The sequence below is a fragment of the Mixophyes fleayi genome, chromosome 2, assembly GCF_038048845.1.
Source record: "Mixophyes fleayi isolate aMixFle1 chromosome 2, aMixFle1.hap1, whole genome shotgun sequence".
NCBI classification, from domain to species: Eukaryota; Metazoa; Chordata; class Amphibia; order Anura; family Limnodynastidae; genus Mixophyes; species Mixophyes fleayi.
The window spans coordinates 72,258,177-72,402,355 of NC_134403.1; the positions used below are offsets into that span (position 1 = coordinate 72,258,177).

The window sequence follows — 144,179 nt, forward strand, 5'->3', positions numbered from 1 at the left end:
AAACACACAAAAGTGACACACATAATAAAGGCAGTCCTGCTGTTCCGTCATCCTAAACTGAGCAGTATTTTGGTAACATGGAAATAGGTTGGACTTTGATGTGAGCTCTAATATGAGCCTGTCCAGGGTTGTCCCAGAACTAGTCGCAGTGTTTACAGACCCCATGTAGAGGGTGAGCACCTTGAAATTCGCTAGGGGGATAAGTATCTGCATTCATAAAGAAGCATTGCATGTCCACACTTTCTGCAGTTCATATATGGGACACCTTCTACATCCTGCATACTTGTAGTACAAGGAACTATCAAGCAGGCATATCCCTGGGCGGTCTCTGAGGTCCTGAGGCCCTCTCCAGCTGCTGGGGTAACTACATTTTTCTGCAACCCCAGCTGATACAACTTATGCAAGAGACACAGATACATATCTCTGCGGAGCGGCCATCTTGCTTTCTTCAGCCTTGTCCAGCAGCCGGAGTCCCTCTACTTTGGGAACAAAGTAGAGGGACCACTCTTATCATAACCTGGATAAGAGTGGTGACTTGAGGCCTTCAGTGACATGCTGCAGTTCCAATGGATTGTAAGTACAGTGGGTGCCTTTACCAACTGTACTACTGAGTGTTACAATAAAACCTCAGACAGATGGTTTTTGATTTATATGACTCACAGACTGAGTCTGAAATACACAAGTGTAGCAGGGAAGAGATAAGGATTTAATCTGCAATACTGTTATTGATTGTGTCTTCAAAGAACTCTCAGGCTTGGTGCACACTACAGGTTTAGCAGCCGATTATCGGACCAATCACACAATAAACAATATCTCATTAGTGTGTACGCTCCAATGATGAACGATTATCGTTCCAACGCACATTGTATCATTTGATTTTTAAACTGGAATAAAAATGTTGTGCAATGATGGAACGATATCGTTGTAACTCTGCAGTGTGTGTGCACTCAGGACCGGCAGAGTCCATAGATCTCTATGGAGAGTGCAGAGTCACAATCTTTTCAGCCGATGGTTATGACTGATGAAGAGCACAAATCTGAAGGTAAATGATGTAAAACATGTATAGTGTGTACACATGAATCAGCATGCTGATCGGGACTTTTTATTTTCAGTCGTTGGTAAAATCGTTAACTTTATCGCATCATGAGAAAATTTTCTAGTGTCTACCCAGCCTAAGTGCACCAATGACAGATACGGCTGCAACACTGATTCACAAACTGCAATTTAGATAGGCATACGATTGCATTGTTACCATTACTAACATACACAGAATTTTTATTTAGTTTTAAACTACATATGCTTAACTATGTAACTTTTATCTTATTGCTACAATTCAAAACACCATACATCTCCCCTTCCCACTCTTGTGTACCATAATATGTAAAACATTTCCCCTATTCATATTTGTTTACAGATTTATGTTTATGGGCAAAACAGGCAGGGATTCTCCTGGGTTGACCCCTGGCCGACGAAGAGTACATCCGTTACCTGTGGCACGTCACATCCAGACTGGTTCACATAGTGACACTGAGACCACCTACTGTGAATGGAACTATGATTCCTATTTCACATCCTTGGGACATACCTGCCCAGGGGTTACACAAAATTTTAACTTGGGCATTAGTAACTATTTTTCATATATTAGATTATTGCAATAATTGGGCACTAAAATATTCAATGTATCTGATGGCATACTTATTATTATTATTATTAATAATAATAATAATAATAATAATAATAATAATAATAATAATAATAATGTGGTTTAGTTTGGTAATAATTAAACCTCAGGAGGAGACTGTGGAGGTAGTTTGGAATGTGGCATTTTTCTGTGGCTATTGCATCTGCAGCCGATTTGCAATAGGTGTAAGGACAGAGTGTAGATCATACACATTGACAATGGTCTCCATAAAGATTCACCAGAGTTTCACAGATGGAGAACATACAAGAGCAAATCTATACCATTTATATGACATGTGTCTAAGAAGTGTCTTGTCTCCCCTATGGTAAGGAGAGTGAGATGAGGGTATAGTGAACCTAAATAGGACCATCTGGAGTACAGAGAAGCCCCCAGGCCTAATGACTTTGTGTCCCTCCTTTTCTGATCCTGTGTGGTCAGACAACCCCTTCACTGCTGAATAGTCTGTTAATGCCTAGTCCAGCAGCACCAACTGGTTAATATATAGCTGGAAATAGTTACATCCTTAGAATTTTTTTTTTTCACTTTGAATGAATTGTTTCTAAAAAGAAAATACTTTGTGCAGCAAGACTCACAGATCACTGAGGACATGTAACCCGAGCTGTGTGATAGAGCAAGAGGAGGAACAAAGACACAACTGTGAGTGGTATGTACATATTATCATTATCATTATGTCCCATTTTGCAAGTGATTTGTAAAATGTCACTTCGTGTTCTACACAGCATGTAGGCAAATGGGGATTGTTTACTAAAGGCGGAAATTTCACCCCAGCTTGTCAGATCTGTGTTGGTTCTAAAGCACAATTAGGTTCGGAGTAAAATGGTATAAAAAAAATTACCAAATTTTCCCAACATGTTCGGGTAATCTGAGTGGACTTTGAAAACACAAGTCTAAGCTGGGGAAAAAATTATTTATAATGGCCAGAAAGTACCTGTAAAATGCTAAATTTTCCTGTTTTTTTTCCCTGTGTTGTATTTAGCACAACACAATTTAATAGGCCCCGATACCTGCAGCATTTTACCTGCACTTCTAATTAAAATATGAATCTAGGAACTTTAGTAGTGAACTTGTCTGAAAGACGCCTTAAGTTAAGACAACTATGTTTGCGTATTGTGACTTTAAAGTAAGATAAGTGTAATGCAGTTTATTTTCAATAAAATATTTATTCATCTGAAAACTAACACAGAGAGAATTGTTTAGTTATAAAGTGCCAATGATCAAATATTGTTCGATAATTTATGGAACATATCCACTTCAAAATTTTATGGGAGCTTGTTTCAGTTTTGACCTGTAGTTACCACACAGTGACTGCAGCCTGAACTTAGCAGATGATAGACATGGGCAGCATAGTGGCTTAGTGGTTAGCACTTCTGTAATCACAGCACTGGGGTCATGAATTTAATTCCTAACCATAGATTTATCTGAATGGAGTTTGTGTGGATGTGCTCTGGTTTCCTCCCACAGTCCAAAAACATACTAGTAGGTGAATTGGCTGCTACTAAATTGACCTTAGTCTCTCTCTCATTCTGTGTGTGTTAGGTAATTTAGACTGTAAGCTCCAATGGGGCAGGGACTGATGTGAGTGTGTTCTCTGTACAGCGCTGAGGAATAAGTGGCGCTATATAAATAGCTGATGATCATCTTAAAGGGGACTGCACCAACTGATATTTTGTTTCACGTGCTGGACTGTCAAAATACTACAAGCAGTGTTTAGGTCCAGCCAGTGCATGAAAAAAAACTTCAGCGGTATAGACAGTGTAGTTTCCATAGAGACAAATGATCTCTGTGAACAGCTACCTACCTATACAGTCTCTATGCACATCTAAATGAGGATGCAAGCTGCAAATAATGTGCAATGGATACCTATGGAGGAAATTAAAGCAAACATCCGATTGGTTGTTGTGAGTTAGGAGACAGTTACACTGTATTAGTAAATAACCCAGTGTATTTGGACGTATATGATATCCAAAGTTTTCTCTCTCTCTCTCACATGAAAGAACTACCTATTAAGCTACCTACCAAAGTCAAGAATTCTTTTAGTTATTTATTACAGTCCTCTTACTTATTATTACTGAAAAAAGACACATTTTACTGTTTTCAATATTACCAAAATCACACTTTATAGAAATGAAGGCTACACCCATACTGACTGATCTTCAGGCATACACTAACAAAGTAAAACGATTTTACATCCTTTTTATGCTGCAATGCACACCCAAATAAAGCCTAATTCTATATCTACAGCAGAGGTGCTCAAACTCAGTCCTCATGGGCTACCAACGGTCATGTTTTCAGGATTTCTTTAATCATGCACAGGTGAGCTAATCTATTTGGCTACATCAACAATTGTCCCACCTGTTTCTACAGACAGAAGTCCTGAAAATGTGACCTGTTGGTAGACCTTTTAGGACTGGGTTTGAGCACCTCTGATCTAGAGGAAAGGTATTTTTCAGTGTACAATGATGCAATTTGAGCAAGAAGCAACAAACATGATGTTTGCATTGTATGTTACACTTCTTCACGTGTCTACACTCCTTGCATGCCACATAAATGCTTATATGTAGGCATGGCCTAACTGTTGTCATTAAGAAGCCTGGTACATGAAGCCTGACCCTCTAGCACAGGGTTTCCCAAACCCAGTCCTCAGGGCTCCCCAACAGTGCAGGTTTTCTGGATCACATGTGACATAATTAGGACCACCTGTGGATCTGTTACAATGTGTCAGTCAGTAATGAATACACCTGTGCTCCAGCAAGGAGATATGGAAAACCTGCATTGTTAGGGAGCCCTGAGGACTGGGTTTGGGAAACCCTGCTCTAGCATGACCACTTCCACCTGGTATATAAATTGCTCTCTTTCTAAACTAATCATTATTTTCTATGGCAGTGCCTGAAGTTATTTGTATTAATTTGATGGTTTAAAACCTCTATCTCGTTAACAAAATTAATCAAGATATTTAACTCAGCTTATCTGATTGTAGTAGGAAGTAGACTGTTATATTGAACAGGAGTAGGGTGGCAGGTATGTATGGGAGATGATTATTTTTTTTAATATGAATTTCAATTAGATTTTTAGGACTATTATATAAAATCTACAGCATCTACCCACCAAAAATGCTTTAGAAAAAAAGACAAACTTTAGAATAGGCACGTCTGGTATTAAGTCAGATGCAATTGTGATTCCTGGTATGTAAATGAAATGGGCTTGCTGCAGTTACAATACAAGCATGTATGTGTTACATGGTGGAGTAGGCAAACCTGTTTTGTTTGGCACAGTATCTATACTTTTTGGTTGTCTCAATTATGTGCTAGTATTTCTGTCTGTGGCTTGTGCCTATGGCTTAAATTACCATTGAATTAATAGTTATCTAGCTAATAAAACCTACAACAGATAAAACATCAAGCCTTTGTATTGCTCCCAGAGTTTGGTTTGAGACTACAGGCTGTCTATACACTGTTTTGCTATTGAATATTCTCACAACTAATTGTTTTTAATGTATATCAATAAAGATTATTAAGCATAATGGGCCTGAGTCATTAAGGAAGGTAAGGCAAAAAATAAGTATTAAATGTTCTCTGGTACAAACCATGTTACAATGGAAGGGATGCAAATTGGTTTATTATTTTGCACATAAGTTAAATACTGGCTGTTTTTTCATGCAGCACACAAATACTTGATGGATTTATTTTTACACTGAAATTTAAAGTTGATCTAGGACATGCCCTATCCTAGCTATAAATCTGTCCCCACATTTTAAATTTACCTCCAATGCAACATGGTTTTGCCCAGGTGCAAAGTTACACTTTTTTTTTTTTTTTTTTAAATGCTTTGCTCTCCTTTATGACTCAGGTCCTATATGCTCAATATCCTAGTGTGTCCTGTGAAGATAACCACCACTTTCCTTGTCTGTTATTAACTAATAGATGCCTTTGAGCATTTGCCAGCCTTGGATAAGCAGCAGAGAGAAAAACTGTGTAACTTTGATTTAAAGGTAAATATTAGGTTTTATACAAGTAAATCATTTGTCTGCCATATATTCCCAGTTCTCCCACAGCATTCTCCTGTTGCCCTTTTTTAAATGTTTATATTATTTTGGATTCTGATTAATTGTTTTTAGCATATGCTGATTCATGCAAGGGGAATGCCATTATTATTTATTTGGCATTTTAAAAAAAAAAAAAAAAACAAACGACGAAACATTTTATTTTGATTGACTGACTTTGATATATTCATGTCCCATATGTCATTCAGCGGGTTTGCTTTGATGATCCTCTGGATTTGTTGCTATTGCTACTTCTGTTTGGGCAGATCCACATTATTATTACTGTTTCTGGCATGGTTTCTGTATGTGTCTTTCTGCAGGTGCCTCACACATGGTCTACAAATACCAGTGGTATTAAGGGAGCAATCCTCTCATCCAGTCCTCGGGGAGCCCTAACAGTGCAGGTTTTCCAGGTCACATGGGGAATAATTAGTACCACCTGTGGACCTGTTACAATGTGTCAGATATTGCTTCATTATTAGGTGGGATATTGTGACTAAGATGTGGACCCAATCGTTCATATGAACATGATTTGTATTTGTCTAATTAAAACAAGATATTTTGTAACTAAGACTCCAGTCAGTGCCCTTTCTAACGTTTTCTACATCGTTCTGTATCTTGGAGTGGAAACCTTAAGGAGCACACCACAAGCTGGCCTCATCTGTGAATGTGAGTGCAGATCAGTGTGTGCAAAGGAAAAAAAATATATATAGATATATATATTTTTCTCTCAAGGTAATCAAAGGTCAGGTCCTCTGATGCCATTTTATTGCTCTAGGTCTAGGACATACAGCTGCCTTATGTTCTTCTCCTCTATCCAAGAGACCAATCAAATAAAGACCATCCCAAAAAAGTGATATATTGCAGTATGTCCTCTTACAAACACTGTATGTTATGATTTCCTTACGGATGTACAGGGTGAATAGATCACATTTTTGAGACCTTAAGGAATATGCCAAAAAGGCTTTTAAAACACTTACTTTCTGCTGCCCAGGTCTCAGTATTGGCATTTAAGCACTGTATAAAATCTAGTTCTGAGGGGTCCAGCGGTATAACCAGCTGTCTAACTAGTCCCTTAAATGTATTGTCAGATGGGTGGTGTACTGCCTGGGTACAGCTGCTCTTACCCTCAGGGAGTACTTACTGTACCGCATATTTAAATGTCCAGGTTTTAAAGACTTTTCCCTGAAAATTTCTCTATTGACTACAAATCCCCTCATGCATATCAGAGGCAATCTTTATGGTTTATTCTTACTTTCTGAGCTCTGTAACTTAATATGTTTAAAAAAAACTATTTTTTTTTTTGTATGTTTTATAAGCTTAATCATGTTCAGTGAACATGATGATGTGGACTGACGTACACGCAGACTGTCCTACACGTTATATGCAGTTATGTGTTCCTGGAAATTACTTGAACATGTTGGTAAATGTGGTAGGAGGGCTCATGTGATAGAAACCACTGATTATAAGTTGGGAAATGCAGCAATTAAACAGTGTTTGCCTTAAAATGCAGATGCAGGAAATATCCTGCTGAAATTACCTTGTTTCCCCCTGAGGAATTGCACAAACTGTGGCCTGTTGGTGAGACCTCTAATGGCTCCAATTTCCAGGGCCAGCTGGACAGTGCTACTTACAGAGTATCTTTTATGCTGAGGATTCAGTTCTTGCCATCTGTTCTTATTCTAATATATTGAAGGAAATCATGTACTGTAAAATACAAAATGTTGACTTACTCTTCAATCCAGTGATCATGTTGTACTGGATGGTTAAATGCTGTGTGACAGTCTATGTCCATCTTTAGTACAATGCTGTACTTGTCATACAAGGCACATGCCTTGGACAGCACTGTTCAGGGGACCACATGCAAATTGTTTTCCATTAAGGTTTTGCCTTTGTTGTTCTTTATGTCTAATGGGACTCTCAGACAGACTAGTGTCTAGTCCACAATGCATCCAGCGCTGATGGTGGTGACCAAATGATGGGTGTGATGCACTCGCAGATGGTGATCTCTGACATTGAGTGCATATCCTGTATATGCCTTGCAGGTTTTTTATTATGTGTATCTATAACCTTGAAATGTTTGTCCGCCATGATGCAGAGATTTGAATTCACTTTGTAAGCACCACTGAGTTATGTCTGGATGTTCACAGGACAGAACCCATCATCAGCCCTGACAATGGATCCCGGTCATCACACTGCATTCTTACTGGTCATCCTGATCTGCATCCTGCTCCTTGTCCTGGCTGTGTCTGCCCTGCTTATGTGCTACTGCAGGTAACCTGGGCCGGGGTAATGTGAGTAAGGTCAACTGATTATCTGCAGTAGATCCAATATCCTAAATATGAAGAGTAAAAATGTATAAGTTATATCATATTGTTTTTTTCACACTTTCAGTAACTGACTTCTGTATATGTTCTATGGATCCTCAGATGATTTATACACATGGGTGGTGTATGGATTACAATGTGCATTGCCAGCTTAGGGCATTGATTTACAACCTGGGCTAAAGTAGGTTCAGATTTAGAGTTTTAACTTGGTTAATGAAAAAAATGAAGTGGTCACTGGAAAGAGGAGAATCCATTTACTGGGGTCAGATGGAGCCTCCCTATTTGTGTAAGCCCAGGACAAGTTCACCTTTTCCTTCTCATTAAAAAGGACTTGTTGCAGGCTGTGCATCCAGTCAAATCCCGTCAAGTACATTGTAGTAAACAAAAGAAAGTGTATGGTTGCTATTGGTTACAGCACCTTCTACAACTAACGTGCACCAGATTTCCATAAATGTTCTCTATTGATTCTAAGTTCTGTCCTGGTAACTGAGATGTATAACTCCCTGCAATGTTATGTTATTTAACACCTGTTTTGTTCTGATTTTCGCAAACCAGTTCAGAGGTGATTAATTTGATTTCTTAAAGGGGGGTCTTCCATAGGCATATATAGAAAAATAATGTAATAGTTGACATTTTCGCCTCATACAATTAATGTCTGTGTTGCCAATATCCTTGTGCCAACTTGGATATATATAATTTTTGGGAATAATGTGGTGGTTTGGAGATGATATATAAATATATATTGTATGGTTTTTTGTTTTTTTTTGTTTGTTTTTTTAATGTCTGCATACTGCTGTTTTAGGCTCTGCAAAGGCCCATGGAAGGTGCCATTGGATAGAGCATGTGCACAGTTTCATTTTAGTCGGTGCACTTCAACAGTTTTGGTGTGGTGGGGGTGGCTTCTGCGCAAATAGTAGTCTGTTTTGTGGGGAGTATTAGAAAATGCAGATTGAATTCCCTGTTCCACTTTAAACCCATTAGATTTGATAATCTATTGCATACTTGTACCAAACTGCATTTTGCTCACATACAGTATTCCCATAATAGCCTAAACTCTCCTCTCTACTTGTCATAATACTTTTCACCAGTTATTGTACACATTTAGTAATATTGATTTATATTAGCTGTTTAATATAAAGACTACCATTATTTTACAGGCGGAAGGGCTTCAATATAAGGAATCAAAAGTCATCTATGAGATTTGGGGGACTGATGAGAGATCAAGCAACTTCCATGACCAGTTTCAACTGGAATCTTACTGAACCAAAATTCCACATTTATAGCGGCTGTGAAGAGTCCCAGGCATACTCCTTGCCTATTACGGCGGACAGAAGCAGCCAAAGAGGCAAACACCTGTCCTCCCATCTGTTTTTGGACAGCCATATATTGAGTATTAGTGATAATGACGAAGGCTCACAGACTTCACAGTGGCTTAACAAGTCTGTAAGGAAAAAAAGTGAGAGCTCGGGACTATATTCAGGGCTCCAGTGTATGCTGTCCAGTGTGTTGGAGAGACGTTCAGTGTTCAGCCTGAAGGCCAAGAGGCGCAGCTCTTCCTTGAAAAGTGGGATTGATTCGGATATGTTAATGGTGCCTTTGGAGTCCCCAGTGCATCTGTCCTCTTTGCCAAGAGACCTGAGTCGGAGCAGCACTGTACTCTGTGAGAATTCCAGTGAGCAGCAATTTACCTGGGACACCGCTGGGTTGTCCATACTGAGCAGCCATACTTCTCATAAAGAATCATGTTCTGTTCCCAGTACTCTACAGAGAAAACCTTGCAATTCTGAAGAAGATTCTAGAAACATGAGTATTGTTCAGCAGCAGAAACCCGACTGCTTACAGCCAAAGGCCTGGTTTGTTTCTTTCAGAAACAGACCTAAATCAGATGGAGCTCAACTTGAAGATAAGGACCTTAACAATGTCACAAGTTTAGACTCTGGAGTGGATGTTATAGAAGCACAATTGAGAACTGGATGTGATGACCTCAACAATGTACAAAAGTCAACTTCTGTCGGTGAGACTGAAAGCCACGTCTCAATCAGTCTCCAACAACACTCAGAGCTTAATAGAGAATATGAAATACAGGTACAGGGGGAGTGCAAGGAATTGTATATATCTCATCAGGAGGCAGCCAGAAAGCTGAATCCAGGACATTATGGCAGAAGTGTGTGGGAGAAACGAGAAGAGCGTCCACTAATTGGAGTTAATTAAATACATTTTGCTAAACATGGAGTTTTCTTTCTAAAACTAATTGGAATAACTTACAGGAAATTTTTTTTTTCCTAAACTGAGCTTGTCCCTAAATTTTTATTTTTTTTATTTTTAATTGCAACTTGAACAATGCACATTAGCTGCTAATTATGTTTTTATACAGACATTATAAAGAGTTTTGGTTTTTAACCTACATGTTTTCTACTTCTACTTTCACAAATTGATAACCATAAACTTTTTAAAAAAAATAACTGTAGTTTTGACTTCTCCCTGTAAATGACTGATTTACATGCACAGTAACATAGATGTAGAAGTCACAAATGTCTTTCGTGATGGGGGTTACCCTGCAGATGCTATAAGACATCTGCTTGCACCAAAACAATTGTTTTGTTATTTTAAATGTTTTATTTATTCTACAAATACGGAGTCTGGTATGCTTTTGTCTTTTTGTTTTATGTTAAATAAATTTTAATAACGAAATCACTCCTGTTGTGTGATGATTTTTGTTTGTATTTAACTTCATTTTTAAAAAAACAAACCTCAAAACACTTGAACAATATAATCGCAACTCCAAGGGCGCAATTAAACGTTCATGAAACTCCCAGATTTGATCAGATGGCTGGGTCTTAGAATTAATGTAAAGAGCTCTCATTGGCACATCTTCTTGTGATCACTGACAGGTCCTGCGTTTCTTGTGTTTCCTCCCTGTATCACAAGTTCTGAGCTGCAATCAGCACCTATATCCTGCTCCCTTTTTATTTATCCCCTCTATGGGTGTTTGTTGACTATTAGTATGCTGCATAAAAACACAAGAAAAGAAGCATTTGTGAATATAATTATATAAAATAAATTCTACTAGTGTAAATACTACATTCATACTTCAGTAGTTTTTTTTTTACTGTTGTGTGTCATAAGATGGAGGAGCCTTACATTAATTTCTATGAACCTGGACTTTAGTAGGTATGTGTGTGTTTAAATCTGCTATGTTAAAACGCATGTTGTGTGTGAGCATTAGGCGCTAGTATGGCAGCAGATCTCATGGACTTTAGTAATATTCACAACAATCATAGCAGATATCTGCTGCTGTTTTATCCTTGAGCATAGAACTTGGCCTTCAAAAAGCACCAGAATTCACTTGGTTATTTTCAAAGGAGGGTGGGACAAAGGGATGTAACGTCAGATACAGAACTCTTATTGAATCATTCAGCTAGTTGAGGGCAGGGGTGTTAAAATCTTTTAAAACCCCTGTGCTATTGGTATGTATATTTAGGCTTATATATGTGTGTACATTTGTGATTCTCATAATGTGTTTATTTTATTTGTGGGTGTGCTATTGTTGGTTTGTGAAACTTTCTGGGTGACATTGGGTAGCACCTATTAAAATATTCACAAGCCCCGCCCCTCTGTGATTATACTTGTAAGTGCCCTAGAACTTTTTACCTTCTATCACAATGTGCTTAAAGAATGGACACACAGAACAGTTTATGCCAACAGGCTGACCTTATATATTTACAAAGGGAAAATAAACATGTGTTTCTCTACAAATGTAAACAAGGAGCATTAGAGTCTTCAAAGAACTGTTTAGTTAGGAAAGAAGTCATGTTTTTACATAAAAGCATAAATTATCGTAGGTTAAAATACAGCAGTTCCCAAGCTTATACTGTTTGACGTAAGTGGTCCTGTCTTCAAATAGACCATAAATGTTTTCCTAATCCTTTCACCTTTGGGAGTAAGTAGAAGTTCTCTGTGCAACAGATGGCTCTCTGATAGATTATATCACCAACACTCCCATTACCATTGAAGAGATAATAAACTGAATGTGAGGAACTGTACTTCAAAGTTAAATCATTTTATTGCCGATACTGTCGGGAGCCTGGCATGAATTATGTGGGAAGACACAGGGATGCTCTAGGAAATACTGTATGAGCTGATGGAACACCTTAGTCTATACTAACCGATGACACTTTAAATGACCTAGGAATATTTTTAAAGCCTCCCAATGTTTTTCTGAACTTCAATCCAAATCCTATGGGAAACTTGAGACAAGTAGGCTGCCGCATCCGATGTCAAAACAATAGATATGATATAAGTGGAGGCGTGGAAATTGCTCAGGATACATGTTCCAAGATTGTCGAGTCCAAATATTGGACTGGCTGCGGTCTACTGATGACCTGTGTCCCTGATACAGGGATTATATTGCAGTCCAAATGATAGGAGCCTGCCTCCCTTTCCATCCATGTTGTTAAAGGTTCCACATATATTGTTCAGGTATATCAGGAAGGTTCTAAGCTACGAGACAGCTCCATTAATCTCTTCTGATTGTCGATCACCTTCATATTCTGGATATATGCCCATGTGGCTGCTGGACTTCTTAGATTCATGGAGTACTCTGAACCTGCAGGAAGAAAATGACACCTTTATGGTTCACAGTACAACACAACCGTTAAATGCGTAACTGCTGATTCATTCTATACATTCATTCTTTACTTTGACTAAATCAAGATTATACATTCCTGGCGTGACCACAACAAAAGTCTCCTTATTCGCTGGCATTACGTTAAACACCAGTGATTCCCCTTGTCACACGTGATCATGTTAATGTATAAGCAGGAGGTTCATGAAGGACACTACATTGACCCCAATGTATTCACCCCAAGTAAGTGGAGCAGGGACCGTTGTAAAATGCTAGCAAAACCAGTGGGCATTTATGTAACTGCATCAACTTTTTGTGAATTGTTCCAGGGTCTGGAAATTACTGGCCTCTGTCATTTAAGTGGATCTTAATTCCACTCTGAATACACACCCCCCCCCCCCCCCCCCAAATATCTATTATAGCAGACTGACTCAACCTGTCTTGCATTTGAAACTCAGATCTAAGAGTTTTTGTTTACCTAACATTTTCTTTTCTTTCCTTTATATAAATATGAAAACCACCCACTTTCAGGAACTTCAATGTGGCAGCAAAAGTCCCGTTAATACATAAACGCATGTGATGTAGGTGATTTCAACTGCAGGGTGTAAAAGATGGTGTGTGGTGGGATGTAGGGTTTAAAAGAGGGCTGTCCCAATCCCTAAATGGAAAAAACACCCTAGTTGGCCCAATATGCTAGGGCAGTGTTTCCCAAACACAGTCCTCAGGGACCCCTAACAGTGCAGGTTTTCCATATCTCTTTGCTGGAGCACAGGTGTATTCATTACTGACTGACACATTTTAAAAGATCCACTTGTGGTATAATTATTTTACTTGTGACCTGGAAAACCTGCACTGTTAGGGCGACCTGAGGACTGGGTTTGAGAAACACTGTGCTAGGACTTTGTGTGTTCCAGTTCATGCTCCCTTCAGTTAGAGATGATTCTGACTGTCTTCAGCTACTAAGAGACTGCACAAACCTCATTTAAGTCCAAGCAAGTTTGAATTCTCTGGGAGGCTCCGGAAGCTAGTGCATAACGTGAGGAATTAAAGAGTTGCCGAGTGCATAAGAGTTTGATATAGTAGAACGGTGATGACTGTAATAAACCTGACTTGTCAGGTAATTGCATTGCGAGGCTGGCAAAACTTTTAGCGAGGGGCAGTAGATATTTTATAACTAATAACTTGCCAGCAGTAGAATGATGTAAATAAGAATCAAGATTTCTAAAGAGGACTTTTACGAGCCAGTATTAGATCATTGACCTGCACCCAGAATATAAGACCCCTCTACCAGCTGTCAGGGAGCACTAGTGTCAACATACATGCATTGATGTAGGGAATCCGGGAGAGGCCAAGGTACCACCTATATTACAATTTAATTCAGGAACATATTGAAGCCTTGGTTAGCAACCCAGTCCTCATGGGTGAGGGTGCCCACTGGCCCAGTCCCTATGATCCTCAACATGCAAGGCCCTTATGATAGGAATATGTATATAATATAAATATTACTAATTCAAATAAGGACATAAGGGAGAATTTACTATACACCTGTCTCTCCGGGCCAACAATATTAATTCTTTAACAGACGTTCTAGCTGTTCATTTAAATGTCATTAGTCATCTAGTTCCAGGGGTGGAACATTGAATAGCTTGGCCTTATAGTGAAATGTGGGGAGGGACCAGAGAAGCCACTTCGGCCTCTCGGGCCCCTGCTCAGCTCTACAGCATGGGACCTACACATACTCAGAAGAGGAACCTACTCTGCTCTTCTGAGAGCAAAGAGAGGTCCTTGGGAGGGTGACGTGGCATTGCCAAAACCCCCCCCTCCCCTCACCATGAAACTGCTGGCTCCGGCTTCATTCTATTGATCCAGCCAGGGTAAATAGAATGACCATGGCCAGAAGTGTTCCACCTCTCAGTGCTGCCTGAATTGCTCCCATAATCGCAAATGAGGAGTTTCTGTGACTGGCAGCAAAACGGGCTGTCCACACATAGAGCCTGATTCATATTTAGACATGCTTCAAAATAGATCTTGACCCAATTAATGCGATTGCATGCAATTCATATCTGAATGCAATGACACTTATTACTGCTTACGATTTGAGAGGCGGAAGGGGCGGACTAACGCCAGCCAGGTCTAGTAAGGGCGTATCGACGCAGATGCGACCGATGCAAGTCTTGGGTTTCTCGTAAGCATGCTTGGTTTCAGATGTATCATTTGCACCAGCTACAGAGCAGGTGTAAGTGCCAACTGATAATGATGACTGACATGGCATAGACTTTGTACTAAAATCTACACACATGCATGTCTTTAACTAGCACAGAACATGTGTATGCAAGTAGGATAGACTTTAAAAATGCATTGTATGTACAGTAGGCATTAAAAGCATGTTTATGTATTAAATCCAGATTTTTATTACTAAATATAATGAATTCCAGGGACGGCAGAGACAAGGTTCTTGCCAGGGCCGCAACCTACTACCTATACAAAAACACAGTGGTGCAAGCCTGATGTGCAAATGCTCTTTTGTGACATCACGCCCCTACTTATGCGGCAGATTCAGCTGACTATTGGGTGTGCGCACGGTTTGAAGGCCAGAATGGTGGTGATTATGGGAAGGGCAAAGTTGCATCATTCCCTGGAAGAACTTGGCGCATGAAAGACCATACTTTTGCTCTTGCATGTAAAAGCAAGATTTAAACTAAATAAAGGGATGCCTTTTTCTTGCTTTTATTTTCCCACCACCTCTGAGCTGCCAAATTTCAGGAAGCATTTCAACCAATATAATGGAAAAAAAAAACCTTCAAACACAATGGTGTCAAATGTCATAAATAGAGTCCAGATGTCCATCGCTCATAATTTAGGACATAAATAGGTCTAAAACAAGCAACTTTTTTGGAGAAAAATGGAAACATGTAAATCAATGAAGGAGTTTTGTGCGTTTTCACTTTAGACAAAGCCTTAATTACTTATAAGGTTTGCTCCCCACTCTCTCCTTGTGCAAGGTCTAGGTTCAGACAGGATATCCCTAGTATTTCTGAAAGAAGAAAATGTTCTGGACTCCGTGGCTAGTCCAGTAGTCTTTGCTTGAGATAAACCGATTAGTTAGGTACCTTCACCATACATTATATATGAAAGGAATTTCTGTATGTGGTTGATGAATGCTGACCCATATGCTCATTTACTGATGGAAATTATTTGTATGTTTTTTTTGTCATAAACAGTTTTGTGTCACTTCAGGGCAGGAAAGATAATGCGCAGTCGGGATTGGTGGGTACGTTGGTCTCAACTGACCTGTCTAAGGTAGGTCACAAAGGCAGTATTTTTGGTATGTACCATTTACGTGTGAACTATGAGTGTAATCCATGGGATCATATATGAACATGGACATTTCTGTGGATTTCTAGAGCGTATCAATAGATACATATTGCACAGAGTGAATACATACAAGTTATGTTCCTACTGTGTATACAGTGTTAGGCTCAGTATTGAAAATGACATTAATAAACCATACATAACCATGTCCGCTTACATGTAGATATCCGAACAGAAGTGACGTCCTCAAGGATATGGAGAGGTCGAGGTCTTAGGGGTGACAGAGGAACTGCAGAGGACGGATACATGACAATGTGTTCACAGAATAATCATACCACAGTTACAGTTTTTATCTTAAAATATATCTCTATTGTTATTTCTGCTAGAGCAATTTGCAGGGATCAAATGAACACATTTTTAAATGCTCAAGTGGGACTATAATAAGACAGGCCGGCTAAAAACATTATACTACAGTAAACGTATACTCTTTAAGAAAGAATTTACACTCTTAGGACAATATAAAATGTATCTAAATAACTGTACTTACTGTAGCTCTGGCTGCGATAACTGTAAAACATCTGCACAGTCTTTGCAATCATACGCTATAAAAATAAAACCAGTGAATATAAATACATCATTTAATACAATTATGAGAAGTACTAATACCTTTATCATAACTCTACAAAAATACCTTTCGTATCATTTTTTGTATTGGTCTGGCAATCAGGTAAATTAGATATTCCTTTTATTTTACTTGTTTGATTATTTAGCCCATTACACTTGGAGGGTTATCACTGGTAATAGTGGTGTTATTGCCGATGGTTACCCTATATAATGTACAGGGCAAAATGAAAAAAAAACCTATGTGGCGTAAACAAGCTTGTCACAGTTCGATAAATCAGCCCCATTCTGCTACATATAAGCATGGAAGTGACGTCTCCCCGCAGATCAGGCATCTCTTCTCAGACTTCATTAGTAACTCACCATCTTCTCAAAGTTTACTAGGTTATCCAGGGTACTTCTGTTACCCTCGTGGATGAAGGTCAGGTCTGTAAAACAAAGAGCAGCAACATCTGAACCCACTCTTATATAATATAATATATCTGGTGGATTTTACAGCTACAATGACAGATGATTAAACATGAGAGCACATGTAGTGTAATATATATGTAAGTCCCACGTGCCACATTCACCACAGAAAAGATCATTTCCAAAAGTTCATCTGTTCAAACTGTGCCAGGGGTGGACCTTTCCTTTAGGTGTGGGGGGGGTGGGATTTAGCATAGTCACGCCCCTCCACTGTGATTGGTTGACCCCGCCCCCTCCTTCCCTTTGATCGGACCTCTCGGCTGCAATTCAATGGTAGGAAAATTACTGCTAGGGAGAGAGATTGCCCCAATCGCCCCCTTCTGGATCCACGAGTGAACTGTGCATCTCCTAACAAGACTTGGTTGTGTGGGACAGTATTATTGAAATGAGAATGATATGGAATGGAAAAAGACACACCTCAAGAGGCATTTTCAGTTTAACAGGGATGGGGAGCAGTTCCCAAAACCCAGGATGTGGGTTTGCCTCTACAAATGTCAACAGGTATACAAAGAAGTGAATTTGCACAAATAGGAGTGATTCAATTGGCTGCAATATGCCGCCAAACATCACTGCTATGTGCACACTGCCTGGCATTATGGTACGGACTCTCCATTCATTTTATCTCTCACCTCTATTGGAAGCGAGGAAATATGAGCAGAGATTCCATCCACAACATCGGGGTTGAATCTCCCCCTTAGAGTCTGCTGTGCATAGAAGTACATGCTTTGCTGAATGATGAGACCATATCTCAGATATTTTCAGTTAGAATAAGTCCTAAACATTTTACACATGTATTTGATTTATATATGACAACTTGCATATTTGTGTTAAGTGACTGTTGAAATGTTTATAGCCATTGCCAAAATATGAATGAATAAATTACATATAATGTTATATGTAAAATCTTAGCATAGGTGGGCAAAGAAACTTATTATGTTAAGTACAGAAAGTAACCATAATATATACAGTTGTACCACCAGGAACCTCATAATCGCTCTTTAGAGGTGTATCACCTATTTTGTATTACTATCTTTCATGATATTGCTTAACTTAGCTCCTTTAGGGATTTTTTGAACAGCCACTCATTCAGATTTCTCTTCATCACATAGTCCTAGGGGTATATTTACTAAACTGCAGGTTTGAAAAAGTGGAGATATTTTGCAAGGGAACATGCCTGTCTCTGAGGCAGAAGGACCTCAGAAGAATGATCATTCTGGCAGAAACTTAACCTTCTAGGGGCTTCTTCTTTGCCCCAGGTACTTCCCCTTGTACACCAATGGCATGCTTGTTGGTATGGTATGCTTGGTATGGTATGGTATGGTATGCTTGTTAGTATAGTATGCTTGTTAGTATGGTATGCTTGTTGGTATGGTATGGTATGCTTGTTAGTATAGTATGCTTGTTAGTATGGTATGATTGTTGGTATGGTATGCTTGTTGGTATGGTATGGTATGCTACAGCAACACTTATGTATCCGGTTAATACTAGTGAATTCTAGCACCATTATTGTGAGATACCTTTCAGGATGAGAGGAAGGAACGGGATGAGAGGAGGACTGAGCTTGGCCACAGCAAGTCTGTAAGATCTATGATTCCAAGAAGGGTCCTGCAAAGATAAACACACAGTCTTTGCAGGAAAATACAATGTACAATTGCTAGTGTACTAAAATGTCATCTTACAATAGACATCATGGCTGCTCCCTGATTGAAGAACTAAATGAGGACTCCTAAATAAAAGCTAGTATCCACAATGATCTTTTTCGACACATTACACTAGAGTGTCAGTTCTTTATCCATTGTTTTCTGGCCAGCTGTGCCTGCATGTCTCTTTTTTAAACAATGCGTGTTTAGGGAATGCACATTTTGATGTGTTGAGCAGGGTAACACTCCAAACTACTGAAAAAGTGCTTCAAAGACAATAGGAAACGGGTTGTGTGCTTTTGGTGTGTCTATTGCACAAAACAATGAGCAAGGCTACATTTGTCACAATTATATTTAAATGAAGCTCTGAGGGGGTGAGTCAGAGTGATGGGGTGGGGCAGAAGTCAGGTGGGGTGAAGAACTGGTAGGCTTTAATCAAGATAAAAGTTTTGAGGTCACGTTTGAAGCCTTGCAGACTAGTGTGTAGCCCTATAACACCAGGAAGTGAGTTCCAAAGGTAAGGAGCAATATGGGAGAGGTCTTGAAGGCAGAAGTGAGATGATTAGTGGGGAGGAGAAGCAGTGGACATTGACAGATCATAGAGGGCAAGAGGGAACGTGGAGGGAAATGAGGTTGGAGATGTAGGGGGGAGGATTGGGAGAGAGGGCTTTATAGGTGAAAGTGAACTGAATTCTATAGAGGATAGGGAACCAGTGTACGGGCTGGCAGAGAGGGGAAGCTGTTGCAAAGCAGCAAAAGATGAAAATGAGTCAGGCAGCAGCACTGAGAATGGACTATATTGGAGAGAGACAGATGAAAGGGAGGCAGAGAGGAGAAGGTTGCAGTAATCCGAGTGTGAGATAATAAGAGATTGGATGAGAGTTTTGGTTGCTTCCTTTGTAAGAAAGGTTCTGATCTTAGAGGTTTTGCCACGGTGGAAACGGCAGTATTGGGAGAGGGACTGAATTGAGGAGAGAGGGAAAGGGAGGAGACGAGAATTATACCCAGGCTGGGGCAGGGTAGAGGGTAGTGTTATCAATGGAAAGAGACACCATACTTTTACACACTACACAAGTAACTTTACTCTCCTTATATTCCCAAACAACCCTCTGACCCCCAAAACCACATTGTTGTGTGACTGGTAAATATTGACCCACTAAGCACTTTTTCCCACTATAAACCAATATACAATATTTGGCATTTAAACTCCTATTTTCCTATAGCTTGTAACCTTGCAAGCAGGGCCCTTTTCTTTCCCAGTCTTGTTTACTGTGTTTGTTCCATAATTTAAAGTGCTGTGGAGAATGCTGGCGCTATATAAATACATGTTAATAATAATAATACACCTTTATATGAACAAAGATTGATAAAGAACAAATTATTAAAGCAACATCTATTTTCCAGTAAATATAGGGTACTGCAATAATCTTTGCCTAATCAGACGATAGCATGAACATTCTCTGTAGATAGAAATAGCATCAGGGCCACATATGGGATTAGAACAATATGTGGCATCATATCAAAAACACTTTTTTGCATATTTAATAACATTTAAATCAGTTGTCTCTTGTCAATGGGAGAACCTTAACTTTAAAACACATGGATACATTATGTAAAATAGATACTCTGTATATGTAAGATACTTCTTGGGCACCCCTTCACTGGCTGTGCCATCAGCCACAACGAAAGCCAGCGCTGTGCACACAGCATTGGCATATACCTATATATAACTATAGGTCCATGGATGAGGCTGGAACCTTGGGTCCCCTGGGTGGTCACCCCATCCACCTCAATTATAGCCCACCACTGCCAGCCTCCCAAACCAAACCCAGGCTCAGGTACTACTCTGTAACTCTCCCTCTCTGAACGTCCGGCAGATACTTACCATAAGTCTTTCAAAGATGGAGTACAACTTTCGTGTCTTATTTGGCAATCTCTAAAATAAACAGGAAAGTGTTGTTCATTAAATATGAATAGTTTGAATGGGCTCTTATGTACACTTAGAGATGACTTAAAATGCATATAAAGGGAATAATCTCTAAGGAATAGAGACATAGCTAATAAAAGAAAATGTTTACGGCTGTCTGAAGTACTTCAAATCCTGAATGGAAACTTCCATTAATACAGCATATGTGTGATGCTAAATTTGCCATATAAACAAACTAGGTACGTGCTTAGGGCCTCATTGCTCAAGTGATAGTATAGAAATGGTTTGATGCATTTGTAGGTCCCGTAGATAAAGTTTGGTGAGGGCCCTCATGTACTGTCATACCTCGCCAACCGCTCCTTCTCTGTAACCACTTCTGGTTCATCCTCCCATCCACCCTCCCTGTAGGAGGCCCTCATGTACTGTCATACCTCGCCAACCTCTCCTTCTATGTAACCACTTCTGGTTCATCCTCCCTTCCACCCTCCCTGTAGGAGGCCCTCATGTACTGTCATACCTCGCCAACCTCTCCTTCTCTGTAACCACTTCTGGTTCATCCTCCCTTCCACCCTCCCTGTAGGAGGCCCTCATGGCTTTGTTCTGGGCCCTCTTCTTTCTTCACTGTACACTACCTCCCTGGGTGACCTCATCACTTCCATTGGTCTCCAGTATCACCTTTACTCCAATGACATCCAACCCTCCCCCCCCCCCCCTCCTCTTCCCTCCTGTGTCGATACCTGTTCTTTTGCTCCAACTTCACTGTATGCTTGGAGCTCTTGGAGTCTTGGTATTATTCGTTATTGTTCTGTTCTGTTTTACCCTGTATGCTCTACTGATTGTATTCTGTGCGGCGCTGCGGAAATCTTGTGGCGTCTTCCAAATAAAGGATGATAATAATAATAATAATAATGTACTGTCTATGAAATGTGCATTTATCTAGTATGAAACCGTATGAACTTCCTCTCTGAAGCATCTTTATTGAATTAAGTGTGGCTACTGTCACATACGGTACCATTTTTCTAATTTTTAAACCGCTAAGGCATTGCTTAATTAAAATATACCACCATAAAAATGAATGAAAATAATATTGCCAGGTCAATGCCTCACCTGCCACGTCCTGGACAAGCGGCTGACTGCAGTGTTACTGAGGCCGAACATCACAGCAAAGAATGAATTCAGATTCTTCTGTTCCTTAAGGCTGAAAGAAAACAGTAGAATCAGAATCAGAAGAAGCCTTGTAACCTGCATCCACATTAACAACATGTGGGAAACATTTGCTGATGTCCTTAATTATCTAGGAGGCTATCCAGAAATGAATAGACAGGGGAAGAATGCCAGTGTTTGCCTATAAGTACTTTGGTCAGTCCATCCATGAGTACAACAGGAGACAACACAAAACAAAATTACAAATGTGAAATACTGTATAGGTAATAGTATACAAGAACAACATTAAATAACAAAAAGAAAATACTTTACTAAGGGCCACCAACCCCCAAATAGTTGTACTTATAAGATAAGCTAAGATGTTTGACATTGTATTTACATTTGCTACAATACACATAGCAAAAGTAAATACAATGTCAAGCGTTCTACAATTTAATTGTCTTTTCGGCTCTCTCCACAAGGACAGCAAATGGGAATGTGTGATCATAATCTCAAACTTCATGCTCCTTTAGGTTCAGATTCAGCTAACACAACAGAGAAATGTCCAATACACCCGCTAACAGCAGCTTATAGCTTTCCGCTATGTTGCTTAAAGGTCCACTCATATGGATATTTTGTCCACACATATTTCGTCTCAGCCAGCTATCAAACAAATGGTCATGCACAACATAAAAGCATTTCCAAAACCAATAAGTAGATATACACCTATATATGCACAGTAGATGTACACCTATATATGCACAGTAGATGTACACCTATATATGCACAGTAGATGTACACCTATATATGCACAGTAGATGTACAACTATATATGTACAGTAGATGTACACCTATATATGCACAGTAGATGCACACCCATATATGTACAGTAGATGTACACCTATATATGTACAGTAGATGTACACCTATATATGCACAGTAGATGTACACCTATATATGCACAGTATATGCACACCTATATATGCACAGTAGATGTACACCTATGTATGCACAGTAGATGTACACCTATATATGCACAGTAGATGTACACCTATATATGTACAGTAGATGTACACCTATATATGCACAGTAGATGTACACCTATATATGCACAGTAGATGTACAACTATATATGTACAGTAGATGTACACCTATATATGCACAGTAGATGTACAACTATATATGTACAGTAGATGTACACCTATATATGCACAGTAGATGTACACCTATATATGCACAGTAGATGTACAACTATATATGTACAGTAGATGTACACCTATATATGCACACCTATATATGCACAGTAGATGCACACCCATATATGTACAGTAGATGTACACCTATATATGCACAGTAGATGTACACCTATATATGCACAGTAGATGTACAACTATATATGTACAGTAGATGTACAACTATACATGTACAGTAGATGTACACCTATATATGCACAGTAGATGCACACCTATATATGTACAGTAGATGTACAGCTTTTCTAGCACTGATTTTATTAATTGAAGGAAACACTAATGGATGTGTCAGTATGAGGGTAACATTTTTAATTGTTTTAAGCGCACTGTACCAAATATACTATTCTTTCCTGTATTGCAGCACCCAGTTAACAAACAAACTTTCTGCAGAAATGATGTTACAACAATCAGTTTGGTGCTATTTGCTGCCCTCGTATGAACCATCTATGGTAAGATCTGTTTCTGTATAAAAGTCCTTTATTACACTGACAGAGAAAGACAACTTACTGGGCGGCCAGCTTGATGAATTTGCGCAGGAGCAGTGCCCTCCTCTCATCCTCTTGGCACAGACACACTTCAGTTGCCACCCAGAATTGCACCTCATTAAAGCGCTTTATAAACCTCTCCAGATTAGCAGTCGTTGTGTAATGGAACCTCTGCTTCCCGAATGTGTGATAAAGCAACTCCACCTAGACAAACCAATTAGGAACAATATATAGTAAGCGCACTTCATATCCGGGGCTAGATTTACTAAAATGCAGGTTTGAAAAAGTTGAGATGTTGCCTATAGTAACCAATCACATTCTAGCTGTCATTTTGTAGAATGTACTACATGATAAGTAGAATCTGATTGGTTGCTATAGGCAACATCTCCACTTTTTCAAACCCGCAGTTTAGTAAATATACCCCCTGGAGTATTGTGCAATACAGAACTCTGGCTCTGCAGCTAAGTGATTTTTATGGAGATAATTGGAGATGTGAATGAGGCAGTTTAGAACAATGTTTTTCAACATGGAGGAGCTGTAATACTTAAACACCATTTTCCACAATGAAATTCTCTGTCGTCTGCATTAAAGTCAAGGGCATTAATTATGAGATTCTGCAATGCTTAGAAGAAACTCTGTGTGTCAGAGCCAGACTGGGAATAAATATCAGCCCTGGCAAACAGTTCAGCACATGTTTGTGTGTGTGTTGCTGCATAGATAGATGTGTATATGCAAGAACAGTGTTTGTGTATATTGATAATGCATGTAAGTATTATATACAGAAAACAGGATAAAAGGCTTGGATGATGTTAGCTATGAGTGACATAGATTAAAGTCACAAAAGAGTAAAAAAACAGCTTAAATTCAGTTTACATGATATATTGAAGGACATATATAAGGAGTTGGTGATTCCCATAGCAATTGATCAGATATTTGCTTTAATTTTCTAACCTTTAGAAAATGTTAGAATGGTTGTCACTGGCAACAACATCTTTATCTTTTGCACCAGTGTCAGTACTTCTGTACAGCCTCAATTTGTTATAATAAATAATGAGAAAAGAGCAATGAGGCACGGGTCACAGATGATGTTAATGTTGTATATTGTCCTATATGTACTATATTATACTATATCTGTAATTTCATATAGTGAGTGAAAATAAGTTAGTGTAAACCTGACAGATACACCATAAAGCAGAATACTAGTAATGTCACCAATACCCTGTCCCATCATCACGCTGCTACATTACTGGTAATACTGGGCACAGTGCCTGATACTGCATCATATGCATTAAAGAGGACCACTATCGGCTTGGGTGTGTGGTCATCATAAAACTACAATGACAGAGCCCATTGCTGTCAGTCCCCAATTTCCAGTGGCAGTCCCAGGATCTAATGATGTGTCCCAGAAATATCCCTATTTTGATAACTGACCAACTGTGTAGTTCATACATACAATGACCAAACCTACAGAGCTTTTCCTTGTAAAACAAAACACCTCACTGGGACATGTGTTGCAATAAAACAACATTAGCTCCTAATGTCAATTTCTGAGCTATATGTAATGACAGCTTTGTCCCCTGTTCCTAGTGGCTAAAGGGGGGGGATTGTGGACAACAATCTAACTGGACAGAAAATTATGATACAAATATTCAAAAAAGCCAAGTTAAAGGCTGACATATGAATGGTGTCGTACTTAAGCAGGCTTCAGCATCCTGTGTCTCTCCAGCAGGCTGTTAGAGCACACTGAGACTTGTAGTTCCACAACAGCCACATGTTGCTTAAGCTTTGTTTACAGCATAGTGATGGCACTATTAGAGTTAGACGTAAGTACATTGTACCACCTGTATTACATTCCGTTTACAACCTCTTAAATGTATCTATACTTTTATTACAATAACATAGAAAATATGGACCCAGGTATGTCGTTGCTTTCTATGTTTATAATGTATTATGTTTAGTCCTTATACTAAATATGCAGTAACAAATTTAAACCCAACAATTAAGTGTGGAAAGAACATCCACACCTAGAAAATGCACAGGGGACTGCTAGCATTCAAACAACATGTAAATGTCTCTGTTGTCAATACCTGGTGAATGCTCGTAAACAGGTTCCAATCATGTTCTGTCATGTGATGTGCAAGGTCTTTCGAGCTGATAAGAGCCAGGGTATCGTAACTACTGGAGCTGGGCCCCATTTGTTCAGGAAGAGGAGTCTTACAGAAGAGGAAACACAAAGTAGAAGCGGTGTACATGTTATTAACATTATCAACAGGCATGCTGGTAAATCTGATCTGCCGATGACCTGTGTGTGGTCATTGACCAACCTTACGGCATTCAGTAAAGAATAGACCATATGTAGAACTTGGCCATCCACCTGTGTGGTCATTGGCCAACCTTACTGCATTCAGTATAGAATAGACCATATGTAGAACTTGGCCATCCACCTGTGTGGTCATTGGCCAACCTTACATCATTCAGTATAGAATAGACCATATGTAGAACTTGGCCATCCCCCTGTGTGGTCATTGGCCAACCTTACTGCATTCAGTATAGAATAGACCATATGTAGAACTTGGCCATCCCCCTGTGTGGTCATTGGCCAACCTTACGGCATTCAGTATAGAATAGACCATATGTAGAACTTGGCCATCCACCTGTGTGGTCATTGGCCAACCTTACTGCATTCAGTATAGAATAGACCATATGTAGAACTTGGCCATCCACCTGTGTGGTCATTGGCCAACCGTACGGCATTCAGTATAGACTAGACCATATGTAGAACTTGGCCATCCACCTGTGTGGTCATTGGCCAACCTTATGGCATTCAGTATAGAATAGACCATATGTAGAACTTGGCCATCCCCCTGTGTGGTCATTTAGAAGACAAGATGCTGGAGGGAAGTCATACTATGCTGCTACTCACCAGAGAGGTCAGCTCATGAGCACCACAGATGAAAAGTCTTTCATTGACTCCCAGAGAAGTGAAGACACTGGTGTCCTCATGCTTTAGACATACTTGCTCTGTCACAGAGAAATAAATAAATGTATTTGTAAATTCAGATATATGCATCAAAACATGGCTGTAAATGCAAGTTTAATGCCCTCTGTTTGTGGCAGAAGGACAACAAATAAATGAGAACATCCAATAACTTGCTGCGATCCCTTGTCAAAGCTTACAGGCGAAACGTACGTCGGGAAGGTGACATCATCTCTGATGTCACACCCGGAAGTAACCACCACCACGGACATATAGTCCGTTTTGGGCTTCCTAGCTTTCCCTGCTTCTGATATTACCTGATAGCAACGCTGTATCTATATCTCTAATACAGGTTTTAACTCATTCATGTAAAGTAATAACTAAGAGAGATCTCATGCATATGAATCCAGCGCATCTTACTAGCAGGGGGTATATTACAACCCACTGAGTGTGCGCTCTGAGATCAGATACACTTAAATAAGATTCTTATGCAGAGCACAATACTCCTGAAAGGCTGTTATATATGATTATTCTATAGTGTGTTACGCATAAATCCTGTATGAATCTATTTGCAGTAGCGCACAGACACCACATATTAGGTGAACTATCGAACTGCTACTGTTACTGCTTAGATCTCTATGACACAACATGAATATTAACCTGTTGAGACATTAGTCTATCGCCACATTGTATACTGTGCAGCAGAGCTCCATGCAGCTTTGATAAAGGATTGAGAGATTATCACATGTTTAAATCTCTTATTACTCTCCTTTCAGCTTGCGAATCTATACCAGACCATTATCAGGGACGCTAGGACAGGTGCCCATTATTAATCTGCACCGATTTAGAGCATCTCCATATGTATACCTAATTGGAGAATAATATATATATCTCACTTTATGATCATATAGCTTATTTATAATCTAGGCTACAGTTCATAAGCTCTATTTTTGCCCATTACCCACCACATCTTGATGTACTACTAACCTATCCAGCGGTGGTTACTGAAGGGTTAACTTATTTTAAATCTATTTTTCTATCCTTCTATGTGTTTTTATCTCTATATTTCGCCAAGTATTTACATGTGTTATAATAAAGGCATTTGCCCTGTTACATATGATATACTGACTATTTAAATTTTGGAAACCAGAGTGCCCTTGCTCTTTGAGCTACAACTTTCTCTGCTCCCCTTCCTTTTTTGCCCTCTGTTTGTGGCAGAAGGACAACAAATAAATGAGAACATCCAATAACTTGCTGCGAGCATTTGTATGCATATGTCATGGTTTAAATACACAAATAACATGAGAATGTCTCTAACAAGATTCGCACACGTAAAGGGGCGCTAAGTGTGGAAACAGTGGAAACACCTTAAATAAATGTAACTAATAACTGTAAAGATAATTGGTTGCCTCTTAAAGGACCTCCTAGTAAGTAAATACCAAAGAGGAATGTGTATAACAAATAAATGTGTGTATAATCAACACTTCTATGTATATAATAATAATACAAGTCCATAGTGCTCTCATCTCACATTTATATAGGATATCTGAGCACAATAGTGCATAGCGTAATAAAACATGTATCCAAAACAATGAGTGCAAGTTACTAGAAGTATCATAAAACTGAGTGTATTCTTACAATCTAAAACATAAACAATAAATATGCAGACTAGAACAGTAATCGTGTTTATAGAGATGACACATACAGTAGGTTATAGAATTATTTTCACTCACCTCCATTTGAGTTCACTTTAACCAACACCTTGTCTCTGTCATGCCCATTCTTTGTGGTTAGTGACAATATCACATCCTGTACAGTGGCATTTACCACAAATGTAGTAGTAATACAGGAATGGTCTGGTAGGTAAATATCATAAGGCACTAGAAGAAGACAGATCAGATTTGTGGAAACATACTTATTAGCTAAGAAACCAAATCAAAGGAAATTGTTGCGTTTCCTTATAACATAAACATAGTGAGGATGAACACAGGGATCATGTCCTGATTTGACAGAACCATTTTTGTGCAGTAAATTGGAATGATTGTTTTTTACTAAATGCAGACTATTAGGTTAGCAGAATGAGAAGGAATAGGATTCTAGATTTATTTATGGTGCTCGGCAACTAAAAGAAGGTATGTGCGATTTTGATAGACTGGGCGGATGTCATGTAATATGAGGCAAAGGAAATGTAGCAATTTAAACCTCACTATTTATGGTATGTATAACACCATGGAGCACTAGAGCAGCAGTTCTTAATCTGGGGTCCACTAAGGGTTTCGGGGGCACCATAACCCGGTCACAAAGAATATATTTTTTCTTTGATTATGTTTCTGTTACTTTGAAGACTCCCTTCATACACTGCCTTGTGGTTTTGTTTCACTTAGGCAGCGCAGGGTGGCACAGGGCGCTACTGTCAGGATTACCCATTGATCACAATGAAAGAAAACATAAAACACATTATGATAACTGAATGTAAGTAATTACTTAGTGTCACTATGAAACTTAAGTAAAATGAAAATTATCTGTGCAAGTGTTCCTTACACAATAAGAGACTTGTTATATACCCCCTTCTAGAACAAGACGGGTTATTTCCATGTAGAACAAGCAGCTATAGAATTAAAAACCAGCACTCAGGAATAGAGGCAGAGACATTCAGGGGAAGGGGGTCAGTCTTTTACGTGTCGCAGCTTTAAGCCGACCAATGAAATACAGTAAGAGTCATTTTTAGTGGAAGACTAGTACTTAACATTGTACCAATACTTGTGGACAGTCCATTTTAGCAATAAAATACATTGTATGCACAAATTTGAGTGTATGGGTGTTAGGCTGCCGGTCTGTTAACGAACTTACAGAACTAGTTGGCGGAGGTCTTCACCTTTAGCAGCCGCCTTTCGCATAGAGCTTTATGCGCTCACAGGTACTTCAATGCCCCTAGGACTTAACTCCAGACAGTGTGTAAGTTTGTTATACAGAATCAGAGCGGAAGGAGGGCGGCTGAGTAGATGGTAGCGGATGGTCAGACATTAGGCGAAGTCAAGGGTCACGAGCAAGGTAGAATGGTCACGTCAAGGGTCAGGGTCACAGGCAAAACAGCGGAGTCCAGGATGCAGGCCAAAGGGTCAGGGTCACAGGCAAGCAGGCAAGGTCCAAGAGGGTCACAACGGCAAATCAACAACACAGGAATCCAGAGCAGCTCAGCAACAGTGCAGATTGGACGCTATAACCGGCAGGAAAGCTAAGCCCTCCCTGCCTTAAATACTGGAGCCAACCAATCAGGGCTTTGCCCTGTAATCACACACAGGCCAGGGCTAATTAAATAATGTGAAGCCTAATTAGCACGCAGGCTGTAGCGCGCGTACCTGGCTGTACTGAGTGGCCGGGGCGCAATAGTAGTAATTTCACTGTCTGGCCGGGGTCGGGGCAGAGAAACCGGATGTGACGTCCCGTTCGTCATGGGGACGGCCGGGATGCCAGAGCTAGAGGGAAGTAAGTCGCGGCGGTGTCCACGGCCGCCGTGGCTCCTGACAATGGGTCCATCTACTCACCATCTTCTATGGTACCATACATTGTCATTCACACAATGTACTAAGAGTATATATTCTCAGCACTGAGTATATCCCTTTTCTCTATCCTGTGTATGCTAAGAACAATAATCATTTTGTCTGGGGGTGGTCTCTTTTCATCACAAAAATTTTTTAAAACCAACTGCACTAGAGTAGTACTAAATATTTCCATGAAGAGGGCTATATTGTTATAACAGTCTATACTACACAACAAGCTGGGATATCTCAGGATAGCATAATGACATAAGAATGATGGGCCTGATTCATTAAGGTAAGTTAAGCAAAAGTCAGTAAGTAAGGCAAAACCATGTTGCATTGGAGGGGGAGGTTAATTTAAAATGTGATGACAGATTTATATTTGGGGTAGGGCATGTCCTAGATCAACTTTAACTTTCAGTGTACAAATAAGATATCAAGTATTTGTGTGCTACATGAAAAACAGACAGTACTTAACGTATGTGCAAAATAATAAATTAATTTACACCCTTGCATTGTAACATGGTTTTGTCCAGAAAACTTGAGCAAGAAAACTTTCTCAATTTTTAAATCAGGCCCACTATGGTTGTATTTTAGAGTCAGAAATGCATTTAGGACAAGATAGACCAATATTTCCGCTTTGTCTCAGTTACTCTGTACTCGGATTAGCATTGGTGTAAAAGCTCCATATAATTGTAATTTGGTAGTGTCCCGTTCATCATCATTGAGTAGATTTAATGTATAACTGGCCCATACCAAATTCTTAGAGATGCCACTAGTTTCGTGTTCTGGCTTACATACTTTTTTGAGCTCCCTGAGCACATTCACTCACATTTTATTTGAAAAAAAAAACCATGATAGTATTTCAAGGCAAAGTGCATTTCCATTTCATAATTGTGATACATTTGTTTATGAGTCAAATGAAAACAGAATACTTAAATTTATATAATAGTTTATTCCAGAAAGCACATTTTTGTCTACTGTACCTTTGTTATTGGCTCGAATCGTGTATGAGTTATCAGCCTGATCCTCATCTAGATTGGATAGAAGATTCCCACAGTTGTACACCTATTGCCAGATAACATAACTTGGGTTAAGTGTATGACAATATACCATATGCAGACTGGCGGTCCAGAGGCTGGATCAGGGGAGGGCTGGCAAATTTTAGCCCAAGGGGCAAGACTCGACTCAGCAGCTTATTAGGAACATTATAAAGGTAAAAAAATGCAGGTGGCCCAGTGACCCAGCCCAAGGTATCCCACTATGGGACTGACCCGGGGGCCAGATGCCCCCCTGCCCTCCAGGCCAGCCAGCCCCTGGGCTGGATTATCTCAGGTCAGCATTGCTCTTTATTCGTGTCCACATCCGGGTCATGTACTAACATGATATAAACATGGTGTAAATGCAGAACAAATGGTTTCAGCTTCAAATGCCTTATTTGCAGCCACTCTAATATCATGGGGACATACATAGGTGGTCAAAGTAAAACAGTGAAACATTTGTAAAACTATGTAATCACACAGAGGACATGTGAAAGCACTTGATGTGACATACCTTTATTTGTGGGGAGATGTTTCCACTACTCATCTCCATCCTATAATGAGATCAAGAAAATAATTTCCATATGAAAACAGAATGTCAATACATACAGTAGTCTTACCCAAGTAAATTGCCCAAGTTTCAACTAGAATTGTGCCTTATTGACCTTTGTTCTTCTCAACTACACCATGGATCAAGAGTCGCGAAGAGCAGTCTGTTGTTCTAGTGCAGTGTTGGCTAAACTGTGACACTCCAGGTGTTGTGAAACTACTAGTCCCAGCATGCTTTGCCAATATATAGCAGCTTATTGCTGGAAGGGTATGCTGGGACTTGTAGTTTCACAACACCTGGAGTGTCACAGGTTAGCCAACACTGTTCTAGTGTGTGTGTGAACTACTACCACTGTTAAATGCTCCTCTGTCACTATGAAACATGTTACTTTGGATTATCTTTCACAGTCAAATCAAGCAGCCAATGATTACCGTTATTACAGTAATTTCTCTGTGGATTTTTGCTTGCGGTTCATAGAGTAGTAACTGTAATAAGGCACAGTAATTACCGTAGTAACAGTAATAATGCACATCAGTTACCATAGTAACAGTAATAATGCATAGCAATTACCATAGTAACAGTAATAATGCATAGCAATTACCATAGTAACAGTAATAATGCATGGGCTGCGTTGTTCTAAAGCACAACACAGCAAATTGAATCTACCCCATAATGTGACATCAGAACGTATAAAAAAAATGATAATACACAATAAACAAACAACTCTTAACAGTATAAACATTAATAAAAATATGGATTATTCTTTACTTTAAATATATAACTAAAGATGCTTTTAATGTGTACTGTACATGAAATGCATTTGTATAGTCTATCCTACTTGCATACATATGTTCTGTGCTAGCTAATCGCATGCATTTATATAGTTTTTAACACAAAGACTATGCTATGACAGTCATTACTGCCAGTCGGCACTTACACCTGCCTTGTAGCTGGTGCAAATGATACGGCTAAAACCAGGCACAACCAGGATTTGAATTGGCTGCCTCTGCATCAGAACACCCTGACTGTACTTTGCTTACATTATTCTGCCCCTTCCCGCCCCTGTTCCACCTATCAAGTTTCAGGCAGTCATAAGTGTCACTTGTGTATGGACATGAATTGCATTCATTGGTCCATTTCTGAGAATGTGCAGAACTATAGTAATACTAGATACACTATGCAAATGGACGAATGTCCAAACATGAATCAGGCCTAGATATGCAGTACACAGCAACTAGATATATCAGTTGCTGACCCCAGCAATATATCAGACCCCAGATATATTAATTTGTATTGCCTGCTTGTTAACACTTTCATTTGCACACTGGTTGAAAGTGGAGTAGAGACTGCTCTTTCATGGAAATTAACATGTCAAAAATTGTATGTGTGAATATGTGCATTTCACAACACAATAATCCTTCATCAGTGTGACAGATGCCGCACATGCTCCTTTAATGTCTACCTCTCAGTCCGTGTCTTTCTCCTTGTCCCCATTCCCCTCCTCACGCCAAGCCACTGCCCCTGTCATATGCAGTCATGTAATAATCAGTAACATATTCACAGGTGGACAGGTCGCTACCTCCCACAAGCTCAGCACACTAATCTACGAAAATAATCTGTGCTGCTGTGAATATTCTGATGATCTGGTTGGTTACAGGATGTTTTATCCCTGCTGATTTCAAAACTGGAAACACACTGACGGGAATGAAAATAAGTCAAGCGCACCTGAAGGAAGCTTCATCATCATCATCATCATCATTTATTTATATAGCGCCACTGATTCCGCAGCGCTGTACAGAGAACTCATTCACATCAGTCCCTGCCCCATTGGAGCTTACAGTCTAAATTCCCTAACACACACACTCAGACAGACAGAGTGACTAGGGTCAATTTTGATAGCAGCCAATTAACCCACTAGTATGTTTTTGGAGTGTGGGATTAAACCGGAGCACCCGGAGGAAACCCACGCAAACATGGGGAGAACATACAAACTCCACACAGATAAGGCCATGGTCGAGAATTGAACTCAGGACCCCAGTGCTGTTAGGCAGAAGTGCTAACCACTTAGCCACTGTGCTACCCTATAACTTATATTATTAAGTGTGGCCAGAATGCTTGTATCTTCCGTTTGTCAAAAACTGAAAAATGCAATGGATTTTATGGACTGAACGGATTTCAGTTTTCTATTTAATTTTTTTTAGTTTACTTTTACAGTAGATGATCTACAATTTGTCTATACTATCACAGTCCTTACATAATCAGTGGGGGAACTACTATCGGTGCAGCAGGTGGAGATAATGGGGCTGCGCGGGGAACTAGCGAGCTGTGACCCCTGGTCCCCTCCTCTCCGCCTCCCTGCACCGATGCCCACAGCTCGCTAGTTCTGCCTCTGTACACAACCATAGTTCCCATTCCTCTGCCGGTTGTAAGTGCTAAGCAATCTACATAAGGTGATATAGGTTAAGTGAGACACTTACATTTTGTTCTTCCGTCGATCCTGAAGATTTTCCTTCAAGCAAGAGAGCAAACGAGGGTCTCTGCTGACATATTCTGAGACTTTCTGTTAAATAGAAGAAAAAAGGACCAAATATCATCATGTAGTGCCCAACTCACAGCATGGAGAGACGCCAGGTGCTGGGTGAGCTAGCGAGCAAGGCAAACAAATCACGTGTACCTTTAAGTAATGGGATAATACACAATATTTTCAACTATAATCTTATCAGTAACACAATATCCTTTAAATGAATACATCTGTTCAGTTCTCCTGATAACTCTCGTTCTTTCCCAACAGATTGTGAAATACACGTATTAATAGTGTAAAGATATAACTGCTATATATTTACCCTACTCACTCATGTCAATCCAAACTGATTTTAATTTTATATCTGATAACCAGTAAACTAATGAGATAAGTTATACTGCTATTGTCCTGTTCTTATCCTGTAATAGTATATGCTGATAATCCGTTTCTTCTAATCCCGTCTCTGGAGTAATGATCACTTTCCCATGCTCCATAGTGAGCTGGTCTCTCCGGGGACCATGAAACACGAGCCTGCAAAGGATCAGGTAAAGTGACTGCATTATTTCCCTCCAGTTCTATGGTATCAGGGATTTGGGGGAGGGACAACTGCTTCCCATGCTGAGAAGCATTTATACCTTTATATTCCAAATGGGAACACTGTCCTGAAATATTGCCAATTCATCCAGCAATAAAACTACTATTTAAATACGCAAGAGTCCCTCACTAATTTTTCTTTTATTAATGTGCAAAAATGCTGCCGCTTAGAGCAAACGCTGAATTCTTTATGTCAGGCTCCTGGTTATGCACAAGTGCTGCCATTTTTATGTAAAGCAATAACTTGGTGAGGTAATATGACGGTAACCGTGGAGGATGCAAAATTTTGCATATTTTGGTGGGAGGAACTGGTGGGAAGAAAGAGTTCCCTTCTGAATGTGAAACTGCCTCTCTCCCGCATTCTATGGGTGTTAGGAGGGGTTGGGTACCATTTTACGATGATGGTAATAGCGACACTGTGTATACCTATCAAAAAACAGTCGATTTGAAGAATGGCTACAAAAAGAAAATGTTGACTTACAATAACAATGACAGGTTTGGCCATGTAGTAATGGAGAATGACCATACCCTGAGGGAATGCCTAACACTCTTGAAGGACTAGGCTGCTCCTAACCCCTTCCCCTCCTAACCGGTGGTAGTCATAGTAATGACTACCACTATACCGACATCAGGGCCGGATTAACCATAGGGCTAACTGGGCTACAGCCCAGGGGCCTATGGCATCCAGGGGGCCCCTGAAAGTGCTCAGCAGCAGTATTGATCGGTCGGGGGCGCCCCCGGCGCGATCAGTGCTGCTGAGCACTTTCCCTGCAGTCCTTCTCCGGCGAGCTGAGATCTCCTCAGTAAAGAGAGCACAGCGCGCCGGAGAAGGAGGTAAGTGCCAGGGGGTGGGGGGGGCGCGCGGCAGCTCGGGCAGCTCCGATCATGGGGGGGGGCCGCAATCAGCTCCGATCACGGGGGGGGGCCCTCACAGGGGAATGGAGGCCCCCTTAGCCCAGGGGCCTCCATTCCCTTAATCCGGCCCAGACCGACATAGACTAAACCTACAACAAAATGGCGATTTGAAGAATGGCTACAAAAAGAAAAAATGACGCTGTACTTCCTCGACAATCTTCCGCTACATACTGATTGCTGTCATTACCGGCACTTTCAATTTACGTCAGTGTTCATAGCCACAGTGATATCTCTGTATTTAAAGCAGCAATGCCAGGACATCATGACTTTAAGATCTTATTTACAAGTTAGGGTTAGGTTCTTAACAAATATTCGGAGCATGCAATGTTCCCTGATATGAGCACCATTTTAACAGTGTCTTCATCCTGATTTCTTTCAGTCTTCATACAGGAAGGGGACATACCAAGAAGGGCAGGAGGAGAGAGAGTAAATAAGAATAAAGCAGAGGAAATGGAGTAAGAGCAGCACAGTGGCCTAGTGGTTAGCACTTCTGCCTCACAGCACTGGGGTCATGAGTTCGATTCCCGACCATGGCCTTATCTGTGTGGAGTTTGTACGTTTTCCCTGTGTTTGTGTGGGTTTCCTCCAGGTGCTCCGGTTTCCCCCCACATTCCAAAAAAAAAAACCATACTGGTAGGTTAATTGGCTACTTTCAAAAATTGACCCTAGTCTTTGTCTGTCTGTGCCTGTGTGTGTATGTTAGGGAATTTAGACTGTAAGCTCCAATGGGGCAGGGACTGATGTGAATGAGTTCTCTGTTCAGCGCTTCGGAATTAGTGGCGCTATATAAATAAATGATGATGATGATGATACACAGAGTGATAGTCCAGAACAGAGGGAGGGAGAAAAACTGCAGGCTTAACAAGGGAGGCTGCAAAGAACAAAGCCTGATCCCTCAGCCAAGGCTAGTCTCTGCAGCTTCACACTGGCTTCCATAAGTGATAGTCAACACTGAATAAGCTGCTTTTTGAGAGCCCTGTTACTGTTGAAAGGGAGAATAGTGCCCAAACACTGTGCCGCTGGACTTATAGTGACACCTGCTGATTGAAGTGGTGAATTACAACTGTGTGACAAAAGGTTTAATCCTTCACCTACTCCATGTGTCCCCCAAATAGGTTCAAGTCAACTTTGGCATCAGTGCATCTGTCTTGCACCCCAGAGCCCGTTACATGCTTACTACACATAGGTTGTACAATCCAAGTTGGTAACACATTTGCGCGGTCAAATTGGACATATACGGCCCTTTAGCCGGAGACCTGTTAGTGCACGCGGCAGATGACTGTACACACAAACCAATAGTCATCTGCTGTCCTGCCCTGCAATGAATGGTCAGATTAAAAATGAATAATTCTCAGGTACGCTGATGGATTGAGGATCATATATTCAGTGATAAAGACCCAGTTTGCTGGTATCAGCACCAGTATCACTAATAGTATAGGCAGCATACCCACTAAGATTACACAATCAATAACATAGATGCAGGAAAGGGCTGGGAAATGTTAGCCTGGGCGGAAAGACTTGACTCAGCAGCCTATTAGGAACATTTACAAGGAAAACAAATGCAGTTGGCCCAGTGACCCAGCCCAAGGTAGCCCACTATGGGACCAGCCTGGGGGCAGGTGCCCCCCTGCCCCCCAGCCCAGCCTGTCCCTGCAAAGATGCTTACCTCTAAAAAGCTTTTAGCACTTGGTTCGGCCTCCAGGAGTCTCCCATAGAGCTCTACCCACAGACTGACAAGCTGCACAATATTCTGCCTCTTGTGAAGGGAATATGTGGCCTTCTCAGGCTCCGTTACTTCAGACTGATCCACACTGAACCTGAGCTTCTGTTAAGGTCATGACCATAAAATAAATATTCTTTCAGACTTCATTAAATGTGTATAAATGTTTTTGAGAGTTCTATAGTGAATAATACAACATTGTCCAATAATTCCACTTGTATAAATTACGCCACCTTTAGCCCTCTGTGCATTATTTTAATCATTTATTATGCTCCACAAATTGTAAGCTTGCGAGCAGGGTTCTCTTACCTCCCTGTCTGTATGTATTACCCAGTATTGTTTTATTAATGTTTGTTTCCAATTGTAAAGCGCTACGGAATTTGCTGGCGCTATATAAATAAATGATGATGAATGATGATGATGCTGTAGTAATGTAACATAGTAAAAATACATGTTGTATGTATTAACTCAGTGTGGCTGATAAAGGTTTGGTCACAAAACATAAATTACTCAAAAAAATGCAAATAGCAATAAATAGCGTTATTTCAGCCCATACATCTGGAGATGCTGCGACCTTGTACCACCACCATATAAGTCAGCAGCAGCAATTGTAAGCACCTACTATACAGCAGGTGAAAAAGATACGCCTCCTAATAGGTGTATATGCGTCATTCTTCAGGCCTGCATGAGCCGCATTTGCCTAAACGCACCTTTGCTGTACACAGTCTGGGCATACGCAGAGCAATTTCACAAAAGATACTCTAAGCAAACTGGAGTACATCCTACTCTGCATCAGCCCCAATTACCACAATCTTTCTGCTTGCTCATACCTCCCAACCGTCCCGATTTAGGTGGGACAGTCCCGATTTAAGTTCCTTGTCCCGCCATCCTGATTGGGACAGCTTTGTCCCGATCGCCGTGAAAGTTGGGAGGTATTCTGTTCACTGCAGAGTAGAGAAGAATGGGTGCTGAGCACTTAGCAATTAACAGGTTTGGAAGGGAGGGCAGGGAGAATGGGGCAGCCTAGCGCTTGCTTGCCTCCAGGGTTTGGACATGCCCCTAGCACCCTGTTGCCATGCTCTCATATTCATGTGCCATGACCCCATCATGCTGCTTCTATCCCCATGCTCAATACCCAAATTTTGGGAGGTGTGGCTTGCTGCTACAAACGCCCCATCACATTTTTTATAAGAATAGCTTATATAATTTACACACAAGTATGGTGTACATGAATCATACACTTGTATCATCTACAAACTCCATTGTAAAATAAACACACAGTTTGAATGAAGGTCTCAGGTGGTGGTCATAAGTGGCACTACATCTGATTTTTATTTTTCTCTCCTTAATCTTTCTTTGCATCTTTTCAAACATATCTAATGTCTGAGATGAGTCATCTGTAGCTCTCCTCCCTAAACATGTCAGTTCTTCCACTGACTGTACTCACCAGAAATAACAACCTGCAAATGTTTGGATGGGAGTAGGACTGAAGCCATAATATACTGTAACCTGTAGAGGCAGCAGAGAGTTGTGAGTTGTTCAGTATAGTCCAAACTGTAGGGATCCAAGGTGAGGGGTGCTAATGGGTCTAACTAGCTGGGGAGAGGGGTAAATTTAAAAACAGACCAGACTTTTTTTTTATTACTATATATTTGTAACTTTTGCAATGTGGACAACATGTGTATCCCATCTGTTTAGCTCTGTTTCCGATTGCCCTGCTAAACTTTACAATAAAAAGCAAATATTGATCTTCAGTTAAGTATGGAAATTAAATATCAGCACTCAGTATTTTGGTGTTAGATTGCTTTTTAATTCTATTTTTATGGTGCAGCAGATATTATATTTTTTTAAAGGATACTGATGGAGCAGTGCTTGGCACAACTGATGTGTTGGCATAAATACGCTGTGCGTCAAGAGGAATTCAACAGCGAAAGAGTCTGGAGGGCAAAAAAAGCATAAAACATTTAAAATAATTAGAATTTAAGTTATTATGAAAATTATACCTTGGAGTTTTTTTTATCTTACAATAGGCTTTTGTTTCTAGCTACCTATAGTTTTGACCCTGGGGTAAATTTATCAAGCTGTGTGTTTGAAAAAGTGGAGATGTTGCCTATAGCAACCAATCAGATTCTAGCTGTCATTTTGAAGAATGTACTAAATAAATGAAAACTAGAATCTGATTGGTTGCTATAGGCAACAACTCCACTTTTTCAAACCCGCAGCTTGATAAATTTAACTCTCTGGGTGAAGTTTCTACAATTCTCATATGGAAGCCCCACCTGCTCTTCCACCAGAAGGTAAAGTTTCAAAAGTCTTAAAAGTCACAATGATGGAAAACATCACATTGTCTATGATACATATGACACAACAATAGAGCGACATTACATGGGTTCACTTACTGGACCTTCTCCAGCATTGGTTTTAATCAATGTCAGTTAAAGTGTATAGGCTTACAAAGAGATGTGTCCTTACCTTCTGGGTTGTTGAGAGTTGAATCCAACCTCATAGTCTCCAACAAGTGTTCCAGAATTTTATCGGCTGTTCCAGACATAACTGTGTACCTACAAAGTATGGAGCACAAAATCACACACTGGTTTTATGTTACTCAAATAATAAAAACCAAAGTGGCTTGAAGGAATTATTTGTAAGAAAAACAATGCTAGACAAGAAGCAAGTTCCAAAGCATTTATAATGATTATTTCAGAGAGATAATAGACATCTTTATCATCAATAGTGCTACAATGTTTCTCTGTATCTACTGTGTCTTTATTTGTTTCAAGTATGTTTAATAGATATGTTTAATATATATGAGTTGTATCATTTAAATTTTGTGCTACTTCAATAAACCAATAAAAAATGTTAGCTAGAGATATAAGCACCCCACCACTGGCCAATATTTATAAAAAAAAAAAAACACTTGGCTTATGCACCACTGACTTATGGGTATGCAACTTACTTTGAGCCATTCTAAGTTAATGCTATGCCTACTGGGCATTTACAATATGACACAGGCCAGTGTTCAAAGAGGATTTCACTTTAAGACAGACTGTTTTGCTCTTATCGGAGCTCATCAGTGTAATACAGATATCTCTGCTCAGCATGTGAAGGACTATAGAGACAACTTCACTGAAACAAATCTCTCTAACTTCGTTAATCTTTGTTTATTTTTACTTACTCAAATGCTTGACAAAAATATCTGTCCTAAACTGATAAGCCCAACAAAGGCAAAATAATATCTCTGTGGGTGAGCTAACCTTATAAATGATCACTCTTGTGTATTTCTCAGAATTTCATTATTGCATTAATTTATCTTAATCCTGCTCTACTCCTAAACTTTTTTCACATTACATTAATAGTTTTTATCATTGGTTCTCATCTCACTTGTCATAGGCCTATCATAAAGGTAGGATAATGGTAGAGATCAGCAAACAATCCATATTATATAAAATAAAAACGATTACTCGGCTGCCCTGGCGATACAGTCGCAGAGCTGTATTATTACCGGCTCGCACATGAACAATGGAACAGAAACCCCAGACTTGGGCTTTCTTGTTAAAAAAAAATATATAAAATGTAAAAAATAGATACAAATTATTTTAATTATTAAAAAACATTTTGAAACAGTCATGCCTCAAAAAATGGTTTACCAAAACAATAAAGTATTTTTGTATTCTGGTGGTCCGTTATAACCATCCTAAGATGTGGTGACCACGGCGGTACAAGTACAGCTGCAATACGTGCATTGATATATAGGGGAAGCGGAAAAAAAATCTCTAGTCATCGCTAATAATGCATTATGTCCTTTCATAAAACTGCCCCTATGTATCTTACATAAATTTAATCCAATAAAAGTAAAAACAACACAACTTTCTACCATATATACGGACGTCACACACTCACTTGTTATTGCCAGGTGTTGCTGTTTGTAGGTTATTCCCAGATACCTGTGGGATTTTCTCGAGGACCAATACCACCTTGCCATGTTCCTTTAGACGCACTGTGTTAGCCTCTACATCCTGTACACAAGATCATATTTATATGCTGTTGTACGTTCCCATTAGTACTATTTATTTGTTCATCCATTTACATATGTGTAGGTGTTAATAAAACAATGGATGATATGTAGGGGTTACGTATCATGATTCACACATAGTACTGTAACATAACATTGATGTATTTACTAACCCGAAGAATCCGATTGAAGTCCTGCTTGTCCACTCGCAGAAAGTTACAGTTGTCCTCTCGTAATACGATAGTAGCAGCTCTTGGGGCATCGTTCACCAGAGCAAGCTGCCCAAAGTCATCTCCTTCATGAAGTGTGGTGACCAGACCCTAAGACAGGGATCATCAGTATGAACCATCAGTGTACATTGTATACAACGCCTGAGAACACAATACATTACAGACACAAATGATACACATGTTACTGCAGTAATCTCACCACTAGCTCCTTCTAATCTATAACACACAGTTTAAAAACACTTCATTCTACTTCAAGATCAAGATATTAAATAGGACTGTAAGTGAATGATAAGATATGACGGGAGACCTACCTTGCCATGGGTAACCACATTTACCGAACCTTTCCAAATAATGTACCAAGAAGCGCCTTTATCACCTTGGCTAAACACTGCAAAGAAAAACAATAAAACACAGATAAACCCTAAAAACTATTTAAGTGGATATCAGCCACTCAAGACAATAGGTAATACAGTAATATGTGCTCGATTCATTGTTCACGAAAAGTGTACTAGCAATTAGAAACTACTCAATCACGTATAATATATCACTTTCATCATATAGGTAGAGGAAAAATAAGTTATCACTGCCTAATTGCATGTGTCAATATGACCATAATTATTTGACTAAATCTCATCAATAATCAGGTGATGCCTTTACATCTGCTTCTGTACAGTAATAATCACTGTCTGGGTTGCAGATTGTTGGAATGCAGCACCACAGTATGTGTTGGTGATCATAGTTGTGTTTATTACACACATGTTGGAGCTCTTCGGCTTTGTGTCATTGCATGATTTCCCCAAAAGAGAAGTTAGTTGACAGGTGCTGCACTCATTGTCACAGAATACGCTTTAGTAGTGGATGGAAACAGGGAGATGAGATAGAAGAAGATTACATTACTTAAGGTGAGACAGAATTTTGTCATGAATTAGTCTTTGCAGTTAAGTGATAAATAGTTGTCACTATCTCCAATTTGGCCACTCGTGGGTCCAATCAGGCAGCTTGCAGCACTTGGCATTTAGTTCCAATGACAAACTGTGCCCATTTATGTGCAGATAATATCTGGCATTAATCAGATCTTTACATTGACGTGGACCTGTCACCAGCAGGGACATGGGGCTTTATTCATTTATTGCTTTATTGAAAAGATCATCATGGTTTTATAATGAGTTTTCTAAGAATAAAACCCATTGTTCAGTAACTAAATAAAACCCATTGCCCCCAGCTGGTGACAATAAACACTTATAAACACTTACACACTGTTCCAGCTTTTGGGTGAGATTCAAACACCAACACAGATGCTAATTCCTTCTTCACCTGGAAAGTAAACATGGAACATAATCATAGTAAATAATTAATCCTAACAGCTAATCTTCTTTCAATCATCCCCACACAGAAAGATATGCAGTTGCACATGAGTGATGTATACTGGTGATTGTGACTTTTCTTACAGTGTTATAAAAGAGTATATAGAATATACTGTATGTATATATATATATATATATATATATATATATATATATATATATAGTCTATATAGTCTATATGGTCTATATACTGAAGTGCTCTGACATTTAGCCTCCAGCATTGGTAAATTAATATTATACTGGGCCCAGGATTGGATATAAGGCATCACAAACCACCTTCCTGAAAGCCTGGTCATAAATATTACATCTCCATTATTTTTCCTACCAACTGGAAAAAGCCAATAGAATATCTACCAGAATGTGCATTCTCCTCCCTAAGACTGTGGATACAGAACTAACTTACCCCTGACACGGAGCCGTAACTAGAAATTTTACGCTTGGGAAAAAAAAAGGAAAACTGATCCCCTCAAGCCCTCAACTGTAATCAAATTATCCTACAATATTAATTTACCTGCGCCTCCTTCAGCTTTGTGCCCTGTGTAGTTGCCCCTCTTGCACATCCCTAGTTACGCTCCTGCCCACGCAGTCCAGATAAGGAGCTTTTGGAGACTACAGAACGCTGTAATAATTCCACTGGCTTCTTCCCTTTGGTAACATATACATTATTAAGTTTCAATTTGGAAGGGGAGACACTGGGCCCTGGGTGTCTGCCCCATCAATGTCTATCTATCGTGCAACTAACCTCCAACCATACTCTTTACAGTTTTCCCATTTCCGCTATAAATTTCAAGTGTCACAAGCAAAACTTAATGATGCTTTAATCATGATGGGGTGCACATCTAACACTCAATTATTCTGACATGGCATCATATAATAATTACATTACAGTGCACATTACCTCCAGCTGTTCTTGACAACTATGCATTCTTACAACTTATGAGTTGGATCATCATGTGTAAATGTAAATATAACTGAACTTTCTGACATATTTCCTTATTTTTACACAAGACAATAACCCTCTGAACCCTGACCAACATTGCTATGTGACTGGACATATAGCTCACTAAGAAATTTCTTTACCTTTGCGATCTAGCTGGCCCAATATGTAGGATGTAGCACTACCTCATGTATGAAACTCCCATTGTTCTATAGAATGTACACTCGGGAGCAGGTCCCTCTTATATCTGTCTGTAATACCAAATCTTGTTTTATTACAGTGTTTGTCCCCAATTGGGGAATGTGCCGGTGCCATATAAATATATGTGGATTGATTGATATTTTTAATCCATAATTTTTAGTATAATATTGTATCATACCAGAGCTTTATGGTATTTGCAAAACATCACCCATAGTTAAAACAAACAGGATGAAAGATACTGCACTAGGTCACAATAAATAGATTTTTACCTGACATTATATTTAAAGGAAAAAAATATGATGTCAGACTGTATTGAAATTATGATAAAGGTGAAGGGGAAGTTAAGGTGGGTGAGGAGGGTCATCAGGGAGGGGTTGGCAGAATTAAAGTGCACCTGTTGTTTATACTTAATGAGAAGCAGCCTACCGGCTTGGCTATGGTCCATAGGACAAAAAATTGCTGTCGGTGTGTAACAAAGACCTATTATCGTTTACACGGTTAGATGCTGCTGCTGTCCTATGAAATCAGTAGAAACCAGTAATGTTACTGACACACTTTACACTATTACATGTGCGTTATTACAGGCTAATGTGCTAACAACTTCCATTGAATAGACAAGAATACTGACCGAGTTGGAGAGATGGGAGACTGATTTAATGTGTAATAACTCTTCAAATATCACCTCCAGTTCTTCTTCAGTGCGCTGATAAGGACTGTAATCCATTAAAACAAGTATATTATCTCTCCAGTGGACAGAATATATTAGCAATACAAATTAACTGTTTGATCTGCAGGATTGAAAACCATCATTCCTAGGTTACTTATAAAAAAACACATAATGATCTGCTCTCAGCAGTTCCCACATGAAATAAGCCTCTTCCAGCCTATTCCACTGAATGTGGACTGTGGTGAGATATAACTTCCTGGGCATCTCGTGACAGATAGATGAATGGTAAGACAGAGGAGAACATGACATTTCCCATCAGCTGGTACTTTTGTGACTCTCCCCTCGTGACAAATTCTGGTCAAATAACTGTGGTACCTAGCAGTAACCTTGGTTTGATCTTACAAATCACGAAGTCTGTGCTGTATGGTTAGTATGTAGTTGACATGTTACAAGCAGCACGAGCCACTTTTTGACCTTCAATACAAACTTTGGGGTATATTTTCTAAACTGTGTTTTTGAAAAAGTGGAGATGTTGTCTATAGCAACCAATCAGATTCTAGTTATCATTTATTTAGTACATTCTGCAAAATGACAGATAGAGTCTGACTGGTTGCTATAGGCAACATCTCCACTTTTTCAAACCGGCAGTTTAGAAAATATACTCCTTAGTTGTAAATACAGAGTAACTACCAAGAAGCAACGGACAAGGCACCAGCTTTATAGACATTTGAAATACTGAATGGCTGCTCATCTTGTCCTCACCTTAAACTAAGAAATGCTGAGTAATAATGAACATTGCTGCCTGTAGACACCCGGAATACCAAGAAGGTTGTGGGTGACTTTATGGAACGGAAACGATATTCAGCCTATCAATTCACTAGGAGCCAGTGCCGCTAGTTCCAAGTGAGTTGATAAGCTGAATATTGGTTCAGCCCACAAATTGGCTGCTTCTGCTTTTTGTCGGTCATGGGCCTACTTTAACCTATCAAGAAGGAGGGGTCTGAAAATACTATTGATATTATGGATTGGTGACCTGTTGCAAATGTTAAAATATGGTTTTAATACAGCATATCTTGCAATGTTGAAGACTATTAAAATGTTGTGCAAAATAATTGGGATCAGGAGATTAGTAGTGCGTATCACGTTGTATTTTCATTGCTGTTTTTTCCGTACAAGAAGTACAGGCTATAATGAACTTACGGCTTGCGAAGGATCATTGTGAGTAAAGCTGCTGGTCCGAGCTGTGCAAGGAACACCAGCGACTCCTGCAGTTCATCCTCAGTATCTCGGTCACTTAGTGCTGGCTCTAGGAACAGCTCCACGTTACAGAATCTGTAAAACTGGGAATCTTTGTCTTGGAAATTTGGCTCTTGTCTAACTGCAACAAGATAAATTCATGTTTTGATAAGGGCTGTATTGATGCGGCCCTGGACATTGTGAATCAGCATCATCATCACCATTTATTAATGGTTACACCTAAGGCTGGGTACACACTACAGTGTTTTCAGCTGATTATTGGGCCAATCAAACAACAAATAAACAACCGTTCGGTCCGATATCTCATTAGTGTGTCCTCTATCTCATTAGTGTGTCCGCTGCAACGATGAACGTTCCAAAGCACATCGCACCATTTCATTCGATTTTTAAACCGGATTAAAAATATCGTTTAACGATGGAACGGTGTCATTCCAATTCTGCAGTTTGTATTCACTCACGACCAGCAGTGTCCATAGATCTCTATGGAGTGCGCAGAATCACAATCTTTTCATCTGATGGTTATGACAGATGAAGACCACAGATCTGAAGGGAAATCCTGTAAAACATGTGCAGTGTGTACACATGAATCGGCATGCTGATCGGGAGTTTTCTGTCAGTGGTAAAATCGTTAAAGATGTCGCATCGGGAGATATTTACTGTAGTATGTACCCAGCCTAAGTTAGTCATTATATAGTGTATGCTATTGGCTCTCTATGCAACACCCTCATTTATTATTTTTGTTGTAGAAACAGATGTAGTTGGTAAAGACAAAATAGCAACAAAAGTACATAAAACTAACATGAAAATATTTCTATGATGTTCCATGAACAGAGCAATGGGCATGTTTCTACGTTCCCTAAATACAGCCCTGTTCTTAATATTTTCCTAATTTAAAGTATACACTTTGGACCAATATCACCTTGTACTCCATTGTCAACTCTGTTGTTAGGATACACTAGAAACTTGACATATTTACTGTTTGACATTTATTACTAATCACCTAGATTTCCCTTGGCTGTGCCGGTGGAAAGTTATTTGGCAGCAATATAGTTAAACATAGGAAGGATGCTGTGCGTGTGTGTGTTCGTGTATGTGTGTATGTGTGTGTGTGCGTGTGTGTGTGGAGTCAGGAAGGATCACCTCTTATTATACATGAATGCCACATTCCAATGGTATGTTTATGTTCCTCAAATACACAAATAATGCATTTCTGAGGAGTTCTATTTCAACCTCATCCGCTACAGCATTTCACATTCCCTAATTCACTGTAAGAATTACGTAAACAACAGAAAACCTGAGACTGTCAGAAAGTAGTGATCTGAGAAACACGGGGGTACTGGCAGTCTGAGTACAGAACGCTGGAATTGGTTTACCGATTTGTTGCTGATGCATACGGAATATCAGACTGTGGGGCATAGAGGCATTCAGTAATGCAAGAGCTACTATGACAGATGACAGCTGAGGTGAGGTAGAAGAGAGAATTATCATTCTTTAGCTATTGGAATTTAGTGTTTGTTATGTATGTTACTTACCATGCTCCAGAGCTCCTTCTTCCACCAGCACCTGCCATATCCCTACAGCCTGGCTGCGCGACTGGAGACCATGGTTGATGCCAATTAGCCAGTCCACAAACTCCTTTCCTGAACAGCAGTGCCTGTGGGTTATATAAATAAAACACATCTGTACATGTAAATACAGCACATCTGCTTGTGGTCTTTCATCACACAGGCCAAGGACAATTATCTGTCCAAAAACAACAAAATAAACCTGATTAACTGATCAACTATGTCAAATAAGGAAGAATGTGTGAACGACACTAACCTTCAAAGATGACTCATTGTGTAATACAAACTGTTCTGTTACCAAGATAGAGGAGCAGCTTTTCTCCTGATCATATATAATTACCCATCATTTCCACATGACTACTAAAATAGCTTTGTATGACTTATTTTAAGCATGCTTTCACGGGACTTATACTATTGATACAGATATTTATAGCATAATGACTGGATTTCAAATTAAGTCAAATGATTACATTTTAATTTCTTAGAGTTTCAGTTGGCCAACAATAGAGTACACTCTTCCAATGCCTGTTGTCACCTTGTTCACCTCTTTAACCTCTCTCTCTCTCTCTCCATTGGTATCTTCCCCTCAGCCTTCAAGCATACTGTCATCTCCCCTATTCTCAAGAAACCTTCCTTTGACCCATCCTGCCTCTCCAAATATCGCCCCATATCCCTGCTTCCCTTTGCTTCTAAAATTCTTGAATGACTTGTCTTCAATCGTCTGACCCACTTTCTCTCTTTCCACTCTCTTTTTGGCCCACTCCAGTCTGGCATCCATCCCCTTCACACAACTGAAACTGCCCTCGCTAAAGTAACAAATGACGTACTCTCAGCTAAGTCCAAAAGTCACTTCTCCCTTCCCATAATCCTCGACCTCTCTACTGCTTTTGACACCGTCAATCATTATCTTCTCCTCACCACCCATCACTCCCTAGGTCTTCATGAAACAGCTCTCTCCTGGTTTACTTCCTACCTCCCTGGCCGCTCTTTTAGCGTGTCTGCTTCTGACTCTTCCTCCCTCCCTTTTCCCCTTTCTATTTGAGTCCCACAAGGCTCTGTCCTTGGCCCTCTGCTATTCTCTCTACACACCACTTCTCTCAGTGAACTCATTCAATCATTTGGCCTCCAATACCACCTCTATACTAATGAAACGCAAAACTATCTTTCCTCTCCTAACCTCTCTCCCGCCGTTCTAACCCAGGTATCTAGCTGTCTCTCTGCTGTAACTACCTGGATGTCACAGCGCTTCCTAAAACTCAACATTTACAAATCCAAGGTCATCATCTTTCCTCCTGCCAACATTGCTATCCCTCCCAATAGCTCCCTCTTGGTTGACAACATCTCTCTTTCTCCTGTCACCCAAGTCTGCTGCCTTTTAGTCACTCTTGACCCTTAGTTTTACCCCTCATATCCACTCCCTCACTAAATCCTGCCACTTCCTCCTCCTTAACATCACGAAAATCCGTCCCTTCCTCTCTCGGGAAGCAACCAAAATCCTGGTCCATTCACTCTTTTTTTCTCGTCTCGACTATTGCAACCTCCTTCTCACTCGCCTTCCTGTCTCTCACATTTTTGACCTTTAATCCATACAGAATTCTGTGGCTAGGCTCATCTTCCTCTCCCACTGCACCTCTTCCTTTTCCCCTCTGTGCAAATCTCTTCATCGGCTCCTTAGACGTTTCAGAATTCAGTTCAAGTTTCTTATCCTCACTTTAAAAAGCCCTTACCAACACTTCTCCCCCTTATATCTCTGACCTTGTCTCGAGGTAGATACCTATCCGGCCACTCCGCTCTGTCTCTGACCTCCGCCTCAACTCACCTCTCATTACCTCCTCCCATGCTCCCCTCCAAGACTTTTGCTTGCTGCCCCTAATCTTTGTAACTCCTTGCCCCATCTCACTCAACTCTCTCTCAACCTGCAATCCTTCAATTGCTCACTCAAAACTCATATTTTCAAGCTCACCTATGCTACCACCTCCTAACCATTTTATCCATCACCTTCCCTTCCTCGGCTGCCATCTCCATCTTTTCCCAGTTGGTCCTACTGTCTCTTATCACCCCATCCTCTAGAATGTAAGCTCTCATGGGCAGGGTCATCTCTACCTATTGTCCCATGTCTGTCTTCTGTCTGACACCCTTGTTTGTCCTGTCATGTATTTTGCTGCACTCTGTGTGGGTCCACTCACACTCATTTGTGCTACTTATGTGTGTTACCCCATCTACTTGCTTCTGTATCCGGCGCTACGGAACCTGTGGCACCTTATAAATAAATAATAATAATAATAATACTGGACATTACAACTACTGTAGGACTTTTTTCGGGCCGCACCCACTTTATGGAATTCACTCCCTCGCATCACAAAACTATCCAATAGTCTTCAAACCTTCAAGCGTTTTCTGAAAACCCACCTCTTCAGACAAGCTTATAGTATTCCTCTACCAACCTCTTAATCTCCCTAGTTTACCCTATTACCACCCTCTACACAGCTAACACAAGACAACAACCCTCTGACCAACATAGTTGTATGATTAAACATACAGCCCACTAAATACTTTGAAAACTTTCCATTCTAGCTGGACAAATATTCAATTTGATGTAGCACTTGCCCTTGTGTATTAAACTCCCATTGTACCATAGATTGTAAGCTTGCCTCTCTATCTGTATGTATTACCCAGTATTGTTTTATTACTGTTTATTCCAAATTGTAAAACGCTACGGAATCTTCTGGAGCTATATAAATAAATGTTGATGATGATGATGATACTGTAGTTACTTTCTGTTTGAGCTTAAAAAGTGCTTATGAACACTAGACAGAGCTACTAACATCCTTATTAAGAAGGTGTTTATGGCCACAAGATGAAGATACTTACAACATTGTCAGTAAGTGCTTTTGACCACTAGATGGGGCTGCTCACATAATTGTTGGTAGTCTACATGTGTACAATATTATGCAGTAAGATCCTTTATATAGCAGGGCTGCAAACCCTAAAGCAATGTTTTACTAACAGCAGTATAAAAGTTTATGATAATTGTTAAGTAGTTAGCACTTCTGCCTCACAGCACTGGGGTCATAAGTTCATTCAATTCCTGACCATGGCCTAATCTGTGTGGAGTTTGTATGTTCTCCCTGTGTTTGCGTGGGTTTCCTCTGGGTGTTCCGGTTTCCTCCCACACTCCAAAAACATAATAATAGGTTAATTGGCTGCTATCAAAATTGACCATAGTCTGTCTGTGTGTGTACGTTAGGGAATTTAAACTGTAAGCTCCAATGGGGCAGGGACTGATGCGAGTGAGTTCTCTGTACAACGCTGCGGAATAGTGGCGCTATATAAATAACTGATGATGATGATAATTAACATTTTTCACTGAAACATTATGGGTCTAATGCAGTTGGTCACAAAATGACCATAAATTATGCTCCAAACAGCCGAACATATAGAGTATTTATGCCCATATGTTCCAGTACGTATCGTAAGTTCGGTGCAGGGCGGCAACAGTAGCAGAGGTGCCCGGTTTACACCAGACACACATTACAGACACTTACATCCCACTTGTTCCTATGTTTTTTTCAATTTGTTTTATGTGCAGAAAACGCATTCATTATTAGGCATTAAAAAAACCGTAATAAAACCTCTCTAATACAGCAGAAACAACCTGCACACAAAAGCATAATATATTCCAGAACGACTAAGAAAGCACCAATCAGTTTCAGTGGTGCAAACGCAAAAAGCCAATCCCAGCGACTGTAATCATCATCCATTCAGGCCCGGTGCTCCCATTAGGCAAGGTTAGGCACTTGCCTAGGGCGCCGGGCTCTGGAGGGCGCCTGGAGGGCGCTACAGATTAAAAATTTCTTTAAAACTGGGCAGCGACTGTTGACCATACCTTTCACGGCCGCCGCACAGCTTCACATACATCCACAGGGAGGGGGGGAGGGACTATTGCTCACCACCACTGCCGCCTCTCTGCTCCGTCTCCTCCCCTCCACTCACTGACTGACTGTCGGGCGTGACATCATCATCACGGCCCGACAGTGTCAGTGAGTGAAGGGGAGCAGACGGAGCAGAGAGGAGGCAAGTTAGAAGAAGGTAAAAAAAGACGCACATTTTCAAAATCGGCGCCCCCACCCTGTACACTTACACACTATTTTGTAAGTGTGCAGGGTGGGGGCGCCGATTTTGAAAATGTGCCGGGCGGGGGGCGCCGATTTTGTAAATGTGCCTAGGGCGCCACGGACCCTAGCACTGGCCCTGCATCCATTATATACACCTGCCCCTGACCATCTGCAAACACGGCTTCACAGAAACAGCAGTTGCTCAATCAATTTAGAAGTTCACAAGACACACACAGAAAAATCCCTCAGCAAACCGCTGTGAGCTAGTAAAAGAGCTGATATTCTATGTGTATATAAAATGTATGAGTCTAGTTACATACATGACAATGTATGACAAGCCACATGGCTTTCTCAAGCGTATATACGTCTCATTCAAGCTCTGCATCCATTTACAGACGCATTATCTTAACAGGTTGAAATAGATTAAAAACAAGCATTTCCAAATACCAGGTTTCAACAATATCCAAAAATAGAATATTAGTACTGCACCTGTAATTACGAAAGAGGTGTTTTCTATCACGCATCAAAGTTGGTGACATGATAAGCAGGTTAGAGTGCAAAACCTTGGCTGCTCTCCAAACTTTGTGAGACACCACCTACAGGGAGATAAGAGAATAACAGGCAATAGTCTAGATCACTTTAGTAAAGTAAGTAAAAATATGCAAATTCTTGCTGAAAGTAAACATAGGGAATTTATACTCAATGCAAGATGTTAGACACCATCTGCTTACCCGAAGAGCAGCATTAGCCCCTATAAACTTTTTTCCTACAACTATGTTTCCTGGGTGAATTTTTCTAGTGCCAATTAAAAATTCAACTGTTTCACCTATTTATATAACTTGATTAGACTATATAATCAAATTTCTACATTACTTTTTCCTTTCTAGATTACTTTACATTACATTATGGTACAATTTCAAATTAAGCTATGTCGCACAAGTGGCAATAAATGCTTCTGATCTATTATTAAAACACACGTAACACTGCTTCAAATGATCAAATACTAGAGATCTCGGGCTCAGTTTTCTGAAAACCGAACCCACCCGAACTTAGGGGATCCGAGTACGCTTGCGAGCCGGCTCGGTACTTTAGCGTGTCCTAGGATCTGAATAGAGGCAAAACGTTATCGTTGCGTTGTTGGATTTTGCGGGTTTTGGATTCCCCAGGAGATCCAGCGCCATTGCTCACACAGAAACAGGGGTAGCAGTGTTCATGTCGCTCCCCAGTCTCCAGTGCCATTGCTCATACAGAAACAAGAGGGGTAGCAGCGTTCCCAGCACTTGACAAAAATTGGCTGTAAATCACTGGAAATTAACATTATTGAGGTTAATAATAATGTAGGAACAAAAAAAAGAGCCAAATTATGTGATTTTAGCAAAAAAAAATAGGGATTTTATAAAAAAAAAAAAAAAAAAGGGATCCAAAACCAAAACACAAAGTTAATCCAGATCCAAACCCAAAACCAAAACACGGGGGTCAGTGAACATCTCTATGAAATACATTTCTAAATGAATGAAATGTATACTTCATGGCAAATGCCCTCTCTGTCTTGTTCTAATACTAGCCTGCTGGTGCGCTTCTTTGCTGCATAAACAGAATTTTGTGTTATCTCACAGTATTAGCTTAGTGAGTTTAAGATCTATAACAAGTATTTATTTATTGTTTTCTTAGTGGCTCTGTACTATCAAATTGTAACAATAGCATAATATACTAAAATAAAACACTCTTGCTGTAACCCAAGTTATTTTTTTAAATATTTTCCAGTACAGGTCATACAGCACTGCCCGCATTTTTATTTGCGAGGATTCCACTTCTGTCTATGATGGCATAGACGTTAGCAGTGCTGCCACACTATGCTGGGCATTCTGTGTTCGTTTCTGATCAGGGCACTATCTGTGTGGAGTTTAAATGTTCTCCCCGTGTTTGGTTTCCTCTGGGTGTTCCAGTATCCTCCCACACTCCCAAAAATAAGAATACACCCTAACGTGTATGTTGTGTGGTAAGGGAATTAAACTGTAAGCTCCAACAGGGCAGGGACTGATGTGAAGGAGTTAATACCCACTGCAAACCACTGTGGAACATTGTGGTGCTACACGAATTAACAATAATAAATAATAAATGTGTACATTTGGCACATGAATTTTGGTTACATGCTGCTATAGTTCAATTCTCCATAGGATGAAATGAGCAGCTATTTTAAAGTACTGGTATATATGAGCCCGTAGAGAAACAAGTATGTAAATTATATTTGTTGTACAGTTGGATTCTATACAATGAAAAGAGCACATGTTGAATGAGAGAGTGTGCATTTTATATTTCTGTTTAATTCTTCATTTATAGAGAATATCCATAGAATATCCATGTTCATGTTCCCCATGACTAGCCAAAAATAGGGTCCCTGTCCTGCGTCCTCAATGGTTACTGTGATGTATGAATACAGGGTTTCTGTTCTACAGTTAAAAAATGTTTCACAGGTGTTAGAAATGTCTCTGTGGTACAGTAACACAAATGGATGGGTGCTATTACGTGAGGTGTAGCACTGACCAGCAGACTGAGCCCTGACTTCTATTAAATCTCTCCAAGGCAGAAGATAAGCTGTACAAGCTTGCACCATTTCAATCATGAACCTTCTCCAAGAGCCCTTACATAGTGGCAATAGGTATTTTAATGCAGCATGTTGAAATTAAAGTACATCACTGCCATATGTACAACTTCCATGGATGCTGTTTGGCAGGTAAATCTATGCGACTAATACGTATTTGTACTCTAGGGAGACAATCCATAACATGATCACTAAGGGGTCTATTTATCAAGGATTTTTCCTGTGTTAAACACCCGAAAACAACAGTTTTCGGGTGTTTACCGTGAAATTGCTATGTATTATTGAAGCATCGCAGCAGATATCTCAGATATCTGCTGCTTTGCATTTGCTATCGTTTTTTTGAGCACTCCCCATAACAGTCAATGGGAAGTGCTCAGAACCGCTATGTATTAAAGTCTAACTAGAGAAAATTTTCTCTTTTTCTACATGTTAATGTACGTCATCTGAAGCTGGCGTACATTAACATATCTGAAAACTTTCGCGCTGTCCAGCTCTGTTCTGAAGAGCAGAGCAGGACAGCGCATGTGTGGAGGGATCATGTGATCCCTCCCTGTCACTCATCCTACAGTTTGCCGTCCAGGATGCTAGTGCGCATGCACCAACTTTTCAGTCGGTGCATGCGCACTAACAAAAAAGAAAAAAAAAAAAAAAGAGAAGATCATCGCAGCCTTTAAACTTGAGAAAAGACTGCGATGATCAGGTGAGTCACTTCTCAGGGACAGCAGTCTATCGGTACTGCTGTCCCTGAGAAGTTTTTTAATACATAGCCGTTACTTTTCAATCCTTATCAAGAAGATAAGGATTGAAAAGTATCAAGTGAAAAAAACGAAGGGTCATAAATAGACCCCTAAATATGGTAATAATCATCTTTCTACTCTTGAAGATAGATATGTCCTTCTATAAAATCTACACTTAAAAGTGCAACAGAAAAGTTCATTTATGAAGCTGCACAAATTCTGCTTCCTTTTCCTTTATGACACCATGTGCCTGATTTACGTTCGGACGTATGTCCGTGTGCGTAGCGTATCTTGCGTGAAACAGCTCTGTGCATGCACAGAAACGGACATTACGCCAATGAACGCAATTGCGTGCAAATCGTGTCTGAACACAAACGACACTTACAACTGCCTACGACTTGAGGGGCGACCAGGGCAGGGAAGGGGCAGACTAATGTAGGTAATGTACAGTAAGGGCAGGCACAGGGCGTTTTGACAAAGATGTGGCTGATTCAAATCTTGGATTTAACATAAGTACATTTGGTTTCAGCTGTTTCAGCTACAGGCACAGGCAGCTACAGGGCAGTGTAAGTGCCGGCTGATAGTGATGACTGACGCATTGTATGTACAGTACGCATTGAAAGCATTTTTATATATGTTTTTAATCTAAAAAAAATATTGGAGTGGATCCATATTATGTTAATGATATACTGTTGATAGTTGTTAATTTATTTTAGAGCAGAATTTTTTTTATGCATTCTGATATTGTAATGCACATACACTTGTGCGTATACTGTAGTCTGCTCTGACTGCCTATGTAAGGCAAGTACTGTGTAGGCAGAGTCTACTTACACCCAGAATCCAACTGAAACACATCATGGAATCTGCTTCCATTTGAATACGTTTGGAACTACGCTCAAGTTACGTGATCTTTTCTAAAACACAATTTATGTGCAAGTTGCATCCAGATATGGAATCAGTGCTTATATGGGAAAGTATATATAAATAAATGGTGATGATGATAAAAAGTACACAACAATGATAGGATGCTGGGAGATACTGAGGGGATTATGACAATCCCTGCTAATGCTCCAGATACTGAACCCAAATGCAAAAACAATATTTCCAACTGTCTTCACAGGCATCTGAGATCGGACATTGACCAGTACTTTCAATGGGGAGACTTTTGCACCATCTGGGGACATTATGTATGGCAATAGGCACTTATAGGTGCACAAATACCAATGTAATTTAAAAAAAAAGATTAAAATGTATAAATATGATGCATGAAATGAATAAAACTCCAAGGGCAAAACGTATCTATTTTTTTCCGGCGAGTTGCTAATCTCTGATGAATGAAAGGGGGAATTGAAAGAAAAAAAGCAGAAAAAAAACGACACTTTCAAAAGAGCCACATTACAAATCACCGTCCCAACTTTTACCGTGATGAGAAAACAAATCGTGAAATGTATGAAACAGCGGTTTTTGTAAATCTCCCCAAAAAAAAAATCGCCAGCAAAATACAGATGGTTCTGAAAGGCGAGAAAGCTCAAATCGCCTGTGTTTTTAGCTATCTGGCCATTCATAACATAAGATGAGGCACAATACAATTACAATTATTAATTATGATGCTAATCATTATTTCTTGATTAGAGGGGCAAAAATAATTATTAATTATCTTATGAGGGCAAAATTATTTTATCAACATATTATAATCCTATTATTGGGGCATAATATTTGATTACCAATGGGGGCAATAATTTTTTTTTTATGATGGGGCAACACTTATTATTTCATGATGGGAACTCCAATTAAAGGACACACTTGTGGCACTACAAGTGGCCGTATACATATGGGCACAAGGGCATCTGTATTGCCTCAAGTGTGCACTTATGATGGTGTCCCCATCATAAAATAATACGTTTGCGCAACAACAACAAAATATTATTATTGCCCTGTTAGTAATCAAATAATATTGTCCCTTTAATTTAATAAGATAATATTTCCCTCTTAATTTATTTATAAATTAATTTTAACCCATACGTTAATTACAAATTAATGTTGTCCCCTTAAACAATAAATAATTCTAGCTCTATAGTTCATAAGTTATGGTGCCTCCTCTTATCTTATGAACAGCTTGCTGTTGGAGCTATATAGCCTACCAGTAGCAGGTCTGAAACAACAGCAAATTTTCTGGTGATTTTCCATCGATTTTGACTAAACTGTGGGATAGGTATTTTGAAACCGTCACACATCGCTGCCAGTTCAAGTTTGGGCCCTCCAAACCGGTGGATAATACATCTGGCAGTTTGGAGATGCAAATCATCAGAGATTTAATTTGTGTTGCAGCGATGTTAAAACAACAGAACTATTAGAGTGTGATACATTTACCCCCAACTGTCATTACTTATTTAAGACATAGTTCAGGCTCCAATAAACAGTATTTTAAGAAAATAATGGAAAGTTGAAATTAATTAAGTAGGACATCCTGAAGACAGTAGGCAGATACTTTGAAGTGACATTTTCAGTGTTGCTGGCATCTGCCTACCATCTTGAGCCACAGTGCCACAGTCAGGTAAAACAGCTGGATGGAGGTACAATCTAAAAGCAGAATCTGGGCATACACCTATGTATTCACATGGCAGTCAAGAGGCACATTTAGTACAAAGTCATGTTTTTCATTTTCATATTCTGTAGCTTCACAAATGAGAGACTTTGTCACAAACTAGGGTCTGAAGAATCCTTTGGGCCTACAGGAAGAAGCGGAGTCTAACGACACAGAAGGTGTTCACCAGTGACCCCCACAAGAGGATATGGGCTTGGCTGCTTCCATACAGCAGCTTGCGGCCCACGAAGTAGGTGCTAAGTGAAACCCAGTGGAGAGTTTGGAACCAAGTGATTACAACAGATGGAAAGAGTGCTGTGCAGCCACGAGTGAGTGAGGTGGCGGAACAGTGATGTTCTGTGACAGAAATACACAGCGGTACAGGTAGGGAGCTGTACCAGAGTACTTGGGAAAACAGCGCTAATGTACAGGAGTTCTGGAGATGCTGGGAGCACTGTACCAGAGGCAGGAAGGTACAATGGTCTACAGTGAATATACATGGATGTAGATATACTGACAGCAGGAGACTGGATCGGCTGGGATATACTGAACTGCAGGTTGGCACACAAAGATCCAGGTGTTGCATAGTAGCAAGATAACTGGAGCAGGAGAGTGCAATGATCCATAGTAGTTGTGTGAGCTTCAGGTATGCTGGCCAGTATGTGTGTGGATCAGTTGAAGTGTACAGAGCAGCAGCAATGGTACCAAAAGTGTCTCTGTGATATTCAAGAAGAACTTTAACTACAGCAAAAGAGAGCAATGGTCTGTGGCAAGTGTATAGTAAGGTCCAGGTATGCTGAGGAGTGAGGAAGTGGATCAGCCTGTGGTATGTATAGAGACAGCAGCAGTACACGAGTGTCCAGGAGGTGCTTAGAAGCAGTAAGTCTGCAGTGAGAGGGTGCAACAGTCTGCAGGAGCATTCAATTGATCCAGGAGTATCGAACAGCAAGGGACTGAACCAGCAAGGGATACAGCAAACAGCAGGCAGAGGTATATGGAAGTCCAGGTGGGGTTTAGGAGCACAACTGTAGTTAGAATAGAGGTTCAGGGAGCCAGAAGCATACACATCGAAACACTGGGAAAGACACAAAGAACTGGCAAAGATTGAATGACGCAACGCTGTTTGCTGGAAAGCGGGAGAGGAGCGGGACGAACAGGTAAGCTAGGACCCGACCGAGTGATCTGCGGGCCCGACGTGTGATAGTGTTGCATTAAGAATGCTGAGCACTGGGCAATTACAATACAAAAATATTGCCAGGGACAAAAGATACCATGGATAAAAGTTGCACTCTAAATAACCAACTTATTGCATGACTTGTACACAGATTGAAAACTGAAACACACGTTATCAGATACAAATAAATGCCATATGTACACTATATTTATAGGGTGTGTAAAGCCTTGTGTTTAAAAAGAGGTGTGGTCCCTTGCCTTTGGGAATAACAAGCCAGAACAGATGACGTTTGCTTTAAGTCACATGACCCTCACTAGTGCACACTTACTAATCAAACAGAAAACACTTTTATATTGTGATCTCTGCATATTAAACTGCAGACATGAAAATATTGTTGTTGCAACTGACAATGCAGCATGCAGTATTATATCACTGTGACATATATACATTCTTAAACTGGCTGACTTATATACTGCAGTGTCTATTGTTTATACAATCGTAACAAGGTTTTCTATCTTGATGTATACTGATTGCTTTCATTAAGTCATTTATTTCTATCAATGTGGCCATGGTGACTATCAGGCACAGAGGTTGGAGATGCTTGTAGAGGCACAGGGCCAAGGCAGCAACACTTCAGGGGGAAAGACTGCCTCTAGTTTCATCACACTGCATTTGTATTTTTATGTATGCTTGTAAACAGAAAAATAAAAACAATGATAATTTTTGCACCAGTGCTAGAATACATTAATTTTCCGTAGGTGGGAAATGGTGGAAGATGTGGTCATTGTTCTAGAATGATGGTGAAGTGAAACAGCAACTAATAGCCTAGGGGTAACCTATACAACCAGTCACCTCCCCAAACCCTTTCATATATGCATATATTATTGACGATAAGTTTACTATTGCTCATGCACACAGAATACTAGGCTCCATATGATGTTTAGCTATATATACAATAAAAGATCTGGTGCCTTAACAATAAAAAAAGAGGGGGTTTTGTGTTTTACTAGCTACAAAGACATTCACCTAATATTGCACTATTACAAGAGATACACCAGGTGGGTAATTAGCTCTTAGCTCTAAGGCAGCATTGGGTTGAGAAGTACACTACATGGCCAAAAGTAGGTGGACACCCCTTCTAATTAGTGTGTTTGTCCATTTCAGCCACACCAACTGCTAACAGGTACATAAAATCAAGCATACAGCCATGCAATCTCCATAGTCAAACATTAGCAGTACAATGGGTTGTACTGAAGAGATCAGTGACTTTTAACATGGTAATAGAATGCCACCTATCCCACAAGAAGGTTTGTCTGCTATTGGCTAGACCTGCCCCGGTCAAGTGTAAGTGCTGTTATTGTGAAGTGGAACTGTCTAGGAGTAGCAAGAACTCAGCCCTGAAGCATTAGGCCATACTAGGTGCTCACAGAACAGGACTGCCAAGTGCTGAATGCATAACACATAACAATGCCCCTGTGCGCAAAGCAAAAAATGATTTTTCAAGTTTAGTGTGAAAGAACTTGACTGGCCTGTACAGAGTGTTAACCATCAAAGACCTTTGGAATGAATTGAAACACTACCTGCGAGCCAGGGCTTATTGCCCAACATCAGGGCCCAACCGCAGTAATGCTCTTGTGGCTGAATGGATGCGAATCCCGGCAGTAGTGTTCTATAATCTAGAAGGACTTCCCAGCAGAGTGGAGCCTGTTATAGCAGCAATGGCAGGACCAACTCTACCTGGCTGACAGTACCAGCGGTAGAGGATACTACTGATATATCTTTTAATACACATGAAAATGCTGCATAATAGTCCTGGGTTCATGTAAGGAATGTGCCAGGAATCTCTATGTTATCTCTGTGTTTTAGCATTAGAACTACAGCATATGCATGACTGACTAACACTAAATTCTAATTCCGTGCACTTTTTAGTGTTCAATTGTTGAGTTCGGGTAAACTAGTTCAGATGAGCACAAACAATGTATCTGCTGTTTCATGGAAGGTACAGTAGGTTTAAACAGAAAAAAAATATTGGTGCTTATTGATATAGAAGCTGCTAAGGTTCAAGGGGGAGTCACTCTGAGGAAATTTGATTAGGAGGTCAAGTTGTGTCCTGTCCTACATCTAGGAAAAGGCTCATAAGATTTGGATTCCCTATTAATCTCCTCTCGCCCCCCTGTAAAACAATCCCATCTTGGCAGAATTATCCACAGTACCTAATGCAAGATTATCTGGTGCCCCAGGCGGGGAATAAAGACACTGGTTCATGTCTATCCCAAGGGCAATATTCTTATATTTGAGCAATTTATAGAATAAGCAGATATCCCAAACATTGTTTTTTTTAATACTTGCAATTTCATCACACATTGCAAACCAAATTCCCAGTGTTTGAGGTCAGCTTAGAGACCTCTGGGCTTTAAATACTCCTGAGCAGAAATATACGTTGTCCTTTGCCTAGGCCTAGTTATTACTAGGGACGTGCACCGGCCACTTTTGGTGTCTCGTGTTTTGTTTTTTGAATTCGGATTTCCTTGAGGTTTTGGGTTTGGATTTGTTTCGCAAAACACCCGACGAAAGGTTTTGGTTCGGATTTAAAGGTTTTGGATTTGGATTTATTTTGAAAAAAACATAAAAAGTGTTAAAATCAAGTTTTTTTGTTTATTTTCACTCCTACGCTATTATTAACCTCAATAACATTCAATAACAATCATTTCCACTAATTCCTAGTCTATTCTGAACATCTCACACCTCACAATATTGTTTTTAGTCCAAAACAGGCTCTACTGAGGCAAGATGTCGTCCTCATCCTCAACCTCTGATTCCTCTCCCCCTACAGTGTGTACTTCCTCCTCCTCACACATTATCAATTCGTCCCCGCTGGACTCCACAACCACAGGTCCCTCTGTACTATCTGGAGGGCAGTGCTGTACTTGATTGAGGAATTGATAATTCATTTTTATGAACATCATTTTTTCAACGCTCTGAGGATGCAACCTCCTTCGCCGCTCACTGACCAGGTTCCCCGCTGCACTAAAAACTCTTTCCGAGTACACACTGGAGGGGGGACAACTCAGGTAAAATAGAGCCAGTTTGTACAGGGGCTTCCAAACTGCCTTTTTTTCCTGCCAGTAACAATATGGACTGTCTGACATGTCTATTTGGATGGTGTCAGCAAAATAATCCTCCACCATTTTTTCTATTGTGACAGCATCCAATGCAGCAACAGTAGACATGTCTGCAATGATTGGCAGGTCCTTCAGTCCGGACCAGATGTTATCAGCATCCCCGCCAGCGGGTCTTTTAGGAAAACTGAGCTTTTTCCTCGCAGCTTTATCCTCCAAATTTTTGTTTTCCATTATATGTAGCACAAGAGAGCGTACCCCTAAGCCACACACACTCGGCAAAGCCTTTAAAAATTATATGCGGCACAGGAGAGTACCACTGGACTTATACTGCAGAATCAGTGAACTTTGTAATATTGCAGTACCAATTTTTTATAATTATTTATTTTTTATTTTTTTTATAACTTTTTTTTAAAATTTTTATAACTTGGGAATAATGGGGAAATAACAATGCCCTTAGAAGGACAGAGCACAGGACACAGCAGCACTGGACTGAACAGGACCCAGCAGCACCACTGAACTCAGAAGGACAGAGCACAGGACACAGCACCACTGGACTGAGCACAGCACAGCACAGGATATAGCAGGGCAGAGGACCACCTAACACAACCTCCCTCTACCCTGATCAATGCCTGAGTGAAGATGGCGGTGGCCAGCGGGGAATTTATAGAATCTGAGTATCGCGAGATCCGACAACGGGATTATGACTCGGAGCCTCGCTTTCAGTTTTGCAATTGGCGGGAATACCCGGATCTGTTTCGGATCCGGCTCGGATCGGCAAGGTTTGGATGGGCTCGGATTTCAGATATCCGAGCCCGCTCATCTCTAGTTATTACCCTTATATATGACCTCCTTTGTAAAAGTCAGGTGGATCAGGACAATCAGCCACTTGAAGATGAGGAATGAAATAAAGTTTTCTTCTTTCTAACATGGTTTAGTGACCTTGATGAAGAATCACCTGTCAGGTTTTATACTGCACAGAAGCCACCCAGAAGTCTGCAAAGTTATGCAATAAATGTGGGGTTATTAAAGACACTTGTTTACACGTCTTCTGGATCTGCACCGTAATACAATTATTTTGAAAACCAGTTAATTGTTTTTAGGGTAATCCCAGCAGTAATTGACCCAAAGGTTTGCTTTTGGGTCAAGAGCATCAGAAGGCCTTGACACCTCCAGACCATAACCTGGGTATGAAACTGATAAATAAATCCTGTACATTACAAAAGTCAGTTTAGATGCATAGATAATGGAAAATAGGACATTCTAGGCTGCTGGGGCAGTGTGGTTTGATACTATTTGAACGACAATCTCCTCAAACTCGGCTCTGCTCTATTTTAGAGAGAATTGTATTGTGCATTGTGTAGTTGGAAACAACCTTCTTATTGAGTTATTTTGTTAAATGCTATTGTGTATGACTGATTGGCCATATTCTAAGAAAAAAAAACCATACAAAAACTTGTGTCCACTTTACTGCTTTACAATTCCAGACTTGGATGACAGAAGAACAGACATATCTATTTCCCTTAGTCACCGCAGACAATTCTTTAGCAGAAAATACACTTTTGTAAGAAAAAGAACTCTCTGTTACCTGTTTTACTGTTTGGCTGTACTCCTCTTGAGATTCAATATCAGGAAGCGGAGTCTGAAAGAAGTAAGATAATCTCCATTATATTAAAGAATAGGCTACAAACAGACTACTGGGTAAAATAGGAGTCATGTTCTGCAGACTCAACTCCTTGGAGATGTTTCTAAGAAACCTACACAGAAAAGGTCTATTATTAACCTACGTCCCTTGGAATTGGCGCACATGTAGAAACAGTGAAGCAAACAAGAAGTATCTTTTCGCAACATTACTGGCAAACATGAGCTAGTTGGAAAGAATTGAACAAGTAAAATGTATAACAGAGAAGTTCAGATAAATATTTCAGATTTTGGGATGAGTGGGATATATATATATATATATATATATATATATATATTACTGCAACAGAAACACAAGCAGGGCGCCTTTCAGTGGTATATTAGATATGCAACGTGGGATAGAGCAATAACATGCGTACCGTGGGGTAAATAGCGTTGAGTCTTTTTAAGAAATAATGGAGTAGTCTTTGCTGTACTTGTAGTCCTCCAGAACTCCACCGGTCAGTACAAAGATGCGGAAAGAGCAAACATAGTATAACTCTGTAGTATTTTTTGGTAAGGGCAGTATCACCAGTAACCCCACAATCCTATGGGGTGTGTGGGATTGGTATCCCAATATTACCAATTTATATGACATCCATATAAGTGCAACACAGAAAAACATATAAGTCTGCGTACCATATATCCTGAAGTATCCCACTTCTGGAGAAAATTAAAACATGTGCAACACCAATGACTTCACAGTCACAACCTCATCCAGATGGCGAAATTGCATAAGATTGAAAAAAAGGAAGATATTTTGGTATGCATATAAAAAATTGTTGCACATGTTTTAATTTTCTCCAGAAGTGGGATACTTCAGGATATATGGTACGCAGACTTATATGTTTTTCTGTGTTGCACTTATATGGGTGTCATATAAATTGGTAATATTGGGATACCAATCCCACACACCCCATAGGATTGTGGGGTTACTGGTGATACTGCCCTTACCAAAAAATACTACAGAGTTATACTATGTTTGCTCTTTCCGCATCTTTGTACTGACCGGTGGAGTTCTGGAGGACTACAAGTACAGCAAAGACTACTCCATTATTTCTTAAAAAGACTCAACGCTATTTACCCCACGGTACGCATGTTATTGTTCTATCCCACGTTGCATATCTAATATACCACTGAAAGGCGCCCTGCTTGTGTTTCTGTTGCAGTAATCCAATTCGTCCGGATTAACCATCTGGCGTCAGGCTATCGTGGCTGCCACTCTTATAAGAGTCAAGTGATCTTCATATATTGTGGATACGGGACTTTACTGTCATAAATTGTGTATGTGTATGTGTGCATATATACATATTTTATTATACCACTTTTAAGTGATCACGCTGTGGTGATCAGCGCCAGATATATCCTCCATTGTTTTCTAATATATATATATATATATATATATATATATATATATATATATATTATGGAGCAATAGACTAATCGAGTCATCTAGCAGCTGGTTCCCTCCGAAGTTGCAAAGTTTCATTTTATTCTATTTTATATGGATGAGTGTGAAGGAACATTAATGAAATGACTGCTTTTACTAAGGTGTTAGCTGGGCTGTGAATTGTTTGCGATTTTCCAGACAGGAAAGTGGTAGTGTTCTCAGCACTCATTAGTTTGTGTGATGATACATTGAAGTAAAGTGGGAACACTACTCTTCTGTCAAACAGGAGTGATTACTGCCCATCTGACACCACCCTAAAGCAGGGTACACACCTATGCAATCTTACTTCAGATGCAATTTCTGTATCAATTTTCACCAACAATTAAAAATCCTGATGTGCATGCCGATTCATGCGTACACACCTACACCATTTACCTTCAGATCTGTGATCTTCATCTCTCATAACTATCTGCTGAAAAGATTGTGACTCTCTGCACTATATATATATATATATATATATATATATATATATATATATATATATATATATATGTTAACCCGTGCATGATACTCATGCATTCTAGTCAAATCAAGCTACTTAAGGTGTTAAAAAGGTTCTTGTCATGCATTTGGGCCATAGCCCAGGCCTCCTCAGGGGAAGAGCGTTACTTCCCGACGCAAGCGCCCTTTTTTTAACGTGGTTTTGTCCACATGTCACCACCTCATCACTTTTCTCCATCACCTCATCCTTCATCTTTATCGCCACATCTATCCAGATGTCTATCCAGACACAGGGATCTCTCTCAACGGTCCTGAGTATCACACTCCTCTCGCTCTGTCACCCCCGGCAACCACCAACCACTCCCAACTGTCACCCCCGGCAACCACCAACCACTCCCAGCTGTCACCCCCTACAACCACCAACCACTCCCAACTGTCACCCCCGGCAACCACCAACCACTCCCCACTGTCACCCCCGGCAATCACCAACCACTCCCAACTGTCACTTCTCCTTAAAGAAATATATATATATATTTTTTTTAAATCTTTATAAACACTTTTTAACAAATTAAATTAACAAATTAAAAACATCTTAGTATACCAAATTTCAGCCCTTTCTGAGTTTTTTTCCCCACACACACACACTAAGAATTTAGTAGGTCAGTGTATAACTCCGCCCAGCAGGTGGCGCTGCAGCTTGGTTGTTTTTTTTTTACACACACACAGACTAACACACGCCACTAGGCTTATATATATTATATATATATATATATATATATAGATATATATATATATATATGTATATATATATATATATCTATATATATATATATATATATATATATATATATATATATAGATATATATATATATATATATATATATATATATATATATATACATAGATAGATAGATATCGGCCTACATTGCTGATCGTGAGTGTATACACACTTCCCTATTTGCCCGGGATAGTTCCATCATTGATGGTGATTTTTAGTAAGTTTATAAAACCAAATCAACAGAAGTGTTGTGTTTTGGTATGATAAAACATAACCGTGGTAGCGCGCCCACTCGTGCAACAAAGGAACGTGAATCGTGTGATCTGCGCGATAATTGCGTCACTGTGTATCCAGCTTAAGTGTGAAGGAAGAGACTGTCACCAATGTTTTTTTTTTACCTTATTTTATTTATATCCTCAATTTGATAATAAAGTGATATGTAAATGGGCTCCAGAGCTGGTAAATAGATACCCAACTGGCAGATGTGCAGGGGGGCTTCAGCGGTGCAGACACTTATGCGAATGAGTCGAAAAGCACTGCATAACATTGTAGCATCATGCAAATAAAGTATAATAAATCTAGCATCTTTTGCCTAGATTTTCATCTGGATAGGATAAAACATCTATAGAATATGCCTTGTTTCCACCAGAGACAGCAAGAAAATATTAATATTCATCTGTAAATGTGGAATATTAATAAAAAATATATCTATTGTCTTCAATAGAGAACAGGATTATTCACAAAAATTTAAAAATGAACAATGTATTGCCCACGGCGGTAAGCAGGATGGAGTTTAACAAGCAGTAGTGGCAGCAACAGGAGTGAACAGTATTATTTGCTATTTTCTGCCCATAGGCAGTATATAGTTAATTTTTAACTTATTTTGTGTAGAATCACTTTAATTAATGTGTTTGATTTGTAGTGGTGTAGAGGTAAAAGGGGAATGTAATGAATGATTGACAAGTGCCAGTCAGTAAGGTCCATCACTTGTCTTCAGGAATAAAAGTCTTTTTGGCCTGTGTTTTAGAGAATTAAGTTCCTGGTTTAGAGTTGAACGCATTTAAGCTACAAATAACCATGTTAAAATCTGACCAAAAAAAAAAAAGACTTCTGTGTTGTATGCTGACTCGCATGTATCTGAAGATATGTCCAACTCAATACATAATAGCTCTGGATCAGGCGTGCATCAGACATATGGGGCCTGATTCATTCATTAAGTTGAGCAAAAAAAAAAGAAGTAAATTTGTACCTTGGCAAAACCATGTTACATTGGAGGGGGAGATAAATTTAAAATGTGGGGACAGATTTACAGTTGGGGAAGTGCATGTCCTAGGCCAACTTTAAATTTCAGTATAAAAATAAAGCTGTCAAGTACTTGTGTGCTACATGAAAAAACATCCAGTATTTAATTTATGTGCAAAATAATAAACTAATTGCACCCCTTGCAATGTAAGATGGTTTGTCAAGGAGCAAACTTACTCCTATTTTTGCCTTACTTTCCTTAATGAATCAGGCCCATAATGCATATAGTTATGACCCATGAAGCATAGAGATGTGTCTTGACAGTGTTATTAGTAAATTTAATGGTAGTATTACCCTATTCATACACAATATAATGTAATGGAATGTTATATACACAAGAGAGAATAGTGTGTTGACACTGTTAGTAATGAATGTGAACTTCACATTTCTCATATAAAATGCAATGAAATATAAACATCCCTACACCTATTGTTTAGCACTCTAGAAATACAATGGAAATATTCTCTCCTGCATTAGTCCAAATGGTCGGACGTGATTTTATATGATATAGCCACAAAGCTAATGAATGATACGCAAACAGCCAATCAGAAACAGCTAGATCATCATCACCATTTATTTATATAGTGCTGCTAGTGTTATCACCACCACATATCTTTACACCAGGTCTCCGGTACCCACAAAAGATATGCCTCCTAAGAAGTGTTTATGAGATTTGTCTAAGTCGCCAGGGGACATGCTACACTTGTGTGTATTCAACCTGTACTCAACTTATGCTTGCCTGCCACTCTTCAACCTCTTCACAATTCTAAGGTACACCCAAACCTAGTTACAGACTGGTACACATGTGCAGTATATGATTGCATGTATATTTTTTGACACAAAAAATTGACATCCACTGAACTGTAAATGATTCCCACAATGGAATTTGCTGACAACGTAGCATGTAATATGAGCACATTATTTCAAGGACATATATAATAATATAGTGACAGAAGCACTGGGAAAGTGTCAAATGACAGTTATAAATGTCCCAGACTGTCTGTATTGTATGCTTTTAAACCCCAAAGAGATTGTTTGTGGTTGGGAAATTGTCCTCAGCAGTAGGAAAAGATAGTAATGGTCCCTGGGGTATAAATGGAGAGAGAGGGGAGGCTCAATTCATATGGCCCATTTTGGGTTTTCCAGAGAGCTAGCAAGTTGCTGGCTAATCAGGAGTTGCACCAGATGAGGTGCTGTTAAAAGACTGCTAGACAGTTCACTTGCTCTCTCAGCCCTGGGGAGGAGGTTGGATGCCTCCTGAGAGACACTGCAATGGTGACCAATTAGCTCTATAATTTGTATGTGTGTGGGACACAAGGTCCTTCAGAGGAGAGAAGGTGTTCCAGTGTGTTTATTTAGTGCTGGACAGGCAAAGTGCTTATTTTGAAGATTTCTGTATTTTTTCTGCTTAATAAAACTGGTTCATGCCAGTTGCACCAAAACCTTGAACTTCTCTGCTGCTATAGACTACCATCTACCCCAGAAATGGTAGATGTTCTCCTAACCCGGTTACAATATGTATGTATATATATATATATATATATATATATATATATATATATATATATATATATGTATGTGTGGGGTACGAAATCCCTATGACGAAAATGCAGACAATGAACATCAGATGTAATTTTCACAATAAAACTAACGTGTAGTTTAGTGTGAAATAAGTGACAGGGAAAAGTCTTTTCTTTTAATAAAATACATGAACACTTAAAACATTTAAACCTGAGTTTTTAGTTGATAAGTAATCAATAATTGTTATAGTACCTATTAGTTTTGTGCCATATATGGATGTCTAGACACAGAAGATTATATAGTGTCCTGGTTGGTTAAAATCTTTATGGTACATATTTTTCTTTTAAAAGTGTACTGTTCCTATTTGACATTCTTTTAATGAGCATGTCTATGAAACAAATTATATTTAATAATTGTTTATTATTGTTAATATTGGACTTGTTTATTTAAGATGCAAAAAACAGTTAAGCTTTTTTAGAGCAATAATGACATACAGGAATTATATAAATCTGTAATAACAAAAGGTGAAAAGACTTCAAATAGAAATTTGGCTACTAAATACCAATTGCAAACATCGGGGGGTAAATGTATCAAGAGTTTTCTGGCGGGTTTGAAAAGTGGAGATGATGCCTATAGCAACCAATCAGATTTTAGTTATCATTTTGTAGAATGTTCTAAATAAATGACAGCTAGAATCTGGTTGGTTTTTCAAACCCACTGGAAAACTCTCAGCTTGATACATTTACCCCCAGGTTTGTTGCAGATACTTAATTTCATATAGAGGTGCAACTGACACCAATAGTTTCCCAGTTACTTCTATTCCCCATCTCAGATCGTGACACTGTCCCTATCATAAAATATAATTATTCTTAGAAAGCTCAACGCCTTACACAAAAGCAGCATACTAATTTCCTGAAATACTCAGTACTGCTGACAGCCTCCTGATCATCTCTTTGGCTACAGGTTGTTGTGCAATCCGGTGAGCCAAGCCAGTGACATGTTGCAACAAATGCTGTTTTGTCATAAATAAATCAATGGACATTTCTTTCAGAATATCACTCTCTAATCCTATTACAAACTCTGTTTAGTATTATTGCCTAGTGCAAATCTGTGGATGATGCTGATGGGGCATTAGAAAACAGCCCCCAATGCACACATTAACTATAATATTAAAATTAAACTAAATAAAATATAAATTTCAGCAAAATTGAATCTAAGCATTTTACAGACACTGGTACAAACACTACTTTCTCCTATCTCCATTTTTTACACGGTCGCATTTGCACCTTCTCTTTCACCAGCTGCCACCTGAAGATTGACTTCCACACCGATGAATGTGTTTGCAGAACAAACATGCAGACTGCTATATGATGGGGGATAAACCAATACACATTATGTACGTGCCTAACCATTAAAGCTGACATCGTTGCTAGTGTGTAATTTATTTCATATGCTGTAACAGGTGTGTCTTGTCATTTTTATTATCAGGCAATATCGTATATTGTCATAATATTGTCATATCGGGTCAATGATCGACCGCGAAAGCAGGGGAGGCCAGTAATTTGTATCTATAAATATACCTGTGTTAAGTGTCTACTACTTCTAGATATTATGAAACATAGGATGTTGATCAGGGACAGGCTGGGAGGGGGGGAGAGGGCATCTACTCCCCGGTCCAGTCCCATAGTGGACTACCTTGGACTGGGTCACTGGGCCACTTAGACTGCTGAGTCGTGTCCCCCCCCCCCCCCCCACGGAGGCTAAAATTTGCCAGTCTCCCCATGATGTTGATGACAGATAAAGACTGGTTGTTCCGTTTTTGCATTTGAGCAATAAAATTTCACAGCGGCAATGATCAATTTAGGACGTAAGTGAAGCTAAACTTAGCAATATTTTAGGAGAAAATAGCAAACTTGAAGCTAATAATAGGGTGGTCTTAAAGTGTTAGCTGGTTGGACTTTGAAGTCACTCTTTCCACCATGATATATTCAGCTGAATCCTTAAAAAACACAAAGCTAGACACAGATTCATTCTATGAGACCAGTTCTGAAGCCCAGCAAGTATCTGAGCACCTGGACAATATGCTGGTAAAACCAGTAGGAGCACTGGTACAAGTAAAGGAACATTGCAGGTCTTCCCTATTTGCAGTTCATAAATAAACCTTACTGAGTCTTCATTGGACAGTTTTGTGTTTATGAATATCGTACCATATTTGCCTTTTCTGCAACCACTCAATAAACTTCTGAAGGTGAGGTCTCCAGAACTGATCATAATACTTTATAGAAGATCTAACAAAAATCTGTACAGTAGAATAAACACCTACCTCCCTCTACTGCTAAACCCTCAGCCTTTGCAATGGTGTGGTGGCAGCTGTCCAAACAGCGTTCTTGACACTCTGCCATGAATGGTTTATTTACATAAAAGGGAGTTGAGTCCTGGAGATAGGACCATTTACGGAACTGACGAGGGTGGGTACTTCAGGAACTGCAGGAGTCATGGACATGGTACCCCATGGTTTTAAATCAGGATGCACGTCTATAACTGCAACAGATCCATATATACTTTGGTGCTAGCGCATACAAGAATTACCTCTACAAGTCCTAAAGTAATAATATGTTCCCCATTTAGAGTTAAAAGTATATCCAGATAAAGGGAATAGACCTGCACAAGCAATTTTTTTTTATTTTTTTTGCAAGTGGGGAAAACACTGCTTGCTTTTGCATGTAACACATGTATACTGGGCAGCATTATTTTACACTGTAATTTAGAGTTGTGCTAGGACACATCCCACCCCAACTCTAAATCATAGTTGACTACTTTCTCAGAATGTTGGGGAGACTCCCAAATTTCTAGGAGTGCACCGCTCTCGGTAGAGCGGTGCACCCTTCTGCATCCTGCCAACTTCCATATTGAAACTGCTTGGGGCAGATCTTAATAATGTGATTCACAGCGAATTGCATCATCCTGCTCCCGTCCCCAATGCAGCATGGTTTTGCCAAGGTACAGAATTGCACCTTAAAGGTAAATTTACTCCTAACTCTAAGCAAAGCTATTTGTATTAATAAATACTAAGCAGCATACAGAGGGCTTCATTTAGAATTAGGAGTAAATCTTGCTAAATGGGTCAATTTGGCAAAGCCATGTTGATCTGCAGGGAGAGGGGTGCATCCAAGCTCCAATCTAAATCACAGTGTGCGGCCCCTTCATCAGATGTTGCTGTGTAGAGGGTCAACCTTTCAACATGTTTTTGTTGGACTTGTTCTTTAAATCAACAAAAGAGCCTGACACTGGAGTATCTTTGTACTACTATAGAGCAGCACTGGTTAATATCTATGAAATGTACCTGTTGTACTAGATGTTTGGGTTGAGTAAGCAATTATCTGCTGCGATCAGGCACACAGCAGAATAATCAGGAAAGAGCCATACAAACATGTACTCAGGTATTTGAGAACACACCCTGTCTCTCTGCTGTAACTGCCACAAGGTTCTGTCACCTTCATTAGGCTTCTAAATATAAACACACGCTGCATATCCTACAGCCGAACTTTCCTCCGGTCACTAAACTCCTGTCAGGCGACAATTTTTTCCCTCACGCCACTCTTGGTTTTTTTTTACAGATCTCAAGAGTTCTCAATTGCAGTCCTTGGCAGCTTAAAAATATATGTGGTAAGAAATGCATCTAACAGTCAGAAAAATAGGGATTGTATAGTGCATTCATCAATACTGAAAAATACGAACATTTCCAGGGACATATTTTTAAACAAGTGACATGTGAAAACTATGCATTTGCAAAGTAAAACAAATAGAGCAGTGCAGAGCAAAAGCTGTTTTATCTCTATTGTGACATCATGGCTTTTACGTCACTTATGTCTTTTCTTAAATTGCTGCACATCAGTTGGGCAGTAGGCTGTAGGAAGGTGAGATTGTTGCATTCCATATACATAATTATCTACTTGCTATTACGCACTTTCCTACACACCTAAATCTCTAAGACAGTATTTAGCAATGTGCAAAATATATTAAATAAGCTATAAGTGTTGGAGATGATGGAAACTTGACTTTCCTAATTTTTGGGTGGCATTAACAGGCATCAGTGGAGTCCTGTTTTCTCTGCATGGACTACATACCAATGTATTTCATATATGTATTGTGAGCCAATTAGACCGGGGTTACTATCTTCATGAGTAGACGGCTGCAGTTCAGACAGACTAGCCAATGATATCACACCAGCCAATTGTTTTGGTTTGACTAGCTACAGCTAGTTTTATCTTCCAGTCATAAAAATAAACAAACAGGAACAAAATTCTTGCCTGTCTAACTAAACATACAGGAACACCCTCTCTCAAGTGAGGGACCTTGTGTCCTACACACATACAAAAGACAAGACTACTGGTCACCATTTGCAATGTCTCTCAGGAAGCATGCAATCTCCTCCCCAGACTGTGAGAGACAGAGGAAATTGCCTAGCAGTTTTTTGTCAGCACCTTGCAGGTGCAACTCCTGATTAGTCTGCTGTTTTACTGGGAGATCAGAAATCCTGGACTTGGCCTTATGTATGGAGCCCACCCTTCTCTCTTCATACATAACCTCAGGGACCCGTACCAGCTTTTCATGAAGCTAAATACACTTTTTGGGATATTCCTTCCCATACAAGACAATCTCCCTGGGGTTTTAGAGCATACAAGACAGAAAGCCTGGGACATATACCTCTGCCATTTAGCATTTGCCCAGTGCTGTCACACTAGACACACACATATAACATATTAAATACAGACTTTGATGTTCTATTACTAAGGTGGGATATTTCAGAAGTGAACAAGTGTCAAACAAGCATGTCAAACAAGCATATTATTTATATGTCAGACAAGTTACAAAGGGAAGACCAAATATGCAAATAGTGCTGTGTAATTTGTGTGTCTGTGTGCTTCGCTCTGAAAAGATGAGAGGGGAACATTAAAACTAAGAGAGAAAATTAAAAGGCAAATTTAAATCACGGTTTTAAGGGAAAACTGAAAGAAAGGATATTGTAAAAGATAATATAATTGGAAATGATATTGTGCTCTGAGGCAATAATAAAAAACAAGCAAATATTACAAATATTTGAGAGAGAGAGAGAGAGAGAGAGAGAAGGTGCAATTTGTCACCTTGACAAAACCATGTTGAGCTGCAGGGAATGGGGGGTGTTGGGGTTTTACAATTTGCGAATAGATTTATATGGGAGTCCTACATGCAAATACAAACAGTATTTTCTCTGAGTGTGACACAATTGCATATGCATCCTCTGCTTAACCTCCCAAGTGTCACACCCACCTGTGACTTTGTGACGTGACCACACCTTTACTGCAGGGTGGTCATATTCCGACAAACCTTTAGATGTTGTAAGGATGCCCTTTCAAAGTGAAATGGTCTGTTCAGGTGCAAATTTGCACCTTTTAGCTGCATTTACATCCCTGATATAATTGAAAATGAAGGCATAGGCCTCTATCATCCCATTATTTGGCATGTTTGGATACCAAGTACAGAGTGCAGCCAACTGTGAACCCACCATAAATGAGTGAGAGTAGGTCGACTAAAGTAGAGAGCTAAAAACGGAATGACAGCTTTAATGTCAAAACTTTATTTATTTGAAAGTAAAGTTTTGACTTTGAAAGAAAGTACTAGATGGTATTTAAGAATACCCTGAAACGGTTATTAAAATAAAGATAATACAAATAAGGAAAATGTTAAAACTGCAAATTTTTCTTGTTGATAGTGAAGTGCCACATCTTGACTTTCCCATTTGTGTGACCAGAGGTGCAATAATGATCATAGAAGTGCATAATTTGACGATGACCATCAGCAACATTGTCTCATCGCGGTTTGAACCCTCCAGCTATTAGCACTTAACTCATTAGCATTGCAGCAATAGTATATGAAGTTGTGGCCATCTATTCACATTACTTAATATTTCGATTTGGTCTACTGCAGAAAAATAGATTTCCATTACATTTTAAAGGGGAACACAACAGGTGTTTATATTTCATTGAACTTCATACAACTTAATTTCCATGTATTCATATTTGTGTTTGTATTTCATACTTGTGCACAAATAGGGCAATGGGACTTTAGCACTGACTACTAACACTGTCAATCTCTATGCTACCCTGTTGTAAGCTGCCGCTGTCGTGTCTCAACTGTTGCCCTGACGTCACTTTTGCTGGGAGCGTGGGCATAGGCCCCAGATTCATTATGTAGCCTCCTGTGGCTGATTTTGCTGGCTGATGCCCTGAGGTTGGGATTGACTAATTTTCCTATTTAAGGCACGGAGGGCTTAACCTCCCTGCCTCTTATAGCGTTTTATGCCTCACTTTGCTGCCCATCTCCCGTCCTGTTGTGACCCCTGGCTTGTTTTTGGACCCTTCTTGAACTCAGAATGCCCCTGACCTCGGCCTTGTTTATCGGATTCTCCCTGCTTGCTACCAGCCCTGACCTCCGGCCTTCCCACGTTTATCCTGCTTGCTACGGACCCTTGGACTGATCCTGACTTCATCCTGTTTTCCCATTGCTGCCTCCTATCTTTGCGCTACATTATTGCGTATAAACGTCTACTATGCTAGAGTTAAGACCTGAGGGCATCCAAATACCTGCGAGTGCAACAAGCTCTACTGCAAAGGCGGCTGCTATATTGCCACCTGTTCTAGAAGGTTATATCAGTAGTTGTTAGACGTAACATGCCCCTACACTATTGTGAAGTAGAACTATATACACGCCCATAGTTGCCCACTCTCCCGGAGTGTCTGGGAGACTTGTGAGTTCCAGGTAGGTCTCCCAGACTCCCAGGAGAAAAGGCCAGTCTCCCGCATCCTGTCCAATTTATAGTAAAGTGGGCAGGATGGAAGCCACCAAGATGCGATTTTCCGCACCTAACCCTTTTTTTTCCTCACCCTTCAACTCACCTTTGGGATATCACAGAGGGAAAGAAATAGAGTAGGCAAGTATGGTTACACCTGACATATACCTGGCCCAAATGTTACTGTTTTTTTAGCTGGACGCATCTTGAGATGCATTCGAATTAACATTTGCACACAAAAACTGTTTTTTCAAGTGCGTCTTTATCTACCTACGTTAAAAGCACAAATGCGTCCAACACTGAATGATCCTCCAAGACTAATAATCCTGCAGTATAACAATCAAGGGTTTGTATTATTTCAACTAATTTTTTCTGACAAATGTTTTTAGAAAATCCATGGTTTTCTAACCATTGCTAATCTCCTCTCACAGAAGTATGCAGGGTCTGTGCAGGTCAACGTATAATATAAGCAGCCTGCTGAGTAGTGAGAACACAAGTCATGCATCCTATAGAGCACTGGTGTGATATTACAATCCACCACCTGCAAGCTCTTTGGGCACAAATAAAACTTGTCCTTGAGGACATCCTAAACTCTGACCCAACATATGTCTATTCTAGGGATTCTAAAGCTAAAATGCCAATTGTTTTGCAGCTGCAAAAATAACAGGGTACATACTGGAAGCAACAGCAATCACTGGAATGATAAACACTAAGTAGAGTTAAAGTGACATTCTGCTAAGTATTAAAGGTTAATTATACTGACTTATGACAAGACACAATTATTTCAGTGTTACTAGTAGTGATCTAAATTGGAAATAAAACAAATAAATCAATGAAATATTTCTTAATTACAATTAACCTTGTGACTACATTCATAGTTCATTGTATACTATGTGTATGTATGTATATATATATATATATATAGAGAGAGAGAGAGAGAGAGAGAGAGAGAGAGAGAGAGAGAGAGAGAGAGAGAGAGAGAGAGAAACAACAAGATACAAAAAGGCGCTTCAACAAATTATCAGTAATACAATTCAAGAGTATCAAAGTCCGATTGTATAAAAGAGTTCTTTAAAAACACTTCCCATGTGCAGGCGGCTGCCAATCCTCTATAGACCAAGCGATGTAGTATGGAAAATAATCTAGAAATGGAGAATAAAAGAGGACAAGGCGCACAATAGTGTAGTATTATAGTAGAAATATCAAAAGTGCATATTAGGACTCAAAGAGGTCCAAAATACAACTAATCCTCGTCACCAGAGAGGAGTATAGAAGAAGTGAACGAGATCTTAGTGCAGTGATAAGTCCAAATATCACACCAGCTACTCTTGTGTGTATATGTGTGTACCAGAGTTAAGATCTTTAAGGCTTATCTGTATAGATGTCCAAAAGAATGCTGAATCAGGTCACACACTCTCCATATCCCGACAAACAGCTTGATGCCTCAGGGATAAATCAAATACAAGCCAAAGGTGTATTATCTCAATAATGCAATTTATTAAGTGTAAATAAACCACTCACATATCAAGTAGCAGATAATCATCTTATTTGTAAACGACGATCTTAGACCACATCCAGGTGGAAAAAAGTCCTGGATTAACAGTAACACAGCGATAGTAACCTCTCAACGCGTTTCGTCTGCTCAAGTATCAGACTTCATCAGGAGAAGAACTTTGATCCTCCTGATGAAGTCGGGGGAGGGGGCGGTAATCTTGCACTGCACTACACATGTGGCTAAGCTCCATCACAGCGACTGTCTGATTTAGGGATCTGGGGCCTGATTGTCACGACTGAGTATAACGTACCTGCTATCGTTGGCACTACTCGGAGGAAAGTGCGGAATCTTACGTGCCCCTGGTGTTCACCAGGGATCCCCGCAAGGAGGTATGGACTCCGCTGCAGGAAACACGCAGGTCGCGGTCCTTCCACGAGTCAGATAGCGAAGCACAAGAGAAATGTCAGACAGGCCGGTTCAACAATGGTGCGGGCAAAGCAGGTACACAAGGAGAATCCGAAGGGGTGGCGAGTCAAGCCGGGTCGGTAGCGTTCTGGCAGCGAGGTACAAAGGGGAGATCCAAAAGGGTAGTCAAGGCAATCCAGGTCACAAGGGTCACAGGCAAACGGCAGATAATCAGGAAGCAGGCAAAGGTCAGGAGACTAGTAATCACAGGTACACAGGAAACGCTGGAGGACAGGTAGACCTGAAACTCTGGCACTGGAGGTGGACCAAAGAGAGGCTTAAATGTATCCATTAGCCAATGAGGCTCAGCGCTGCAGCGCTTGTCATAATCTTAGCGCCATAGCGCTTCCGCAATACAGCGCCCCGTTGCAGACGCGCTGAGCGGCACAGCGGGACATCCGTACCGATCTCACAGGCGGTGCCTGACACTGATTCATTAAGGATCTTAACTTAAGAAACTTCTTATTTCAGTCTCCTGGACAAAACCCTGTTACAATGCAAGGAGTGCAAATTAGTTTTCTGTTTTGCACATAAGTTAAATACTGACTATTTTTTCATGTAGCACACAAATACATGATAGCTTATTTGTACACTGAAATTTAAAGTTGATATTTGTGTGCTACGTGAAAAAACAGTCAGTATTTAACTTATGTGCAAAACAGAAAACTTAATGAATCAGGCCCCAGATCCCTAATTCAGACGGTCGCTGTGATGGAGCTTAGCCACATGTGTAGTGCAGTGCAAGATTAAACGGGTTACTCATACACACAGTGGACATAGACCAGTTCAGGAGACCTGCTGGGCACATTTAATTAAGGATCAAAAGCCCTGATGGGTCCCCAATGGCTCTTCTCAATAGGCCAAAAAATAGAAGTAGCAGCAAATGCAGGCACCTGGAAAAACTGGAAAGTCAGGACTCCCTATTGGACAATTGGAATGGTTCCAGACTCCCTCTGGACACCAAGACCAGTTCTCTTGCAGCTTTCTCCCATGCCAGGGCAATACTCTATCTTGCAGCTTATACTCTGACAATATCAGCTCCCTCTCTGGCACTGGCAGTTTGCATTCTGACACAGGCAGCTTACTCTTGGATACTAGCAGATCCTCTTCTGGAACTGGCAGCTCTCACTCTGATATTGGCAGCTAACTTGATGGTACTAGCAGCTTTCTCTAATAAATTGCCAGCTCTCCTGTCAGACTTGCAGCTTTCTCTCTGTTATACTAGCAGCTTTTTCTACTGGATTGACAGCTCTCACTTTTGGACTGGCAGCTCTCACCCACCTGGGTACTCACTCTCACTCTTCTTCCTCAGTGGCTTTCTTCTGACAGGTAGCAGTCCCATCACTGGCCACACATCCTTCCTCCTTGGCCACACTTCCTCAGTTCTCCCGCTCTGATGCCAAACTCTGGCAGACTCTGACATCACTACCCATCTTCTGGCTGCTTTGTGATGCCCGAAGGTGAAGTTTCCAGAACTCAAGGAAGCCTTGCACTGCTCCCAGGCAACAGCCCTCTCTCCTATCAGGTGTCCACTGTTAATAAAGAAGGCAACTGGAGTCTGGTGTCCATATTCTAACCTCCTATACCTCTCTAATGGTTAATTCTCATGCCGCTGATGGCAGAAGTTTCAAATTCAATGTATCATACTGAAAGTTCCTTTATTTTTCCTTACAGAAGAGTCAAAAGTTTTGAGAATGACACAAAAATTGCTGCTTCAGTGTTTTTAGATTTTTTTTGTCAGATGTTGCTATGGTATACTGAAGTAAAATTACAAGCTTTTCATAAGTGTAAAAGGCTTTTATTGACAATTACATTACGTTTATGCAAAGAGTCAATATTTGCAGTGTTGACCCTTCTTTTTGAAGACCTCTGCAATTTGCCCTAGCATGCTGTTAATCAACTTCTGGGCCACATACTAACTTATGGCCACCAATTCTTGCCTAATCAATGCTTGGAGTTTGCCAGAATTTGTGGGTTTTTGTTAGTCCACCCGCCTCTTGAGGATTGACCACAAGTTCCCAATGGGATTAAGGTCTGGGTTGTTTACTGGCCATGGAACCAAAATTTCGATGTTTTGATCCCCGAGTCACTTAGTTATTACTTTTGCCTTATGGTAAGGTGCTCCATCATGCTGGAAAAGGCATTGTTCATCACCAAACTGTTCTTGGATGGTCGGGAGATGTTACTCTAGGAGGATATTTTGGTACCATTCTTTATTTATGGCTGTGTTCTTAGGCAAAATTGTGAGTGAGCCAACTCCCACCAGTGCAGAGCTTGCTCAGGAATGGCAGCAGGCAGGTGTGAGTGCCACACTGTATATACGGAGAAAAAGGTAATATACTCTTTATACATTATTTTGGGGAAGACTATAATAAGGAAGATAACACTCTCTGCTCTGTCTTTAATGTATGTGACATGATTAGAGTTCAGCTTTAATGGGAAATTTGAGGTAAGCGCCCCTTTACCCTCCTTCTCCATCAAGAAAATAAGCAAGACAGATTAGATCTCTAGCGCTCCTAAAGAATGGTCACGAAGCTGAACACGAAAGATTGTATAAATGCAATGTGTATAAAGCCTGGAGTGAGAATGTGATGAAAGAGGTCAAAATTTTACTAAAATACTAATTTGAAAAAAAAATTATATTAGGACTGCCCAACTGGTGGCCTGTAGATCAAATGCAGTCCTCCAAATATATTTTTGTCCCCCAGTGTTTCTGAAACCCTAAAATACTCTGTTGGGTATACCTCCCAATTGTCCCAATTTAGAATCGTCCTGATTTGAGGGGACTGTATATATACTACTATTGAGCAGGGACATCACCATGGTGGGCAGGTGTCATCTGCACCTGCCTCTCGTGTGCTCGGCATTTCATGGGTGTTTTAAGGGAAAGTGGGTTGGGGCAGTATAGCCCCCCAATGTGACCATGCCCCTTTTTTATGCTAAATTTGTCCCCACATGGTTGGTATAACATGCTCAATATTTTAATAAACAAAATCTGTGTAAAATAAGTACCACCCACAATATACCCAAACCATACACCTGATCTGTTCCATTACATCCAGATTCGCGTAAAACCCACACCACTTTCCAGTAGGACACTCCCCATTTAGGATTGATTAATTGGGGCAATTTCACCATAATCAGGAACTGTGGTGTAAAGAATAAGAAACTTGATGTCATCAGTGCTAAGCTTAAACGCTGCCATCTCTCTGAAAACTGGTCAGGACTGGGGTTTGGGAGCGAGGTTGCAAAATTAAAGATATTTGTGATATCTGGCTTCTCAAATACATTAAACTTCCTACCAGGTAAACTAGTTACAGAGACTGAATAACTGATATAGGAAATTGTAATTGTATTCAATCATATTTTACCACTATGTAATCTATTTCTGTTTGTTTTTGTTCTGATGTTCTTTTACTGTGGGACTTATGAAAAACAGCTTGACGTTATTTGCAGTTACTTGATATAATTAAGTTGATTGTACAAAACTGTTACTGTTGTCTATAAATAAGCAAATATTGTGCCATTATTTATATCCGAGGAAGGGTCCGGGGAGACCTGAAATATGTTGTATATGTATAGAAATTAATTTAATTTGTTGAGCCTCTTTTGCTTTCATCACTGATAACAGAGGACAATGACTTGTAGTGTTACAGATTAAAAAATTGAAGTCATCAAACACTTACACTTCTGCAAAAATATTGTAACTATTACATATTGTGACCAAGTAGGGGGCCCGGTACCATCTAATGGGGTAGATGGAGTTTATAGCAACCAAGAGAATTCACACAAGTCCAAAGGTTTCGTGCATTTGGCCTCAGTCAATTTTATTCAGTAAGAAAACAAAAGAAAACTCCAAAATAAACACCTTGCCATCCGGCTCTAAATAAACACTGGTCACTCCTGACTAAAAAACTAAGGCGAAACAAAAAGAAGTTTCAGCACAGTAACTTACAGGCAGATATCAGGCTTTCTCTCACAGAGACTCTGCAGCCCCTGTCCTCAGGCAGTGAGAGACTGACTGAGCTGCCTTACAGCCTTTTACTAGCACCACTCAGGTGCAACTCCTGATAACCAGCAGGATCACTGGTAACTTGGAAGCCCCGGTTTATGGGACTAATGGATGGAGCCCACCCTTACTCTGCATCCATAACCCCAGGACCCTCTTCTGGCTTTAAAACAAGTCTATAGCTCTTCAGCAACTTACACACAATAACATTTCACTGGGGTTTAAAAACAAGTAGGTTAGGAATGTAGGTGAAATATACCTGCCACCATGCACTAATCCAGTGACTTTATCACAATATATATCTGTAAATGACACAAGATGCCATTCTAGATAGGATTAATATGTATTTCAGTCCTAGTGGCCCTTTAAAATCAATGGACATTCCAGGATATCTACTGATTCATAACATTATATGGTGTATATGATCTTAATAAACTATAAAGTGTTCACATTGGCCAGCTGTATTTACAGTGTTCACAGCTAAGTTCAGCTCCTGGTCAGTCCTGGGGATTTGCTAATGAAATTATCAGTGCTACTCCCCGTTGGTCAATAGTACCAGATTATTCTACTGAGAGTGGCTGCCAAGAATGTAAACTGGGCAGATGGAGAATCTCATGAGACAGACAAATAAACTGAGATCCAAGAATTAGAAATATGTGTCAATTGTTATAAAATCTTGAAAAGCATGGTGCAATTATTCACTAAACAAACATACTTGTATATATTGTGCTTATATTCACATTACTCGACTACGCCTACAATGGTCATCACAGGATTCGTGAAATAGGTATTTTAAAGTGAACTTATTACAAACAAACATTCTGCTCTTAGTAAAGGAAACAATAACACTTTAGTAGGCCATAGGCATTATGGGAAGCCTTCCTGTATTTCCATGGGAGCAGACGATTCTCTCTGAAGGCTGCTCATGGTGAGGATGTGTCATAAAAATACAAAAAGTGTCAGTGGACACTGAGGGGCTCATTTAGAGTCAGATGTATGTCAATTTTTTGGTTTAAGCTATGCTTTTCAAATTCTGAGCACTCACACTAATAACCATACGCATAAGTCACTAGACGGTGTTTGCTAATCCTTGACTTTTATCTTCTTACTCCTGGCGAGACAATACAGGGCTGTGTTCATATAATTGCCACACAATTTGACATGGACACATCCGCAAATATGCATTTTTGGCGGCGTATCTCTTGTGGTTGCAGAAGGGCAGGTGCAATGATGATAATGTCTAGCAGCACAATCTAGCCGCTTGTGACTGGTTGATAGCCCCTACAGCTGACGGTACTTAATTCATTAACATTGCAGCTATATTATATCAAGTCATGGCCATCTATTAGTATTACTTAATTGATACTTCGATTTGGCTACTACAGGAAAGGTTTGATTTTTAAAGGAGAAAACAACATCTGTTTGCATTTAATTTAATGTAAATTATATGTTATATTTCTGTTTGTGTTTAATTACATTTTATATTGAAAATGTGACTTTCACATTTATGAATAACTGTCATGATACTTCATTACATTATTATATTGTGCACGAATAGGGTGTGCTATCTTTCTATACACTTGTTAAGTCTGATGTATACCTGCGTAAATGCTACTGTTTTTACACAGAAATGTGCTTTTTCACATACGCCTTTCCCTATGTACGTCCTGATATCAAATACATCCATCTCTAAAATAAGCCCCAGAATGAGTGTGGTTGGTAAGTTTCCAATTGTGGCATCATACGTCCACTTCATGACTCAAATCATGCTTCTTATTTTTATGTAACAAAAGGAGCCTTATATTTTGGCTGAATCTCACACTTCCAACATACAAAACATAGATATTAGTAAATGACCACTTCAAAGTTGTTGCAATCTCATTTAGTGATGCTCACTGTTTAATTTTAGTGGTTTAATTGCAGTAATTACATGGTACAGCAGGAATACCTGCCTATTTTTAGACTAATGTAATTACATGGTTTACCTTAACTTGTGTTCCTGCGTTAATAAATAATAATTTATTTATCATGAAAGCAAAAACATGTTAACGCTCTTTAAAATAATTTCTGATGACAACTGTTAAGACTGCTAAGCCTCTTATGATCACTGCGAGGTATTATGACCATAATTTTACTTCCCTTTAATCCTTTCCAGAAGTATAATCGACATTACAATTACAGATAATTCCAAAGCATCTAGAGAGAGCAGAGTATTCACAGGGCGTAGGGCCCTACTGACAGTGATAACAGGTCATTTTCACTTCACCCAATATAAGAAAGGGGTTATCACCAGCAATAGTGTTGTAGTCTTTGCACGTGGAAGCCTATTCATTCCTCCTAATTGCCGGGATTGGGGCTGCTGATGATAACCATGTCCCCTAAAATGTTACATATAATTGTCTACTACAGAAAGGGAGCATAATTCCTACACCAAGTGACTTATTTGTGACCCTGTGTATAATCCTTCCTTTTCCTGTATTATACTTAGGGATTCCATGTGCTCAGGACTGTCCTCGTTTGTTCCACCAGAAATCTTTAACTCACAATGTTTCTTTCCTATTATTTAGACTTTGAACTAAAATGAACAATGTAATTAACAGGGTTAGTGAAAAGACCTAACATAGTATAGGTTGGATTTTTCAGCCTGACCAAATATCAGGTCACATGGGTGTCCCTTTTTCATTTCGAAATTATGGGCACCCTATTTATGCTCCCTGTTGTTACTTTGATTTGATGTATTACAGACAAGATTCATTGTTAAAGTTATCCTGTGCACACTGAATACAACAGAGATTTTATTCCACAATTGTGTCCTTCTATCCTCATTTAAAGGAACCTGGACTTACAGATCAGTACTACAACAGGATAAGCGCCATGTTTGAGGTATTTTTGTATTGTGAGTTTGTAAATCTTTGGAGATATATAGAGAAGTTGATTACTTGGAAAAATTATGTTTAAAAGAGGCAGAACAATGGGAAACAGTAATTATATTTATTGAAGTTGAAAGTTGGAAATGTTTCTATGATTACCTCCCAATTTTAGAAGGCCGGGAATTGGAATAGGGTTAGTTACTGCATTGCAATGGGGGCATCTCCACATAACAATGGGGCATACCTAGCGCTTTCAAAGCAGCACATTACCCCCTCGCCTCCAACACCCATTCATTGCCACACACTCCAGTGGTGCAGCAGTGAACTGGACATATTTCACAACTTTCTGAGTCATAGGATGACGAGGTAGAGCTCTCAAATCAGGACTGGCTGCTAAAATAGAGACATTTGGGAGGTTTATTTAGGTAACCCTTGGGAAATACTCAACAGATTATGAAAACCCTCTTATTATCTCCCTACTTGACTACAGCAACCTCCTACTATCAGACCTTCCCCTCACCAGCTTTTCCCTTCTACAATCCGTCCTAAATGCTGCGGCGAGACTGATCTTTATCTCTCGCCGCTCCACATCCACTGCACTTCTCTGCAAATCCCTTCACCGTCCCCCTAGTTCCTTCAGAATTTAATTTAAGCATCCCACCTTCAAAGCCCTCAGCAACTTCTCACCTTCTTATATCTCTGACCTCATCATGAGACATACCCCCTCTCACATTCTGCGATCTGCCTCTGACCTATGCCTCTCCGCCTTCCTAGTAACCACCTCTCACTCCTGCCTTCAAGACTTCTCCCATGCTGCTCCCCACTTATGGAACGTCCTACCCTGCATGACCAGACTCTCTCCCAACCATCAGTCTTTCAAGCTCTCTTTCAAAACCCAACTCTTTACTATAGCCTATCCTAACCCATTAGATACCACCCACTCATGTTCTACCAGTTCCAGTCACAAGCCCACTTTGTGTCCCAATAGCTTTCATTGTCTTAGCATTGTAATTTGCCTCTAGACTGAAATCTCTCTGGGCATGGCCCTCTACTATGTCTATGTATGATAGTATTGTGTATGATTTATAACTCTAACTGTCCAGCACTGCAGAGTTTTCTTCAAATAAATGATAATGATGATAGCAATCCTGAGAAATGGGATACAAAAAAAAGGCAGGCTAAAGCTGTGATCAGCTTACTAATGGAAGATGATCAACTGATTCACATCATGACTGAAGCCGCAGGAGTAGGTATGTGCAAAGCATTGCAGACACTACATTAAATATCAAATTTAAATAAACTGTATCTGCTATGCAAATTATACAGCATAAAACTGCAAAAGTGTCAGGAAATGCATGAGCAGTTGCCAGAAATTTCATGTATTATTATTATTATTATTAACATTTATTTGTTAGGCGCCACAAGGTTTCCGCAGCGCCGCACATAGTACAAACAGTAGACTATACAGGGTATAACAGTACAGAACAATAAACAAAAGTACCAATACTTCAGAAACTCCAGGCAGGCAGATGCAATAGACATGGAGCAGAAGAACGGGTAAGGAGACAGGAGGGAAGAGGGCCCTGCTCAAGCGAGCTTACATCCTAAGGGAGGGTTAAACAGACCAGGCACAAGAGGAGCCAGTTGAGCGAATGGGAGAGAGGGGAGAATGAGTGGAGGAGATGGGGGTTAAGTGGATGGTTGGTAGGCTTTGAGAAAGAGGTGAGTTTTGAGTGCACGTTTGAAGGAGCACAGAGTAGGAGAGAGGCGGATGGAGCGAGGGAGGTCATTCCAGTGAAGGGGGGCTGCACGGGAAAAGTCCTGGATTCTGGAATGGGAAGAGGTGATCAGAGTGGAGGAGAGGCGGCGGTCATTGGCAGAGCGCAGGGAGCGGGTGGGAGTGTGAATGGAGAGGAGGTTAGAGATATAAGGGGCAGTAGAGTGGGAGAGAGCCTTGTAAGTGGTGGTGAGGAGTTTGAAAAGAATTCTGTAGGGGAAGGGGAGCCAGTGTAGGGCAAGGCAGAGAGGAGAGGCAGAGGAGGAGCGGCGTAAGAGGTAGATGAGTCTTGCGGCCGCATTGAGTATAGAGCGGAGGGGGGAGAGACGGGAGTGGGGGAGGCCGGTGAGGAGGAGGTTGCAGTAATCCAGGCGGGAGATGATGAGTGCGTGTATGATGGTTTTGGTGGCCTCCTGAGAGAGAAAGGGACGGATGCGGGCGATGTTGCGTAGTTGGAAGCGACAGGCTTTGGCAAGAGAATGAATGTGGGGGGCAAAAGAGAGAGAGGAGTCAAGGGTGACACCCAAGCTGCGGAGTTGGGTGACAGAGGAGATGGTGGTGTTGTTAACAACAATGGAGAGGTCATGGTGGGTTGGGACGCTGGGAGGAGGAAAGACAATGAGTTCAGTTTTGGAAATGTTGATTTTGAGAAATCGCTCCGACACCCAGGAGGAGATGGTGGAGAGGCAGTCAGATACCTGAGCGAGGAGGGTGGAGGAAAGATCAGGTGAAGAGATGTAAAGTTGAATGTCATCAGCATAAAGGTGATACTGAAGGCCAAAGGAGGAGATGAGAGCACCAAGGGAGGAAGTGTAGAGCGAAAAGAGTAGAGGGCCGAGAACGGAGCCCTGTAGGACTCCTACAGCGAGAGGGTAGGGGGAGGAGGAAGAACCATACATGGATACAGAGAAGGAGCGATTAGCGAGGTATGAGGTGAACCAGGCATGGACAGAACCAGAGAGGCCGAGAGAGAGAAGAGTTTGCAGCAGGAGTGGGTGATCTACGGTGTCAAAGGCTGCAGAAAGGTCAAGGAGGATGAGTAGGGAGAAATGACCCTTGGATTTGGCCGATAGGAGATCATTAGTAACCTTGGCCAGGGCAGTTTCGGTAGAGTGGAGGAGGCAGTAGCCGGATTGGAGAGGGTCAAGGAGGGAATTGTCCGAGAGGTGCCTGGTTAGGCGGCTGCAGACAATTCGCTCAAGTAATTTAGAGGCATAGGGGAGAAGAGAGATAGGGCGATAGTTGGCAAGAGTTGTGGGGTCGAGATTGGGTTTCTTGAGGATAGGAGAGATGAGAGCATGTTTAAATGAGAGGGGTACTACACCAGAGGAGAGTGATAGGTTGAAAAGGTGTGCGAGGTAAGAGCAGGCAGTGGGAGAAAGAGAGCAAAGGAGATGAGAGGGGATGGGATCGAGAGGGCAGGTAGAGGGTGGAGAGGAAAGAATGAGCGAGCGAACTTCTTCACCTGTTGTAGGGCCAAAGGAGCACCAGAGTTGGGTGTTGGTGGGAGGTGAAGCGAAGAGGGAGACGGGAGAAGGGGAGGAGGAGATGTTCAGTCTGATGGCCTCAATTTTGGAAGAGAAAAAGGTGGCAAAGTCAGAAGCGGACAGGGAAGACGGGACAGAAAGGGGTGGGGGGGAGAGTAGGGAGTTGAAGGTGTCAAAGAGGCGGCGGGGATTGGAGGACTGAGAAGAAATGAGGGACTTAAAGAAGGATTGTTTGGCGAGGGAGAGGGTGGAGCAGAAAGAAGAGAGGATGAATTTAAAGTGAAGGAAGTCGGCCAGGGAACGAGATTTCCTCCAGAGGTGTTCAGCAGTGCGAGAGCACTTTTGGAGGAAGCGGGTGAGTTTTGAGTGCCAGGGCTGGGGAATAATGCGGCGTCTGCTGACAGTAGATGCCGGGGCGACAGCGTCCAGGGCAGTAGACAGGGAGAGATTGTAGAGGGAGGACGCCTGGTCAGGACAGACCAGGGAGGGAAGGGGTGATAGGAGAGTTTCAAGAGAGGAGGACAGGGAGGTATGGTCAATAGCGTCAAGGTTGCGCCTGGTGTGGGTGGCTTTGGGCGAGGCAGGAGCAGGGGAGGAGGACAGAGTGAAGGAGAGGAGATGGTGGTCAGAGAGTGGGAAGGGAGAGTTGGAGAAGTCAGAGAGATCACAGAGGTGAGAGAAGACAAGGTCAAGGGAGTAACCAAGACAGTGGGTGGGGGAAGAGGTCCACTGAGTGAGGCCTAGGGAGGAGGAGAGGGCGAGAAGTTTGATGGTGGCGGGGTCAGAACAGTTGTCAATAGGAATATTAAAGTCACCAAGTATGATGGAGGGAAGGTCAGAGGAAAGGTAGTGGGGGAGCCATGAAGCGAAGCTGTCAAGGAAAAGGGAGGAGGGGCCTGGGGGACGGTAGATGACGGAGACACGGAGGTGGATGGGGGAGAAGAGCCGGATGGAGTGTACTTCAAAGGAAGAGAAGGAGAGGGAAGGTAAAGCGGGAATGACCCGAAAAGTGCAGTTGGGGGAAAGGAGAAGACCCACTCCACCTCCTGGACGCTCATCCGGTCTGGTGGAGTGGGTGAAGGAAAGGCCCCCATAGGAGAGGGCGGCAGGTGAGGCAGTGTCAGAAGAAGTAAGCCAGGTTTCAGTGATGGCAAGAAGATTTAGAGAGTTGGAGATGAAGAGGTCATGGATGGAGGCCAGTTTGTTACGGATGGACCTGGAGTTCCAGAGGGCACATGAGAAGGGGAGGGAGGGAAGAGGGGAGATGCAGATGAGATTGTCAGGGTTTATAGAGTTAGGGGGAGGGGGAGGGGTGGGGCAGCGAGAGATGGGCGAGAGAAGGGGGCTGGGGGAGAGGATGGGTATAGGAAAGGAGCGGGGTGGCATTGTGAGGGACAGGGATGGACGGGGAATAATAGAAGGGCAAGGGTAATTAACACAGAGGTGAGGGCAGCAAAGGGAGACAGAAATGGACCAGAGCAGATAAGAGGCTTAGTTAGATTAAGGATAGACGGAGTAAAGTAAAACAAAGACTTAGTAAAATTAAACTAGTTCGATTAAGCTAAATTAGATTAGGAATTGACAGAACAAAGTAAGACAAAGACAAAGATAAGACTGTAAGAGACAAAGGAATGGAGCAAGAACAAAAGGCGATCGCAGAAGAAATATAAAGTGCTGTAAAGAATTAAAATAAAATGGAGAAAGTTAAAAATGCAAATAAAATACAATAATTAATTGTCAATAGGGAAAGTGTTGCTGTTAAAGACATTGCTCACCTGAGCTGTGACACACGTTCTGGAAAAAACACTAAATTCTTTGGGGGGTATTTACCATAAAGGACCGGTATTCTTGCACCAAACCCCTGCTATGAAATTCCGTGAATTTTGGCATTTCCTAGAATGGGGTGGAGCTACGGTGACAAGATGACGTCACCATGCCCCCTCCTACACCCTGTCACATGACTTCCCTTCCAGAATCCTAAGGAGGAGTAGTTTGAAATGTAGGCAAGTCTGCTCTCTTACCACTTTGCCAGCCGGTCTACAGTGCCTGCGCTTGAATCTGTGCATGCATGACTTGGGCTTCCGCTGACACTAGCAAAAAATAACTTTATAAAACTGAAATATATATATATATATATATATATATATATATATATATATATATATATATATGGAAAGGCCTAAAATCCAGCGAAAATACCTATTTTTCATCAGAGAAAGGGCTTTTCACCCTATAATAAGAGGCCTTTGCTTGTCCACATCTCAGTCCTGCAAGTCATGGGTATGGAGGGTTAGTTTATAAAGAAAGAATTATGTTATGGACTTTGGATAATGAAATAAGTAAAGTAGAAAAAGTTATCTGAAAAAATAAGTCATGAAAAGATTAATGTGATACATAGAATAATATGCCGCCACATCTGGGTCCCTTGTCGACTGCTGCTGTGATTATTACTGTTACATGTAATGCTGTCAAAAATAAGACATTGTCCTGCGCTACTCTATGTGAGTTTCCTCTCTTCTTACAATAGCAGCATACTCCTCCTTTCCTCCTTTCTCATTGCACAGGGTTTCCTGCCCTGTTCTGATCCAGAAATCCTGAATTACAGGACACATCCGGCAGGAGCTTGGCCTTTCTCCAGGCCTCACCGCTCTGGTCCCGAGTGGATTTGGCAGGCGTTTGCTGTTGCCATGGATGCACACAGTGTGCTGTAGGGCACCCCGCCTTGCCCTTAGTTCGAAGGGAATATTTGCAAAGCTTTTCCCATTATATATCATTTCAAGCCTGACGTGCTCAATTAACCATTTGCCCAGAAGCTTTTCAGAACTTCCAACAAACTATATGTTAAAGTAGATTCAATTGCTCTGGTTTTCTAAGTCATTCATTTAAGATGAAAAAAAACCATCTGCATTAAAATAACTAAAATGTTCTTTAGCATAATAAAGTATATCTCAACAGTATAAAATATATGCTAGTAGCCAAACAAAGCACGCAAATTGTGCCCTGTGTGGGCCAATATAAGTTTTAGTTTGTAGAGGTGAATACATTAGTAGAACCTAAACGCACGCACACACACACACACACACACACACACACACACACACATATATATATATATATATTCTCAGATGAGACCATTCCTGGTTTAGAATGCTTGATCATTGGCCTTTGTGGTGTGTAAATAGTGAAGGGGGCGCCAGCCAGTCCCTGGTATAAGTAGTCTTAGAATACATTTTATTTTGTAAAAGGTAAGAGTGCAACATGAGACTGGAAAGGAACTTCACCAAGGAGTTCAATATTACTGCACTTTACATATTTGTACATATGGACGTTAATCACATACACCATGACCTATGACCTTCGATGGGTAAACATTACTGGTGACCACTGCAAGTGTTCAATACCAAAGCAGCACATATGATACAATGATACAATGATCACCAACATATGGCATCCAGTTCCGCTTCACACTGTCTGACACTGAGCATCTCACATTCCATCTGATTCATGTTTCACACATTTTAAAATGCTACTTACTACCTCCCCAACTCCACAGCACATACTTACACAACTGTCATCCCTCATCCTTCTTCCTCCTGATTTCTAACATTGAGCCGTGCTCCTCTTGAAAGCTGACACTTATTCTGGATGTGCACAGTACCACTGCCCCAGCTTTGTGTGCTTGATGTACATATCAGACTTTGTTTTTATTACGAATGTATAGACAAACACACAGTAACTTTTCTCTTATTCTCTATATCTTATGTATTTATTGCCATATGTACTAATTCATTTTTTATGCTAGAGGGTATATGTCTAGTTCTGTCACTAATCATCATCATCATCATTTATTTATATAGAGCCAACATATTCCGTAGCGCTTAACAATTGGGGACAAACATAGTAAACTAATAAACAAACAGACAAAGAGGTGAGAATGACTAATTATGTCACTTCTAGTTTATACCCCATTCATACTGCACCAAAATCCCGGGTTTTTGCCGGGGCGAGCTCAAACGACCCGGGTCTTGGTGCAGTATGAATGGTACAAGTCAAAAATCCCGGGTCTAAAAACCCGGGTCTTCAACCCGGGATTTATCGAGGGGGGATTTATCTATGAATGGTGCAACCCGGGTTTTTCAACCCGGGTTGCACAGAAAACAAGATGATTGGCTGTCTGGCTGTCTCTGGAGGATTTAAAGCAGGAGAATACAAAGAATGTATATGATGACTCCCACAAATTGCCAGGGCACAGACTTGTGCAGTATGAATGGGGTCAACCCGGGAAATTCCCGGGTCCGAGGTGCAGTATGAATGGTGTTTCTGAGCTGGGACGCTCCGAGCCCCGGCAAAAACTCGGCTTGAAAAACCCGGGATATTGCCGGGGCGGCAGTATGAAAGCGGTATTAGATGTAGAGAGAAGTAAATAACTGTAAAAGTGAAAAGAGTGAAATGCATTGTTTAGTCTTGTCCTAACTTTCCACTGCAGCCGTGTTTAAACGTAAAGTGTGGTGGGGTATTTCCTTCCTCCTTCATCATCCCACACATCTAAAGATATACAGTCATAGCCAAAAATATTAGCATACTTGCTGCTTTTATGTAATGCACCATTTCTTCCAGAAAATTGTTGAAATTAAAAAAATATTTGTTTGGTTTGCACTGGAAAAAAAACTCAAGGGTGTAGAACACATTACTTGGTCGTACTTTATTCTACAATGAAATCCTTAAATGGGTCGGACAAAATTATTGCTACCTTTCAGCAGTTGTTAGAATAATTAGGTTTCAAGCAGGTGATTCCCCTTCATTTTGGAACTGAATTCACATATGGTGCCTGCAATATAAAGATCGCTCATTAAATGAATTTGAATAGAGAAAATGACTCATTCTCCTGTTTTGTGTCACTGTGTGTACTGCAATGAGCATGGAGAAAATAAAGAAAGACAAAGAATTGTCTGAAGAGGTCAGACAGAAGACTGTAGCCTAGCATGGACAATCTCAATGCTACAAATCTATCCCTATGGACCATACTGTTCTCATTTCCACAGTATGTAATGTTATTAGGAAGTTTAAAGTCCCTAGCACTGTAGTCAACCACTCTGGTAAGAGAAAACTTGTTCAAATGGTAGAAAAAGCATCTTGATCAAATACTAAATAGATTCAAGTTGACATTCAGACACAAGATATGACAGATTCAATTTGCACCATCACCATAGTCAACTTTATGAAAGGGTAGGAGGCTCGGGAGGTCCCCATTGCTGAGAGAGTAAGACACCCAAAACACAACTGAACAAGCCAAATTCCTTCTGGGAACATGTCCCGTGGACAGAAAAGGGCAAATTATAGGTTTTTTTTGTAAAACACATCGTCCCTATGAAAACAAAATGAAGAACTCCTTCCCTACAGACAAACATGGAAGAGGTTCAGTGATGTTTTCAGTTGCTGTGCTGCATCTGGCACTAGGTATATTAATATGTGCATGGCATCATGAAATGTGGAAATTACCAGACCATTTTGGAGCACAATGTGAGTATACAAATACTCAAATGATCGCGGCATGGCACAGTGTGATTAAGGAGAGGGGGGAGCAACATGGTACAGTGTGATGAAGGAGAGGGGGGAGCAACATGGCACAGTATGATGAAGGAGAGGGGGGAGCAACATGGTACAGTATGATGAAGGAGAGGGGGGAGCAACATGGTACAGTGTGATGAAGAAGGGGGGCAGCATGGCACAGTGGGATGAAGAAGGGGTAGCAGCATGGCACAGTGTGATGAAGAAGGGGGGGCAGCATGGCACAGTGGGATGAAGAAGGGGGGAGCAGCATGGCACAGTGTGATGAAGAAGGGGGAGCAGCATGGCACAATGTGATGAAGAAGGGGTAGCAGCATGGCATAGTGATGAAGAGGAGGAGGGGGAGCATCATGGCACAGTGTGATGAAGGGGGGAGCAGCATGGCACAGAGTGATGAAGGGGGGAGCAGCATGGCACAGAGTGATGAAGGGGGGAGCAGCATGGCACAGAGTGATGAAGGGGGGGCAGCATGGCACAGTGTGATGAAGGGGGGAGCAGCATGGCACAGAGTGATGAAGGGGGGAGCAGCATGGCACAGAGTGATGAAGGGGGGAGCAGCATGGCACAGAGTGATGAAGGGGGGGCAGCATGGCACAGTGTGATGAAGGGGGGAGCAGCATGGCACAGAGTGATGAAGGGGGGGCAGCATGGCACAGAGATGAAGGGGGGAAGCATGGCATAGTGTGATGAATGGGGCGAAGGGGGGAAAAGCAGCATGGAGGGCATGTGATGGCACAGGGGGCTTGTGGCAATGAAGTCTCTTTATTAAATGTGAAAATGAATTATTTAATGGCAGTGATGGTTGTGGGAAATAGGTATATATTTATGAAATGTAAATACTATTAATTTATCACTGGGGCTGTTTTGAGGGAGAGAAATAGGTTTATTTATTAAATGGGAATACAATTATTTTAATGTTGGGGCTGGAGGAAGGCCTAATTAGTAACCGTGGGCGCTACTGATTTAACATTCTTTATGTACACACTGCATTTTTATATACTACACTATGGTACTAGATGTCCTTCGTGCCAATGGTGTACACAGCAATGCAGGTTTTTTTCTGTAGGAGGGTGGCCTAGCACTTTTCACCTGCTAGCCACACCCCAATGATGCACAGCCACGCCCCCCAAACTGCAAGACCACTCCCACTTACGCAGCGGCGCATTTTTTTTTTTACCTTGCTCAACTATAAGGGGGGCCCCCATGAAGTTACTGTACTGGGGCCCTGAATTCCTCTTGGCAGCCCTGCAGGAAACTCATCCATGGTTATAGGAAGCATTTGATTCAGTTCTTTTGACCAAAGGCTGTGCCATTTCTTTTTATGTTCTAATTTAAAAAGATATACAGTATTAATTCAGAATTAAAAATAAAAAAAAAAGAACAAGGGTTCCAATATTTATGGCTACGACTGTACCATTCAGCTGATCGACACTCTATAAAGGCTGCTTACATAAGCCAAAAACATGTAATACATAAGCAAAACATGTCAGTTATGTTTGCAGTGACATAACCGGCCATATCCTTGTGTGTAAATTCATCAACCTGCAGTCTGTACGCAGCATCTCCGTTTCCTAGGAGACTGCAAATTAATCAATCAGTTTTCTGCACTGCCCAAGAGTAATGCAAGACAGTAAACAACCTCACCAAAGATATCTGCTTTCCACTAAGACATTATGCTAGACTGACTTATATATATATATATATATATATATATATATATATATATATATATATATATATATATATATATATATACACACACACACACACACACACACACACACACACACACACACATACATATATTTTAAAGGGATGTCCAATTAAAACAATACAGTATGTGTTGGCTGTAGGCAGTATATAAGATTGTTCTAATCACAAGTGGGGTGAATCATATAATTTCGCTATATATACGAACCACAGACAGTACAGTTATTTTATATATTTTTAGCAGGACAGCTCTTTCACTATTATATAGTGGATTTAGACGCAATATCATTATAAATGTGATACAAAACATCTTAGATACAAAATGAGCTACATTATAACCATTTAATGGCAAAATAGAACTTTCTTGTGTTCCCACAAGGTTTAGATATTGATAGTTCTGGTTCATGGCCAAGGTTATGTCATTGCAGTTGAATTATAATCAGTGGTTTTGTGACAACTTGAGCTCTGTTCCTTTGGTTTATGACATCTAAACCACTTAAAATATACTCACGCTTCCTACCATGGTAAAAATAGCTATAACATTTTATTTTCTAGCCACTCACAATGGTACAAGTGAGACAGTGAATGTCATTGTGTATTTTTATATACATAGTGTTATATTTAGCTTATAATAGATAAATATAAGACATATATATCAATTTCCAAATGAATGCCCAGGGCTATAACAACTTAATGTGCAGCAAATTAAAATTTCGTTTTTTAAAAAGAAAAAACCCCCAAAAAAATTATTGCTTTATATAAAACATTCCCTGTCCAGCACCCAAACCTTATGTATTGCTTTTACATTGTAGATGTGAACAACAATTATGTAAAATGTGTGCTACCAAATACATGTCCCTATTCTATAGATATTGCAAGTGAATTAAGGTGAACGTATAAGTATGGCTTGATCCTTGCAATTCATCCAGGAGTAAACAATTTTTCTTATTGGACCTTGGCGTATCCACTTACTACCTGTGCCATCCACAATTTAATTTTTACAACACTTTGGGCTAGATTTACTAAACTGCAGGTTTGAAAAAGTGGAGGTGTTGCCTATAGCAACCAATCAGATTCTAGATGTCATTGATTTAGCACATTCTACAAAATGACAGCTAGAATCTGATTGGTTGCTATAGGCAACATCTCCACTTTTCAAACCCGCAGTTTAGTAAATATACCCCTTTATTTTTTTGCACATATAAAATATATACCTGCAACATTCCCAGGTGGAAAATCATGACACATCTGGTCACACCCCCATTTTGAGGGAGACCATGCCTCTTTTGAATGCTGAAAACCCAAGGCTGTGCCAGGACAACAGGGACTACTGGCAGTTATGAAAAATAACTATACAGGGCATAATGTACTAAGATAATGTAATACAGTATCTTGTACTGGATTTCTAAACTCTGGTCCCTCAACCTGTCATGTTTTGAGGATGTCCCTAGTCATGCACAGTAATATGAAGCTATATGATTGGGTCAGCAATTATCCCATCAGGTCCCCCTTTGTTGTGTGACTGGATCATTAAACTACACTAAGGACAGGGCAGTCTGGCACTTCAAAAGTGATGCCCGAATCTGAAATGTTGGGTGATATGCCCTCCCTCTCCTCTCCTTCTTCCTTCAATTAGTGTGTGACAGTGTCCACTGTCTTCCAAATGTGTGACAGCCTCCCCCTTCTTCCTATCTGCGTGTGACAGTCCTCCCTACATCCTCAGAACCTATGATAGCTCTGCCTTCATCCCCAAAGGCTGTATCAGTCCTTCCTCTTTCTCCCCAACCTGTGACAGTGTTCCCTGCCTCCCCACAGCCTGTAACAGCCATTTATCCCATCCCACAGCCTGTGACAGCCCTCCACCCTCTCTACAGCTTGTAACAACCATCCATCCATCATCTCAGTGTGTGAGCTATCCCTGACTCTCTTGTCCCATGTGAAGACCTGATCCCCTTCTCTTTCCTCAGCATGTGACAACATCCACCCTTCCCAGAAAGTCACAAATGGGACTGCACATTTTCTGACATGAACGAATCTTCCCACATTTGCAGGCAGCAAGGGAGGCAGACAGAGTCTGCCTCCGACAACATACACATCAGGAGTTCGGATGGAAGAAGTGCAGATTGAGTTGGTGGGTGGTGACATGGGCTATTAATATAATGGTGGGGTGAGGGTGGGCGCTATTAATTTAATGGTGGTAAGGGCTATTTATTAAATTGTGGGGGACTTGTGGTGACAGGGGCTATTTAACGGTGGGGCGATAGGACTGGTAATTTAATGCTGGGTGATCTGTAGGATATTAATTGAATGTAGGGCTATTTATTTAATGTGATTACTATTAATTTAATGTCAGGGCTGTATGGGGGAAATAGGCCTATTTATAAATTGTGAATGCTATTAATTTAATTTTAGGGCTGTTGGGGGAAAATTGGTCTGCTTTCTAGAGGTATATAGTAATTATTTATTTTTCAAACAGGGCCCCAACATTCCAGGAGCCAGACAAGTAACAACTGGGCTGAGTGCAGCACAGGATTTGATAATTGACAAGTACTTGTTAAGAACTGAGTGCTGCTGCAGAAGGCAGCATCTACTCACACCAAGTGTGGCAGTGTTCTCTCTCTCGCCCAGGGCACTGAAATGCCTAGTTACAGCTCTGAGCAATATGGGTAACTGTTAGTGAAGGTAAATCTAGATATGAGGAGTATTTCTGCAGTTTTATATTGCAGGGGTTGAAATACAAAATACGGTGGCTTAGTGGTTAGCACATCTGCCTCACAGCGCTGGGGTCATGAGTTCAATTCCCGTCCATGGCCTTATCTGTGTGGAGTTTGTATGTTCTCCCCGTGTTTGCGTGGGTTTCCTCTGGGTGCTCCGGTTTCCTCCCACACTCCAAAAACATACTGGTAGGTTAATTGGCTGCTATCAAAATTGACCCTAGTCTCTGTGTGTGTGTGTGTGTGTGTGTGTGTGTGTGTGTGTGTGTATTAGGGAATTTAGACTAAGCTCCAATGGGGCAGGGACTGATGTGAATGAGTTCTCTGTACAGTGCTGCGGAATCAGTGGCGCTATATAAATAAATGGTGATGATGATGATTTTAATTTAGTTCTGACATCATTACTCACTGAGTATAAAGGAATTTTGCACAGAAATGTATAAGTACACTACAGATTCTTACATGTATAATATATTTAGACTTTCTTATTTTTTCACAAACCTTAGGGGCATATTCAATTCTTTGAAGTCCCCGCGGCGTTAAAACTATTACCGTTATTACGGTAATAGTAAGCTGGATTTCAGCTCGCAGCGCCCTGAACCGCGAGCTGAAATCCAGCGAGAAAACTACGGTAATAACAGCTTTTACGGGCACTATTATAATAACGATAATAGTGCGCAGAGCGTGAAATTTTCGGTGTTTCCGCCGACAACTGAATATGCCCCATAATGTTCATACATCTTTTCTATGTCTTAGCACGCTTCTCCTATGCAATGTGTAGACTTGTTTTCTATACTCAAAAAACCCTATCAACCCATAAAACCCTATCCTCAAAAATTCCAATCTTGACCCCACCTCTCTTGCTAATTATCGCCCTATCTCTCTTCTCCCCTATGCCACCAAATTACTTGAGCGAATTGTCTGCAGCCGCCTAACCAGGCACCTCATGGACAATTCCCTCCTTGACCCTCTCCAATCTGGCTACCGCCCCCTCCATTCTACCGAAACTGCCCTGGCCAAGGTTACTAATGATCTCCTATCAGCCAAATCCAAGGGTCACTTCTCCGTTCTCATCCTCCTTGACCTCTCTGCAGCCTTTGACACCATGGACCACCCACTCCTGCTGCAAACTCTTCTCTCTCTCTGCCTCTCTGGTTCTGTCCATGCCTGGTTCGCCTCATACCTCGCTAATCGGTCCTTCTCTTTATCCACGTCTGGTTCTTCCTCCTCCCCCTACCCTCTCCCCGTAGGAATCCCGCAGGGCTCTGTTCTTGGCCCTTTGCTCTTTTCGCTCTACACTTCCTCCCTTGGTGCTCTCATCTCCTCCTTCGGTCTTCAGTATCACCTTTATGCTGAAGACATTCAACTCTATATCTCCTCTCCTGATCTTTCCTCCACCCTCCTCGCTCGGGTATCCGACTGCCTCTCCACCATCTCCTCCTGGATGTCCGAGCGCTTTCTCAAAATCAATATCTCTAAAACTGAACTCATTGTCTTTCCTCCGCCCAGACTCCCATCCCACCATGACCTCTCTATTATCGTCAATAACAACACCATCTCCTCTGTCACCCAACCTCGCTGCCTGGGTGTCACCCTCGACTCCTCTCTCTCTTTTGCCCCCCACATTCATTCCCTTGCCCAAGCCTGTCGCTTCCAACTACGCAACATCGCCCGCATCCGTCCTTTTCTCTCTCAGGATGCTGCCAAAACTATCATCCATGCACACATCATCTTCCGCCTCGATTATTGCAACCTCCTCCTCACTGGCCTCCCCCACTCCCGTCTCTCCCCCCTCCGCTCTGTACTCAATGCGGCCGCAAGACTCATCTTCCTATCACGCGGCTCTCCTCTGCCTCCCCTCTCTGCTTTGCCTTACACTGGCTCCCCTTCCCCTACAGAATCCTTTTCAAACTCCTCACCACCACTTGCAAGGCTCTCTCCAACTCTACTGCCCCTTATATCTCTAACCTCCTCTCCATTCACACTCCTGCCCGCTCCCTGCGCTCGGCCAACGACCGCCGCCTCTCCTCCACTCTTATCATCTCTTCCCACTCCAGAATCCAAGACTTTTCCCAAAAGTCCCCCTTCTCTAGAATGACCTCCCTCGTTCCATCCGTCTCTCTGCTACTCTGTGCTCCTTCAAACGTGCACTCAAAACTCACCTCTTCCTCAAAGCCTACCAACCATCTACTTAACCCCCATCTACTCCCTTTAGCTCTTCCTCCCTTCTCTCCTCTTGCCTCAACTGGCTCCTCTTGTGCCTGGTCTGTTTACCCTCCCTTAGGATGTAAGCTCGTATGAGCAGGGCCCCCTCCACTCCTGTCTCCATACCTGTTCTTCCGCTCCGTCTTTACTGCATATGACTGGCCGGAGTTTCTGAAGTATTGGTACTCTTTGTTCATTGTTTTGTATGGTTTCACCCTGTATAGTCTACTGTTAGTACTGTGTGCGGCGCTGCGGATACCTTGTGGCGCCTAACAAATAAATGATAATAATAATAATAATAATAATACTCCATGCTATGTATTGTGTACTTCGGTCTTTCTATATCTTTTACCATTTCTAGTTACACAAACTCTGCTCATCTCTCTCCTTAATCTTCATTACCGTTTTGAACAAAGATGTGTCAGCAATTCTTAAAATACAAAAAACTTATACATACACTTGCGCTCCATTTTTAGCACAATCGGATAATCTAAACACCGGGTATATGCTTCCCCAGATGCAGACTTGTATACAATGGATATGACCCTAAAAAGGACTCATGGGTCCAAAAAAACAGAGATGGCCAAACATAGTGTAGTATATCACAAATGTAACATTAAAACATCAAGTCCACCACCATGTAAAAGTGAATCTTCAATTTTCCACCATGGATGTCCAGTGTGTATGGAAATTGCACAGTGCTCCTTCACTCCCCAAAACCCCTTTGGGTATATGCTTACTCAACAATGGAAATTATAGGCTTCTTCAAATCGAAATCTCCCTTCACTCTTGCACCCACCTCTTCAATCCATGCACTGTGCAGAAAGGACTCCGCTTCTCGGAGCTGTTATTGCTGTCTCCTAATAGGCCGATTCTGCTCTATAATTTGTGACCCTCTCCCTCCTGCTGCTACTCTCACAACTTATTACTGACCGCTGCAATCTCTGTGTCTCTCTCCCTCTTCCTGGAACTCTGCTGCATTCACCTGTTGCCCTCTCCCTGCACTTATTAGTCCCACCCTGGACCCTCTATCCACTTGTCTGCATTACTCTCCTCCTGACTCTTCCTCTACACCCCACCTGTGATCTCCTGTTCCCGAGGCCCTCTGGCTACTGTCCCTATCCTAATCCAGCATTCCCAACTGCCGAGGTACGAGACGTTTCAGAGGAGGGGGAGACAGACGGGTAGGGGCTGGAGGAGGAGGAGGAGGCCCTCCTGATGCCCCTCCTCTATTACACATAGTTGCCTACTCCCCCGGAATGTCCAGGAGACTCACAAATTTTTGGGAGTTCTCCTGGACTCCCGAGAAAGCAGGCAAACCTCCCGGATCCAGTTATCTCTGTTGGTGAAGTGGGTGGGGCTAAACATGTCGTCGTGGCACCGCCACATGCTGCGATTGGCCGAAATTGTCAATGATTGACAGGGGCGGGGTCTAATGGTGAAATTCGCTTGGCCCCCTTCCCGGCCAGTTTCTTTGAAAAGTCAGCAAGTATGTTATTACATGACCGCTGCCCTCCCTCCTGGCCATGTTAATATTGATGGCAGAAGTCGCAGTAAATATGAAGGAGATGATACAGGTCGCACAAGGAGTTGCTAGTGCTGTCCCTTCTGGTCCTGGGATGCTTGTCACAGGTAAACTAGGTAGGGGGTCTCTGCACTTGCTGACATGTTGGCTCAGCACTGCACAGCGAAGCCAAGCCATAGACCTCTCTGCCTCCCCCTGTGTCTCTGCAGACATGCAGGTCTATGCTGACTGCAACCTGCACTCAAGTCTGCTTTTGTTTGGTTTGGATCACTGGTTGAAGTGGACATTTAGAAGTGGCAGTATAAAAAATGGAATGGGAATGTAAGTGCATGGAATTTGAAGTTTTGCAATGAAGGCAGTTGGAGTAGTGATATGGTATACCACTGTATACACCCCCACTTCGACCATTGATTTGGATTCTGTTGGGTTGTCACCTGTATTTACAATGAGCTACAATGTCCCCTTATACACATGTAATTAGACACTGCAGTTGGGCTGGGGACCAAAAGCAAGGGCTATAAAAAGTGCATGCTATAATCCACATTTTGTCAGAAACGAGGGACAGGCTGGTTAGGGTGATATTAATATCACGTTTCACCACATTTCTCCCCCATTTTTTTTAGCCCTTGTTCCCCAGTGGCTCCCTTGCCCCAAGTAAACCTTTCTCCCCCAAGTCCAAATAGGGATGGTAAGGTAGACAGCAGTACACAGTTACTTGATCTCCCCCCAGGGTCCCATGGGTGCGGGCATATCATCCCACCCAGCTGGAGTGGGGTTTTATGTTGTCCTGTGTCATAAGGTGAGACAACAATAAAACTGGGCCACTCCTGTGCACATATCCATGGTAGGAGAGTTGTAGTCCAACATCCCTTGGGTGCCATGTCCACCGTTAAATGCCCAACTCCAAATAGTCTCTTGGCATGTCCTCTATTTCTGGAGACCATGCTTCCCTCCTCCACATACTCGAGTGAAAACTGCCCAACGGCAGAAAAACTTTGGGGTTCTTTGTACGATTGTTTCTGGCAAAGATCCAATCCCCCATCCCCCAAACACTCAAGGGACAACTTCCAAGTGGCTGGAAAACATGGGGGCTCCATTAATTTTTGCTGCTGGGGAATCTCCTGTCCCCCTCCCAAACAACTTGTAGGTGCCCCTGTATGTATGTTGGAGTGCATCTCCCCTCCCCCGATACCACATCAAACTGTTGCACTACTTACGGGGTAGTGTGAATCCTCATTGAACCCAGATGTGTCCTCCTGGCAGCAAGCCAGAGTGGATGGTCCAGTGCAATCCTCTGGTATGGGGTCCTGGGTCCCCAGATTTGGAGCTGGAGTGTGATGGTTCAAAGTTTGTGCGGCTGGTGAATCTTGCTGTGCTGGTGCCCTCATAGACACCCACTCAGTCAACATCTCCTCATCTGCCAATTCTGCATAGGGAAAGGTGTAGGAGTAGTTTTCCCAGGGCCCCATGGTAGTAACCATTGGTGGGTGCTGTATCAGGGGGTTGGAGGGGGAGTAGAGATGAGTGGTACTTCCACAGAAGTACAGGGCTCTAGACAAAATGTCTGAACTAGTCATGTTGAGAACAATGGATACTAATTGGCCTTTCCCCTCACCTGTATCCTGCAACTTGATCCCAACTCATAACCCCCTTGGCTTCATTTTAGGAACAATGAACAACAACCTCACTGCCACATCATCAATATACAATACACAATATACATATTTATAATGAGCTACATTGTCCCCTTATCCACATGTAATTAGACACTGCAGTTGGGCTGGGGAAAAAAAGCAAGGCCTATTAAAAGTACATGCTATAATCCATATTTGTGAGAAATGAGGGACATGCTGGTTAGGGTGATAATAATATCTCGTTTCATCACAATTTATTTAGTACATTCTACAAAATAACAGCTAGAATCTTGATCTAAGTAAGTTGTTGAGTGTTTTCTTTTTTAATATTTTGGGGTATATTTACTAAACTGCGGGTTCGAAAAGTGGAGATGTTGCCTATAGCAACCAATCAGATTCTAGCTGTCATTTTGTAGAATGTACTAAATAAATGATAACTAGAATCTAATTGGTTGCTATAGGTAACATCTCCACCTTTTCAAACTCACAGTTTGGTAAATATACCCCCAGGTGTACTATCTTTAAAGTGCAAATTGTAATCTCAACATTTTGTTTGTCAATCTCCATTAAAATCTCCTAAATTTATATATTAAGATATAGATATATATATATATGTATTATATATATATATATATATATATATATATATATATATATATATATATATATATATATATATATATATGATATGTACTTCTGTTTGATATTTTTTTCTGGTCATATTGATTCTTAATTTATGTAATACTAAAGTTATAATTAGAGTTTAATAGAGTGACATCTATATTTTATACAATTATGCTAAATATACTTGCACCTTTGGTACTTATACTGGAATTAGAATAGAGTATTCTAATGCCAGAAGTCTCATATTGCAAATTTATTTTCAATATTACAGTGGGCAGCACGGTGGTTAGCACTTCTGCCTCAGAGCACTGGGGTCATGAGTTTGATTCCCAACCATGGCCTTATCTGTGAGGAGTTTGTATGTTTTCCCTATCTTTGCGTGGGTTTGCTCTGGGTGCTCCGGTTTCCTCCCACACTACAAAAACATAGTAGTAGGTTAATTGGCTACTATTAGATTGACCTTAATCTCCCTTGGTCTGTGTGTCTGTATGTTAGGGAATTTAGACTCTAAGCTCCAATGGGGCAGAGAACAATGAGAGTGAGTTCTCTGTACAGCGTTGTGGAATTAGTGGTGCTATATAAATAGATTATGATGATGATGATGATGATGAATTTTGCCATTTCTAAATTTCCACTTCGACAATTGCATAGATATACAATAACCTACCTTATGGACTTGTTTGCTTACTGACTTAATGATATCAGATGGCAAGTAAAACACTTGGGGTGCACTGGGGGATCCTCAGGCAACTTTGTGAACTCTATTTTTATTTAATTATATTTTAAATGTTTTTGAAAATTATAATGGTGAAAAATGATGACATACAGATTAACACACAAAATAAGACAATGACAGCAGGTGCCAATGAGGGCAGATGAGGTCAGAGCAGTTGCCATTGAGATCAGAGGATGTCAGAGCAAGTGCCAATGAGGGCAGAGCAGGTCAAAGCAGGTGCCATTGAGAGCAGAGGAGGTCAGAGCAGGTGCCAATGAAGGTAGAGGAGGTTCAGACCAGGTTCAAATGATGGTAGAGGAAGTCAGGGCAGGTGTCACTGATGATAGAGGTCAGAGCAGATGCCAATGAGGGCAGAGGAGGTCAGAGCAGGCGCCTATGAGGGCAGAGGAGTTCAGAGCAGTTGCCAATGAAAGCAAAGGAGGCCGGAGCAGGTATCAAAGACGGCAGAGGAGGTCAGAGCAGGTGCCACTGAGGGCAGAGGAGGTCAGATCAGGTGCCACTGAGGGCAGAGGAGGTCACAGCAGGTGTCAATAAGATCAGAGGAGGTCAGAGCTGGTGTCAATGGGATCAGAGGTAAGAGCAGGTGCCAATGAGGGCAGAGGAGGTCAAAGCAGGTGACAATGAAAGCAGAGGAGATCAGAGCAGGTGCCAATGAGGGCAGAGGAAGTCACAGCAGGTGGCAGTGATGGTAGAGGAATTCAGAGCAGGTGTCAATGATGGTAGAGGAAGTCAGAGCAGGTGTCAATGATGGCAGAGGAGGTCAGAGCACATGTCAATGATGGCAGAGGAGGTCAGAGCACATGTCAATGATGGCAGAGGAGGTCTGAGCAGGTGCCATGAGAGCAGAGGAGGTCAGAGCAGATGTCAATGAGAGCAGAGGAGGTCAGAGCAGATGCCAGTGAGTGCAGAGGAGGTCAGAGCAGGTGCCATGAGAGCAGAGGAGGTCAGAACAGGTGCCAATGATGGCAGAGATGATCAGAGAAGGAAAAGAATGCATTGACAAAATCCCATAGCAGTCTGGTATGGTTTCATGAAGTAGACTGCTTGCTCCTCTTATTACCAAAGTGGAGAGGATTAATTAAAGGGGGGAGCAGCATACTTCCTCTGCCATTTCCTATGAAAGGACCTGTATGGCCTGCAAGTAATAAGGTTGAATGGGGAAGCAGAAGGAAATGAGTATGGTACTAACCAGCGCCATGTAACTATGGTTCACTGTGTGGATCATTATAGATTGGGTTACTACTTAGATAGAAGGCCTCTGGTAACACTAATAGGAGGTCTGACCCTGCATGTTACACCGATTGACAGTACTACTGAAGGCAACAGTCTGCAAATAATAAAGGTACATTGTGTCAAAGAAGAACTAATTATTCTACATGGTAAGTTAATATATTGATCGGATCAGTGCCCACAATAAATTGAATCTACCATAACAATATGTATCATTAGAGTTTAACGTGTGGGCGAGTATTAAGCAGTGAACATTCAGAAATTACACACACTGTACATTCAGCCCTTCTGTGTGTCCAGCTTAACTGAGGAACATTTTCTGTTCTTGATGAGATGTCTTAAAGGGTCTTTTTACTGAAAACTAGTGGTCTTGTTCGACATTTCCTGGGGTTTGAAGACTATAGAATTCAGTGACTAGTGTACAATACCTATAGATTGGTTGTTGCTATCACCACCTTTTTCACAGGCAACTGTATAAAAAAGGTGATGTATCCCATGGCAACCAGTCAATTGTTACTGGGAAACTAGATAAATCTGATTGCTATCTATGGATTACAACTAATTTTTACATTATTATTTGTGCACCAGTTTTCAGAAATGTCCCCAACTTTGTTCAAATAGGAAAATGTTGAACACAGCACAGATTGGAACAGAGGCCACAGAAATGTCATGGTTGAATGGTTACAGGGAGATGAGTGCTGTGTGCTTAATCTTTACCTGTTTTGGCTCCTCAAGTCACGGTTCCTTTGCCTATGAACGTCAGCAGCACCTTGAACAAATATTTCCACTCAGCTAGCTCCTTCTATGCTGACACACTCAACTCTGTCCATTACTCCTATTAATATGCTTCTAGAAATATTTGACATTGCCACATAGCATAGCCTGTGACTTTGATATCACCTCCTATGCTGTAGAAATATAACCGGTGCAGACTGCCACTTTATCAGATTAGATCAGGGATTGCAGTCTACAACAGGACACATTGGCAGATTAGGAAGAAAATCCAAAAATCTGTTTTACTTTACGATTGGTTTCATTTTTTCAATACGGTTTTCATTTTAAATGTATTACTTATGGGGAGCAGCATTCTTAATCGTTTTTAAAGTTGTTTTCAAATGCTAATTAACACATAAAAAGTGCATTAATAATAGAGCACATTATTGTCAATGGTGTAATTCCCACCATTACATTGGTAATTCTGTGTTGAAGATTTCAAATTAGAGCTTGTTCTATACTTGAAATGTTAGCATTAAATCAAATTGCCACATTATACATGGTTAGAAAATGAACACTTTTTTAGTGTTATAGACATCATGGACCTCATTTATAGTCGGACGCAAAGTCCGTTTTAGGCGCATCTAACCAAAAAACACTATCACGCATGTGCAGAAAGCACCAAATCCGCCTGCATCTTGGACGCAATTAACACTTGCGACAGCTTGCGACTCACTACGAGAGAATGGGAGGAACACGGAATTGTGAAGGCGTGACCATGTAAATACATCCTAGTCGCAGTGAGGCGCAGACGCAACACACGTCAAAACAGGGCTAAAGCTGTGCGGCAGGAATTAGGAGACGCACGCGTTAGCTAGCTGCAGGAACTGCTCGTAGCTCCATAGGGTATTAAGAGTGGGACACAAATGGGGTTGATTGCCACTCGTTATACCCTACCAAGCTGTGACACACTCCCACTCCTACACTTCTTACACGTACTTTTCGTCCGACTCTAAATGAGGTCCAATATCAGGACACCCATTCAGCATTAACTGTGCTCAACAAACAGAGCCATATACTGTCATTTGGGCATCATCTACAGCAAAATTAGAATTTTCATTGATGTGTCATATAAAATGGGATATACAGTAACTTCAGTTCTACTGCTATGCTACCAAAGTAATGCTCCAATGTCTCCTCTGTTTCCCAGGAAGATTTAAGTTTTTCTCATTGTAATATTTTGTATTGTCTCAGGAACCCGACTGATGACACTTCAAGACTGGCATTGCCTTTTTACTGCATTTGGTACCCAAAAAGCAGCAAGAATATACAAGTAATAGACTGGGCACAGTCATTGTTATGGAAGCATATTAGAATGGGAGACAATATGGCACTAGACAATGTGCTGTTCTCCTTTACTTTCTTTTACTTTTTCTACCTTACATTCAGTGGTGGCCTATTCACCCCAGCAGAAGCACCTAAGAGTCTGGTGAAGGTAGCTATGTAGCCTAAGTAGTGGAGATTATGTCCCATGCAAGTAGAACGGATGATTTGAAAATGTTTGGGTACAAATTGGAAAGGCAGGAAGCAAATGGGGCAACTGGCAATGATTGGCACCAAATGGCTATGGCCACTACATAAGAAACTACTATACCTACTCTCACACACACATTCATTTCTCTGTAAAAACATCTATTTATAAATTGAACTGGTACTTTCAAAATCAACAGGCAATTCTCAGAAAAGCTAATGACTTGATACATACAGCATAATAAAAAGACTACAAACATTAAATATTATTACAGAGAAAGTACTTCATAATAAACATATATAGGGCATGGCTGGTGCTCTCTTAGAAGAACTCTGTCTCACAGGGGTCTATTTATGAACAAACATAAATTGCTCATGTTAATTTTAATTTCTTATTGCAATGATAAGAAATTCAATAACATGGCAATTTATTAAAATTGATGAGCTAGAACAGCGGCTTCGATAGAAACCTGTACCAGCGGTTAATCTATAGTAAAGTTATTGCAATTGCATTCACTTTACTTATAGGTTTCTATCTTCAGGTGGCGTCAGCTACCGGGATCAAGCTAATTTTGGCACTTGATAATTAGGGCAAAATTGCAGTCCCCATAGACACCTATGGGGACTGGATTTGCGATTGAATAGGCTGGGACTGCAGCAGATACCAGTGATATATTCTGCAGTCCTCTATTAATAAATAGCCTTGTTACTATTTCTATGCTTTATTCCCTCAAAAACTGCAGTTTTCAGGAGATTATAGGTTGCTAAATAGATCTCTTGGTGCGCCTGACATCTCTTCTGTCTATAGCATTGATTACATGATAGTGGCAACATCTAATCAGGAATTGAAATAAAAATACACTGTGGAAACCTAAAAGGTGTGTCGTATACATGGTTATATATATATATATATATATATATATATATATATATATATATATATATATATATATATATTGGTTCGTGTGGACCAATAGAAAGAAGTCGACCCTGTAGCTTAGCCATGCCTCCAATGATTCCGGTCTGCTCTATGCTGCGCGGCCATACCTACATGTCATATTGTGAGAGGATGATCACACCTGAGTAATACCCCATTCATACTGCACCAAAATCCCAGGTTTTTGCCGGGGCGAGCTCAAACGACCCGGGTCTTGGTGCAGTATGAATGGTACAAGTCAAAAATCCCGGGTCTAAAAACCCGGGTCTTCAACCCGGGATTTATGGAGGGGTAATTCCCGGGTCGGACCCGGGTTGCCTGCACTATGAATGGTGCAACCCGGGTTTTTCAACCCGGGTTGCACAGAAAACAAGCTGATTGGCTGTCTGCCTGTCTCTGGAGGATCACCACCCACTTTTGCATCATCTTTATGCGTCAAAAAAACAGTCACCTTTCAATGACATCACTATTTTTCAGCCAATGAAAACTGCTCTGGTGATTACTCCCACAAATTGCCAGGACACAGACTTGTGCAGTATAAATGGGGTCAACCCGGGAAATTCCCGGGTCCGAGGTGCAGTATGAATGGTGTTTCTGAGCTGGGACGCTCCGAGCCCCGGCAAAAACCCGGCTTGAAAAACCCGGGATATTGCCGGGGCGGCAGTATGAAAGTGGTATAACTGACAAGAGATAAAATAATTATAAAAAAGGTACAAGTCAACAGGACCCCAGAATTAGTAACACGTTTCTAGAAGCCAAGTAAAGTCCTATATTTTGAATATTATTATCCATACATCTGTTAGTATTTTTACATGGTACAGACATAAAATGAAAATAAAATTAGGCTTAGTGGTAGATTTATCAAAACTTCTAAAGATGAAAAGTAAAGATAAGAAAATTAAAAGTGGAGGAGTTGCCCATAGCAAATAAATATATTATAGCTATCATTTATCTAGTACATTCTAGAATAGAAGGGACAACAGGTGGCTCTACAAGCCATCATCTGCGGCACCATCTCCTTCCTGCTTTATTGTAAGATGTGTTTGTTATAGCTTGTAACACTTGTTTAAACTGTGCGTTGATATGTTGTTGCAGATATCTGTCACTATCTAAATGTATTATCTTAACTTATTACGGAGATTAAAAGTAATGTGTGGCCCTTGTGAAGTTAGAGGGCCGCTCCATGCGACCCCTGAAGTTTATCAGGTTGCCAATCACTGTTCTACACAGTGATAGCTATGGGCAATACCTCCACTTTTCCTTTATAGAAGGTTTGGCAAATCTACTCCTTAGTGTACATTTATATGCAATGTATTTTATAATGAGCTCTATGTATTAATGGTAAAAATGGCTGCTCTCACCAAGGATATGGCTTCCCCTATCTATCAAGGGGTTACCACCAGCAATTGCACTGCTATCACCAGAAGTAATCTCCATTGGTGAAAAGATCCACCAGATCATGGGAAGCCTATTAGTAAGGATCGCGGCGGCCCCACACAGCCGCCATCTTTCTTCTGTTATTATCTTCTCAGGATGGTGGTAACAGAAAAAGAAATAGTGAAAAATAATGCTTTACTATTTAAATAAAGCATTTTGGTAAATGTCATTATGTTTAAAATATTTATATTTCATGTATCTTTCAGTTTCACAGCGTATGTGCGAACCAGCATGCTGGGTCATACATGCGCATATCCCCCAAGACTGCCACGGGGAAGAAGTAACTTAAGCCTCATCGCCCCGGGACATAATCATCAAAGCAGCTGAATATCCCTTACCGCTGATATTTTATTGATGAATTGCCACAATAAGTGATTTTCTATTGCCACAATAAACCCATAGGTCCATAAGGGACTGAAACATCTAATGTAACCAGGTGCCCCAGAAATAACCACTAAGAAATGATGATAACAGACAAAAACACACATAAATATATATATATATATATATATATATATATATATATATATATATATATATATATATTATTTGCTATACCCTGAATGTCAGTAAGGCTTACAGAGAACCATTCATGAAGAGAAATTGCATCCCGAATAACTCAATTGAATCAAAATAGAATAAATAATCTGCTTTGTTTGCTTCTCTATATGTCCCTTCACACTTGTTTAGTTGCTTTACTTATTCACACATCACACATTAATGCAGACAAATACATTATGACTATATATGACTATATATAGCACAGTGCAGTCATGGTAGAACTGTATAAAACACCTTTAGCAAGAAGACATTTACTTATTACCTAACTAGCACAAGATCAATCAAATCTAATTGCTGATTGCTTGCTAAGGGTTAATGTACAGCTTCCATTTAGTAAATAACACTCAGTAGATATTATCCACTTATCACTTTTGATTGTATAAATAAATGCCTCTATATCAGGTTTCACTTTAAGGAAGCCAAGACAGAGAGGTAAAACATGAACATGATTCTAGGAAGCATAACTTTACTGATAGAGCACTGGATACTTGGGAAAGATTCCCAGCATAAGTGAATATAGTAACACACATAAGAAAGTAAGATCCACTCCCCTACAAAAAATGACAACTGTAACTAACAGGTTGTTCTTTATCTGTCTTTCCATGTATATGGTTAGTGTAAGTGTATTCCATTTTTGTCTGCTCTACCCTTGGAATAAATAAATCATAATAATAGATTTGAAGGTTTAGCACTTATGAAAATACATTAATAAACCTCATTCTTGTTTTGGAAGCCAGTTATTTAGTGAGCTTCATGACAAATATTTAAAGGTACACAGCCCTACATACCCATCTGATGCCCTGGATGCTGTCGGTAATGTCCTCAGATCTCTGGTCCACTTGGATCTCATAGGAGTAACTCCTGAAAAAATGCATCTTGTTCCTGTGCCTCATATCATATAAATATAAGAAACTTATGTGGAATCCTTAGTAAAGAGACCCCAATGGTAAAACTTGGGAGACAGACACTGTTATGTCCTGTCAAACATGTGTTCCAGGTATCCCAGCTCCCGAGTGCTACCTCTTCTCACTGAAGACACTACCTCCACTTATTTAAATGTTGTTTTCTTTTTAGGATAATTTGACTGTGACACTGTAAAACCAATGCGATTAGGTAAAAATAACACTTTCACAGCTTGCAAGTTCCTACACAGCATAGAAGAAACGTGATTCATATCATCTCAAGTGGAAAATGTGGCAACTCATATGTTTAGTTTAAATGAAGCAGCGTTTAAGTGAATTATGAGCAATTATATTATAGTTGTATCCAGTAGTGTGTAAGTAGGCTGCATTTAGTAGCTAGTTCCTGCGAAGCGTTTTATGGAGAAGAAAGGGATCCATCCTCATCCCGAGGATCTGGTGCAGAAAATGTGTTGAGAGCTCTCAGATCTCCAGGAATCTGCCGCACTGCTCTGGATTCAGAACGTCCCTGTTAAGCCAGACTTGTCGCAGTCTTCCTGCCCTCTGTTGAGTAAACGTTATTATTCATTGTTGCCCACAATGCTGTCTCTCGGGAGGCGACAGTGAATACAAGTCAAGTCCCATTGAAAGTTTTGCTTTTTTTAACCTCTCACAGCCTAAACCATTCCACAAAGCTGAGCTTGCAGCAACTGAAGTCAGAGCTCAGCGTTTTATGTCCTGGCTCTTTCACTTTTCAAACAAACTGCAGCTCTTTGCCATACACACTTCTTAAAAGGTTGCACCTACCACAACGCCTCAGGCAAATAAACAGAAGCAGTCAGGCAGGTTATCAGTCCACAACAGTAATGGGTCCCTTCAGAAAGAACAGGCAGGACACGTTATTGATCACTTTCCATGCAGAGAAACCGGTCTGAGGTGTCCAGGTAGCGGTATGAAGTCAGTATCCATTGTGCCTGCGGCAGAGCGCAGACATGAGAGCAAGCGCTGCCTGTCACTCGTACACACAGTACACTGACTGCTACTACAGCTACTAAACAGCTACTAAAGAACTTGGCAGGTGAACGAAGACATTGTGGAGAAACACTCCCAGGAGAGCAGAAGGAAGGAGGGACATGAGTGGGGAGAGAGATAATGCACAAATACTGGGGAAATAATGCAGCTTTTGGGTGATATGAGATAAAAGGATCACGATATATATTACTGTTTGGAGAATGTAAACGTTGGTATACTGCTTTACTAACGTAATATTTCAGACCCAGGCTAGGGGGATTATGTAGAATGCACACTACTAATAAATGTTTTGTGTTTCAGTAAACAAATCTGTCCTTTTGGATGTAGTCTTTGCATTGTGTAATATTTGAACTGGAAAAAAGAAATAAATTCTATCGCATTGATTGGGGAAAAAACCCTCATTCATACATTGATCTCAGAATCCTCTGATAGATACCATGAGGGGTGCTACCAATAACTTGTGGATAAATAGAAAGGAAGAGCTATAAGTTCTTTAATATGGTGCACTATTTTTCAGATAATTGATAGAAAATCAACATTAGTTTAAAATATAACTTTTATTTATAATGTTAAAATGTAGTTAAAATTAACCACATATTCAATTGCTGGTGAATAAAGTGAAATAATGTGTGTTATAACGCTGGATGCATTGCTACTAAACTTGTATATAATCTAAAAGACAAGAATATATTCTCTAAATCTTGTCTGGAAGGAGAAAGAATGTGAGGCTCAACTGTTAATTCTCTATAGGGATCTTAATATACATGTGGCAGAGGCTAACTGACAAGTATCCTTTACTAATATACAGCTGTCATTAATATCCTCAATTGTATGGGCATATGATGGAGCCCTTTCTCTGACTCACTGCATAGGGATACTTTATTTCCCTTTTTGCACTGTTCTAGGAGTAAATGAGAGAGAGGAGATTCCCTGTTATGGATTTCTACTCATTAATTGGATAATCTTGTCTTGTCTAATAGTATTGCATTTTCAATAAGTTTGGCATGCATCCAGCATACCGGTGGATGCATGGAGAAAGCTCCTGTGCAAGATATGTCTCATATAGACCTCTCTATGGGGTCTATTTATCAAGCAGTATAATGTCACTTAGTGCTAGATTTACTAAGCTGCGGGTTTGAAAAAGTGGGGATGTTACCTATAGCAACCAATCAGATTCTAGCTTTCATTTATTTAGTACCTTCTACAAAATGAACGCTAGAATCTGATTGGTCGCTATAGGCAACATCTCCACTTTTTCAAACCCACAGCTTAGTAAATCTAGCCCTTAGAGTGATTCAGCCGCAATTTGAAGGATCCTTCAAATGTATGATCGTTCCATATCTGCTGCTTTGCATTCTACTTCATTTTCTGAGCAGTGCCCATAAAATAGTATGGGGACTGCTTCCTAGCGCAGTATAACAAATTTCGAAAAATTTGTAATTTTCGGAAATTTGTTATGTTAATATATGTCAGCTGAAGCTGGTGTACATTAATGTAATTAAAAACTTTCCTAGCTGTCAGCTCTTCCCCAAAGAGCAGAGATGCACAGCGCGTGTGTGGAGGGATCATGTGATCCCTCCCTGTCACATGGCAGTGGCGCACGCAGGGGGGGTTTCTGAGTCTCCAGAAACCCCCCCCCTGCGCTAACTAAGTGGCCGCTATAGCTGCACTGTCCTATACAGCAGCCGCGGCGCTGTCAAAGAAGCATCCGCGGCGGTGCTGTAGTGTATACAGCACCGCTGCTTCTTAGACAGCGCCGCTGCTGCTGTATAGGACAGCGCTGAAGAAACGGAGCTGCTGCGCATGCGCAGCAGTTCTCGCGGGGGGTGTTTTTTTTTTAAAGGTCGGGGGGGAAACCCCCCCCGACAATCCTCTGTTCGCCCCTGCATGGTAACCGTTCCTCGTTAGTATAGTCTCTGTGCGCATGCCCAATACTTTCGGTCGGGCATGCGCAGTAGGAGTTCAACAAAGATGCCGGCATCACAAGTTTCTTCGCAGTGACCAGGCAGTGGAAAAGTAAGTGTTAAACTTCACAGGGACAGCAGTTTATCGTGACTGCTGTCCCTGCTGAAGTGTTTTCATAAACATGAGAAATAGTTAAATCCTTATCAATGCGATAAGGATTGAAAACTATTTTTCATTTTATGCGGTTGTTGGTAAATGTGCCCTAACTGCGACTACTTACCAATCAGCAGATCACGTAAAGAGTGTGAACATGCCCTTACATTGCTAGGCTCGCCCACTACCCCCCTCGTTCTGCTCTCTAATCGTAGAGAGGTACAAGGGGAAGATTCGTCTCAGTCTGAGAGCAGACTGAGGTTCATGCGCAGTAGCCCTTAACGCTTTTTGCGCTTACGAGTTGGACGCGTATCTGACTCTACATCAGGCCCTAAGAGGTTAAAGGTTAGTATCACAATAGCTGATAAAGGATACCCAGGACAGATGGAAAAACTATTTTGTAAATATAATACGATTAAGGAAACTAAAGTCTGAGGTGCTAAATCTTTCCTATCTACTGTCAAATCCTCTGTTTCTCTCTCTCTTTATAAACACTCATACAAAACACACAAACAAATTTGGTAAAATGTTTGCAAATAACTCTTTTGTTTACTTGACTATTCCTACTGACTAGACTTATTATACTAATTTCTTCAGCTTATTTTGTTTGATTTAGGTTTTTTGGGTGGCAGTTACCATTTATAGCGACCTTTCCTATTCCAAGCCTGACGACAAACTATGAAGAGAACGCAAAACGTGATCGTCATCACCATGCAAATCTGACTCCTCAACAAATTGCCCCCACAGAGAAAACAATCGAAGAGCGAACAGGACAGAGGTAATATCACGTCAACGCCTACAAAGTCAGCGAACAAGATACCACGCCATTCTTTATGTAGGTAACTTTGCAAAGCTAAGCATTTTGCATCTGAGCAGCCATCTATTCAATCAATGCTGCCACAGGGGTAAAGTCAAGTTGGGTGCAATAAGGTCTGCGCCTGTTACTGAGCACTTAAAACAATGACAGCATGAACATTCAAAAATTTTCTTTTGACAACATAAGATCGATTAATAGTGCTTTAGCATTGGCATCTATGGGTGCTAATATTGCCCCGTCACCTGGCTACGGTCCTTATTAATTCCGAATTAACGGTCAAATTTACCAACTAGCAGGAACTTTGCATCCAGCAAATGAGGACCAACGAAAGTTTGCGCAACTGTATATATTAGAGCCGGAGTGAAGCTGCAAATCAAAGAATGAGGATTACATCAAATGCGGAGTGCAATCCTGATCTGATGGAAGAAGTAAGTACTTTCATGTCTCAATTAAATCCATTTGCTGAGTCATGCAAAATGCTTTATGAGGTTGAACAGGAAAGAATTAATGATGCAGCACTCCATGGCGTTGAACCAGCAAAGGTGAGCATGGCAACTGTTCAAGACTGCAAATCCAACATTATTGGGATAAATGATGCGCAGAATTTAACCTTTACCAAAAAAGGTTCCAACCTGATCTTACTCTTATTTTTTTTCCATCATTTTGATGGGCTTTTAACTAGCAATAACAATAATTATCTGACATCTGTAAATATTTTTTTAATTTAAATACTAATCCTAGCCACAGATATAGAGCCCTTAAGCGTCAAGTGCTGATAATCCACTCAGCCTACCACCATTGCTTCCTATCATTCACAAATAAAAGCAGCTGAAGGGGGAAAACAACTGTATACAAAATAATGTATCACTCAATATTAGCAAATTTTAATTTCAATGTGTTTTTACAAACTGATAGACATGATGCACAGTATGTTCAACTTTGTTGTCTTTCTCTTTACAAATATCTCTGCAATTGTAGCAGGTAAACAAAGGACACCGTGCAAATTATAACAACAACATGGTAGCATCAGTTTTTTCACTAATGTTTCGTCCATTGCGCTTTCTTTGCGCTGGATCCCAGATGCCTTATACAATCAGATCGTAATTACATATCTAGCAACATAGTACGTGTGAAATCTTAAATGGTTACAGACATAACCAGAATAATCAATTTCAAAGAAGTAATTGTGCAAGCAAAAAGGCTGAAGACAAAAAGTACAGTGAATGAGTTGTTGAAAGTCCCATAGACTAGGCCATAGGCTGGACTACAGTGGCGCAGGCTATCTTCATTTTTGGAGAGAACGTTTTCGAAAATAAATGCATTAAAAAAAAAAGACATTGTCAAAATTTTAAAACTTTTGTTCTCATACAGATTGACATGGTCGACATAGAGCTCATGAATTACTGCATCAATGGTAGGAGAGTGCATAGGACAGCAAAATCAGTCATTCATTTGTAAACTAGCCTGATGAAGGGGCCTCTGTGCTCTGAAAGCTAGCAAATATAATATTTATTTTTGGTCAGCCAATAAAGGTATCACTCCTATAATACTTTTGTCTTTTTTGACACAAAAGTATCTGACATCACATGGCTAACACGGTACTGCAATAACTATAAGAATATTGCTATGATTGGAATTATTATTTAAAAGGGAAGAAGGACGTACCCTCAGAAATCTTTAATTTTATTGCATTGTGAAGGGAATACCTACATTATAAATGCAATTATTCTATGTTCGAGGTTATTTCCTCCAAATAATACTGATATGAGTGAGTTCTCTGTACGGCGCTACGGAATTAGTGGCGCTATATAAATAAATGTTGATGATGATGATAATAATAGTTCATTATCTCTAAAAACAAGTAGATGGAGCTAGAAGTAAATAGCATGTAGTTGGTGCTGCCAGTGTCTGACTGGTGTAGCTTGGGCCCACCAGAGGAATTTACTGTATGTGTTAACCTTTGGGTTTACAAATGTGCTGTGCAAGGTGTATGCCTAATTTTTAGATTCTCCTGAAACATCCATGTTCATAATGTGGCACATGCAGCCTTTGCCCAGCAGTGCCCAAATACACATTTTTACACACATAGGGCCTCTATAAGACTGAATCCAGCTAGAAAGTGCAATTTTGCACCTTGGCAAAAACATGTTGCACTGTAGGGAAGCAAATTTAAAATGTGCAGAGAGAATTAGAGTTGATGGAGTATGTCCAATCTTAACTGTAAATCACAGTGTTCTGATGAAGCTGCCCAGTATTTGTGTGCTACGTGCAAAAGCAGCCAGTGTTTTCCCTGCACACAAACAAAATTGCATTTGCACCCCTTGCATCGCATGGCTACTACAGGTGCAACTTTGTATCCTTTAGCTGGATTTTCTAAATAAGGTCTGTAGTGTGTCCACAAACATACTGTGCCCAACAGTACCAAGATAAATTGTGTCAAAAGGTGCCCACACACACACACACTGTGCACAGGGTTTGGGTAAAACAATAATAATAGGAGGGTGTGTTTTTCTAATGTGCATGTGGTTTTACATAGCCAAAGAAATATGGCAAATGTATATATCAAAGAGCTATAATTAAATACTAAAAATGCTCCATCTGACCAATATTTAATGGAATGACTTTTCTTGTGATGTCAATAAAAAATAATGAGGTCGTTCTAGTGACAGGTTTACAACACTTAAATCATTCTGGTGACACATATACAATAGAGAGAGTCTTCTAAATACCACAGACGTCATTCCATATAACACAGGGAGCAGTCTAATCACTAATATTCAATACAGAGAGTGTCTAGTGGCCAATATACAATATAAGCAGCATCTCAGTATCTATCATACAATGCATAAAATTAAATAGAAGTCAATGGGTTGGTATACTGTGGTATGACATACCGCCACTTCTACTGCCTTTATTGTAAACTATCAGATTCAATTCATTTACATTTTCCATACTGCCACTTCTAAGTTTCCACTTTGACCATTATACATACGATTAGCCACACCATTAAAACCACTGACAAGTGAATAACATCGATTATCTCACTACAGTGGCATCTGTCAAGGAGTGAGATAAATTATGCAGCAAGTGAACAGTCAGTTCTTGCAGTTGATGTGTTGGAAGCAGGAAGGATGGGCAAGCATGAGAATCTTGGCGACTTTGACAAGGGCCAAATTGTGATGGCTAAACGACTGGGTCAGAGCATCTCTGAAACAGCTGGTCTTGTGGGTGTTCACAGTATGTACTGGTTAGTACCTACCAAAAGTGGTGCAAGGAAGGACAACCAGTGAACCGGCGACAGCGTCATGGGCGCCCAAGGCTCATAAACTGCACATAGTGGATGTCTCTTGCCTCTACACATCACCCTTAAACTTAACTTCTAATAATCTAAGAAATAAAGACATGGATGCTTTATTGAGGCGGAAAGGGGGCCTCCATTCCTAGGTGAGGGCCCCCCACCCCGTGATCCAAGCTGCCCGCCCCCCGCCCCGGCACTTACCTCCTTTTCGGGCGCGCTGTCCGCTCTTTACTGAGGAGATCTCGTGAGAGTGAGGCTCACGAGATCTCCTCAGTAAGGAGACTACAGTGCGCCGGGGAAGGACCGCAGTGAAAGTGCTCAGCAGCACTGATCGCGCCGGGGGCGCCTCCGCCCTGACCGATCAATACTGATGCTGAGCACTTTCAAGGGCCCCCTGGATGCCATAGGCCCCTGGGCTGTAGCCCAGTTAGCCCTATGGTTAATCCGGTCCTGCCTGTACTGCATGTATACTGTTACTGCCTGAACTGTAAACTGTACTACTAAAGTCAACTATTGTGAGTACCTGCATTCTGTTGGTATTATGTTTAATAAACAGAAACCTGTTTAAGTTACAAAAGCGTTGTGGTTTAACTTCCACATTAACACAGCTGAACACCTTTATTTACATCAAAAGGTATAACCAACAGTATGTCCTATGGAGAATGTCATGAGTGGTTTCCATAAGTGTCACATTAAAGCTTCCTTTGGAGAGAGTAGGGTAACTAACACCCTGATTCTGTGAGGACAATTCATCCATATCATTTCCCACTTTAGTTGGCTAGAAATTTTTTAGTCTGGAGCAGGCACATTTATATATGGATAGACTGAAGATAAGATATCTTTGAAAGACACTGAAATTAATGTGAAAACAGCTGCATGTTTTCACTCTAAAAGTACCTTGATGCATAATTACTATCATCATGATCTACCTGTATTGTACACAGTCATGTCTATGATCATGGTGGCTGAATTACTGGAAGGTCTGGGAACAGGCAGCAATGGAATGTGAGGGTAGATGTAGGCTGGTACTTCTGAAGGTTATGTCACTGGTAAGAAAAAAAGAGTTCCTTGGGACATGTTATCTTGGAAACATTGCTGCCAAAAGTTCTGTCTGCAATAGTAGCGGTCAGTACAGGACCATCGTCCAGTGGCGCACTGCAACCGCTGGGACAGAGGACCGCTGGGACAGAGGAGTAAGGCAGGTTCACAAATTCTAGGAGAACATAAATTTGCCATTAGAGAACTATATGAAGCGGATTCCTCAAATTCCAGCCATCGAAACCAGGTCGCTGTAAATTCGACAGTGATCCTGGCTTGTCACATTCATAGCCATGTAGAAATCAATCCTGGTCAGTCACTCCCTCAAGTAGGAGGAGATGGCGATCTCCAGTGTACAGGGATGATAGCTTTCGGAGCACTGATTAATTGTCTAGGGACTTTTTCTACTGGGAAATCGGGAGGTCCGATAGGTTGAAAAACCATAGATCTGGTCCTTCTGTTACTGGTTCACCTAATATCTCCATTATGAGCTCTCTAACCTTAAGCCAGAAGGGGGATAATCTTGGGAAGCTCCACCAGATGTGCAATGGGGATCCAATTGGCGAGCCACATCTCCAGCAAAAACTAGACACATCTGAAAATGCAGTTTTATTTCTAATGGTAATTACTACTACAGCCTTATTGCTAACGGTCTGATCCGAATTAAGAAAATGCAGTTTTATTTCTAATGGTAATTACTACTACAGCCTTATTGCCTTATTGCAAACAGTCTAATCCGAATGAAGAAAATGCCATTTTATTTTTAATGGTAATTACTACTACAGCCTTATTGCCTTATTGCAAACGGTCTGATCCGAATTAAGAAAATGCAGTTTTATTTCTAATGGTAATTACTACTACAGCCTTATTGCCTTATTGCTAACGGTCTGATCCGAATTAAGAAAATGCAGTTTTATTTCTAATGGTAATTACTACTACAGCCTTATTGCCAACGGTCTGATCCGAATTAAGAAAATGCAGTTTTATTTCTAATGGTAATTACTACTACAGCCTTATTGCCTTATTGCTAACGGTCTGATCCGAATTAAGAAAATGCAGATTTCTAATGGTAATTACTACTACAGCCTTATTGCCTTATTGCTAACGGTCTGATCTGAATTAAGAAAATGCAGTTTTATTTCTAATGATAATTACTACTACAGCCTTATTGCCTTATTGCTAACGGTCTGATCCGAATTAAGAAAATGCAGTTTTATTTCTAATGGTAATTACTACTACAGCCTTATTGCCTTATTGCTAACGGTCTGATCCGAATTAAGAAAATGCAGTTTTATTTCTAATGGTAATTACTACTACAGCCTTATTGCAAATGGTCTGATCCGAATTAAGAAAATGCAGTTTTATTTTTTATGGTAATTACTACTACAGCCTTATTGCCTTATTGCAAACAATCTGATCGGAATTAAGAAAATGCAGTTTTATTTCTAATGGTAATTACTACTACAGCCTTATTGCCTTATTGCAAACAGTCTGATCCGAATTAAGAAAATGCTGTTTTATTTTTAATGGTAATTACTACTACAGCCTTATTGCCTTATTGCAAACAGTCTGATCCGAATTAAGAAAATGCCATTTTATTTTTAATGGTAATTACTACTACAGCCTTATTGCCTTATTGCAAACAGTCTGATCCGAATTAAGAAAATGCCGTTTTATTTTTAATGGTAATTACTACTACAGCCTTATTGCAAACAGTCTGATCCGAATTAAGAAAATGCCGTTTTATTTTTAATGGTAATTACTACAGCCTGATTGCAAGTTGTCCTTTCACTGTTTGTTTGTTTAAACATTTTACTGCTAAGGTTTGTTGGGGGGGGGGGGTTTATTGAGGGCTTGATTGAAGTACTTTGATCACATGTGTCTGTTAAGCAGATATATTCAAAGTAGAATGGCTGCAAAGTTAGTGTGTATAGATACAAGTGTGAAACAAAAAATGTAAACAGCATAATTCGGAGTTATATCGGAGTTGAACAGGAGGAAACAGGAGAAGAACTTTCTGCCTATTTACAAGGACAACTGTCAGTATTCACCTGAAACTCCATATTCCACCTCTGATGTTTTCAACTCTCCCTGGCTACAAGCTACATGCAACATGAGGACTGTTTTGGACTCTGATCTCATTTTCCTCTCATCTCATGAAAGTTTGTTTTATTTATCATTCTGCTTTCAATGCAAAATCCACTCTGTTTAATCAGACTGCTGTACTACTTGCTCAACCACTCCCTACCCATGCTACAGTTATTTCAGTCCCCTATCTCAGCACTGTATTTCAGTTTTATTTAAGCTTTGTCTCCCATCACAAGTAGGAAGAAATTATACTGTCTTTCAACCACTCTCCTCTCCCATGACTGCAAAATCTCAGCTATTCAATTACCTGCTCTTTATTACTCTCCATTCAACACTTTCACCCACTCCCCCACATGGCTCCCCACATCATTACGTTATACTATCCAGACATCCAGGAATACACTACATTTGCTGCATCCTAGCTCTGCACTACTTATCTGATTACACTGGACAATTAGGCAATTAGGCAATTCATTTAATTCCTCATTTTTGCTATTTGACTAATAGTCCCAATGCTTGCCAAAATATTTTTCTTTCTCTCTTTTCATGGCATTATCTTTAGGACTATATCATCCCTCACCCATCCTGCAACACACACCTCTGTCCACATTGCCCCTTCATTACTTCACTCACCTCTAGTGAACACTCATGAACTCTTTTGCTATTTAAATTCAATAACTTTAACAGCCTCACCCTGCTGCCAGAAACTAAAAGGACACACATCTTACAATCATCTTTCCTACCTTTCTTCCTCCCTGCTTCTATTAGCTGGTGATATATCACCTAATCCAGGTCCCCCTCAATTCTCCCACACACATATATCTGAACACTACAGAAATCTGGCAAACCTCAAACACATCACCTGTCTCCCCTCTCTTCCAAAGTCCTTTAGATGTGCCCTTTGGAATGCACGCTCTGTTTGTAACAAACTTACCTCCGTACATGATCTCTTCCTATCATACAACCTCAACCTTCTAGCAATAACAGAAACATGGCTCACGCATTCAGACACTGCCTCACCTGCAGCCCTTTCACATGGTGATCTCCATTTCACCCACACCCCCAGACCAGGAGGCAGACAAGGAGGGGGGGTTAGACTACTTCTCTCCCCACAGTGCACATTCACAGTTCTACCAAGTATCCCTTCACTCACATTCACATCTTTTGAAGTACATGCTATTAGGATTTTTAACCCATTCTCTATGCGTGTTGCTGTCATCTATCGCCCCCCTGGTCCACACCAACAATTTCTTGAACACTTCTCTGCATGGCTCCCTCACTTCTTATCTACTGATATCTCCACCATCATCATGGGTGATTTCAACATCCCTATTTCTAATCCACGTTCCAATGCTGCTTCCAAACTACTTTCTCTAACCTGCTCACCTGACCTCTCCCAGTGGATTGAATCTGCTACTCATCAGGATGGCCACTGTCTTGATCTTGTTTTCTCTAGACTATGCTCAGTTTCTAATTTCCTTAACACTCCTTTCCCCCTCTCGGATCATCACCTTATTAGCTACGCGCTCACCCCCAGTTCTTTACCCTCCCTGGTGTCAAACTCTTCCAAGCCTCCTCGTACCCGCAGGAATATCAACGCTATTGATTTTCAACAGTTTTCCACCTCTCTCCAACACCTTCTCTCCCCAATTTCTACATTCTCCTCCCCTGATCGGGCAGTACCCCATTTTCATCAAACCCTAGCAACTGCTCTGGATCAAGTGGCTCCAGCGACACTACATACTTCGCGTAGAATTCGTTGCCAACCATGGCACACTACAGTGACACGAACTCTACAAAAACTTCCTCGTAAAGCAGAACGTCACTGGCGTAAATCTTGTGCCTCCAATGATTTCATCACATATACTGATATCTACCACTCCTACAGAAATGCTCTGGACACTGCTAAACAAGCATACTACCAATCTCTCATCTATGCTCAGGCTTCTAACACCAAACGCCTCTTTAACACATTTAACTCTCTTCTGAATCCTCCCGCCCCAAATCCTCCAACTAACATCAGTGCACAGGATCTCGCTTCCTATTTTAAGGACAAAATAGATAAGATCAGGCTTGAAATGGTATCTCCCTTGACAAGCAATCTGCTCAATTCCTTTGTAGCACCCTCTGACACTCTCTCTTCATTTGATCCCACAAATGAAGAGGAAGTTTCTACTCTCTTCTCATCTTCCTACTCTACCTCCTGTCCTCTTGATCCCATTCCCTCACAAATGGGTATGTCCCTGTCTCCTGTGCTCATTCCCCCTCTAACTAAAATCTGTAATCTATCTCTTTCTACTGGTATTTTTCCATCTATATTCAAGCATGCAGTGATTACTCCCATTTTAAAAAAACAGAAACGCTCTCATAAATTACCGCCCCATCTCCCAGCTCCCATGCCCCTCCAAGCTTCTCGAGAGAATTGCCTACACACGCCTCACACACTTTCTTACAGCAAACAACTTATTGGATCCTCTTCAGTCAGGCTTTCGCTCTCAACACTCCACAGAGACTGCGCTGACCAAAGTTGTCAATGATTTGATCACTGCAAAAAATAATAACCAATACTCTCTTCTAATTCTCCTGGATCTCTCTGCTGCATTTGACACTGTTGACCACTCTCTCCTCATACAAACGCTGCAATCCCTAGGTCTTGAAGGCACTGTCCTTTCCTGGTTCTCATCCTACCTATCTAATCGCTCTTTCAGTGTTAATTTCTCTGGATCCACCTCTGCTCCGCTTCCTTTATCAGTTGGAGTTCCACAAGGCTCAGTCCTAGGTCCTCTGCTATTCTCTATCTACAACACTTCTTTTGGAAAACTATTAAGCTCCTTTGGATTTCAGTATCATCTCTATGCGGATGATACACAAATTTATCTATCCTCTCCTGATCTTTCCCCATCTGTGCTGTCTCACGTTACTGACTGTCTTTCTGCCATTTCATCTTGGATGTCTTCTCGCCAACTCAAACTCAATCTTTCAAAAACTGAATTAATAATATTCCCACCCAAGAACAGAAGCTTCCTGCCTGACATTTCTATTTTTGTCGATAACATGACCATAAATCCCACCCCGCAAGCTCGTTGCCTAGGTGTAATCCTTGATTCACAACTGTCGTTTATTCCCCACATCAACTCTATATCTAAATCATGTTACATACACCTAAAGAACATTTCCAGAATACGCACATATCTGACACAAGACACCGCAAAAACATTAATTCATGCACTCATCATCTCCCGCATCGACTATTGCAATTCCCTCCTTACTGGTCTTCCCAAAGTCAGACTTGAACCCCTACAATCTATTTTGCATGCAGCGGCTAGACTGATTTTCCTTACAAACCGTTATTCCTCTGCTGAGCCACTCTGTCAGTCTCTACATTGGCTGCCTGTATTTCAGCGAATCCAATATAAAATTCTTCTACTAACATACAAGGCCATCAACAAAATTGCATCAACATACATTTCCTCACTTGTCTCGAAATATCTCCCTACTCGACACCTCCGTTCTGCACAAGATCTACGTCTTTCCTCCACTCTCATCACATCCTCCCATTCTCGGTTACAGGATTTTTTCCAGGCTGCACCTACTTTGTGGAATTCCCTCCCTCACACAGTAAGACTTTCCTCTAGTCTTCAAACCTTCAAGCATTCACTGAAAACCCACCTCTTCAGACAAGGTTATGATATTCCTCAACCATCATCTTAATTTGCCTAGATTACCCTATTGCCATCCTCTACACTGCTAACGCAAGACAACAACCTTCTGACCAACATTGCAACACACACAGCCCACTCAGTACTTTTACCTTTGCAGTCTGGCTGGTCCATTGTGCAATATGATGTAGCACATGCCCTTGTGTTTCTAACTCCCATTGTCCTATAGATTGTAAGCTTTCGAGCAGGGTTCTCTTACCTCTCTGTCTGTATGTATTACCCAGTATTGTCTTATTAATGTTTGTTCCCAATTGTAAAGCGCTACGGAATTTGCTGGCGCTATATAAATAAATGTTGATGATGATGATCTGAATGCATCTTGCACAATTGGGATGGACACCTAGACGACCTGGAAAGGATCCTGAACTGTTTCACTTATGGAGATACTTGAGGAGCAGGTCATGCTGAATTGGAAAAGTTTGAGTCAAATTTATTCAGTATCTGATTCTTGTCTGCCCATTTCACAGTCCCAAGGTTTGGTATAGCTCAGTAATAAGCCATATAAATTTGCAATGATCAATTGGCAAATAGTGGATACTAGGTTGGGGTTCCTGAGAAGTACAATAAAGATCCTCAAAGAGGGTAAGCTCCCGTCCCACCCCTGCAAGAATTATTTTATCCTGGATATAGTATCTAGCCTGTAAATAAAGCCAGAGTTCCAGTGAGGGGAGGTATAGCATTTCCACTCTCAACCAGCCGGCCACACCTGAACCCCTTCCCCTCCAGCCACAATCATCATCATCATAAGTTATTTATATAGCGCCACTAATTCCGCAGAGCTGTACAGAGAACTCACTCACATCAGTCCCTGCCCCATTGGAGCTTACAGTCTAAATTCCCTAACATACACACAGACAGAGACAGAGCGACTAGGGTCAATTTTTGATAGCAGCCAATCAAACTACTAGTATGTTTTTGGAGTGTGGGAGGAAACCGGAGCACCCGGAGGAAACCCACACAAACATGGGGAGAACATACAATCTCCACACAGATAAGGTAGTAGAATCGTCTATATCGTCATATATATACTCATATATTCTCATGGTCGTGAATCGAACTCATGACCCCAGTGCTGTAAGTCAGAAGTGCTAACCACTAGGCCACTGTGCTGCCCAGAATTTGAAAGGTTCCCGGCTGTAGCCCTTGTTGAACGTCTGAATTTTGGTTAATGGGGTGAGAGGAGACAATGGAGAAGAAATATATGCACATATCCTCAACCTCGACAGGCATTGGAGGGTAGGGCCAATCGGGTGAAATATGAAGGGTAATTTTGGGAGCCATGGAAGGAGACCAGGACGGACCTATGGCACGGGTCCACTCAGGATTCTAAGCAGTACGACCTAGTGATATTTAGAAAACAGCGGGAGTTGAAGCTACCCTTGGAGTTTCCTCCTGTAGAGAACATCTTGATGAATCCTAAAAGTTTTCCCTGCAAAAACAAATTCACGAACCAACAATTGTAGGTCAGTGAGGTATCTGGGAGGGATTTCAATAGGGAGTGTTTGGATAAGGTATAAGACCTTCGGTAGAGTTTTCATCTTGACAATATTAATCCTCCCTAGCTAGGAGAAGCCCTGGGAATGCCATTTCCTAAAATCAGAGTGTAACTTGGAGAGTAGTAGAATAATGCTCACTCCAAACAAGTTGAAGGGATTTTTAGTGATGAATACCCCTAAGTATTTGAAATGACTCGGCCGCCAGGCAAAGGGGAAGGCGTGCTTGATCCTTGCTAATAAAATTGATAGCACTGTGTAACGTATGTACAAGTGAAAAGGGATTAGAAAGTGTTAGCCTAGAGTCTAACGAGCTCTCTGGGATGGACTTCGCTGCCAGGAACTCGCAGGTCACAGTCCTCTGGACTGTCGCTAGGTGTAACACTGTGGTAGGGGAGGTTGCAGGAGATAGGGTGATTCCAAAGCAGGTCCGACAATCCAGGAACTGGTACACAAATGGTCAGTGAGGTACAGAATCAGGATCCAAGAGAGAATTTCGAACGGGCCGGGAACTGCTTCACAGATGGTCAGCGAAGTGCAGAGTCAGAATCCAAAAGAAATGGTCATAAGGATAGCTAAAGGTCCAGTGCAGAAAAACAGCAACAATGGGATCAGACTGGTGTAGCTCTTTCTTTAGGACTTCTCAATATGATAATTGTGGGACTCTTTATGATATTTATCATGCATTTAAGCGAACAAAATGAAAGGTCAAAATTTAAGCCGTTAATCATTTCTATAAGTGTTTTAGCATTCTGGAGTTCATGTTCTCTTTGTAGACCACTTTCAAGAAATAATCTTAACTGCTTTGTTTACATTTGCACAGGGTAAAGAAGAGTTTGCTTATTTAGTATAACCTCCGTGTGAACACTACTCTCTATGATGTCTTCAGAAATTCTTGTTCAAACTAATTCTGTTGTCGGACTGGTTCCCATGTAGCCTGATGGTAAGGCATAGTGCAATATATAATAAACACTTCAATTGCACAGTGTCTGATAGCAGAAATTAGAACAAGTATGGTGCTGCATGTATATGAAGGTAACTGGGTGGTTTATGTATACAGTACAGAGTTTCTCAGTATATGAGGTGTGGCGGAGTACGTCACTTGAGTTGGTGGGAAGTGTTATGTGAAACAGAACAATCTTGCTTCTTCTTTTTTTGTTAGCAGGGCTGTCTGAATCCAGTTTAAATCCCTCAATCCAAACACATTCACAAAAACTACAACAGTGAGCACATCAAGACTGAATTACCACAGGCCCCTCTCATTTTTCCCTGTACTGCTCCTTTTAATTACCTGCTCAGACTGGTACCACTTTCACACTGCAGCCCCGGCAATATTATGAACCTGGGATATTGCCGGGTGTCACGGGCACTAGGAGTCTTTACCCAGAGATCACCAAGTGATAGGCTTACCAGAGCAGTATAGGTGGTAATATGGTACTCTGGTAGCAGGGTGATCATGGAACAGGAAATAGCAGATGATGAGATGCTCGGAAAGTCTATGACTAGCAGCACTGGCAATATGGAGGTAATAATACACGAGGAACTGTATGGACAAGGAACACGTGAAGGTAGTCAGTGGTCTGCGGTAGCAAGTTGTACCACTGCTATAGTGAGGAGGAATGTCCAACAGAAACGAGGAGGTGATGAGAGTCAGCGGTCTGCGGATAGCAAGTTGTACCACTGCTATGTGAGAGGATACTGGAACAGGTGATACTGGAAACAGGGATCAGTGGTCTGCCTCTAGCAAGTTGTACCACTGAATATATATGTGAGGAGGTGCACGGGGAGAGACTGCAACACAAGATATACACGGGCACCTTAAACTTGATCCACAGCAATATGCACAATATATATATATATATGACTGAACAGCACTGCAATAATAGAAAGTCTCTTGAAGTAATCCAGCACGAGATAACACAGTCAATGATGGGAATAGACTCAGCGGATAGCAAACTCCAGAGGAGAACCAACACAGTCCAGCAAGGTATGCAATACACCAGCACAGTCAATGAGAAGTATGCATACCGTGGTTCAGAAGCAGGCAGTCAGACAGGAGTGCAGAGATACCTGAACGGCAGGAGGCCGGCAGGATGCAAAGTCCCTGGATGGGTGAAGCGGTGGTCTAGTAGGTGCAGCGCACAGGTAGGTAGACCAGCAGGGAAACAAATATACAGGAATCAGTAGAGCGTGGAACTGGACTCCTGCAGGGCCCTGGAGAATGGCGATGGTCTAGCAGAGAGGTAAGTAGAGAGACACGAATCCAATGCTGACAGGCGGGTAGAGACCAGCGGGAACACAGGAAAGCGTGGAGAGCGGATCAGCAGTAGATGGATGAGTAGCGCTGAGGAGTAGCAGCAGCAGGTCTCTGCGGACACACGGAGGTAGCCAATAGCAACCAGCAGGTGCAGTAACGATGGGACACGGAAGAGCAGAGTTGCACTGGAACTGTTGATCACGGAGAGTAGCGGATAGCAATAGTGGCAGCAGTCTCGAGGAAACACGGGAGAGTTGACATGAACTGAAGACTGAAGCGCACAGAGGCAGCGGATAGGAATCAGCCAAACAGTCCCGATGAAACACAGACGAGTTGCAGGTTGAAGACTGTAGTGCACGGAGGCAGCGGATAGGAATAAGCTAACAGTCACGATGATGAAACACAGACGAGTTGCAGGTTGAAGACTGTAGAGCACGAAGGCAGCGGATAGGAATCAGCTAACAGTCACGATGATGAACAGGTGAGTGGATGTGGATGGAAGACTGTAGTGCACGGAGGCAGCGGATAGGAATCAGCTAACAGTCCCAATAATACATGGTAGAGTTGAAGTGTTTAGAAGACTGTAGTGCACGGAGGCAGCGGATAGGAATCAGCTCACAGTCACGATGATACACAGAAGGGTAAATGTGGTATGGGAACCACAGTAGTAGAAGTGGTTTGGAAACCACAGAGGTAGAAGTGGTTTGGAAACCACAGGAATCAGCAGGGCTGAATAAACGAGGAAAACACAGGAACACCTTCAGAGACTCATGGGGAATGAGACTCCAAGATCAGGCAACGTGGTGTTGACCACAGGTGCTTAATATAGGGAGTGTTGCCTGATCTGCCAATTAAGTTAAAGGAACATACACTGAAGGTATAGAAAGGGCTGCGCATGCGCAGTCCCTCAGGATGGAGGACGGCCACGGTTCCTAAATGTCCGGGAAGAAGCACTCACAGTCCGGTGAGTGACAGTACCCCCCCCTTTTAAAGGTGGGCACAGAACGCCTGGAACCGGGCTTGTCCGGATTTTTGGAATAAAACTTCTTCAGAAGGGCAGGAGCACTAAGATCTTCAGCTTTGATCCATGAGCGCTCTTCAGGACCAAAGCCCTTCCAATGAACGAGGAAACGGAGAACTCCTCGCGAAATTTTTGCATCCAATACCTCAGTAATCTCGAAATCCTCCTCCTGATGAACTTGAACTGGCTGCGGTGCTGAGGGAGGAGTCGAGAAACGGTTGATGATGAGAGGTTTGAGCAAGGACACATGGAAGGCATTGGAAATCCGAAGATTCTTAGGAAGAAGAAGTTTAACACATACTGGATTGATAACTTGAATGATCCTATATGGACCAATAAAACGAGGGGCGAATTTCATAGATGGAACCTTCAAACGAATATTTTTGGTAGATAACCAGACACGATCTCCAATTTTTAGTGGTGGAATAGCCCGCCTCTTCTTATCTGCAAAAGACTTATATTTGTTAGATGTCTTCTTTAAACAGGTTTTGACCTGAGACCAGATATTTTTGAAGGTCTGACAAGCAGTCTCCACAGCAGGAACTTGGGTGGGCGGGAGGGCAGGAAATTCCGGAAAAGACGGATGGTGACCGTAGACCACAAAGAATGGAATTTTGGATGATGACTCATGGTACATGTTGTTATGGGCGAATTCAGCCCAAGGAAGCAATTCTACCCAGTTGTCTTGGTTGGCTGAAGAGAACATCCTTATAAAAGTCTCAAGATCTTGATTGACTCGTTCCGTTTGTCCGTTAGATTGCGGATGGTAAGAAGATGAGAGTGCTAATCGTATGCCCAAGGTTTTACAAAGGGCCCGCCAGAATCTGGAAACGAATTGTACTCCTCTATCTGACACAATCTCAGACGGACATCCATGGATGCGGAAGATTTCTTTAATGAAATGTTCAGCCAGAGTAGACGAGGAAGGTAAACCGGACAGAGGGACGAAATGAGCCATCTTCGAAAATCTGTCTACCACTACCCAAATAGTATTGTGATTCTTACTTGGTGGCAAATCAGTAACGAAATCCATACTAATATGGGTCCAAGGCTTGGACGGAATGGGTAGTGGTCGCAGCAACCCTGCTGGAGTTCTGCGGGAGGATTTGAACTGAGAACATAAATCACAGGAAGCAATAAACTCTTTGACGTCTCTCCTCATTGAAGGCCACCAGTAACTTCGAGAGAGAATCTCAAAGGTCTTGTGTTCACCGGCGTGTCCAGAAAAACGAGAGGCATGGAACCACGAAAGGATTTTCCTCCTCAGAGTAGGAGGCACGAGGGTCTTCCCAAATGGTATCATTTTGGTGGATGAAGCAGCCAGAGAAATACATTTGGGGTCTAGAATAGCATGGTTGGGAACCTCTTCTACATCAGAGGACGTCACAAAAGCTCGAGATAGAGCGTCAGCTTTCTTGTTCTTAGCGGCTGGTTTGAAGGTTATAATTAATTCAAAACGGGAAAAGAAAAGAGACCATCTTGCTTGACGAGGGTTCAAGCATTGGGCAGATTGCAGATATGACAAGTTCTTATGATCCGTGAAGATCGTCACCGGATGGCGAGCTCCTTCCAACAAGTATCTCCATTCCTCTAATGCAGCTTTGATGGCCAGCAACTCCTTGTCCCCGATAGTATAATTTTTCTCTGCGGGCAGAAGACCCCGAGAGTAGAAGGCACAAGGATGTAATTTTTGTTGCTCCGAGCGTTGGGAGAGAATGGCTCCTAAGCCCACATTAGAGGCATCTACTTCTAGGAAGAAGGGGAGTGTCACATCAGGCTGTCGAAGAATGGGAGCAGACGAGAAGGACTCTTTGAGAATTTGAAAGGCTTGGAGAGCCTCAGATGACCATTGCTTAGTATTAGCCCCTTTCCGAGTCAGGGCCACAATAGGAGATGCAATGGATGAAAAGTCTTGAATGAAGCGTCTATAGTAATTGGCAAAACCTAAAAAACGCTGGATGGCACGAAGAGTAGTTGGCTGGGGCCAATGTAATACAGCATTTACTTTGTCTGGATCCATCTTCAGGCCAACTCCGGAAACTATATACCCCAAGAATGGAATCTGGGGTAACTCGAATGAACATTTTTCCAATTTACAGAACAATGAATTTTCCCGTAGTCTGGAGAGGACCTCTGCCACATGTTGGTGATGAGAAGGCAGGTCCTATGAAAAGATCAATATGTCGTCCAGGTAGACAACGACACATACATATAATAAGTCCCGAAAGATCTCATTGATGAAGCCTTGGAAAACAGCGGGGGCATTACACAGCCCGAAGGGCATTACTAAATATTCGTAATGCCCATCTCTGGTGTTAAACGCGGTCTTCCATTCGTCACCGGAACGGATTCTAATTAAATTGTAGGCACCACGAAGATCCAACTTAGTAAATATCCGAGCTCCCTTGATGCGATCGAATAGCTCAGTGATCAGCGGAATGGGATACCGATTCTTGATAGTAATGGCATTGAGTCCACGAAAATCTATGCAAGGGCGTAATGATCCATCCTTCTTTTTGACGAAGAAAAACCCAGCTCCAGCGGGAGAGTTGGAAGGTCAAATAAACCCACACTGGAGATTCTCCTGTATGTACTCAGATGTGGCTTGAGTCTCAGGTAACGAGAGAGGATAGACCCGACCCCTGGGAGGAGTCTTGCCAGGTAGAAGGTCGATCGGACAATCCCAAGAACGATGAGGAGGAAGACGTTCAGACTGAGCTTTATCAAACACATCGGCAAATGAAGCATACTGAGGAGGGAGTCCCGGGGAGGAAGATGAGATGGAAGATTGCTGTACTTTAAGAGGAATAACTTGGGAAAGGCAACGATGGTGACATTCAGACCCCCAAGACGTAACTTGAGGGGTGCGCCAGTCAATCTGGGGAGAGTGACACTGAAGCCATGGAAGGCCTAAGACAATCGGACTTGTCGTAACTGGAAGAATTAAAAACGAAATCTCTTCATGGTGAAGTACACCAATCTGAAGAGTTACTGGAAACGTACTCTGGGTGATGAGACCATTGATGAGACGTGATCCATCTATAGCCGTCACAGTAATGGGTGTTTTTAAAGTAATCACTGGTAGGGACCATTGATTCACTAGTGATTTAGAAATGAAATTTCCTGCTGCTCCGGAATCAATCAATGCCTGTGACTCAAAGGATTTGGTAGCAAAGGAAATCGTAACATCAAAAGCGCAGACTTTAGATTTCATAGACGATGGAGAGGACTCCAGGGACCCTAACTTCACCTCTCCAGAACTAGTTAGGGCCTGGCATTTCCCGATCTCTTAGGGCAAGAGCTGAGCATATGCGTGGAATCAGCACAATAGATACAGAGTCTATTCTTTACTCTTCGTTTCCTCTCCTCTGAAGATAATTTGGAACGTCCTATCTCCATGGGAATCACAGAGGGTGAAGCTGGACGAAATTGAGGGGTTGAACGAAGAGGTGCTTTAACAGCCGTTGTTTTCTCAGACTCTCTTTCACGAAATCTCATATCTACACGATGGCAAAGAGAGATCAAATCTTCTAGTGACGAAGGAAGCTCTTGGGTAGTCAGTGCATCTTTAATTTTATCGGAGAGCCCCTGCCAGAAGGCGGCAACTAATGCTTCAGTGTTCCACTGAAGTTCAGAGGCTAAGATCCTAAATTGAATGACATACTGGCCTACTGTATGGGAGCCTTGTCGCAAACGAAGAATGCTGGAAGCAGCGGAGGTCACACGACCTGGTTCATCGAACACACTTCGGAACGTGGAAATGAATTTGGCACTATCTTGTAGAATAGGATCGTTTCTTTCCCACAGAGGGGAGGCCCAAGCCAGGGCTTGTCCAGAAAACAATGAGATAAGATAGGCCACTCTGGAACGATGGGTAGAACAATTTTGAGGTTGGAGCTCAAAATGGACTGAACATTGGTTAAGGAAACCCCTACAAGTTTTGGGGTCCCCGTCATATTTTGACGGAGTAGGCAGGTGAAGCGTGGGAGCTGTAGACACCTGGGATGGCACTGGGGAAACGGAGGAAAGCACAGGAGCTTCAATATTAGCTGTAACAGTCTGTCTAGATGTTCCTTGGGAGGTTAACGATTGGTAACATTGAAGTAACAGCTGTTGGCGAGCATCCTGTTGCTCCACACGGCTGACCAGATGCTGCAGCATCTCTTTAGCGGTAGGTTCCGTATCTGGGTCTGTCATGGCCTGATCTTACTGTCACGGGCACTAGGAGTCTTTACCCAGAGATCACCAGGTGATAGGCTTACCAGAGCAGTATAGGTGGTAATATGGTACTCTGGTAGCAGGGTGATCATGGAACAGGAAATAGCAGATGATGAGATGCTCGGAAAGTCTATGACTAGCAGCACTGGCAATATGGAGGTAATAATACACGAGGAACTGTATGGACAAGGAACACGTGAAGGTAGTCAGTGGTCTGCGGTAGCAAGTTGTACCACTGCTATAGTGAGGAGGAATGTCCAACAGAAACGAGGAGGTGATGAGAGTCAGCGGTCTGCGGATAGCAAGTTGTACCGCTGTCTGAGTGAAGGAACGAAATCCAAGTGGAGGTATCCGGGAAGTCAGTGGTCTGCGTTAGCAAGTTGTACCACTGCTATGTGAGAGGATACTGGAACAGGTGATACTGGAAACAGGGATCAGTGGTCTGCCTCTAGCAAGTTGTACCACTGAATATATATGTGAGGAGGTGCACGGGGAGAGACTGCAACACAAGATATACACGGGCACCTTAAACTTGATCCACAGCAATATGCACAATATATATATATATGACTGAACAGCACTGCAATAATAGAAAGTCTCTTGAAGTAATCCAGCACGAGATAACACAGTCAATGATGGGAATAGACTCAGCGGATAGCAAACTCCAGAGGAGAACCAACACAGTCCAGCAAGGTATGCAATACACCAGCACAGTCAATGAGAAGTATGCATACCGTGGTTCAGAAGCAGGCAGTCAGACAGGAGTGCAGAGATACCTGAACGGCAGGAGGCCGGCAGGATGCAAAGTCCCTGGATGGGTGAAGCGGTGGTCTAGTAGGTCCAGCGCACAGGTAGGTAGACCAGCAGGGAAACAAATATACAGGAATCAGTAGAGCGTGGAACTGGACTCCTGCAGGGCCCTGGAGAATGGCGATGGTCTAGCAGAGAGGTAAGTAGAGAGACACGAATCCAATGCTGACAGGCGGGTAGAGACCAGCGGGAACACAGGAAAGCGTGGAGAGCGGATCAGCAGTAGATGGATGAGTAGCGCTGAGGAGTAGCAGCAGCAGGTCTCTGCGGACACACGGAGGTAGCCAATAGCAACCAGCAGGTGCAGTAACGATGGGACACGGAAGAGCAGAGTTGCACTGGAACTGTTGATCACGGAGAGTAGCGGATAGCAATAGTGGCAGCAGTCTCGAGGAAACACGGGAGAGTTGACATGAACTGAAGACTGAAGCGCACAGAGGCAGCGGATAGGAATCAGCCAAACAGTCCCGATGAAACACAGACGAGTTGCAGGTTGAAGACTGTAGTGCACGGAGGCAGCGGATAGGAATCAGCTAACAGTCACGATGATGAAACACAGACGAGTTGCAGGTTGAAGACTGTAGTGCACGGAGGCAGCGGATAGGAATCAGCTAACAGTCACGATGATGAAACACAGACGAGTTGCAGGTTGAAGACTGTAGAGCACGGAGGCAGCGGATAGGAATCAGCTAACAGTCACGATGATGAACAGGTGAGTGGATGTGGATGGAAGACTGTAGTGCACGGAGGCAGCGGATAGGAATCAGCTAACAGTCCCAATAATACATGGTAGAGTTGAAGTGTTTAGAAGACTGTAGTGCACGGAGGCAGCGGATAGGAATCAGCTCACAGTCACGATGATACACAGAAGGGTAAATGTGGTATGGGAACCACAGTAGTAGAAGTGGTTTGGAAACCACAGAGGTAGAAGTGGTTTGGAAACCACAGGAATCAGCAGGGCTGAATAAACGAGGAAAACACAGGAACACCTTCAGAGACTCATGGGGAATGAGACTCCAAGATCAGGCAACGTGGTGTTGACCACAGGTGCTTAATATAGGGAGTGTTGCCTGATCTGCCAATTAAGTTAAAGGAACATACACTGAAGGTATAGAAAGGGCTGCGCATGCGCAGTCCCTCAGGATGGAGGACGGCCACGGTTCCTAAATGTCCGGGAAGAAGCACTCACAGTCCGGTGAGTGACACCGGGTGACAGTGCAGGACACCCCAGTAGACTGTGTTCACAGCCCGGGTCTCCATGGCACAAGAGGAGCTCTGATCGGCTCCTCTTGTGATGTAACTTTTTCTTTCTTTTTTTTTTTTCTTTATGCAGTAAGCTTTCGGTGAGACCCGGGTTTTTGAACCCGGGTCTCACCGTTCAGACTGGAGGCTACCCGGGTCAGACCCGGGAATAGCAGAGGACCAGTTCACACTGAGCCTCGACACGGGTTGTCTGGGCTTGCCCCAACAATAATCCGGGTTTTTGAGGCAGTGTGAACGGGGTATCAGACTGGCCTTTAAATTGCCAGTGATCCAGTAGTGGGCCTCAAATTCCTAATAGGACCACAACTACATGTAACAGGTAGTCATTGCCAAAAAAGCATTGTGAGTTACATTAAAATTTTACTTCACTACAGTAGATTTGTGTGTGATATCCATATTAGTAATAAAATCAGTGTATAATTATTTCAGTGCTTCTCCTGTAACAGAGCTGTCGTAGGCACCTTAAGCTGGATATACACTACACGGTAAACAACTGTTAGGTCCCATATCGCATTAGTGTGTACGCTCCCACATTCATGTTTAATCATACCAAAGCACATTGTATTGTTTGATTTGATTTTATAAACTTACTAAAGATCACTATCAATGATGCAACGATGTTGGGTAAATATTGAAGTGTGTATGCAGATATCTCCAAAGTGTGCAGAGTCACGATCCCTTAAGCCAATGGTTGTGACAGATGAAGAGCACTGATCTGTAGGTAAATCGTGTAGATGTGTACACATGAATCGGCATTCTGATCGGGACTTTCAGTCGCTAAAACTGTTACGTCGCATCCTAAGTAATTTTCTGCAGTGTGTACCCAGCTTTGGTTTTTCTATTTGGTAAAAACAGCCCTGAACAAATAGTGCTAGACAGAAAGATAGGAATCTTGCTGATTAAAACACAAGTAAACTCATATCATAGGTATGACTTTATAATGCCATACAATAATATCTGTGATTCTTGAATATTTTATTTGGATGTTGCTGTTCTTGGCAGCTCCCATTCATATTAAATAATGTAAAGTTGCAGAATAATATGGTTGTGAGGAAGCGCTATGGAATTTGTTGGCGCTATATAAATAAATGTTGATGATGATTATTTCTGTCCATCCATTCTAATGAGCATTTCTACAACAATCAATCAAAAGGCAAATATTATATCTATCTTTAAATGGATATTTAGAATCTTTTGTTCATTCACTGAAAATCAATTGTTCATTGTCTGATTCCCAGTGTTTATACAGTTCTATTAGACATATAATCTTCTGTCTTCATGTTTACATGTATTTGATCCTCACTCTTATTCATGTAATCCTTGCAGTTTGAAACATGTTGAGTGTGATTATGTGGAACCTACTCCCTGCTATTTACAAACACCTTGTACTTTCAAATATCAAGGTTGCACTTCAAACATATTATCAACTTTGTCTTCTTAAAAGGACCTGTCAGGAGGTTATTTATTTTGAAAAAAGACAACACTTTTAGTGGCATAAGCATTATATAGCATATTATGTAGATAATGTGCTCAGCTGTGTCTCTTTACTGCCAGCACCCCAGATAAGTAAGGACTGAGGTCTTGCTGTAGTGGTGGGGGCCAGCAGGGGAGAGCTCTAACCATACTGAGCTTGCTATTTACTAGAGGGTTCCTGGCCAAACAACAATGGAAAACAAAACTCACTATATAGGAAAGCTTTGTCTCTATGTTAAACTTTGTTTTAATTTATTATACTTTAATCACCACTCCCTAAACATCAACAACTCTTCAAACATCTCAAACCTCTTCTCAAAATACTCTTCCTCTTAGATCTACCTCTAATGTGCATCTCACCTCTAATATCTACTTGCTCCCACCTACAAGAATTTTCCCATGACACTACTCATCTATGGAATTCACTACATGCCTCATTAGACTCTCCCACCACTTTTAAATCGTTAAACGCTCTTTGAAAACCCACGTCTGTTCTGGGGCCACCTATACTACAGACACTGGTAGACCCTCACAATTGTCCAAATCCCCACTCTGAGCTACACTTACTACTTTTATCTAAGCTATACACTTTTCCCACTAGAAGGTAAGCTCTCTCATGAGTTGGGCTCCCCCTCCTCTACCTTGTAGGTTCCGGTTTCATGTATGCTTTGTTTTCCCAACTCTCCGAAAGCACTGGGATGGTTTTTAACTCAATGACAATAATAATAACAATAACAATATTCTATATGGGGATAGTAAATATAAATGACTGTTTCTACTGAAGTTATAGGCAGCATTTTTGTGGACTGAACAATTTATGAGAATGCAGCCTATCCATAAGTAATCATTAATGTCACTGGTTCCCAACAGGCTGCAGGCTGTATACTTTTACACTCAACTGAACAGAGTAAATTACATTGGAGAATTTGTAACCCCGGCTTTGGTGCAGCTGTCATTTGTGCCAACAGCCGAGGTAAAAACTACATCTCCTGGCAGCCCTTGCCATTGGGAGAAGAAAGATGGTGCTGTCAGGGGTGCAACAAGAGGAGACTATACCTACGTTACCTTGGAATATAACAAATACGATTGAGAGACACAACATCTGAATGAGTGAGTAGCCCCCAGAAGAGAAGACCCCAAGTTGGAGGAGGGGTTGCTGAGAGAATGTGGCTGTATTTAAAGAGAGGTAGGAGTTCAGAGAGCCAGAAGAAGGGGAAGCAGTCCCCATAATAATAAAGAAGGGGAGGGGAGAGTCCCTGCCAAAGCAGTGTGAAGCCAATTAATAATGGCAACATTGAGAATCTGCCATATAGAGTTCCCATGTCTAGAGAGGGGAGAGCACGTAAGGAACGCTATGGAGAGGGTTGCTGCAAGACACAGTGTAGTAATATTTAATATGCCCCAGAGGGGCAAAAAGGACACCTGAGAGGGTGTTATAGCCCAAGGGGTGAATATAGAGACTGCAAGAGGACACTAGTAAAAGTGTCAGATCTACCAAGCAAAACTGAGAGTGTAACGGATGGTGAGGTTGTCAGAGTCAGCGCAAATTCCAATGAGTGTGAGAATCCCAAGAGGGGCACAGAAAGCACAGTGAGAATGTGTTATAGCCTAAAGAATGTTAACCCCACAGAGGCGAGGTGAGAATCCGTGATCAAAAGTGAAAAGTGAACTGGTCTGTGTTAAAAGAAAAAAAGAGAACACAACAGAGAGAGAGTTGCACTGAGAAAAAAAGTAAATGTTTGTAAGTGCATTCATTGAGTAGAAAATGTCCCAGATGTGGGAAATGTTTAACAGTGTTAAGCATGCCTGCAAACAAAGAGCAGGGAAAGGCTGACAAGCAATCTGCAAGTGAATGTATGGAACCACAATACCCAGGATGTCCTGGTATGTAATTCGTTGTGTACACTAATGATTTTATATTGTGTACTGATTGAAACTATGCAACAGAATAATGTTTTGTGACTGTGATTACCACCGTAGTCTAAGTTTTGCGCAGGAGGATTGTGGAGAAATGTGAGCTAGTACGTTTCTGAGACATGTTTAGGCTTTGTGGAGAGGTATGTGGAAATATATGTGATACAACCATTTTCTTGCTAATCGATTAAGATCTGTGTTGGACTAAGAAAGGAGTTTTGGAAAAAAGAATTTCACTAGAGTGAGAATGCAAATGAAATACAAGAGTTTATTTTTTCATATAGATGGCCCAAATTATTATTTGTTTGCACTGCATCCTAAGTTACCATACATGTTCCAACACAACAATGCTAGAGAAATAATTCATTGCCTCACAATGCTTACAAAGAACAACTTCTCAATTCGAATTATTGTACAAATGTTAATCAACAAAAATGCCTGCAGTTTTAATAAGGAACCAAGGAAAAGATGTGTGATTAAGATAAAGTGGAATGTGGATGGACCAGTTGTTCTTGACAATCAATAAAATATATTCCAGTGATATGTGTAGAGTTTTCCCCTTAAATGCATGTGTAAGTTTAGCAGTTTTTTTCCACCTTCAGGGAACTATACTTTATTGATCTGCACCTGCCCTCCTATTAGAAAGCACATTCCTTTCTTGCTTTCTTCTGTTTTTTTTTTCATTTTGCTCCCCCGGGTCCTGAGCGTACTTGGAGGGGTATTAAATTTCACAATAAGACTAGTCTCACCTCTGCTCAAACGCAGTGCCCCACCCAAGTTGTGTCTCTTTGGTGGTTGCAGATCAGGAAACCCCAGCACGACTGACAGTAAATGACCAGTGACGACTCACACACACACATCTGGTGAAAAGGGGAAAGCAACTCAACACATTTATTAAATGCCCAGGTTGCATGGCCAAAATATCATTAAATAAAGTGTAAAGGAAAAGGACCATATCATTTTAGAAAGATAGAGAGGCTGCGATAACTATGAAATGTAAATAATTTGTGGTACACTTTTGAAGCAAAGAATCAGCTGGCATCAGTAATCAGTAATGGCATTCAATAATGGCATTGGATAATACAATGCAGTAGAAGAATTAGTAACAACATTGGTGATAATGGTAGAATTAGCAGTAATTAAAAGGACAATAGCGTATTATCAGCAATGACTGTGATAACTAATTGTAATACGTCACAGTGAGGCTGTTAGTAGTACCATGTTAAATGTCGCAATCTTTGCATATTAACACTTGTATTTGGGTGTGGGCTTAATGTGTGTAGTATTCACATTTAGACATATAGGGGCACATTTATCAATATTCGGCAAAAATGGAAAATAGTTATCAATCCTTATCGCATGGATAAGGATTGAACTATTTCTCAAATTTATTAAAAACAGATCACAGAAACAGCAGTTCCGATAAACTGCTGTTTCTGTGATAAAAAGAAATCACACTTACCCCGCCTCTTCGGAACGCGATGTCCACGGATCTCCTCCAGGTCCTCTTCATTTTTCTTTACACTGGAATTGCGCATGTGCAGTTTGAAAAACTGCACATGCGCAAAAAAACATCCCCGCTCTGTCTCTGCAACTATAGTTGCAGACAGAGCAGTGGAGAGCGGTGAGTGACAGGGAGGGATCATGTGATCCCTCCACACATGCGCTGTCCAGCTATGCTCTTCGGAGCAGCTTCAGCTGGCGTACACTATCAAGACAAGTTACTTTTTTTCGGAACTTGTTAGATTGCGGTTGGGAGCAGTCACCATACTGTAGAATGGTGACTGCTCCCAAAAACGAAAAGGAATGCAAAGCAGCAGATATCCACGATATCTGCTGCGATGCACCTTTCATAAATATGCGGGACACACTTTGAGACCTGGATTGCACGGTAAGTGCACGATAATGCACCATAACAATTTCTTAAATATGCCCCATAGGCACACACCATGAACTGCCTATATGTCTAAATGGCTGTTTGTCAACTTGCCGCGATTGCAGGGCCCGTCATAAACTACTATATTGGTGAAGATACCTGACCGCGACGCTATAGCTATCTAATTTTCCACAAGCTTTAATCCCGATTAGAGGCAGGAACCCCTCTTCACCTGAACTGTTGCTAGAGGAGGTTGTATTCACATCCACCCCCCCACGGCCGCGAAGGTTGTTTACGGGACAGCATTGCTCCATCTGCATACCACTTTTATCCACGTTCACATCAAGGATCTGTTTTCCGGGTATCTGGTAAGGAGACAAGTCACTGTATATGCTTCATTACCGTTACTCCGCACATTTATAACTGTTGGGTCCGCCTCATGCTATTACAACTAAGATTGCACCAATCTGCAAATAGCACTTGCAAACTATTCGGAATATACACACATGTGATCAATATTTTATATAATATTATTTTATGTTTTTTATATTTTCTCTATTATTGACAGTTTGACACTCATTGATTGTGTTTTTTTATGTATTTGAAATAAACAGTGTTATTTATCCATGGTTTTTAGTTGTTGACTCTTTTTCTCACATACCATGAACTGCCTAAAATCTCTCAGGAGACATTGATGAAATGAAAACTTAGAACCTGAAGATGATTATAACTATGGATATAAACCCATTCTCTGAGGTAAGAAAAGATGAGGTAGTAATATATAGTGTTCAGGGTCAGTACAGCAACTATAATATGAAAACAATGATGAAGAGTCACTTTATAATAAGAACAATGAATAATGTATCTCTTAAAGAAGAGATTAATGGGGGTTGTAGCCCCAGCATTAGTACTTATTGCTAATAATAAGACGTTATTGAGATGTGAGTAGTAGTCCCAGCAACTATAATAATTGGTAATAGGAAGAGGGTAGGTAGGTAGTAGCCCCTTCAACAAGAATAAACACAGATGTGTGCAAATGATGAAGTGTTAGGCAGTTCAAGAACAGACGTCTACCTCAGATGGGCTGCAGTACTAATGATTAGTGCTATGTGTAGTGCTGTGCAATATGTAGCGGGTTACACTTGCTGTGGACACTGACCTGTTCTGGAAACGTGGTGGGTTTTTGAAATATGTATCAAAGACCTTGATGGGTCCCCAGTTGCTCTTCTTAACAGATCGTAAGGTAGAAGTAGATGCAAAAGCAGGTACTGAAATTATCAGGAAGACACTTGATTCTGGACTCCATTTGGTTTGTACCTGAAATCCCTCTGGAATGAAGCTCCCTCTGGAACCTCCAAACTCACTGGGGACCACTTTCGATAGCTTACTTTTTTGCCTGACTGAGAATTGCAGTTCCTGGTAGCCCTCTATAGTAACCCAGTAGCTCTCCCTTTTAAATTGGCAGCTCTTTCTGCAAGATGGACAGCTTTCTCTGTAAGGCTCTCTCCAAAAGACATGCAGCTTTTTCTGTAAGATTGGCAGCTCTCTAAGTGGTTTGCTGCCCACCTCACTGTCCTCTTTGACTTTGCCTTTTTCTACCATGTCTTCCATAGTACTCACTCTCCAAGCAACTTTTATGCTCTCTGACAGGTTCAGTGAGCTTGGCTGCTCCCTCCAATGGCAAGTCTGCAGTAATGGTAGTGCCACAACTTCCCTT

General features: G+C 41.1%; 2 protein-coding genes across 3 annotated transcripts; one reads left to right on the plus strand and one right to left on the minus strand.

Annotated features, from left to right (window-relative positions):
- The first annotated feature begins 7,890 nt into the window (after positions 1 to 7,890).
- Positions 7,891 to 10,348, plus strand: LOC142140148 (uncharacterized). Its single transcript, XM_075198003.1, has 2 exons — positions 7,891 to 8,015; positions 9,226 to 10,348. Exons 1-2 carry the CDS (start codon positions 7,918 to 7,920, stop codon positions 10,277 to 10,279), a joined length of 1,152 nt encoding a protein of 383 aa, XP_075054104.1. The 5' UTR covers positions 7,891 to 7,917; the 3' UTR covers positions 10,280 to 10,348.
- Positions 10,349 to 12,237: 1,889 nt separating this feature from the next.
- Positions 12,238 to 113,087, minus strand: RAPGEF3 (Rap guanine nucleotide exchange factor 3). 2 transcript variants are annotated; one of them, XM_075199259.1, is made up of 27 exons: positions 111,977 to 113,086; positions 63,547 to 63,600; positions 52,232 to 52,338; positions 47,595 to 47,716; positions 46,006 to 46,183; positions 44,767 to 44,851; positions 42,890 to 42,950; positions 41,948 to 42,024; positions 41,580 to 41,726; positions 41,295 to 41,410; positions 39,867 to 39,955; positions 39,253 to 39,331; positions 37,341 to 37,491; positions 34,122 to 34,204; positions 31,609 to 31,648; positions 31,041 to 31,122; positions 28,249 to 28,395; positions 26,462 to 26,559; positions 25,626 to 25,751; positions 23,561 to 23,742; positions 21,768 to 21,858; positions 20,619 to 20,669; positions 18,611 to 18,698; positions 16,989 to 17,053; positions 16,552 to 16,606; positions 16,222 to 16,293; positions 12,238 to 12,674 (listed from the first exon to the last, which is right to left on the minus strand). In XM_075199259.1, the coding sequence occupies exons 1-27, from the start codon at positions 112,079 to 112,081 to the stop codon at positions 12,553 to 12,555; spliced, it is 2,673 nt and encodes an 890-aa protein (XP_075055360.1). In that variant the 5' UTR covers positions 112,082 to 113,086; the 3' UTR covers positions 12,238 to 12,552. The 2 variants fall into 2 exon arrangements, with proteins under 2 accessions (XP_075055360.1, XP_075055361.1); XM_075199260.1 differs by lacking the exon at positions 25,626 to 25,751 and having other exon boundaries at positions 111,977 to 113,087.
- Positions 113,088 to 144,179: the final 31,092 nt, after the last annotated feature.

What these genes read in the sequence shown, in the direction of transcription:
- LOC142140148 (XM_075198003.1), top strand. Translation starts at nt 7,918, where the DNA reads ATGGATCCCGGTCATCACACTGCATTCTTACTGGTCATCCTGATCTGC. An exon ending in CTGCTTATGTGCTACTGCAG is followed by an intron (nt 8,016 to 9,225) that starts GTAACCTGGGCC and finishes ATTATTTTACAG; the next exon opens with GCGGAAGGGCTTCAATATAA.
- RAPGEF3 (XM_075199259.1), bottom strand. Translation starts at nt 112,081, where the DNA reads ATGAGGCACAGGAACAAGATGCATTTTTTCAGGAGTTACTCCTATGAG. An exon ending in GCTTGTCCAGGACGTGGCAG is followed by an intron (nt 20,670 to 21,767) that starts GTGAGGCATTGA and finishes TGTTTATTTTAG; the next exon opens with AGATTGCCAAATAAGACACG. An exon ending in TTCTGTTCGGATATCTACAT is followed by an intron (nt 12,675 to 16,221) that starts GTAAGCGGACAT and finishes TTCTTCCTGCAG; the next exon opens with GTTCAGAGTACTCCATGAAT.